The sequence below is a fragment of the Tenrec ecaudatus genome, chromosome 7, assembly GCF_050624435.1.
Source record: "Tenrec ecaudatus isolate mTenEca1 chromosome 7, mTenEca1.hap1, whole genome shotgun sequence".
NCBI lineage: Eukaryota > Metazoa > Chordata > Mammalia > Afrosoricida > Tenrecidae > Tenrec > Tenrec ecaudatus.
Genome location: NC_134536.1, coordinates 48,032,352 through 48,176,530, shown reverse-complemented (window position 1 = coordinate 48,176,530; position 144,179 = coordinate 48,032,352). Strand labels below are relative to the sequence as shown.

At 40.2% G+C, this 144,179-nt stretch overlaps 1 protein-coding gene across 1 annotated transcript; it reads left to right on the top strand.

The window, feature by feature from the left end:
• Positions 1-29,656: 29,656 nt before the first annotated feature.
• CLVS2 (clavesin 2) lies at positions 29,657-107,833 on the top strand. Its single transcript, XM_075553942.1, has 5 exons — positions 29,657-30,045; positions 46,674-46,848; positions 91,001-91,111; positions 99,689-99,909; positions 107,746-107,833. The coding sequence occupies exons 1-5, from the start codon at positions 29,657-29,659 to the stop codon at positions 107,831-107,833; spliced, it is 984 nt and encodes a 327-aa protein (XP_075410057.1).
• Positions 107,834-144,179: the final 36,346 nt, after the last annotated feature.

The following is a 144,179-nucleotide window of genomic DNA, read 5'->3' as shown; positions in this document are numbered from 1 at the left end:
GTTTTCAACACTGGGCTACTAGGATTCCTGAAAAAATACACACCATCTGGTTCTTGCGGGAGGAGGAAGCTCCCTTGCCTGTCACCCAGAAGCTAGCTCCCCTTATATTAAGTTTCTTCCTCTTTGGAGAAGTAAATCCTGGCTCCCCTTGAAACCTGTACTGTACATTTTCGTCTGCCATTTCCCCCTTTGCAGAAAGCAGACAGGTAAGTGGATCTGCGAATGAGGGTCTATGCCTGGAGCATCCTTGACTACATCCTGTTCAGAGACTCACTCGACTTCCCACCTCCACCCCAGCACTATGGGACGTTCAGTGTGAACCCCTTTCTCAGTCCTCGTCTTAGCCCCATTCTCCTAGTCAGTGAGGGAAGGACCATGTTTATTTTACAGATAGAGTAGATTGATTTCCATTCAGTGTGAGTCATGTTTGCTTTAATTGGTACATAATCAATGTCCATTCTGCTAAGACAGTCAGTGTACTGTTTTGATGAATTGCTTTAAATTTTGTTCTGACAGTTTGTGGATAGCTTCTCAAAGGTTATATTACCTTGTTCATCTAAAGCCAGAAATTCTAGGTCTATAGTCACATGGCAAGGTACTGAGATTAGATTGTATTTATTTGAAGAAGTATAAGATGCTCACATTTTGAATTCTCAATGCCAACTTCAGAGAAAAAGATCATTCAATTGATGTGAATTTCTGTGAGAAGTTGAATCATAGTGATTAAAATAGCATGATGAAGAGTTGATTTAGGAGTGGGTTTCAATTCACCATTTATAGTTGAGAAAAACTGTTTTCTGATTTAATATTATTTAGGAATTAAACATTTAATTTGGCAAAAAAATCATCAAAGCAAGCAAATTTCTCAAGAGAATGTGAAGCCTTCATGCTTTATAACCAAACCAAACTATACCTACTGTAATCAGTTGACTATGACTCATGCCAGTTCTATAGGCTAGAACAGCCTTGTCCCATAGGATCTCCAAGGTTATAAATCTTTATGAAAGCAGACTGTCACGTCTTTCTCTTGCAGAGTGGCTAGTGGGTTCTAACTGCTGACCATTTTGGTTAGCAAGGAATACTTTCAGCACTGTGCTACCAGAGCTTCTGATAGTTTATACAGATTATATATGCATATTTATAGCTTCCTTGCATATATGAATACACATACATTTCCTGTATCTGTATACATAATTACAGACATGTATATGAATATCATTATGCAGCTATATATAGTTATATCGATAGTTATAGTATATATAGATATATTCATGAATATATCTATATATACTATATCAATATAAAAGGAGAGAAAAGTGAACTATATAGTTAGATCGATAGATATACAGTATATATAGATATATTCATGTCTGTATATCGATCTAACTATATAGTTCACTTTCTCTCCTTTTAGACAACTGGATAGGAGTAAATAGGGTACAATGTCCATTAGTAGTATGGGAAACATTTGTACTTTATGTAAATTCTACCAAAACCTGATAATATTATCTGATTAGAGGATTTTAAGCTTGAAAGAAATCTTAAAAACTATTTAATTGAATATTCCTTACAGGTGGGAAAAATGGGTGAGAGATATTACTTAGCAAACTAAAGAAGCACAAACAACCTCACCACCATAGAGTAGATTCTTAGTTCTAATAGCATATAAGCAAGAAAGACATACAATGTTTTTCTTACTCCCACCTGCATATTTTTGCAATATAATTCATAAATATATTTCTTCAATTAATGCTATATAAATATTCTATTACTATTCTTTTGAGCTTTCACATTTCATGAGAAACCTGGTATGTTCTCTAAACAAGAAAACCAAGTGGTATTACGGCAAAATCATAACTTTATAAGACTTAGAGACACGCGAGAATAAGATAAAAAAAATAACCAGTGACACTAGAGTATGATGATTGACAGAATGGCCAGCATGTGTTCTGAGCACAAAGAAGGGGTACTTGTTCAAACTTGGGGAAGAATAGGTGGATCGTGTGATGTGATAGCACTGATTTCCAACAGAATCCTAGAGAACTTGTAGTTGTTACCATAATAAAGATCGCTCCTTTTCTTCTATTCTTAGGGAGCCAGCATGGGACACAGAAGCGCTCAGGATGTAGTGACTAGAGTGTGCAGTTGCTAAGCAAGAGATCTGTGATTTGAGCCCGCCCAGTACTGAGCAGTAGAAGAATATCACTGTGTGCTTTCCCAAGGGTATGGTGTAGGAAATCTCATGGGGCGGGTCTACTCTGCCCTCTAGGGCTGACAGAAGGCAGAATCAGCCCAATGCTAACAAGTGTGACTTGAGTTTTGGTGTGGAACAGAGTCTGCAAAGGGTAAGAAGCAGGGTTTTCCTTCAGAGAAGTCTAGAATATTGATTTAATGACAGAAGCGTTTTTAGCAGCTGAGTGAGTAGGAATGGATATGAGTATCGAATTAGGGAGGAGTTAGATAATACTGGATTTTAAGCTGCGTGAAATAAAGCGTTGGAAATATTGTCATTAGGATATACAGAGTACTCTGATTAGCGGGCCGGGGCTGGGCCCGGGTGATCACTTACTGTGTCACTTTTCTCCTTTCACTCATGCTGTGGCTCTTTAGCACAGACCCCCTTCTCTTTGCAAAGTTCACAGGGACTTATCTCTTCCTGTCTGTGCTCTTCCGTCCTAAGATCCAGTTTTAGCCATGGTGTTTCACAACAGTCTATGGTAAGAATGTTGGCATTTATGGTCTTGCCTAGAGATACTTAAACTTTCAGATTAGATGTTACTTCCTCCAGGAAGCCTTCCCTGAAATTACTCACAGCATGTACTCTGTGTCTTCAAGACCCCGTGTATTATCACTGTCATACCACTGTCATTATATAGCATGATTGCATGAAAATGATTGTGTTCTTAAAAATAATAAATAAATGAAAGAGTAATATATTGTATATGTTAACATTATTTTATTTGACAATGATATTACATATATATCATATACTATATAATAATACATAATAAATAATGACAAATAATGAAACCAACACTGTTGGAAACAGAAGCTGTAATTGAAATTTTACTTATCTTTCCACACTGGTTATAACCTCAACTCATAAATATTAATTTAATAATTGAATTGAAATATAAATTTGAAGCAATGAGACCAATAGGAAGTAGTGGCTGATATGAAGGAGAAAATGGTAATGGGTTTAGATAAAAGTGGGTGGAGGCTAGAATTATTAAGGGAGTATAAAGGATGTATTAACTGAACTAGAGCTCAGTTGTGAAGGATGACAAAATAGAATTAGTTGGCATTCAGGTTTCTGATTTGGGCAATGGTACCATGACTATAATAGGGAGCCTAAAAGGCGGGATAGAGGGTCAAGATGAGGACTTCAGTATTTGGTATGTTGCTGCTATGGGCCTGTAGGATGTGCAAGTAAAATATGCTTGAGAGAGAGTGAGTAGGTGAGTAGGTGGTTCTGGAGCTCTAGAGGGTAATTTGACTAATGTTTCATGAGTCATGGGCACTGGAGTGGGTTAGCACACCCAGAAGAAATGCCAAGAGCAATAATAAAGATGTGAGGATGCAGGCTTGAGAAGCACAATCATTTTAGGATTGAGAAATAGTAATGAAAATACAAAGGTGTAGGGCAGAAACATTAGTAAACAGGACTTACCTTTAACCATAGGCAGTACCACATACTATATATTTGTATCAATCACTTTGGCAACACAATGAAGTACAGTAAATACCAATTTCTCTATTTCTAATGCTTTTACAACAAAGTAATATAGGCTTAGCAATATTCATAATGATAGACATAATTAACTTAGAAGACAAATCATACAATGTAATCCATTCCACAAAGACTTTTGAAAATACTTAATGCATATGCCTTTATTTTGTCCATTCCCTATACATTTATATCACTATTGATATTATCTTAGAAAGCACATTTTCTACTGTTTTGAAATTTACTTTTTCTATATCATCACAATTTATTTACCGTGATTTTTTATATAGTTTCTTGATATTCTGTCGTATGACTATAATAAGCTATCCAAACCATATTTCAATGCCTTTTTATAGCTAAAGGTACATTTAAGCTTAAAGTAACAATATGAAGGGCAAATAGCTGAAATCAGGACTTAAAAGAGAGAAGCAAAAAAATAAAATAAAACAATACACTATGGCAACCTAAAGGTGAAAGGATAATATGAGAACAAAATGACAAAGTTAAAACCATATGAGGGTATAGTGACAGGAACTATGGGGAGAGTCATGATGTAAATGCCCAGGATTAAATTAAGAAAACCCATGGCATCAAGGTGACCCTGTAAAGAACAAAGTGAAGCTGTCCCATAGAATATCCACGGCTGTGAGGTTTATGGAGCCAGAGAGCCACGCTTCTCCTATTGAGTGGCTGGTGGATTTGAACTGCTGACCCTCCCATCAGTAACCAAATGTTTAATCACTGCCCCACAGGGTCTCCATAAGTAAGATTTAACAAGAAATTGTTAGTGACAGTCAATAATAAATTCGTGTAATTTAATGGACAATTTAGGGATGAGTGGGAGATAACTAAAAGAAAATAATGATAAAGTTTTTTGTTTTGTTTCTAAACATGTACAGAGCAGAGAGAAAGGACAATAGAGTATACAGCTATATAATTTAATGGTATCAATTCTGCTGCTGTCTTACTTCTTCATTGTTCAACTTTCTCATGCATATGAGGCAATGAAAAATACTATGGCTTGGGATGGTCAAAACATAGTCCTCAAAGGTATGTATTTGCTCTTTACTACTTTAAAGAGGTCTTGTGCACAGATTTATTTACCCAATGCAACATGTCCTTTGGTTTCTTGGCTGCTGCTTCCATGAGTATTGATTAAAGTTCTAAGTAAATCAAACCTTTGACAGCTTCAATCTATTCTCCATTTATCAAGATGTTGTCTATTGAATGTCCAGGGTGAGGATTTTGGTTTACTTGACATTAAATTTCAATCCACACTGAAGACTATAGCCTGGTTTTCACCAGCAAGTGCTTCAGGTCCTCCTCACTTTCAGCAAGTCTGGTTGTTTGTTAACAATCTCAGATTGTTAATGAACCTTTCTCCAATTCTGATGCAGAGTTCTTCATATTTCCCAGCCTCGCAGATTATTTGCTTAGCATATTGTTTGCATAGTACATGAAAGAATACAACCCTGATGCACAACTTTCCCTATTTAAAATCATATAGTATTCTCTTGTTCTGTGTTTGAATGGCTGCCTCTTGCTCTATGTTCAGGTTCCACATCAGCACCATTTACTGTTCTGGAATGCTCATTCCTTCTTATTCTGTCCATAGCTTGTTATCATTCACCAAGTCAAAAGCCTCTAATAGTCAAGAAAACACAAGAAAACTTTCTGACATTCTACTTTGAGCCAAGATCAACCTGACATATTTCCAGCAAGGAAATATCTCACTCCATGTCTTCTTCTGAATCCAGCTTAAATTTCTGACAGCTCTCCGTCAATGTACTGCTGCAACCATTGTTGAATGATCTTCAGCTAGATTTCCCTGCTTGCGATATTAATGATGTTGTTCAAAACTTTCTTCATTCTATTCAGTCACCTTTCTTTGAAATGGGTACAAATATGGATCTTTTCCAGTCAGTTGGCCAAGTAGTTGTCTCCCATATTTCCTGGCTTAGACCAGTGAGTGCTTCCAGAGGTTCATCAGAGGTTCATTCTTGAAGCCTTGTTTCCCCCCAATACTTTCAGTGTAGCTTGGACTTCTTACTTCAATACCAGTGGTAATAACATAGTTCAACCCATAACCAATAGTTTCTTAATTTTTTATTTCAATGGGAGTAAGGTAATAGCTAATAAGAATTACCCTAATATTGATCTATTACTTGACACTACTAAAATAATCTCATTGGTCACTACTATTGAGTTGATTTTAGCCCAGAGTAACTGTGTACAACAGCTAAAACTGCCCTGTTGGGTTTCCAAGCCTGTAATCTATATTGATATGCAAAGAGTTAGAGTGTCTAGAGATCCAAAACCAAAAGAGGAAGAACATGCTCAGCATATCATAAACTGAAAGCATTCAAATGAATGCCTCAAATTGCAAGATCGAATAATTCTGTGGGAAGGCTATTGAATGATGCAGGAAGCATTGATAGATGAGAGAATATACAGAATCCCTGTACCCAAATGAACTAGTTGACATTGAGTCATTTCAAGAGATAGCATGTGAGCAAGAACCAATAATGCTGAATGAAGACATTCAAACTTCACTGAAAGCATTAGACAAAAGCAAGCCTTCAGGAATTGGTGCACTAACAATTGACATATTCCAACAGTCTGATGAAGCACTGGAATAACATACTTGTCTATGCCAGGGAATTTGGAAGATAACTATTTGATCAACTGATTGGAAAAGATCCATATTTGTACTCATTCCAAAGAAAAGTGACCTGATACAATGATCAAATTTTAGAACAATATCATTTATATAGCATACAAGTAAGATTTGGCTGAAAATCATCTAACAACAGTTGCTGGCTGACATTGACAGGGAACTGCCAGAGGTTCAGGTCAGATTCAGGAGAGAATGTAGAAGAAGAGGCATCATTGCTGATGCCAGATGGATCTTGGCTGAATACAGAGAATACCAGAAAGATGTTTACTTGTATTTTATTGACTATGCTCAATTGTGTGGATCATCACAAATTATAGAAAACCTTGAAAAAATGGGAATTCTAAAACACTTCATTGTGCTCCGGTGGAACTTGGAAATGAGTCAAGAGGTAGTTGTACAAACAGAACAAGGGGAAACTTCATGGTTTAAAGTCAGAAAAGATGTGTGTTAGGGTTGTATCCTCTCACCATATTATTTCAAGCTGTATGTGGAGGAAATAATAGGAGAAGGTGTATTATATGAAACAGAATGTGGCATCAGGATCAGATGAAGGCTTATTAACAACCTGTGATATGCAAATTAGACAACCTTGCTTACAGAAAGTGAGGAGACTTGAGACACTTGTTAATTAAGATCAAGGATTTTAGCCTTCAGTATGGATTGCAACTCAGTGAACATAGGACCAAAATCCTCACAACTGGGCCAATAGGTACTGTCAAGATAAACAAAGTTTGAAATTGTCAAGGACTTTTTCCTTTCTTTTCTTAAACATTTTACTGGGGACTCAATTCTTATCACAGCCCATCCATTGTGTCAAGCACATATGTACATTTGTTGCCATCATCATTCTCAAAACACTTGCCTTTTACTTGAGCCCTTAATACTGACTGCTCATTTCCACCCTCCCCCCCACTCCCCTCTCCTTCATGAACCTTTCATAATTCATAAATTATTATTATTTTGTTTTATGTTACACTGTCCAACATCTCCCCCAGCCGTCTTCTCTGCTGTCCATCCCCCAGGGAGGAAGCTATACGTAGATTTTTGTAATCGGTCCCCCTTTCTACCCCACAGTCCCTCCACCCTCCAGGCATCGCCACTCTCACAACTGGTCCTGAAAGAATCATATGTCCTGGATTCCCTGTGTTTCCAGTTGCTATCTTTACCAATGTACATCCTCTGGTCTAGCCAGATTTGTAAGGTAGAAATTGGGATCATGATATTGGGGGGGGGGGGAAATCGGGGAGGAAGCATTTAAGAACTAGAGGAAAGTTATATGTTTCATCGTAGCTACCCTGCACCCTGCCTGGCTCATCTCTTCCCCACAACCCTTCAGTGAGGGGGTGTCCAGTTGCCTACCGATGGGCTTTGAGTCTCCACTCTGCATCCACATTTACAATGATATGATTTTTTGTTCCTTGATGCTGACACCTGATCCCTTCGACAGCTCGTAGTCACACAAGCTGGTGTGCTTCTTCCATGTGGGCTTTGTTGCTTCAGAGCTAGATGGCCGCTTGTTTATCTTCAAGCCTTTAAGATCCCAGACACTATCTCTTTTGATAGCCAGGGCACCATCAGCTTTCTTCACCACATTTGCTTATGCACACGTTTGTCTTCAGTGATTATATCAGGGAGGTGGGCACACACTGATATGATGTTTAGTTCTTTGATGTCAGATATCTGGTCCCTTCTACACCTCATGGTAAGACAGTCTGGTAGGCTTCTTCCATGTGGGCTTTGATGCTTCTGAGCTAGATGGATGCTTGTTTATCTTTAAGCCTTTAAGACCCCAGATGTTATATCTTTTGATAGCCAGGCACCAACAGCTTTCTTCACCACATTTGCTTATGAACACATTTTTCTTCAGCAATCGTGTCGGGAAGGTGTGCATCCTGAAATGCCAGTTTAATAGAACAACGTGTTCTTGCATTGAGTAAGTGCTTGAGTGGAGGCCCAATGTCCATCTGCTGCCTCAATACCAAACCTATAAATATGTGCACATAGATCTGTTTCCCCACACTCTTATATAAACATATTTACATATGTGCATTCTACTTTTTAGACCTCTATAAATACCCTTTGTTACCTAGTTCTTTCCTCTATTACCTTTTAATTTCCTCTTGTCCCACTATCATGCTCAGCCTTCATTTTGGTTTCAGTAATTTCTCTTGGGTACATTGCCCTTGCTGAATCCCTTCCAGGCCTCTCACACCCTCCTTGCCACTGATTTTGGATCACTTGCTGCTCCTCTGTCCCTGGGTTGGTCGGCACCACCTCCTTACCCCAGCCTCCTCCTCTCCCTCTCCCATGTCCCCCTAGAACCATTGGTCCCATTGTTTTCTCCTCCAGACTATTCATCCAGTCTACCTTATCTAGATAGATCTGTAGAGATAATCATATGCACCAAAAATCAAGTCATAGCAAAATAGGCGATGAGTGAGAACACAGCGATGACAACAAAAAAGGAAACCAATTACCCATAGAAGAATAAATTAATTAAAAGAAAAAAATTAAAAAAGAATGAAAAACCTACAAATAGATCAAGGTCTGATTTTTTTTTTTATCTGTAGGCATGTCCTTCAGTCAGGTCTGATGGGGTATCATGCTGTGGCCCCAGAGTCAGTCCTTTGTACTCCCTCAGGGGCTCCCTGCTCTGCTCCCACAGTTGCTCTCCTGTACGCTTTTAGTGGTTTGCCTGGGTGTCACAGGGTCAGTCTGGTCCAGTCCCGACATTGAGTCTCCAGTGTTGTCCCCCTTAGGGCCCTGGGCCATCAAAGGATGGCATGTCTCATAGTAGGATCAGCCATATTGTCCACTCTGTCCATTGGCTGTTCAGAGCAGGGATATTGTCCTCCAGGCCTGGTGGGCCAGGATGTGCTCCACTCTCTCTTCCTCCCCCTTCATTTTTTCCCATTTGCTCTGATCAGACATGCCCCTCTCCCCTAGCTGCAGCTTCAGTGCCATCCTCTCAAGTAAATTCTTCTAGGGGAGGGGCAGTTGTCCAAGTAGCTTGTATGGGGGCCGAGCCCTCAGGCCCTCCACTGGCTCCCCATTCCTTGCCGGCATGCTGCATTCATCTGGCACTGGCTTGAAATCTGGTCACTCTTTTCCTCCCAATTTTCTGGTCTGGCAGCAGGAGCTCTGGATGCCATTTTTTCCCCCGGTCCTCAAAGATTTTGTCTTCCTTAGACCCACAGTCAATAGTGCTCATGGAGGCATCAGCTGAAAGATCAAAAGGCTCCTTGCATTGGGTAATCTGCTACACAGAGTTCTTTAGAGTACTGAAAAGCAAGGATGTTACTTTGAGGTGCACTTTACCTAAGCCATAGTATTATCAATTACCTCATAGCATGTGAAAATTGGACATTGAATAAGGAAGACCAAAAAAAAAAAAACATAAAAGGATGCACTTGAATTGTGGTGCAGGAGAAGAATATTGAAAGTACCATGGACTGCTAAGAAAACAAACAGATCTGTCTTGGAAGAAGTACTGCCAGAATGCTCCTTAGAGGCAAGGTTGGGAAGCTTGGTCTCACATACATGTTTTCAGGACAAACCAATCCTTGGAGAAGGACACCATTTTTGGTAACGTAAGAGGGTAGTGAAAGAGTGGAAGGCCCTTGTGTCTGGGTGGACTAGAGAAACAAATTCATAGGTACCCATTTGTGTGTAAGAAAGAGCTTTTTATGAAAGAGTAATTTTATATTGAGAAAACATCCCATCCCAGTCCAGATCATGTCCATAATTCCAATAATTGCCCATGTGTCCGATACCAATCTATAGATTCCTCTTCAGACTCACGCAGCACATGCAATGATGCTGAATGCAGGAAGATCACAGGCCAGTGAGTGGAGAGTCTTATGGATCCAGTGGCAGTGGAAGCATCACAGCACTGGCAGGGTCTCCACATGGCTCCTCCAGCTCCAGGGCTTTAGCGTTGTTGCTCATTGTGTCTTCTCAGCAGGAAGACGAGGCAGAGAGTCTATGTGAATCTGGCCTCCAGTGAGTTATTTATGTCTGTGGCACCTCCAAATTAGGTCATAAAGCTGCGACCTGACTCACAGACTAGCCTCCATCCCTTTGCAAGTTGACCCCAGATTATGACACTGCCACAGCCCTCAAGGCGATGGATTGATCCAATGGCTGTGGCAATGGTCTCAAGTACAGGAAAAACTGTGTGCATAGCACAGGGCTGGGTACTGTGTCATTCTGTTGTGCACAGGGTCGCTATAGTTAGGGACCAACTCGATGGCACCTGACAACAACAATTTTTTTAAACATTTTTATTGGTATCTAATTGACATATCATACAATTCAATAGTTTAATTGTTCAATCCTCCAATCATATCAAGAAGAATCATTACCACAATTGATTTAAGAGCATCTCCCGCTGTCTTAGTTAAATCACCTTTAAAACTCATGGTGGGCTCACAATCAGTTCTAGTGCTCCCTCCGTCCTCCTGTCTTCACTAACAGCGGCAATCTTTATGGAAACCAACTGCAGCATCTTCCTCTCAGTGAGCTGGTGGCTTCAAGCCTCTATTGAGAGCTTTTGGTTAACAGCTGACTACTTAACCACAGAGCCACCAGGGCTCCTTGCCTTAGGATATACAGAGTTAATTTTCATGTTAGTGAGAATTCTGGACCGTACAGTACAATATAAAGCTTAGGAAATTCATTTTTAAGAGTCTTTTAATTTATAATTCTAACATTGCTAATATAATCATTTATATCCAACATGTTTTGTTGTTCAGATGAAGTCTCTTAGGATGAAGGGCATCTTCCTTGTGAATTAGGCAGGTCGTTTCTTAGATGTGCTGTGCTGCTAATAAGCACATATATTGCAGAGTCCACATAACTAAGCTGGCTGTCCTGCTCACGGTTTTCCCCGTCCATGCTCTCATTTAAATCCCGATCACAGTGAGAACGCTTTGCCACTGGAGGACAGCCCATCAGTTCCGGTAAGAGTGGAAAGTTCACGGTAGTTTGTGGATGGTCACAATTTAGCTTTTATCTTGAATCTCCTCCAAGTGTCTTTCACACAGCTCTGTTATTTTGTAGAAAGCCAATGTGGTTGACTTTCCTCAAGTCTAGTTAAAGATGAAGTTAGTTCCTCTGTGATGACTTTATAGGTTTTATGGCTTGCGTCTTCCTACCCATCACCCCATAAGTATGACCTCTGAGCCACATCTTTGGAGCAGGTGGGAGAAAAAATTTCCAAGTGTCTAAGTAATGTCACACTTCTGCTTTAGGGTTGAGTACTTGGTGGTGGTGGTGGTGGTGACTGTGCTGGTATTGGTGGTGGGGAGGTCAACTGGGGCAAAGATAATCAGTCTTCTCAGTACATTGGGATCCAAGGGAAAGCCTGTATGCCATAATGACAATTGTGCAGCAGACAGGAATTCTCACTTCTCTATCAGATTTTTCCTGGTGTTAAACTCAGTAATTGATAGCTGGTACCACCTGGGCAAGAAGCCTGCTCTTTGGGGGCTGGGGGAAGAGAGCCGTGGCTTTTCAGTTGTCCTCTGCCTTGCTGACCAGCAGGGCTGAAGAGGGAGTCATCTTGGTTCAGACACTAAGATTTCTTTGAATTGAATATGTATAGCTGTTTTGAACAGATGTTTCTTTATTTGCTATATATTCTTAAGACCATTTCCAGAGACTTTCAACATTATATTTCTTTGTAATTTTCACCAGTTAAAATAAAGAGCAAAAGTATTCACCCCATCATGTCAGGAATCAAAGTTTTGTTGCTCCACACTTTCAGAACTCCTCTTGATGGGGTTGACATTGACTTTGAGTTCTTGATTACATTGTACCTTGGTTTTGAAAAAGGCAAGAATCTTCAGAGGAGCTACCACTATCCTTAACTCTGAGGTCCTAGGTCAATCAGCGGAAGCAAAAATATATCATCTGCTAACAAAACTAAAGAGAAACTATAATTCAATTATCAACGATATCTCATTATTCAGACATGGAAACTTGCAAAGCTTCACTTCAATTGATGACGTTAATGTCAAAGACCCACGCACGGGAAGGGGTCTGCTGAGAGCTTTGTTACACGTCATTTGTACGACCAAGCCTAGCTTGCCAGAACTTGGAAAATATTTAGTTTTATAAATATAACTAAGCAGGAATATCGGCTGTATTTTGATAACTCATACTTAATTTCATATATGCTCTTTTGTTTGAGTAGAAGCTATGGGTAAAACAAGCTTTCCAGAGACGCACAAAACCCAGAGGCCTGTCTTTATTTATGGCCTTATGGAACTATGACTCATAATTGCCACCTGAAATGGGTTGAGGGTACTCATTTTGAGTGGATAAGAAAAATCGAACAGCTCCAAAAGAAGTGCTAAAAAGGTAGCTTTTGGTTATAGCATCCATCACAGTAGCATTAGCTACAGTCATTACCCCAGAGGACTCTCTTTGAATATATGAATGCTCTTTTTAAACTAGAAAACATGACATCTATGAAATAATAAAAAAGGCTTTGGAGAGTAAGTTTCAAATAGTTCAGAGAAGTTATACATGGCCCATCGTGCTTAGCTGAATATGAGTTAGAGAGGACAGGGGCTATAGTGCACAGGGCAGATCATAAACGGATGCCTGCTAGACCTTGATGGCGCCATCATGTGAGAGTTGCACCGCTAACTGCAAGGCAGTAGTTCAAAGCCATGAGCCTCTCTGTGCGAGAAAATGAAGGTATCTGCCTCTAAAGCTTTGGAACCATGAACATCCTGTGTGGGTCCCTTTGAGTCAGAATCACCTTAATGATAGTGGGGGTGTTTGTGTATGTGTGATTAAAAACAACAACCTTTAATGAAAGGACAAATACATTTGCAAATGACTTAAACTCCATTTGTATCTTTAAATAACATTTTCCCAAACTTGATGTGGATCAATGCTTGACTTTGTGGGCTAATTTTTTAAAGTGCTTCTTGTATCAGTAAGAATGCCATCTTAATAATTCATGAATGCATATCCAGGTGCATCAATCTTAAGGCATCGTGCTACTACAAAATTCTCATTAGTAAACCAGATGATAAAGTCTGGGAGGGGCCAGGCAGCTGCAATAGTTGCAGCCAGCTAGGAAGCGCGCCACTGAAGACATAAATGGTCACATTTTCATAAGGTGCTTCGACTCCACTGAAAAGGGAAGCATGAGAAGCCAATTTATTACATTTGACTCTATGTCAAACACAACTGCCTTCAACAATCCAAAATATTCTATGTGTGTGCTGTGTGGATTATTTATGTTTAGAAAAATAGCTCGTGACTAGAGCACATCAGGACACTCTTTAACTTCACAAGTTTTTCTTTTCTTTTTACACTTCGCTGTTTTGAAGTGCTTAATGACTCTGGGCAAACATACATATAGAAGATCTAACTCTGACGTTCCATTAGAAAGAACAGATGCCAGTCCTATTAGATGGTTATTAAGAGATACGCTATTAACAGGATTGTCAATATTTTTGAGAAGAAAATCATTCCTGAGAAAATGAAAGTGATTCAAGTTTGAGCAGTTGGTGGAAAAATATGTTTTGACTGAAATTATATGCCTCAAAACAAGAGCAACGAGGCAGAACTGAATTTGTTCTTATCCACTGACAAGACATCACCAACAGTGTGACATTTAGTCACAGGCATGTTCTGTGCCATTTACAAGTCAAGATACAATTGCATTCAGTTCTGGGAATTTCCACAAAACAGTCATTTCCCACATGTTTATTTGTTGATATGTTTTCTTCACCCCGATATACATTTTGCTATTAAAAATTAGGGGAGGTGGTGGCAGAGATTTTTTAAATACCAAACTGACACTCAGGGATCTCTAGTAATCTATTAAAAATACCTGGATTTCTATACGTCCATTAAACCCTCTCTGCTGATAATCTAGTTTTACCTATACACTTATGTTGGAATTGTTACGTAGAATTGTGTGACCTGTTTAAATGATATCATTTTAGAAAAGTCTTTGTAACTAAAGCAGAAGGGCAGTGACAGCGAGAAAGACTCCCGGGGAGACTGATTGACACAGTAAGTGCAGTAACGCGCTCAGATCTAGCCGCACTACTGAAGCTGACACAGGGATGGCCAATATTTTGATCTCTATAAGTTAGAGCCTACTCCATGGCAGAAGAAAACAAAATATCTAAAAACCTGACTTAATATCTATCTGTGGAATGGAATAACTTTAGGAGACCTGGTAGCGCTGTTGGGTAATCGTCAGACTGCCAACTGAAAGGTTATTGGTTCAAGATAAGACTAAATGTTTTATGATTTATATGTCTTATAACTTTGACCTAGTCAGTCTAATAAGATTTAATATAATTATCTCTTTGATGACATGTCTTCAGAGAGGAGAGCAGTAAAATTACCTCTAGTGATCCAGTGGGGTTCTGAGAAACATTAACATCATGAGGGGATTAGTTGGATCAATTTTCTATTACTTGTTTTTGCGAAGGTGTGATATTCTTGGTAACACGCTAAAATGAAATGAGACTTTGCTAACTCTATTGATAAAGCCCATTCCAGGCAGGCTTTTAAGTCAACTCCCTTATTTAAAATATGAATTATTTGTATTATTACCAGAACAGAAAGAAACAACACAATAAAACTGAGTCAATTCACTGAAGGAGTTTTGCTTAATTATTGACAATGGAAATTATGAAGCATCACTGTGATGATGGTGATTGCCTAGTTACTCTTTCAGTATTCCCTCAATGTTGCCTTGTGCTTGAGTTAGTCTCGTTATAAATGCACTAATCATGAAAGGAAGAAAATGCTAACATATTTGAAATTTAAATAAAAATAGTGGATACACTAGGTCTTTTGGGGGCAATGATGATTAAATTGAGCTTACAGGAAAAAGTATTCCATTAAAACAAATGTAAGTCCTGTTATATTATTATTATTAACACATACAACATAAACAAGATTGTCAGTGTGCTTGGGAAGAAATGTATTCCTAAAAAATGAAAGATGTAAGTTTAAGTGTCCTTGTCATGATGGAAATGTTGTCTTTTGACTATCTCAATTTCAATATCCTGATTGTGATACTGCACTATAGTTGTGAAAGATGTGATCATTAGGGTATCTGGATAAGTGGCAAATGGGAACTCGGTGTATTATTTCATTATGGATCTTAAAACTGATTGGCTGTGATTACACTGAGTTAGATTTGTTCATGGGAATTACGAGCTGTTCACTGACAAACTAATGAGGATCTTGGTCAATCAAGATGACACCAAACTATAATTATCACAGATCTCATGCTTGGTAAAGTACAGGGTCAGTGAAAAAAAGGGAGGCTCTCCATGAGATGGATTGGCACAGTGGCTGCAACAATCTATTTAGCCATAGTTACAATGTTGAGGTTGATACAGGACCAGGGAGTGTCTCATTCTGTTGTCTATGGGGTTGCTGGGAGATAGAACTCACTGGACAGCACCTGGAAACAGTAGGACCACATCAACACACACAATGAAATAAAGAACACCACCCATAACTAAAGCAGAACTGACATGTTAGTCATATGATGTGTGCATGTGTATCAATTGGAAGTCTTAAAGCGATCAATAAATTAATAAAAATTAAGAATTCAATGATTTAGTAAACCAACAGGGTCTAAAGAGGGTAAGAATACTTTAAGAAAGTGAAAGCAGGCCAGTCAATATCACAAGTGAAGTGAAGAGAAAAACAATAATGAAAAATGTGAATGACAATCTAAGAGCTATATGAGAAAAATGAGATTTAAGAATTCAAGAAGCAGAAGAGAAGAAATGCAGAGCAGAAGTAAAAGCCGAAGATACGATGCTTCAGATCATTTCTCTTCAGATAAAGCGAGTCAAGAATCCTAATCAGGATTTTTAAAAATGTATACTGTAATAAAAGAATTAAAGAGTGGTGAAAAGAAATTAATAAAGAGTGGTGAGTAAAATGCTGATAATGAAAGATTGGAGGAGAAAATAAATCAGCTAAAGAAAAGTCTAGATTGCTTTCAAAGAAACAACAATAAGATTGACAAATGGCTTTAAAATGGAAGTAATAATAGCAATCAAATGGAATAAAATATTTGAAGTGCTGAAAGAAAATAGCTGCTCCACTAGAATTTGGTCTCTCAAAAAACTGTTCATTGAAAAATAAAGTAAAATAATGTCATTTTCCTCACGGCAGGAATTGTGCCTGCCCTAACCCCACCACACCCAGGTGAGACTCTGGGGGCGTGCAACAGAGCAGCAAGGGGAGTGGAGCAATGAAGTCCCCAGGGAACACCAAAAATAGTCTGTGGGGCCAGGGTGTGGTGCTCCATCACACTTGACTAAAAAACACTAGGAAAAGACAACTAACAGACCTTGAATGATTTATATGCTTGCTTTTCTTTTTTCTGTCCTTGCCTTTTTGTTGTTATTGTAACTATTGTTTTATTTTCTATTGTTGCTTTCTTGTGCTCAGTCTTGTGTTTGTGCATATTGTTGTTGCTGCCTGTCTCTCTGGATGGGATAGGTGGGATAAACAAGCCAGAAAAGAGAACAATGAGAGGACAGTAGGGGGTAAGGGGGTGGAGAGATATGGGAGAAGGGGCGGGGCCGGGAAAGGGAAGTGGATGTTAACAAACCCAGGGACAAGGGAACAGCAAGTTTGTTACTCTGGGTAGACCTAGAGAAACAAATCCATGAACACACATGTGTATAAGGAAGAGGATTATATACAAGAGCAATTGTACATTAAGAAAACATCCCAACCCAGTCCAGTCCAGGGCCTTAAATCTGATATTAGCACATATGTCTTATACCATTCTATAAAGTCCTCTTTAGACTCATGAAACACATGCAATGACACCGAATGTAGAGGATCACAGGTCAGTGGGTAGAAATTCCTTGGGTCTAGTGGCAGTGGAAACATCTCAGCGCTGACAGGGGTCTCTGCATGGCTTCTCCAGCACCCAAGGCTGCATCAGGGTGGGTCCATGTGTCTTGTCAGTTGCTATGTCTCCCAGGATGTAAGCAGAGAGTCTCCTACATCCCAGGAGGAAAATTGATCAATTCCCAGAATCCTTAGGGGAAGGCCATACCAACACAGAGTTCTCACTGGCCATATCCTGCTTCGCAGCCTAGACCCCACACCTACACTCTTAATCCTCAAATTGACACTCGATTATGTAACTACCACAAGTGACCGAAAATTGATGGCAAGGAGGGTGTAGGAGGTCTGGTAGGGCTTGATTAAGAGCAATGTAACCAAGAGGAATTACTGAAACCCAAATGAACCCTGAGCATGATAGTGGGACAAGAGGAAAGTAAAAGGAAATAGAGGAAAGAAGTAGGAGGCAAAGGGTATTTATAGAGATCTAAATATAGGCATGTACATTTATAAATATGTTTATATGTGAAAATGGGGAAATAGATCTATGTACATATATTTATAGGTTTAGTATTAAGGAAGCAGATGGACATTGGGTCTCTACTGAAGTACTCCCTCAACACAAGAACACTTTATTCTAATAACCCAGTATTCTGAGATGCTCACCTTCCCTACACAAATGGTGCCTGGTTATCAAAAGATATAGCATCTGAGGTCTTAACAGCTTGAAGATAAACAAGTGGCCATTTAGCTGAGAACCAACAAAGACCACATGGAAAAAGCACACCAGCCTGTGTGATCTTGAGGTGCTGAAGGGATCAGTTATCAGGCATCAAAGAACAAAAAATCATATCATTGTGTGCTCACCTTCATGATAGGATCGCTGAAGACATGGGTGCATAAGCAAACATGTCTAAGAAAGCTGATGGTGCCCGGCTATTAAAAGATATATAGTCTGGGGTCTTAAAGGCTTGCAGGTAAACAACCAGCCATCTAGCTCAGAAGCAACAAAGCCCACATGGACGAAGCACACCAGCCTGTGTCATCTTGAGGTGTCGAAGGGATCAGGAATCAGGTATCATCAGAACAAAAAATTTTATCATAGTGAATGAGGGGGTAGTGCAGAATGGATACCCAAAGCCCATTTGTAGACTAGTGGACATCACCTTACAGAAGGGTTTCGGGGAGGAGATGAACCAGACAGGGTGCAATGTAGCAACGATGAAACATACAACTTTCCTCTAGTAACTAAATGCTTCTTCCTCCCCCACTATCATGATACCAATTCTACCTTACAAATCTGGCTAGACCACAGGTAGTAAGTACACCTGTACAGATAGGAACTGGAAACACAGGGACCCAGGATGGTCTCTTCAAGACCAGTGGTGTGACTGGCGATACTGGGAGGGTATAGAGAGGGTGAGTTAGAAAGGGGGAACCGATTGCAAGGATCTACCTGTGACCTCCTCCCTGGGGGACGGACAACAGAAAAGGTGTGAAGGGAGACAACGGACAGGGCAAGATATGACAAAATAATAATTTATAAATTATCAAGGGTTCTTGAGGGAGGGGGGAGCAGGAAGGGAGGGGAAAAATGAGGAGCTATGCTAGAGGCGTAGGTGGAGAGCAAATGTTTTGAGAATGATGAGGGCAGTGAATGTACAAATGTGCATTACACAATTGATGTATATATGGATTGTGATAAGAGTTGTATGAGCCCCTAATAAAACGATTAAGAGGACCAAACAAAAAATGAAAAGCCTACTCTCCAATGAATTCTACATGTTAACAAGACTATTTACATATCTGGTCCACAGAAAGAATCCCCCAGGGGCTTAATCCACTTAAAACATCAAAACAGCCTTAAAATGATTCAACATGGAGATCCAATGACAAGATCTGCCACAATTCACTTTGCCACGCTGTCTACCTGAGAGCAGCGATACTCACACCCACAACTGCGATCAGAGGGGATAGAATGGAGCCTCAATCACTGTATGGATTCTGCAGATGGATGTTGTGCTTCCACTCTCATCCATAACGTTCTGCAAACCAGTTGGTCACAATTTAAGATCTGATGCCATTCCCTCCTTTAGATTCGGATAATATAATCCTTGGATAATACCGAGTAGAGCGCTTCTTCAATGTGGCCTCCGTTTATGCCTCACTTAGAGGGCTGCTATTTGAAACCAAGCCTTTAGGATCTCAGACAGTGGGCACCATCTAGTTTTTTCACCACAATTTGCAAAAACACCTATATTTTCAGTGATTTGTTCCTGAGGCTGAGCAGCAAACTTGGCCATGTGATAATAACTAACTATTCTTAGATCGGGGCTAGACTTAAGTGCAAGCCACAAATTCATTCCTGCATTTATGGTTTATATATGCATACATGTCTAATTCACCTGACAGACATTGCTGTCACTTTATGCGAGAGATTATGATCACGAGATATTCTTAAGCTAAAATAAGTGCAATTTTATCAAGAAACCCAGAGATACAGTAAGGACTAAAGCAAAACAAAATGTATATGTAAATTGACAGCAAGAGTTCTCAAACTTCAATGTAAATGAGAATCAGCTGGAGGGTTTACTTGAAAACACTTCGGGACGTTACATTTCTGATTCAGTATGTAGGGTGGACACTAGCATTTTAGGCAATGCTGGTGTTAGTCTGGGAAGACTAGAGAAACAAATTCATGGACACTCATGTGTATAATAAAGAGTTTTTAATACAAGAGGAATTGAATATTGAGAAAACATCCCAGGCCAGTCCAGATCAAGTCCATAAGCCCTATATTAGCCCATATTTCCAATACCAATCTATAAAGTCTTCTTCTGACTCACAAAACACATGCAATGATGCCAAATGCAGTATGATCACAGGCCAATGGGTAGAAAGTCTTTGGGTCCAGTGGCATTGTAAGCATCTCAGCGCTGGCAGGAGTCTCCATGTGGCTTCTCCAGGTCCAGGGTTCTGGCAGCATCAGGGGAGGTTCACATGGCTTCTCCTCAGGGATGTCATGCAGGAAGTGAGCCGAGAAAGAATCTCTCAGGGAGTGAAAAGTGTGAGAGACAGTGTCTTCTGCCCTCAAGGGGGTAATCCTGGAATTTTCCCAGAATCCTCAGATGAAGGCCATGCCCACACAGAGAGGCCTCAGTCCTTTCAAATCCCAAATTGACAGCAGATTATGTAACTACCACAATGCTATTGCTGCTATGGGCCTTGGGCCCATATTTTGAGGATTACTGATTTAAAGAACTACTGAATGCAAGAAGCCACAATGATTTCTTGTGGAATTTAAAGTGCATATTGGATCAAAAGCCATGCAGTTGTATTGCAGCAGGGGCAGTCTTGTTTTATTGGAGAAAAGATGGCCTTTACACAAAATACTTTCAATAAATGCTGCATCTATTGGATATTCATGTACAAAGAACCCCACAAACATTTAATTTCCTTCTCACATCATATACTCAACTTAGTCCCAGATAGATTTTTGGCTTAAATGTGGCCTGTGAAAGCAATAAAATTTCTAAAGGGTGTATCAGGGTTATCTGAGTAACTTTGGCATGTTCTAAAACAGGATCCAAAAAGTAGTATTCATCAGAAAAAATTGCATTATGCAAACATTTAAAATTATGTAAGTCAAAAGACTTTCACACTCCCTGAGAGAGTGAAAAGGCAAGTCGCTGACTAAGAAATTCAAAACACATAGCTGACGAAGGACTCAATTAGAATAGATGACAAGTGTGTATAAGTAAAAAATGTAACAATAACTCATTATTTAAAATAGGCAAAATACTAGAAATGACATTTAATACAAAAAGGGAATCCAAATGGCCATTAAGACATATAACAATTGCTCACCTTCATTATGGAATTCATATCAAAATCATAATATAATACCCGTGCTGAAATTCAGAATAGATAAAGTAAAATGATAGCTAATAATAAGCATCAGTCAACACATATCACAGTGAAAACACATGTATTGCTAAAAGAAGGTGTAATGGTACCAATATTTGGAAATAGTTTGGCATCATTTACTGATTTTTGAAGGTGCATGTACCAGATGACCTAGTAATTTTATTTCTAGGCATGCCCTAGTGCACTAGGCATTTAGCCTGTAACATCATGATTCATAATAATCCCTGCATGAAAACATTCAAAATTTACACAGTACCAAGAATGGGTAAGTACATCCTACTATGTGGATAAAATGGAAATCTACGAATTTGAATGAGCTAACTACACGTGGAAGGTTCTTTTGTGGTGAAAACATTTAGCACGTGATTATTAACCAAAAGTTTGGCTCTTCAAACCCACCCAGAGACACTGCAACAGAAGGACCTGGTGCTTTGCTTTTTATTTTATTTTTTAAATCATTTTATTCAGGGGCAAGTACAATTCTTATCACAATCCACACATACATCCATTGTGTCAAGAACATATGCACATTTGTTGCCATCATCATTCTCAAAACATTTGCCTTCTACTTGAGTCCTTAATATCTGCTGCTCATTTCCCCCTCCCTCCCCACTCCCCCTATGCCATGAACTCTTCATCATTCATATATTATTATTATTTTGTCATATATTACACTGTGTGACGTCTCCCCCTGCCCTCTTCTCTGTCCCTCCCCCAGGGAGGAGGCTATAGGTAGATTCCTGTAATCAGTTCCTCCTTTCTACCCCACATTCTCTCCACCCTCCAGGCATCACCACTCTCACCACTGGTCCTGAAGGAGTCACCTGTCCTGGATTTCCTGTGTTTCCAGTTGCTATCTGTACCAGTGTACATCCTCTGGTCTAGCCAGATTTGCAAGGTAGAATTGGAATCATGATAGTGGGGGGGGGAAGTATTTAAGAACTAGAGGAAAGTTATATGTTTCATCGTTGTTACCCTGCACCCAGCCTGGTTCATCTCTGATTTGCTTTTCTACAGCTTAAGATAAATAAATAAGGGTGACATGAATTGGAATTGACTCAATGGCAATGGGTTTGTTAGATTTTTTTTAACGACTTGTGACATCTCACAAACATAATGTATAATGAAAGAGCCCAATCATCAAAATATATGCTCTTAGTACTAGTTGGGCTGGTCACAAGGTCAGTACTTGGAAACTACCATCCCCTCCTCGGGAGAAAGAAGAGGCTCATAACTTTCTTAAATAGTTGCAGGGTTTTAACCACCAGGGCCATTTCTACCTTATCACTTAAGGCCATGATGAATTAGATTCAACCCGATAGCTATGGGTGAGATTGTGTTGTTCGGTGCCTTCAACTGGTCCCAGTTTATAATGGTCAGATGCACAAGAGAATTAAACACTATGTGGCCCTACCTTGTCCTCACACTTATTGTTATGTTGGAACCCAGTGCTACAGCCACTGTGTCAATCTGTCTCCTTGAGAGTCTTCCTGATTTCCCCGACCCTGTACTTTGCCAAGAATGGTGTCCTTTTCCAGGGACTGGTATCCCCTGATGTCATGTCCAAATTATGTGACAAATAGTTTTGTCCCCCATGTTTAAGAAGCCTTCTGGTTGTATATCTTAAGACAGATTTAATCTGTTCTCCTGGCAGTCCATGGTAGACAATATTCTTCTCTAGAACCATAATTCAAATGCATACATTCTCCAGTCTTATTTGATGTGCAGCTTTCATGCACATGACGCTATTGGAAATACTATGGCTTGAATCTGGTGCACCTCAGTCCCCAAAGTTCCATATTCTCTTTTTAACACTTCCAAGAGGTCTTGGACAGTTGATTTGTCCAGTGAAATGTGTCATTTTATGCCTTGATCGCAGCTTCCATGAGTGTTAATTGTGGATGCACGTGGAATGAAACCCTTGATGACGCCAGCGTTTTCTCCATCTGTCCCGCCGCTGCTTTTTGGTGCAGTTGTGAGGATCTGGGCTTTCTTGACACTGAGTTGTCGCCCCGACGGGAGGAAGGCTGCCATCTGACTGGTCACCGTGATGCCATCCTCACCATTCACACGTATGTTTGAGCCCATTGTTGCAGCCATCAGGCCAATCCCTCCCCTGAAGGGATTCTGACTCATGGTGACCCCAAATGGTGATTTTAAGAACTGAATGTAGATTAGGCAGAAAATACTCTAAATGAGAGGTGAAGAGAAAAATTGGTGAAATATACAGTTGACAGAGTAAAAAATATAGCAGAAAGAATGAGGTATAAGATATTTTAAAACACAAATTAAGGAGGGAAGAGGAAGGGAGAGAGGGGGAACCGATCACAGAGATCTACATATAACCTCCATCCTGGGGGATGGATAAGAGAAAAGTGGGTGAGGGGAGACGTCAGACAGTGTAAGATATGACAAAACAATAATTTATAAATTATCAAGGGTTCATGAGGGAGGAAGGAGTGGGGAGGGAGGGGGAAAATGAGACGCTGATGCCAGGGGCTTACATGGAGAGCAGGTGTTTTGAGAATGATGACGTTCATGAATGTCCAAATGTGCTTTATACAATTGCTGTATGTATGAATTGTGATAAGAGTTGTATGAGCCCCTAATAAAATGATTTTAAAACACCCACAAATTACTTTTGTCATTTTAAGTGCAATAGCAAGCCAAGTTTTACTTTCAGGTTGCTTGAAAGCTCTGGAAATTCTTGGTTTAATTATTTTTCCAACAATGCTTTAATTAATCCTTTTGTTTAGTTAATTTATTCTCACATTCTAATTTGTATACTACTTTGCATTAATTTAGCAAATTAAATTAATAATAAATGAGAATCAAATGCTCTGATGTCATCTGGATAAACACCTTGCTGAGTTGTTAGCTGGCTTTCTGGAACTAAATTTAAATGACAAGTACCGAGAGTAGTCCAATTGTGGGAGAAAGAATATAATAGATTGTAAATATAATTAAAATATGTTTACATCTACCTAATGTACCTTTTCCAACAATGCTCCTAAAGCTTCTCTAATGCTCCCAAAGCATTCTAGAAGCTCTTGTTTTCATATACAAAGGCAAGTAAAAACATATTGGGACAAAATCACAGACATTTTTATTAAACTAAAGTATCAAAACACGAAGCTATTGTTTCTCATTCTTGTAGATTGATACAATTTGGAAGGTAGTGCTTCCAGATCTTTGATCCTTCCTTCCCAAATTCTGTACTTGTCCATTCACACCTGGCCGAACAGCAGGTTTGGCTTCCCTGAGGGACTCAAATGGAGTTCTTTTGAAATGTTCTTTGAAGTATGAACCAAAATGAAGACTGAAGAGGCAATATCAGGGCCATAGGGTTGATAAAGTTTGAGAATGAAATTATCGTAGGACAGCCCTGGCTGACCTTGAAGAATGGCCAGGTACTCTGTCGGATGGGAAAAAGGTTCCTCAGGGCAGCTTACAAGGCTCACTAGTGAAGTTTTCAATTTTCTTAAAATTTATTTTCATCCTGTGTCATTGGAAAAATTTGATGAAGAATACCCCGTGGCATTCCCCCAAACCATTCTAACCTTCTGAGCTGATGCTGTCTTTACTTCAACCTGCCTAGAAGATCCCCTCAGAAGCCAGTTAAAATTCCACCTTAATAAAATCAAGACAAGTTTATTTCTGAGAAGACTTGTCTGTAGCTATCCACTGATCATAGGCAGATATTAAACATGTTTTATAAAAGATGAAAGACTTATGTGATCTGAAGAGAAACCAGAGTAAGTCCACACAGAAGCAGCACACCAGCTTGTGTGTTCCAGAGATGACAATTACAGATTCAAATAAGGTGAAGGGAAAAGTATATCAGAGCTAACATTATGAACACCCCATTTGGAGAAGGCCATGGAGGGCAGGGGGAGCTCCAGGCTCATCTGCAGAGTAGGATCTAGTCCAGCGGTTCTCAATCTGTGGGTTGTGACCCCTTTGGGGGTTGAACGACGCATTCACAGGGGTCACCCGAATCATAACAGTAGCAAAATGATGGTTATGAAATAGCAACGAAAATAATTTTATGGTTTTGGGGGGGGGGTCACCACAACATGATGAACTGTATTAAAGGGTTGTGGCATTCGGAAGGTTGAGAACCCCTGATCTATTCAGACAGAACCACTGGCAAATCTGCTCTAGCCAAAAGCAAGTGTCCTGAACAGCCTTACTACCATGCCGACCACTGTAATCCTGATTATGCAGAATCGAACTCAGTGCCAGGTGGATGGTCCTCCTATAGACACAACCTGACTGAGTACCTAGGACCTGTCTTAGATGTGTCGTGATAGAATTCCTTCCCTGGCATTTTGAGCATTGATGGGGATCTTTTCCCTCTTTCTCATCATTTGTATTTTGCCTTTATCTTTACCACCTTAGTGCGCTTTGTCTTGAAGCTGTTTTCTGTTGGGTCTCCCAGCTGTGAAGCACACGAGGAATGGATGTATGATGTTAATAACTGACACAAGGTGCTGTAGGGAATGCAGGGGTGGGGGGAGGGCAATGGGAAGGGAAGGGGGATTTGGAAAGTGAACAGTGAGGGTGGGAGGGGCAGGGAGTACTAGAACTGACAGTGATTGAAGGCCATGTGACCAGGGGGTGGGGTGATTGTTCAATTCCTCTTGAATTGAGTGACCAGTTGAATTGTTCAATTGCATGATATGTAAATTAAGTGCCAATAAAATTGTTGGGAAATTATTTTTCCTTCAAAAAGAAAACAAACGTGTTTGGTTTGAAATGAACTGAAACCTTACTGGCAATATGTTTTTACTTACCCTCACATACAATACAATACAATACTCTGTATTATTGTAAAACTACAGAGAATACCTTCTACAGTAGAATATTTTCTGAGTCATAGTGACCCTACAGGGTTTTAGAGGATGGAAACCTTTATGCCACATAAATATTCCTCCCTTGGAGTGGATGGTGGGTTCAAAGTGCTAATCTATCTGTTAGCAGCCAAGGGCCACACAACCACCACCAGGGGTCCTCCTGGTACTAACAGACAATAAAGATGTTCAAACACATGTTTGGTAATTATTATATAAATGAGCCCTGTTGGTGCAATAGTGAAGTGCTATTGACTTCTAAACGGAGCCTTTGTGGGGGTTCTGTTCCACAGGGAAAGCGTGGTGGTCTTTTCCTGTAAATTTTATTGCCAAGGAAACTACAGGGCAGTTCTGTCACAAAGGGTCAGTAAGGGGGACTCAGCTTGAAGACAATTAAGAACATGACATGTGTGCATGTTTTATACATATACAACACAAATATAATAATTCCATAATTAGCAGTACAACTATTGGCAGTAAGCAGAGAAAAGATTGACGTTGTCAAGGAATTTCTGTTATTGGATCCACTACCAAAGCCCATGGCAGCAGCTGGTAAGAGCTTAAATGAAGTATTTCACTGGTAAAATCCGCTTCAAAAGACCTCCTAGCAAGCAAAGATGCCACTTGAAGGACTAAGGAGTGCTTGCACGGAACTCAGCTGCTTTCGATTGCCTTCTGTGACTGTGAAGGCTGGACATGCATCAGGAAAGACTGAAGGACAGATGCCTTCAATTTAGGGTGCTGGAGTAGAATACTGCATGTACCAGCCTGGGCTGTCAGGAGACCAAATCTGTGTTGGAAAAAGTATAACCAAATGCTCCTTAGAAGCAAGGACAATGAGGCGTGTCTGCTTCCTATACTGTTTGTATCAATTTAGTCTGAGAGGAGCGTCAGGGTACCAGGTGGAGCGGAGGATGCAGCCCACCAGCTGCTCTGCAGGAGAAAGATGCTGTGGTCAGCTTCCGTAAAGATTTACAGCCTTGGAGACCCCATGGGGCAGCTCTCTTGGCCCTAAAGGGTCACTGTCAGAATTGATGGGAAGCTTTTGTTTTGTTTCAGTTAGAAGTATCATGCAACTCTCCTCTTTCTGCCAATCCCATTGCCCTGCGTATGGGGGAGGGGGGGAAGTGGGCCATCAGAAGGTTCTAGGGGCCAAAGCACAACAGTAATTTTCCATCAAGACTATGCAAGCCACCATCATTTCATAGCCACAGAATCTCAAATATTGTACTACACAGTACTGCCTTACTATGTGTTCTTTGAATTGACTTGAACTAAGGACCCTTGCACACCCTGTAACCTAAAATTTATTTATTCAAGTGTGCATGCTGAATTTTGAAAACGGAAATAGTCTTTCCCCCCCAAAAGTAAAGGATCAACATTTCAGCTCAGATGCCTGTTTACTTATGCTGATGCTAATATACAGCTGCAGAAAACTGAGGCCGAAATCAAATGTAGCTCCGGAAATAGTGTATCTTGAGAAATGAGTCAAGGGGTGCCATTTTTTACTTCTTCACCCGAGCTCTAAGCTCTGCGTGTTTTATTTTTATCCGCCCCCCCCCAACCTTAATGCTCATTTTCGTCCAGTTCAATAAGGAATGTAGCAGCCAGCGTGGATGACGGAAACATTATTTAGGTAAGTTCCTCGGGAGACTGAATCATCCACCGCAGGCATCGGAACCACTCGGGCCCTCTTTTCAGAATTCAACATTTCTGTACCCCTAATAAGTGCAGAAAGTACCGCACGTGTCGGAACTCCCTTTGCGCATCAGAATCCCCTCCGACAGGAACTAGATATCACGAGTCCTTCGGAACTGCCCTCGCCCCAAGGCCACTGGCCCCGCCGCCCTGGGCGCCCGCACACAAAGGCGGGGACACGGGGCGCCGGGAAACGCAGCCGCCCGGGGAGCGGACGCCGGGGCAGGTTCAAGTTGGGGCGCAGAGGGCTGGCACGCGCGGGAAGACGCCGCCCGGCGCCGGGGAGCCCGGGAGAGGGCCGCGGGGGGCGCGCGCGCGCGGGGAGCGCTCCCGTCGCGGCGAGGTCTGGGCTGCGATCGGTCGAGAGGAGTTGGGCTGAGTCCCCTCGGGGCGGCGGCGGCTCGGCGGGCGGGGCGCGCACCGGAGCTGCCCTGGTCCGCGGCAGCCCCGCCGCGCCCGCGTCCCCCGAGGCCCCGGCGCACAAAGGCGGCGGCCTCCACCGCGTGGCCCACGACACCCGCTGCCTCCCTCCCTCGGCCGCCAGCCGAGGCTCCACTGGCTGGGCCAGGCCCGGCCGCCGGCCGGCCGCTGCCCCAGCTCTGCGCCCGCCCCGCGCGCCCCCCGCCCCGCCCCGCCCTGCCCCCCCCTTCCCGCTGCCGGCAGCAGAGCCCGCGAGCTGCGGGCGGACGATGCGGCCGCCGCTGCCCGCGAGAGCGCCCTCCGCCCGGGTCCCCGCGGCCGCCCCCCGCCGTTCGCTCCATCCCGCGCAGAGGAGTTGATGCCACTGTCGCCGCCGCCGCCGCCGCCGGAGCCTGGGCTGATGGATGCCTGGGAGTGCCGCATTGCTTAGCGTGCCCGCCTCCGGGTTTGCTGGTAGGAGCAGGCTGCGCTTTCTTCTCTCCTGCTTTGGGGTTTTATAGGGGGGGGGGTCCAGGCATTTAAATTTTATTGTCCACTCACCCCCCTCCCCCCGCCGCCCTGCCTTTGAAACGTGCATTCTAGGGCAAGATTTTCTTCTTCTCCCGGCCGCGGCAAGTCCGCTGAAATAAAGGGCTGGAAGAAGGGAGAACTTGGGGATGGGGTGGGGTAGGGCTTGGGGGGAGGGTGGGAGAGGGGCAGTCGGGAGGCCACGTTGGTGCCAATGCCACCCCAAATCCTGCTGGTGCCTTATGAGATCACGGCGTGTCGAGGAGGGGTGGAGGGAAGGTGCCCTATCTGCAGAGACTCCATCCACCTAATTGGATCATACACATTTTAAATACAATCCCACAAATGGCTTTTAAAAATAGCATCTTCGAATAAGCTGAGAGGAGAAATAAGCTCCCCCCCCCCCTCTTTCTCTTTTTCCTTTCTGTCAAAGACACTCTCTCCCCGCCCTGGAGCTCCGCGAGGAAGAGCCACCTTATTATTAATCAGAATTCCCATCGCTATCCCTGGCAGGCGCATCCTTCCGTAGGGCCCGCGAAGCCGCACAGAGCCGCGGCTGAGATGTGCGCGGGGGCTGCCGTTTCATCTTGGAAGAGAAGAAAAGAGGACGGTACCGAGATCCGCACCGCCCGTGCCCGGTAGGGTTAGGGGTGTTTTGTGGGAGAGGAAGGACAGGTAGCGGAGTGGTGGGCTGCCCTGAAGCGCTTACCCCTTTAAGGGTAAAGGAAGAAAGAACCAAAGTGGGGCATTCCTTGTTTGTTTTTTTAGGGGGAGGTGGGGTGCAGTGGAGGAAGTTTAGAGCCCTCAGAGACAATCTGTGGGAAACCGGGAGCAACAGGGTACTGGGTTGGACCTTCGGACAAATCATTTCCAGTGAAGGAGAGGGGGGAGGCACTAGTCAGGTGTGGGGGCGGTGCAAGAAGCAAGTTTGTTGTGGGACAGTCAGCAATAGGAAGGGAGGGCCCAGGCAGGAGCAGAACAATGACTCATCTGCAAGCTGGCCTCTCTCCTGAGACCCTGGAGAAGGCTCGCCTAGAACTCAATGAGAACCCCGACACGCTGCACCAGGACATCCAGGAGGTCAGGGACATGGTCATCACCAGGCCCGATATTGGCTTTCTCCGCACGGATGATGCCTTCATCTTACGCTTCTTGCGGGCTAGGAAGTTTCATCACTTTGAGGCCTTCCGCCTCCTGGCCCAGTACTTTGAGTACAGACAACAGAATCTGGACATGTTCAAAAGCTTCAAGGCCACTGACCCTGGCATCAAGCAAGCGCTGAAGGATGGCTTCCCTGGGGGCCTGGCCAACCTGGATCATTATGGCAGGAAGATTCTAGTCCTTTTTGCTGCCAACTGGGATCAGAGCAGGTAAATCCTAAATTCAAACTTGTACCAAGGAACCTTTTACCCCCCCATTTTCCAGAATTTATCCGGAATAGTGCCGTAGCTTTGATGTGTCGCTTCGGGTGGCTAGGAGAGAAGAGGAAATGGGCACTCCCGGTGTGGGTGTGGTGGGGAGGGGGCTGAGTGGTGGGATGGGGCAGAGAGGGATATTTCTACCTTTAAAACGTCACTGCACTCAGTTCCTACTGCAGCTTTCAAGGCTCCCTGACAGGTATTTCTGTGCTGCAATCGAAATCACTCAAATAAAGCTGCTAATTCATTCCCCTTCCAAATAAGTTTCCTGGTCTGTGAAGAAATGAGTCTGAGAATGGAAACAGCCTTTCCTCCCTCTTCCGAAAGGGATTCTTAAACTAAGCTCATGGGTCCCATCATCACCATCATATCATCATCATCATCATGATTGTAGTCATCATCTCTCTTTAGTACTTACATTTTCATGTTGAACATCAAGTAGCTTCGTCACCGAGGGCCTTTGCTGCCTGGCGATGTGCAGCTGAAGGAATCAAATGCTGCGTGTCACTCCAATGGAAAGGAAAAGCCGTACCCTCTGTCACTGAGCATGCTTGCCGACACTGACAATAAATGTTGACTGGTGTGCTTGTTCTACACCTGTCACTAATCTCTAGAATGTGTTTCCTGTCTGATGTGATTTTTCATCTTTTGGAATAAAGTGGGGGAACATTCGGATGTGTCAGTTGGTAGGCTTTGTTAGTTCTCTTGCTATGTGATGTCTAAGCTCTCACTGTCTTATTCCATCTGCATGGAAAAATGCTCACAACTTCTACTTTATCGAAATTATTTTCTCAGAACCCAAACCATAGGTGACTAGAAAAAGTGTTTTGCGTAATGAGGTTTCACTGAAGTTCAAAGTGTATTTTAGGAGACATGCTACCAGAGCCAGGAATCTTAAGAAGAAAGTGGTTGGTAAAACATTGACGTTTTTTCAGTTCCTTGACTTCTGATGCATCTGACTACTTTAAGCATAGATAGTGGGAGATTTGATGATGTAGGCTTCTCAGTGTCTTGAATCTTAGGATGTAAATTAATATCGCTAACAGTGTTTTTTTCCTTTAATCGGGCACTTCCCCCCTGTAATTCTAAGTTAAAACTGAACTGGATAGGTATATTTACAGATAGCCTACCACTTCGAGAATCAGAACTCTAATGAAACCACAGAAACAGTCAGGCATGGAAGAAAAGGAAGCTTTGACACAGACACTGCTAAGATATTATAGAGCTTTTAATCTACTTTTTAATAAGGAGAAAAATGTAAAGGCCTATATACAAATGATATGCTCTGCATGGTTATAAGAGCTGTAAGAGTCCCCAATAAAATGATTTAATATATAAATAATAAAGAACAATTTTAAATCTAAAAACTGCACTCTATGTCATACAAACTAATAATTGTATATATCAACATTGGAAAAATATCACTAAAGAGCCTCCTATTCCAGGTGTCATTTAAGAAGGAACTTGCTTTATTGAGCTATAGTGAAATGGGAACTATGAAGACTTTATTTTAAAATATGTCTTGAGGTCTGTTAGTTATATGATCAAGAAGACAAATAGCATTTAGAGATATCAGACCTATTTTCATTTACTTCTATAAATCAATTACTATTCACTCTAATTATAAACCTAATTAAGATGAAAGTCACTTGTCATTCTCATGTATATGACCTAGCGATTATTCTGGATTTACTAAAACTAGGTATCTTTACTATGAAGCAGCAGACTCACTGTCATCGAGTTCATTCTGACCCACAGCAACCCTATAGGACAGAGTAGAAATGCCCCTTTGGGTTTCCAAGGCTGTCAGTTAGTCTTGATAGGAGTGGCAAGAGAGTATCATCTTTTTCCCTCTCCAAGGGTCAGGGTACTGGTAATAAAAATCTTTCTTCCTGGAAACTGATAAAGGGAAGGTTCATTGATAGGCTTACAATATTATTTAATAAAACCCCCAACTCTTGAGATATTGTTTATTGTTATATAAAATTAAAATTGAGAAGTTGTAGATTTATAGGTATATGAAGACCTATAGACTAATAATCACAAATTCAATTTTTTTTGGTTGAAATTGAGTAAGTTTAAGAAAGACATTAAATAGCATCAAGGTAAAAAGGTATAAAAGTTTAATTAGAGATGGTCCAAAATTCAGTAGAATTTTCTCGTTTTTTAAAGGAGACCTGGTGGCACAGTGCTTACAGGTTGGACTTCAATCCTCAAGTTAAATTGTTCAAAATCATCAGCCTCACTGCCAGAGAAATACGTGTGTTTCTACTCTAAAAAGTTACAGTCTCAGAAAATCCTAGGGTCATCTCTACTCTGTCCCTAGAAGGAGACATTGACTGGCTGGCAGCGAGTGATATTCTTGTAAGGTGCCCAGCAGTGTAGTGGATTAGGCATTTTTATACTAACCACAAGCAGTTTCAGCAGGTCAGAACAACCAGCTCCTCTGGGCTTTCTCCTGGAAAATCTCAGAGGCCCACGAGGGTGGTTCTACCTGTCTTGTTTGGTTGCTAGGAGTTGAAATCCACTTGATGGCAGTGAGTTTTGGTTTTGATAATCGTTCAAACAGAATTCTCCCTTTTCTCTTTCACTCTAAAACTGAAGATATCAAAGGGTAGGGGCAAGTAGATAAATAGGTCTGAGCTCTAGACTTTGACACATGACTTCTACCTCTTCTCTAAAACCTGCCTTTTGGGTTGCACCAAGGTGTCAGCAGCCTCTCTCTCATCTTTGGTGGGAATCCCCTTCTTCTACCATACTGCCATCAGGTAGCTCAGACTCGATCCCACTTCTACCACCCTCTCTAGATAGTTGATTTACTCACGTTCTAGTGAATCTGCTATGTATACATTCCTTCCCATGCTCTGTGAGTAAGGTATCATCACCTGTGGTGTCTTGTCTATTCCATTTCCTTCCCCCCCAAATCTTGGTATCCTCAGAAGAATGCATGTCTGAACATAATTTTGACCATCATCCTTGAAATGTTAGGGAAGCATCTTTTTTTTTTTAAACTTAAAAAAAAGACAGCATTAGAAATGGAGTGTAGATGATTACAGTAGGCATTCCAGACATAAGTAGAAGAAAATGTTCCCTTTATTTGAAAGTAGATTATTTCCACCTTCTGAAATACAAAGGGAAAAGCAACTTCAAATTTTGACAAGTTTTGGAAAACGAAAATTGTAAAGATCCCCGAAATACTTAATCTGTATGAGAATTAATAACAAAAACAATCCTGACACTATGATATTCCAACAGCTCCCAAACTAGAGTAGATGCCCAATAATTAATTGAATTAAAAGTTGAGCATTTAAAATAACATAAGTAGGATGATATTTTACATTTATTGAAAAGGCCATACTTTGGGGAAAAATCCTTATAATTTTTATAAGCTTTCTTTGAGATTACCTAATGTACTTTGTGGGAACAAAAGTAAACTCCACAACATAAGGAATGATCTGACTGATAGACTGCATCACTACAGTGTGGCAACCTTCTATGTCCTATAGACCATATTTCTTTCCTTTGGCACCTAGGGCCCCTTCCCAGGACATAGGAGAGATCTTCATAGGGTCCACTGGTTTCCTCATCAGACTGTGGGGACAAGGTATCCTGGAACTGGAAGAGAGAACATTACCCCAGAAAAAAGTAGTTTGGCTTGGGATGAAAGTACATCAAAGCCTAGACCCTAGGGAATGAGAGCAGGTGTCCGACATTGAAAACCATCGCCATCACCGTTATTGTGAATGTTAATGACGAAAGTCGGATCACCCGAAATATAATGACATGTTGTTGCCTGAGAGTAGGCCTGCAAATCATCTGTTTGCTGCATGTAGACTTTTTCATTTCCATAATCCTCATTACACTCGTGAAGTAGTTATCAATATGCTAGTGCAGTAAACAACCAATTATCTGGAATCTGGTTAATGGCTATTAGAAAACAATTATATAGAGCTGGCACTAAAGTGTTTGTTAATATAGTAGCAATCCAGAAAGCATTGATTGCTTTGCCCTGTCTTTGGTTTGTCATAATGGACATTGATTATCACTTACGGTATCGAGGTTCTGGGAAAGGCTAGCAGAAAGGCTGAAAGTTTCCTAAAAGTTCTTATTGTTCATTTTTTGTTTTTGTATTGGGTGACCTAAACAATAAAATATCATGTAAATCATCAGTTATTTATGGTTTCACTCAGAATTAGGATTATAGCCCTATATACTCAAATCATACAGCTGATCTTCAAATGAGAAAGAGAGGAGACTGAAGCCTAGCGTTTTGAATATACAGAATTGTTAGTCTCTATCACTAACCTGTACTCTTGTCTGGATACCGTCTAAGGAAAAAGGTAAAGGAAAAACCCGACTAGGCCTAGGTTAAAACAGACAAGGACAATTAATTAGATAATTAAGGAGAAACACACATTAAACTTGAAACCAAAATCAAGACAACCAGCGAAGTTGATTAATTACTATTTTTTTTAATTTTAAGTTTTTGCTGTTTCCAGACTTCTTGTCTCAGTTTACTTCATGGTGCCCTTCTTGGTTCCAGGACCAGGAGTCTTCACCTTTAAGATCCTAAAGGCACTGTTCTGTGCTATGGGGAGGCACGAGACAGGGCCAAACTAGACGTGGTGTGCGTGGATTCTGTGGGGGTTCTTCCCCCTTAGCGCTTTCTTTTGGGAGCTGGACTGCTTTACCAAACAGTCTAGAGATTGCAGTTCATTCTAGTTCATACCATGGAAAATGGGTGAGGAGAAAAAAAGTCCCAAGGAATGTCAGTACTCTGTTGTGACAAATCTCTGAAAAAATAGGACAGTCTCTAAAAACTAGGTCAATTATGCAGTAATTGACCCGAAATAACAGCAAAAGCCAAGCGCGCCAACTTTCAGTAGGATGTTGGTTAGATCAGGTGTACTCAAGTTTAGAATATGTGCCTTTTAAAGGACTGGAGATTACAGTTCGCCTGATTTGCCACCAGAGCTCCTTACAAGTGCATGGAAATGATGCCTCAAAAGAAAGTTACAGGCATTTTAAAATGCGAACCAATGTCTATTCATTCATTAATTATCCTGCATAAATTAATACACTTTCCCCATGTTGGGAAAAACATTGCTAAAGGTAGGCACCTCAATTCGACTGTCGTTGTGGTACTAGGGAAAGAATGTCACTGTTGGGTCATTATGACATCAACTAGCAGAGAGCAAGGTAAAGTTATTATTACTGTTTTAAATACACTCAAGCCTTTTCTATGGCCATGGCAATGCAGTTGACAGTAGGGCAAAGGAGGATGTACAGCTTACACATTGCACCACCGCAATGCCCACATCTCTCCGGCTAACAAATGGCAAGTGCTCAATGAGTGCCCTGCTTGCCAGTGCTAGATGTTTAGTGCAGCAGGGCCGCTGTAGGCTATAGGGGAAATAGCATCTGCTTGGCTGTCTAAATTCAGGCTTTCCTTACTTCATGCTCTTGATAGTCACTCGTCCACTTATTTTAAGGCATTTTATCCTACTTTTATGCGCCAGGCACCGTTCCAAACCCTTGACAAATGTTAAATTTATAAAATCTTTCTGACAGTCAGATGAGGAAACTGAGGCACAAAGCAGTTAACTCTTTCACTCACGATCACACACTTAAATGATTTGGTCAGTTGTGTGTATGTGTGTCCAGGAGAAATAATTAAATAGAATCATATCACAAATCAAACTGATCATTCAAAATACTCCATCTCTGTCACAGAGAAGGCTGAATCCACAGTGGATTGTAGACAATGAACAGAAAGGTTAGGTGGAAGAGTATTCCATAGGCAACGGTTTTGCTAATTAGGCTGTTGCTTGGTGTAGTTTTTATATTTAAACTCCTGAAGAATAAAATTGTCTCTCTGATCGGTGTGAATTTTGCATCATAATTACACCTGGATTGTGTGTGTGTGAGTGTGGCGTTGTGGATTCTAACTCATAGCGACCCTACGCACAGCAAAATGACACATCACATGTTGTCACGCCGTTGTCGCAACTGTTATGTCTGAGCCCCTCGTTCCAGCGACTGTTGTCAATTCATCTCATCAAGGGTTTCATCTTTTTCACCCCCCCTTGAACTTAACCCAGCACATGATCTTTTCCAGGGCCTGGTCTCTCCTGAGAGTTTGTCCAAACTTCATGAGATGAAGTGGCATTAGGGGTGCATTTTTATTGTTTTAATTTTTAAATCTTAATTAAAAGTCATTTTATTGAGGGATCATACAATTCTTATCACTATCCATACATCCATCCATTGTCAAGCATATTTTTACATTTGTTGCCATCATCATTCGCAAAACATTTGCTTTCTGCTTGAGTTCTTAATATCAGCTCCTTATTTTCCCCCTCCCTCCTCACCTCCCCTTCCCTCCCCTTCACCCCCTCCCTCATGAACCCTTGATAATTTATAAATTATTATTATTTTGTCATATCTTACACTGTCCGACATCTCCCTTCACCCACTTCTGTTGTCCATCCACCAGGGAGGAGGTTATATGTAGATCCTTGTAATCAGTTCCCCCTTTCTACCCCACCTTCCCTCCACCCTCCAGGTTATCACTACTCTCACCGCTGGTCCTGAAGGGGTCATCTGTCCTGAATTCCCTGTGTTTCCATTTCCTATCTGTACCAGTGTGCATCCTCTGGTCTAACCAGATTTGTAAGGTAGAATTGAGATCATGATAGTGTGGAGGGGAAGAAGCATTTAAGAACTAGAGGAAAGTTGTATGTTTCATTGTTGCTACACTGCACCCTGACTGGCTCATCTACTCCCTGTAACCCTTCAGTAAGGGGGTGTCCAGTTGCCTACAGATGGGCACTCACCCTCATTTACAATGATATGATTTTTTTGTTCTTTGATGCCTGATACCTGATCCCTTCGACACCTCGTGGTCACACAGGCTGGTGTGCTGCTTCCATGGGGGCTTTGTTGCTTCTGAGCTAGATGGCCACTTGTTTATCTTCAAGCCTTTAAGACCCCAGACACTATATATTTTGATAGTCGGGCACCATCAGCTTTCTTCACCACATTTGCTTATGCACACATTTGTCTTCAATGACCATAAGGGGAAGGTGGGCACCCACTGATACGAATTTTTGTTTCTTGATGCCTGATACCTGGTCCCTTCAACACCTCATGGTCAAACAGGCTGTGTGCTTCTTCCATGTGGGCTTTGTTGATTTTGAGCTAGATGTCTGGGCCCTGGTGGTGTCGGGGTTACGCCTGGAGCTGTGACCCGCATGTTTGGCAGTTCTAAACTATCAGTGCGTGTTAAGGAAGCTGCCTGGACTTTCTACTCCCATGGCCTCCAAGTGGATGCTGACTCATAGTGACCCCCACTGTGGGTTTCTGAGATGGTGAGGGGTGCATTTTTTAAAGAAGGTTTTTTCAAAGAAACATTTTTTCTTCTACCTGTTTGATGACCAATGATTCTTTCATTCTCACATTTCCACTGCCATAAAAGCAAGTTTCAAGCAGTGAATCTTCTTTGCTCAGTGACACAAGTCATATGGATGGATATTTCAGAGTTCTTGTTTCCTCCAGGGTCTGCAGATGGAGCCATTTCACATCCTACCCCTTTTGAATAGCGTATTGCTTTCCTTCCGTCCACACCCTCATCTGTGGCCAACTTGGAGAGCGCCCTAGTGCAGCCAGCACCGGTGGTGGAGGGCCAGTCATTATTGACGTCCTGCTTTCTTATCTCCCACACACATAGCTTGCTACTAAGCAGAAAATGCAGACCATTCTTCAAACTGTTCTAGGTATGAGGCACCACAGGGAGGAGAAGGCACATTGGTGGGCTTGTCAGGAAGATCTGGCTCCTGCTTCAGCTCTGTCCCCCTCCCTCGGTGGTTTTGGGCAGAGTGCAGACATTCTTTTGAGGTCCCTCTTTGGAGACCCCCCAGCAAAGCCAGGTTAGTGACCTGACCTTGGCTTAGTTTTGAGAATAAAATAATGCTTTGGCAATTGCTTTGGAAATCTTCAGTGATTGGACGGATGAAGGTGTTATTATTACCACTTAGTAATACCCCACACCTGGATGAGTTCATCAGCGTTCGCACTAATGATACTCCGAGGCCTGAGTAAAAGTAATTCTTCTCCTGGTGTCTTCCCCAAGCACCTTTCTGACAGGAAGTGCTTCCGACATTAGAAAATGTGGCTTAATGAAAATGGAGGAGGGGAGGCTGGCTTAATGAAGAATTTAATAATGGCTGATTGATTTAGTGACAGTGGGAGATTGCTCACTGCGATACTTCTAAATGCAACTCCAAGAATCAAGTTTTCCCCTATCTGGCTGAGAGAATTGGAAAATAGAAAGGATCTGACCCCTTTGCGACTTTCCTGTGAGCTTTCCCAAGCTTGTGAGTGGGGCGGAGTAGCAGTGGCTGTGACCCTAGGGGAGAATCAGAGGCACCAAGGATCCTGCAAGGGCAGGGGCAGAAGTAGGGCCACTGTCTCCCATGAACTTTTCCTGTCCGTAGGAAGGCTGCAGGAAGGCTGCTTTCCCTCGGCTGCGCTGGTCTCCTCTCTAGTTCTTGAAGGGGGTTGGCCTTCTTGAGCCAAAAGGGAATCTTAAGTGTAAATTATTATGCATATTTAATATCATTTGGTAGGAGCAAGTAACTTCATAGGAGCCAAAGCTCAGCCTGGTCAGTGACACTGGGCAAAATCGATTTTTACGTGCTTTTATTACATCAAGTGTTTACATGTCTGGAGATAGAGGATGAGCAGCGGCGAGTCCATGCGTGAGAATTTCAGAAGGGAGAGGCTGCGCTGGAGTCCGGCAGTTAGAGACGGTTTCACAGAGGACTTTGAACCCGGGATGGCCCCAAAGAAGGGTGGAATTCAGATACAGTGGAAAGGAAGCGGGCATCCTCAATCACTGTAAGTGAAGGTATGGCGGAGGAGTGCACTGCTCTGCTTGCAGATGGACATGACACGGCCTCCGTGGCTGTGGTGAGCCTGTGTGTGGATGTGTCTGGGTCAGAAAACTGGATGACGCAGGAACCACTGAAAAGACATTTCAGCCTTTTTTATTTTTGCATTGCAGTTTTCTTGTTTTGACATTTTGTTCAAATTTCAAAAGAACTAACTTTGGTATCATTGATCACATCAGCTGTTTTCTAGTCCCAATTTAATTTCTGTCCTCTCTATTCTTTATTTTTTTTATTCAACCTCTTTTGTCATTATAGGTTTAATTAAATTTGCTATTACTTATTGAATTAATTTTGGTAAAATGTGTTTGTGTCTAGTATTTTCCCCTCAGCTTATCTAGGCTATAGAAATTATTAATGTCTAATTATGCATATAATTTTCTTATTACCGTTTTTTAGTTTTAACAGGTTTATAAAAATGTTCCCACTTTCATTTCGGATTCTTATATGTTTTTGTTTCCTGTCAGTTTTTTGTTGCTGTTGCTAGTGTAGCTATTGTAGTTTCCTCCATCATTTCAAAGGACCAACTATTAGAATCATTGAGTATGTATTGTTTAGGGTGGTTAACCTATTTAGGTGATTAATCTCACCATAAGGAGCTCTTGTGTTGTAGTGGATAAGTGGCGGGCTGCTAACTAAAAGGTTGGTGGTTCAAATCTATCAGCTGCTTTTGTAAGAGAAAGATGTATACTTTTAAGAAAATCATTTTATTAGGGGCTCATACAACTCTTATCACAATCTATCCATACATCAATTGTGTAAAGCACATTTGTACATTTATTGCCCTCATCATTCTCAAAACATTTGCTCTCCACCTAAGCCCCTGGCATCAGTTCCTCGAAAGATACATACTTTCATAAAGAGTACAGCCTTGGCTGCCCCGTGGGCAGTTTTCCCTGTCCCCTAGGATCACTGTGAATCGGATTGATCTGATGACAGTGGGTTATAAGTAATCCCACAATAGAGGAGAGACAGGATTTCTGGAAAAGAAAAAGGTGAGAGAAAGAAAAAGAGACAAAGTACCCTCGTATTATGCTGGAGCTTTAATGGAGAGAAAAGTTAGAAGCCAAAGACATGATAAAGGAAAAGAAAATGAGATGAGACCTGATGACCTGCAGTGGGATCTGGGAAGGAAACATCCAGGAACGATTCCTTATTAGTCGAGTACCGTGCAGCATCAGAGGGTCATTTGGTTCAGTAGGATGACTTCACCATTAATACGATTTACTTCAGCAAAGTGGGGTAATTAAGGTGCTCATGTTCAGATGGTAGTTGGAAAGATGAGACTGATACTCAGCCTTGACACTGGGTCTGGGCCCACAGTGGGTTATGTGTTGGGCTCAGCACACAGGGTCAGAAGTTTGAATTTACCAGCTGCTCCCCAGGAGACAGATGACGCATTCAGCTCCTGTAAAGATTCATAGCTTCAGAAACCCCAGGGAGCAGGTCTACGATGTCCTGTCGGGTTGATGTCCGCTGGAAGGGATCAGTGGCGGTGAGTTTGATTTCAGAAGGTGCTGATGTTCGGATGGGAGCTGAGGAGGGACCGTGGGTCTGGGGATATAGATTTAGGGTATTCATCAGCGTGTCGCATCAGACAGATGGACAAATTGCATGATGAGAGTAGAGGACCAGAGCCTGCTTGCTCATGCGTGTAGTTAGAGAAGGGAGTCTAGCCAAAGAGAAATATGCGGTGACCAGAAAAAATGAGACTAGAAAAATTTGGCATAGCATCATGAAGCAAATAGAAGAAAGAATATCAACTGCAATAATTTTCACAGATACTGTTCTATTTTATGTCCAGTGCTGTTAAAAGTTCAACATATATTTTGATTATCTCTCTTGTCTCTAACAATGCTTTTATGAAGTTAAGAACAAAAGGTTAAAAACAGAAAAAGCAGGTATAGAATATGTGATTGTGGAAAGAAAAAAAATCTTATCATAGTACAAAATAAATATTACGAAGAAATACTAAGTGTCCACTGTGTGCCAGGAGGTGGGCTAAGCATGTTCGATCTTGTTATAAGACCCAGACCAAACCTGTCACTGTTGAGCCTTTCTGACTGGATGTGACCCAATGGAAAAGAACCGTGTTCCATGGAGTTTTCAGCTATTGGTTGAGAATTGGAGGGTATTGTTGTAGGAGGTAATACTCAGTATCTTCCTTTTCTACAGAAGAAAAGAAGGGTTGGTGAGCTTTAGAACCATTTCATAATACAAGAAGTCTGAGTGAGAAAAGCAAACAAGAGTCCCTATTTTTGTTTTGTCTTTCTTACAGCTGTCAGTTTTTCATTGAGAAATAGACTGATTAAACTAAATAAAAATGCCCTAAATTATGAATTCATGAACATACACCCTACTTTGTAAGGTAGACTGATTTCATAGCGGAGGGAATTTTATAAGAATTGCATGTGTCCCTATTGATTGCACAGGTTTAAATAGGAACCATGGATGTCAAAGGCTCTCCCTATAGCTTTTGCACATGATCGTAGCTTTGCTTTCTTTCAAGAGCAAGAGCCTACCACGTCTTGTGTTCTGCTTGTAGATTTTCTTTTGCTGGTACTGTGACTTCTTCTTACTACAAACAATGCATTACCCTTCCAAAACTGATCAGATTCCGCTTTAGCTCAATGCTAGTCTGGTAAGCACAGTCAGGAGACAAGAGCTGAATACTGTGTGAGCGTGTTGGTTGTGGCCCTCTTCCAACAAAGAAGGGAAGAGTAGTGATGGTGGAGCTTATTCGAGTGTATTAACTCCAAATGTGAATATGGAATCATTTGTAGAGGCTACCAATTTGAAATCACAGTTAAAATAATTTCTTTGGATGATCCCCAAGAGACACAGGTCATAGATGCTCCATTTCTTTGACTCTGGCAAGGTCTAGTGTAGTAAAGCTAAGCTTAGGGACAGCCTGTGAGCTGCTAACAGTGATAAGGTGACATGTTTGACAGCAGAATGAGTCAGGAGTGCTTTTCAACCTACCCTTGGAATGCAGTTCACTAGGATATTTTTATTGTTTGTTTTTTAAACTTTTAAATTAATATGATTTCTATAAAGATCAAGAAGTGTTGGCAGCTAACAGGTTAAGCAATTATCTCCTAACTACAAGTTGGTAGTTCAAATCTCCAGTAGCCCGTTGGGAACAAGATCTGGTTGGTACATAACCTGGTTGAAGTTAGTCTTTAAAATGTCACAAACTGACTCTTCATTGAAGATTCTGTGACCTGGCTGATTTTATTTTCTTTGGAATCACAATTTGTATGTAAAATTTTCTCTTGAAATTGACAGTTTAGAAAAACCCTATTTCAAGAAAAACCCTACTTGAAGCAAATGATCTCTTACTTTCTGCCCTTTTGGTATTAGAATTGCTTCTTTCTGTAGACAATGCTGACTTTAGACTCAAGTTTTACTGAGATATAGCTAACGTATCACACAATTCAGTAGTTCAGTCATAGTAGGAGTGTGTGTCCGATCATCATCACACTCAACTTTGGGACATTTTCTCCTTTGGTGCCCTTGCTGTGGACTCCCAGTTTCCTTCTAGCCTCCTCTTCCATGCGCCAGGTAATCATTAACCCAGCTGCTGTCTTCGTAGATCCACCCATCCTGACTTGCCTACGTAGAAAAATATCCAAAACAAAGGCAAAAAAAAAAAAAAGGCCCAAGCAACACAGATCAAATGAAACAGAGAAAAGACTCAATAGAAAAGAAAGCAGAAGATATTAAAAAACAAGAATAATTAAATATGAGCCAAAAGGTCGATGTAATGACAAAGTGTTACATTCCCACCTAACTACCGCTAATAAGACCCACGTTACATGCTCTCTGGCTGCTGTTAAGGCTCTTCGCACGCCTGCACTGTGGCCAGTGGGGATCCCCGTAGACTCAGTTCCTGTAGAGACCCTGCCAGTGGATTTTAGGCTTCCAAAATCATCTGCAATGCTCTGCAAACGGGGTGTTCACGATTTACATTTAATGCTCTTTCCTCCTTAGTCACACTAGCTGGTGTGCTGCTTCCTGTGGGCTTGAGTGCCTTCGTTTAGATGGCTGCAGGTTTGGAGACAAGCTCTGAAGACCCCAGATACTATTTTTAATAGCTGAGCACCTTCTGAAATTTTCACTGTACTTTCCTATAGCATCAATATCCTTAATGCAATTTTGGTAATTAATGTTATTTGATATTCGTATACGAATAATGGTCATTCTTAGAGTTAAGTATAAGTTTTCAGTTGACCTAATGTTCAATTTTCTTTGAAAATCTAATCCTTTTGGAGTTGCCTTTCCTTTTTTCTTTTCAGTAGCACAAGGACTCCCTACTGTTATTCATGAGAAATCCTTGGGATTACGTTACTTTTACCATAATATCCTTATGATGCAAATAAAAGCATTAGTACAATGATAAGTAATCAGTAGAAATTCAATAGATGTTGGTGGTAGTAGACACATGGAGTACTTATATTGTGCCAGAGAGGTAGTGTACCAGGGAATATTCAGAACTAAAGAGTGTCTGGTTAAACAGTTTACTTACAGTGGGAATAATGGCCTTTTGGGTAGTACATCGCTATGTAAAATAAAAATGAAAACTAAAAAATCACGAAACCACTAAAAACCCTCTGGAAAGGTTTAACATATTTATAGGCCCAAGGATGTGATATCCAAACATAGTTCTTGAAGGTATGTTGTGATGAAATTTTCTTGTGTAGCTTTCTTGGCTACTTGTCTTTAAAATTGTGAAGTATGCGTGACTCCTTTATTTGTCTCATCACCTTTGCCCCACCTCCTCTTAAGTGGCCGAAATAGGATCATGACCTCCACCTATAGCGTACACAGCCTGGGATGTTGAAGGAGGAAGGAGCTATTTCAGGTTAACATTTAGACACCTTCTTCAAGAATAATGACCCATTTCACTTCTGAAATTCATAATGCCGTCCGGATAGAGGTAGTTAGATCGCTAGAGTCACTCCTGTTTATTTCAGATGAAAGAACTGAGCCTCAAAATGATAAATCGATAGTATGCTCAAGGCCGTGGAGCTAGTGAGGACCATGCAGAGGCCCCATCGTGAAGTCTTCTGACCCAGTGCCCTGTGCTTGATTATTGCTGATGTCCTAAAGATCATATTCCGTATTATTGATTTTGCAGCTGAGGAAATGAGAGAGGAGGAATTGCCCGAGGTCCACACTTAGGGCTGTTCTTTTCTCTCCGAACTGCTATGCGTTCTCCATTTGCCCCCAACTGCTCTTAGAAGCCAAAATAGGACTACCCCTCATATGCACTCTCGGTCTCATACTGTCTCCCTGGTGAGCCTGCCACGTCCACTAAATGCTGAGGATTTTTACTCCGGTCCCCTCCTCCCCAACCCCTGTCCTCCCTCCTCCTCAGTGTCGGGGTTTTCTTTCAGGCTACCATGGACAGCTCCACCCGCGTAGCTCCTTGTCCTGTTGCTGTTATTGTTGTGAAGTGTTGCCAGTCCTGTGTACAGCCCAACGAAACCCTCCCAGCCCTGTGCCCTCCTCACCAATGCGTCTGGTCAAGGGCCTTCCTCTTTTTTCCCGATCCTCTATTTTACCAGGGACTGGTCTTTATGTCAAATAAATCATTGGTATGGTATCATCCACCTTAAATTTGCTGATTCCTCTTTTTAAAAATTATCATTTTAATGGGGGCTCTTACAGCTCTTATCACAATCCACACATGCATCCATTGTGTCAAGCCCATTTGTACATCATTCTCAAAACATTTTCTTTCTACTTGAGCCCTTGGTATCAGTTCCTCATTTTCCCCTTCCCCCACCCTCCCTCCCTCCCTCATGAACCCTAGATATTTTATAAATTATTATTATTTTCATGCCTTACACCGACCATTGTCTACCTTCAACAACTTTACTGTTTCAGTCCCCCTGGGAGGGGGTTATAGATCAATCATTGTGATCTGTTCCCCCTTATGGCCCCACCTTCCCCTTCCCCTCCTGGTTTCGCTACTCTCATTATTGGTCCTGTGGGTTTTCTCTGTCTTGAATTCCCTGTGTTGCAAGTGTACATGCTCTGGTCTAGCGGGATTTGTAAGGTAGAATTGGGGTCATGGTATTGAGGGGGAGAGGAAACCTTAAAGAACTAGAGCAGGGGTGTCAAACTGGTGGCCCATGGATGCATGCGCCCCCCTAGGTAATTTTTTTGTGGCCCGCAGTGCTCGGAAGTAAAATGAAAATAGAAAAAATTGTTATGAGGAAAATAGTGCTTAGGGTAGATCGAGGCAATACCGTACACACAATTCCATAGTTACATTTTATTTCAGAGCATCGTGGGCCACAAAAAATTACCTCAGAGACCTCATGTGGCCTGCGGGCCGCCAGTTTGACAGCCCTGAACTTGGGAAAAGTGTGTTACATTGGTGCTTTGTTGAACCCTGACTGGTTCCTCTCTTCCTTGTCACCCTTCTGAAAGACCCAAACCCTGTATGGAGTCGATTATTGATTCCTCTTAAGTGCTGCCATTTCTTGAGGATTTCTTAAAAAACAAAACAACTGTTGTCCTTTTCGCTCAGCACAGAATGAATGATCTCTTTTCCTTCCATGAATTTAGGTTCTACATGTTTTTGAGAACCTTGAGTCTCTCCCAAATGTGGGATCTATTTTTCTAAGATGTCTAGCTTGATAGCCTCTCTGGGTGTTCTACATATTTCTCCAGTAGGACAAGTTCTGTTCAAGACCCTTGCCTTTTCTAGCCACACCCACACCTCCATGCTCTTTCTGCATCGTTTTCCGATTTGTGCTTTCTCCCTTTTTCCAGGGTATGTGCGTGCCTTTCTCTACTCCTCTTTCACCATTGTTCCCCACATGGAAGTTTCACCGTTTAACAAGGTTACCTGTGAAATGCTCCTCAAATTTGACTTTCGTCTTCACTTATTTGCCATTACCTTGATTAAGTCTTACTGTCTGCCACCAATACTGTTGCACTTTACTCCTATTTAACTGGAAAAGACGAGCTCTATTAAATTCCTATATTTTGCCAGGTACTGTGTGGTAAGTTAGCACGAGGAGAGATGAGATAACTCAAACTTCAATTTGGGCGGTTTGTATTATCATGGACACATTTCCATGATTTTTCCATTTTGATTTTGCTTGTCTTTCTTTCTGTTCTGCCTATACATCATTATTTTCTTACTTATCTGATACAACTCAGAATAATTAAAGTCCATTGTTTCTTTTAACGCTAGCTGTTTCAGTATCATGATCTTGCTTTTAGATAAGACTTCTTTAAATCTCATTCTCAAAATTTCAAATATTAGGATTTTAAATGTCAGTATTGTGTAAGTTGTTGAGATATTTAGAAATCACACACAACCTTTCTTGGCAGTTTAAATGAGACTTTGGAGAAGGATAAGGTATCCTGAAAGTAAATTCAATAATTTTAAAAGAATCAATTTTCAAAATCATTTGAATTTTGTAGACTACATGTTAAATTCCAGTATGTCCAGTGCAGTAAAGCTCCTTTTCCAAGAAAGATTTAAAACAAGATGATCATCATTTGTTTCTTAATGTATTTTAAAGGGAATTTTTAGTGTGCTTTTAGCTTTCTGTATTTTCTGCATTGATAGTGGTTAGATTTAATATTGTGCTTTTCTGTTGCTGATAGGTACACACTGGTGGATATTTTGCGAGCCATCTTACTTTCTTTAGAAGCCATGATTGAAGATCCTGAGCTTCAAGTGAATGGATTTGTTTTGATCATAGACTGGAGTAACTTCACCTTCAAGCAAGCCTCCAAACTTACCCCAAGCATGCTGCGATTAGCTATTGAAGGTCTTCAGGTAAAGATTTATAAATTACCCACTTTTGGTTCCTCGTGCCACCTTAACAAGTGACTTAATTAACTTCTCTTGTCTCATCTGTGTAGAATAACAAAATGTCAGACAGGGTAATAAAAAATGTAGAAATAATTTCAGGCGCAAACATTAACTGCACAAAGAATTCAAGCAAGAAACTAAATAATGTGTGTCTTTTACTAGTTCGATCAGAGAATCTGGTGTTTGACACCTACCAAGCCTTCTCAATGTCCACACGTAAAACATAAGTGACACAGTGAGACTGTTATCTTGATAATCAGAATAAACAACGCCATTTGGATTTTAGTTACAAAGCAATTTAGGTTTAATTTTTAATGAGTTTTCTTTTTTTAATGAGTTAGATTTATTAATTAGGTAAATATTTGCTTCATTATTCTTTTAACACAGTAAATTTGGGCTATGATAATCAGCAATGTCTTTATATTGCCTAAAAATACTATCAGAAAGTCTTCATGATATAAACTACTCCTTTGAGTTTGTTCGGATTTAATAGTGGTTTACCTGCTTGTTTCTGGAGGGAGAACCAGTGACGTGGAATGTATAAAGTAATAACACTTCTTCCTGTGAGTGATAATTCCTGAACTGTTTTGGACTTAAGAAATGCAAAAACTGCCATTTAGTAGAATTTCATAAATTTATAAAAAGAATACTGCCATTTTCTTTCCCACTTGTAAAATGTGTTTCTTTTACACTTGTTTGCTTTCAGTTACTTATACATGGATATATTTTAAGCTTTTAAGAAAGATTTGAAAATTACCTTTTGAGTGTTGTTACTCATTACTTATTTTTGGCATTTTTTAAGATTTGTTTTAGAAGTTTTCAAGTTAACAGTTAAATTCTTTAAATTTTACCACTGAAAGTATATCACTTGGTTTCAAATGATTAGTTGCATTTTTGTCATTCATTACACTGGGATGACTGACTTTAAAAAAATGTTGAATCAACAAAATTTATATAAATTCTTCATCCATAGTAATTTCTGTCAATGTCTATAGGTGTCTACATTTATGGCTAACGAAGGACCACAGGTGGAAGGAGAGCTTAGCAAAATCAGAAATCGCAGTCTGGTTTCTGTCTCAGGGGACGGTAATCTGACACAGCCATCCTTTTTCTTTGAGTAGGTTTTATTCCCAAAGCGGTCTTGGCTAGTGGATCTTTAACACCACTATTGTAAGCCTTGCAGAGACACTTGGGATAAATGGAAGAGCACCATGACAGGACTTGTTTTTGTATTATTGTTACCAAGTGCTTTCAAGTTCGTTCCAACTCACAGTGACCCAGTGACAACTGAACAGAACACGGCCCGGTACCGAGCCATGCTCACAATTGTTGGGTTCTACCCTATTGCTGCAGTTACTGTACACCCCATCCCATTGAGGATCTTTTTTGCTGCCCTTTCTCTTTACCAAGACCGATGCCCTTCCTAGGGACTTGTTTCTCTGTAAAACATGTCCAAAGTACATGAGAAGAAGTCTTGCTGTCATTATTTCCAAGGAGCACGCTGGTTGTCCTTCACCAAGACAGGTGTGTCAGTTCTTCTGCAAGTCCATGGTCCTTTCAATATTCTTTGCCAACACCATGATTCAAAGGCATCAATTCTTCATTCTTCTTTGTTCATTGTTCAGCTTTCACGTGCATATGTGACAATTGAAAGTGCTATGGCTTGGGGCAGGCAGTCTCAGCCCTCAAAATGACAATCTTGATCCTCTGTCCTATAAAGGGGTTTTGTCCAACTTGCCCAGTGTAATACATTGTTTGCTGTCTTCAGTGGTGCCCCCATAACCCTTGATTGTGTGTTCAAACAAGATGAAAGTTTTGACCACTGCCATTTTTTCTTTATTTATCTTGATGGCATCTAATAGTCTTGTGAGGATTTTTGTCTTTACATTGAGTAGCAGTGCGCATCGAAGACAGTAGTCCTTGATCTTCATCAGCAAGTGTATCATGTCCTCTCTGCTCTCAGATAAAAGGTTGTGCTATCTGTATATCATAGGTTGTTAATAAGCCTTCTTTCAATTTTGTTTCTGAGTGCTTCTTCAAATAGGCCAGCTTCTTGGATTTTGGGCTCAGCATTGGTATTGAACAGGTATGAGTTAATACGACCCTGATGTGTACCTTTCCTGATATTAAAACACCCAGTGTACTCTTGTTCTGTTCAAATGACTGCCTCTTGGTCATGTGCAGGTTCTGCAGGGGTACAACAAAGTATTATGTAGTTTCCATCTTCATCATAGTTCCGTATGATCAACACACAGTTGAATGTCTTTGCACAGTCAATCAAACATTTTTTTATCTTGTTGGGTAACTATCTTTCTGGTAGTCTCTACTTTCAGCCAAGGTCCATCTGACGTCAGTAATGACATCCCTCTTCTATGTCCTCTTTTAGCCTAGCCTGAATTTCTGGCAGCTCCTTGTCAATGTGCTACTGACATGGTTTTAGAATGATTTTCAGCAAAATTTTACTTGTATCTACTGTTAATAATATGGACAACTTTTCTTTGGAATGAGTACAAATATGAATGTTTTCCAGTGTGGTGGCCAGGAAACTCTCTTCGGTTTTCTTGGTGCAGGGGAGTATCTCCAGTGCCTCATCAGCGTGTTGAAACTTTACAATTGGGATTCCGTCAATTCCTGAAAGCTTGGGTTTTGCTCACAGAACCAGTCCCTCTTGGATTTCTTCCGTCAGTACTTTTGGTTCTTGATCTGATTGTACTCTTGAAATGGTTGAATGTCAACCAATTCCTCTTGGCCCAGTGGCTCTGTGGATTCCTTCCATCTTCTTTTTATGCTTTCTGTGTCATTCAATATTTTGTGCATATAATATTTCAAAATTAGAACTCTGGGCTTGAAGTTTTGTCTCCTGTTTGATACATGTTGAGTGTGTTCTTCCTTTTTTTTTGATTTCTCATTCCAGGCATTTGCACATTTCAATTCTTCATCTTCGGAGCAGTCTTTTGAAATGTTCTGTTCAGCTCTTTTACTTCATCATTTTTTTCTAGAATCAGTCTTCAGAGTCCCAGAGCTTCTTGACATCTACTTTGATCCTTTGTTTTTTCTTATGCTTTTAACGCTCTTTTGCTTCCTTCGTGTGTGACATTCTTAATGCTACCCCACAGTTTGTCAGGTCTTCTGGCATGGCGCTCAATGTGTCAAATCTATTCCTAAGCTGTTCTCAAAGGGTTTTGCATTGAAGGAGTCATTGGTCTTTCAAAAGTCCATCATGTGATCTCCAGCTTCGTTTCTATAACCCATGCCACATTTTCTAAATACTCTACCTTCCTCTTTGTTTCCAGCATTAGCCTTCCAATCATCAGTAATTATCCATGCATCTGGGTGGCATGTTGGATCAATTTCAGCCTGAAGAAGTTGAGAGAATTATTCAATTTTTTTCTTCATGGATTTCTCTGGCTACCATCAAGTCAATGCTGACTCAGAGCAACCTTGTAGGACAGGGTGGAACTGCCCCTGTGTGTTTGCCAGACTGTAATTCTTTATGGGAATAGGAAGCCCAGTCTTTCTCCCTTGGGGCACCTGGTGGTTTTGAACTCTGGACCTTGCTGATTACAGCCCAGTTCCTAGCAATTACGTCACTAGGGCTCCTCCCTGGCTTTAGTTGTTGGGTAAATTTGAATAATAGTTGTATTAACGTCAGCTCCTTGTATTTGTATAGGTATTATCGCAGACAGCATTCTACTTCAAGATAGACCTTGAAATGTCTTTTTGACAATGAACGCACCACCCTTCCTCTGGAATTTTTCATGTAGAGCATAGTGATTGTCATTCAAGATGGCCAACGCCAGTGCAGGTTAACTCAGTAATGCTTGGCACATAGATTCTTATGGGTTCCATTTCATTTTCGGTGACTTGCTATTTCCTAGATTCATATTTTATGCATCCGTGTTCCAATTATTAATAGATCTTTGAAGTTGTTTCTTTTCATTTTGAGTCATGCCCCACCAGTGAATTGAGCCTGTGGCTGCTTTCCTCCATCCATGTCAATGCGGCCGACTCGCCCGGGAGAAGCAACAACTCTTCCCCAGTGGTGTTTTCAGTGCATTCCCACCTGAGGGCGCATCTTCCAGCGTTATGTGCTGCTATTCATAAGATTTTCAGTATATCTGACAATGTCCCACATCTCTTCATAAGGTTTACAATTGCGAATCCTTCACAGTTAGACATCTGGTTACTTCTTTGTATTCTGTTCTTAGTCTGGAAGCTCCACTGCCTCCCATTTGCCTTTGGCACCCTATTGGATTTTTTAAAAAAATATGGTGGAATAGCTCCCAACATCATCGCAACCCTCAAGCCACCACCATACAGCAAACTGACAGACATGTGGTAGAAGACTTGCTGAGAGATAGTAAGCAAGCCCACCAGCTTCTCTGTGGGGATACATGAAGCTTTTGGCTACATTTTTAATGTTTATAGGATTGGAAACCTAAAGGGTCAATTCATTTCTGTGCCAAGGGCTCACAAGTTGATGGCAGTGGCTTTAATTGCATACATAATTGCAGTGCGTATATGCATTGCCATATGTGTCCTTTAGAACATGGATACATATCATATCATACATACATATCAAGCTTTCAAGACTCTTCAGACCATAAAATGTTTGAAGTAAAGACACATCATTTTAGGTCGCTGAACACAACTACCACAATCACTTACACCATCAACACCGCCACAAATGTCAATTTTGTTTAATTCGCTCAGAGAAATTTAGTGCTAATTTATATCAAGCCACCATTCAGCTGTATTGATTTTATTAATTCGTTCACTGCCATTGATTGGATTTCTATGCATAGCGACTGTGTAGGACAGATTGGTACTATCCCTGTGGGTTTCTGAGACCATACATCTTTTCTGGAGTAGAAAGCCTCATCTTTCTCCCACAGAGCCATTGCTGGTTTCAAACTGCTGACCTTGTGGTTAGTGGCCCTACACATAACCCAGTACAGTTCTAGGGCTCAGGTGCCAGAGAGAAAACTGATTTGACTGATATGTGCTAGGAATGAGATGTGACTATATTTTGAAAAGTCTTCACCTTTATTTGCCTTGAAGTGGCTTATATAATGTGTACTACACACACCAATGCCCCTTTCCTTTGAGTCAAAGAAAAGAGCTTTCTGAGTGACCTGGCTAGAGAGAGTACCTGCTACTTTGCTTAAAGATGTGGGGACTCTTGCAATGGTGCTCACACTGGATTACAGTGCAGGGGCAATTGAGCGACACTGTGGAGAGTTTGGGAGAGAATGGGTTTTGGACGTAACTAGATCTGGATGACAACTGTACCACATTTTATATCCGTAGGTAAGTTACTTAGCCTGTTTGGATCTCAGAATCCTCAGTTGCATTTGAAGTGATATATCTTGCTATTAGCAGGCGGTCTGAATAATTAAAGTGATTGACGTGGATCAGCTTTTTTTTCAGATGGCATATGCTTCTGGATGCTTCCTTCTTTTTATCACAATACAGTGAGAACTTAGGCTGTGGAGAATGAAGGTTGATTGACATTGGGAATAGTAATAATATCATATTTCACTTTTAGTACTCAGGTTGTAAATAATGCATTCCCCCTGTTACTTCTCTCATGGTTAAGTCACACATAGCCACATTTATATTGGATGGTAAATAAAATATATTTTCATGTTGGAAGCCAAATAAAAGATGAACTTATTTCATCCAAAGAAATTTTATCTTTGTTTCTTTTGGGAGAACCTTCAGGCACAACTGAAATGGTGGTGATTGTGGAACAGGCCTGAACCTTGTGGGTTGAGTAGGAATTTGTTCAGAGAGAAAGGAATTTCAGACAGTGGGGCTTTGGGAGACACTTTGAATGAAAATACAGCAATAGGGTTTGGCAGTACTTGATGAACATATTATGCCACAGCTGGAATGAGGAGCAGATTGTGGCCAGTGACCAGTAGTCAACCTGGACAGGTGGGCTGAGACTGGAAAGTATGGGATGGAAGGTGGCATGCTACGTGGTTTGACCTGTACTCTTCTGACATCAAGAAGATTGAAGCAAGAAAGGGGCCTGATCACTGTTCTGTGTGGTAATGATCTCTCGCAGAGAAAAATGGTTGTGGATCAAAAGATGCAGAGAGTTGATCCAGAGAGCCCCCAAACTGCCCTGGAAGTAATTATGTCCATCTGCTTTTATAGGGCAGAGTATTGCACTTCAGGGAAATTCAGATGCTTAGCTGATTTTCTCAGTGCACATCAAAGCTTGAATGCAGGTTGTTTCGACTCCAGAGAACTGTCCTTTTCCGAATTGTGTTTCTAGTGTCTCTAGGACTATTTATTGGGAAAAAATGGACAATATCAGGTGGCGTAATTTCCCTGCCCCAGCCTGACATCCTTACCTTTTAATACAGTTGAAACTTGTTTCTTGGGATAAGCCAGTACAATCTAAACAGAAAGGATGTCACAGATGGCTGGCTGGTGACCTTGCATTCTTTCCCTGACAGTGCTGCCTGGACCATTGTCTTTTCCGTGACCTGCCCTCTTGAGTTACCACCAGCATTCCAATTCTCTGATAAAACATGGTGTCCATTGGGCAGTCCCTTGGATGATAGCTAAAGAGAACTCTGATCAACACCATCCACAAATGCAAGCTCAATACTAGCTCAAGGCAATCTGGTACTTTCCCCGTGTGGAAGCTCCACAAGCTGGGCTTCACCCGCCCCCCCCCCTTCCTTTATAAAGAAAACATGTACCATATATTCTCATGTATTAGCTGAGTTTTTCAACACTTTTTTAATGCACTTTTTGTGGTAAAATTGGGTGCCTTGGCTGATATTTGGGTTTGTTTATCTCGAGTGTATATGGTAATCCATTTTTCCACTGTAAGGCAGTTCTTGGTGAGTTAGAGACAATGTCGGCTCATTTTGTGGAAAGACTGTATTCAGGCTTCATTTGAAAGAAAATATGAAGAGAAAGTTGTCTTGTTATTTATAAGACATTAATTGATTAGAGTAGTCATAGAAACAGGAGGCATCTCAGAAAGTCAATCCGAGATTAAGTGAATGTGACTTGCAGACCCTGGTGTCTGCCTGGGAAGCCAATTAAAACACGAGCTGTTTGGGAATACCTAGAATAGCGTAGGCCCTGCAGTCACAGTTCAATGATGTGCTTTTACCTTTCTGTTTGTTGTTACGCCACTCTTTGCTTGGCTCCTTGTAAAACACCACTACTCTTAAAGCTCGTTAGGAAGGCGAAATTTGAGCTCTTACAAATTCCCAATCTGTGTGTGACTTTCTTAAACGATCCTAGCCTTACCTGTGTCATCTGTTGTGTTGGAATGTAGTCCCTCATTATTCATCTTCATTTGGGTCCTGATGTGTTTTGGCGCTTTTGCTTTCTTAACTTCACAGGAATCCCCAAACTCCATCTGTCCAACGTCCATAATGTAGTCAAGGCATGCCTTGCTGGCAAGGGGCTTGATTGCAATGAGGAATTGAACAGCTCTTTGAATTGCTACACAGGAATCAGATGCAGGGCCAGCTCAAATTGGCTAAAACAGTGTGCTGTGTTGTAAGAGCCCTTAATAAATAGGACTTGGGAAGGAACAGGAATATGTAATGGACTCCGAGTACACAATGCTGCCTCTTTCTTTTGACTCCAGGGCCCAGTGTTTCCAGCAACTACTAATATGCTTCCTCTGTGGTCTCTGACCATTCGTGTGGAAGGCAGAGAGTGCTGCTTCTACACATGCTGGCTCTCGCTGTTTGAGAGCCCGGTCCCACCTAGGGCATCTTGCCCAAAACAGGACACGCTAATGACTTGGAACAGCGCTGTCCAAGGCTAGCGGGTGAGGAGTTCCATTAACTTTAGGGCAGCGTTAGTTGATTCCGTTCTCTAAACCTGACCTGCTTCAAGGCTGAACTTGTGTGTGTGTGTGTGTGTGGGTGTGTGCGCGCGCATGTGCGCGCATGTGCACAGAGGGTAAAAGAGAATATAAAAAGGAACTTTGTGCAGTATTGAATAAGTAGGAATTTATAACAAAACATGGGGGGAGTCTATGCTTTGCTACAGTGATCCTTGTAACAGTTCCCCTCTTGCGTTCTTTGCAATATTTTCCAAGCTTATCATGATTTGAATACTGGAGCCCACTTGCACTACCATGGAAACGTAAGGTAGCATTGCAATGCACTGATGGGCAGGGGCAGAATTAACGCCTGTCCTTTTGAGGATGAACACACGTGCTCTCAGACTGTATTCATTGAGGCAGTCTGGAAGTGGGGGCATGTCCTTCCATACTGTGTCCACACAGGCAGAGTCATATTGAGAAACAGTGACAGGGCAGTGTGGTTAAAAAAAAAAAAGTGACATTTTCTTCTTCACATCCATAGCCGTGTGAGCTTTGCGTGCCTCCTTTCTGTTGTTCCCAAACCTAAAACAAGATGAGTGAAACCCTGTGTTACTTTACTTCATGGTGTGAAAATACGATGGTTCGGCTAAGAGACTAGGTCCCAGAAGAAGAAAGCTGTCTTCTAAAAGCTGACTATAGATTTGTATACATTATATATAATAGTGGAACAAGAAGTCTGAGCACTATGTAAGCTTTGATATGATATGGACTAGATGGGTTGTAAATAAATATATATATACACATGCATATGTATATTACTCTTTTCCTTTCTTAAAATGGCTATAAATTAGCAGCTAAACTTGTTAAGTATTTTTTAAGCATGTTTTATTGTGGGAAGTAGGGGTCAAATTTGGCAGAAATGAAGAAACGAGGGCTATAGAGTTTCTTACTGCGTACTTACCTAGAAAAAAGAGATGAATTAATTATCAATGAAATTTAATAACATACATGTTCATGCACCACAAAAGGAACTAGTTATCATTTTGCTTCAAATCACTGAGTCATTGAAGCATGTAAGGCACGGAAGGAATTGAACACATTTTAAATCTGAATCACTGAGATAGTAATGAAAGGATAGAACACCATGCTCAATAACGAAAACGTGAAGAAACCACGTGAGCTGTTCTGCATTTCACTATATTGACGATGTTTAGACATGTCCTCAACTAGGAAGAGCAGAAGTAAGTGCAAGTTCTTTACTATTCTTTTTAGTAACGCAAATGCATCTTGTTACATCATTCTCTCCTGGTGGAATCTTACCATCCCCCCCACTCTCTCCAACCCCAAACTGAATTGTGAACATCCATTTGCCTGTTATTTTGCCAATTAGTTTAGGACCACAGAGGCCTCACATTTTTCTACAGATGGTAATAAAATTCTTTCAAATGTTCAATCACTACCTAGCCATAAATGAAACCATTTAGTAAGAATCTCATGAAATTTGAACTTGTGGTGCCTTTTACATTTTCTTATATTTTATATCCTGGAACCTGAATGCCATAATCTTCATGTCATATCTTCACCAGTGAGTAATGTTTATATGGTTATATTTTTCCCTTAAGATTATTCTCAAAGTTGACATAGTCTTCTTCTTCTGGGGAACTGTATTTAATGGACTTAGTTTTTGGCTTTTTCCTCCGCTAGAATTGTAGAAACCATAATGAATTCACAAGGGGACTGTCCTTTTGGATTCCCCCGGGCTAATATTTGATGCACAGTCAATGGTAGTATGCTGTCGACCACGCCTTAAGGTCAACTGCGTTCGGAAAACTTTCCATTAGGTTGGGGTTTGAAATGCAGGTGAAAGTGAATGGTAACAACAGTTTATGTAGCAACTAAACAAAAAATGTATACATTGGCTTAACCTTCTAGTTTAAATAGTTGTTTCTGATCAGCTGATGGTGAGTGCGCTTCCTTCTGATTCAGTGAGATGCATTTTTTCCTACTTCTTCCCCGGCCATTTCCTGCATGTCATTTCTGTGGTCATTTTGGTCTACTCCACTCAGTTTCCTTGGTGAAAAAGCATAGGGAGGTGGGCGGTGTCACATATTTTTATGGAGCAGACGTGGACGAGCTAGGTGGACATTCCTTTCTCTTACATTCTGTTAGCTAGGACACACGCAAGTAGACTTCTAACCGTAAAGGATGTTGAGAGATGGTGTTGGTGTGGTGTTGCTCGGAAGGAGAGGAAGGGTTGGACATCTTGAATGCATTGAGAATTCCCTAAAAAACCTTGGACGAGTGCTCCAGCAGTTCCTGAAGGGGTGTTTTGCTTATGTTCTCGAAAAGGGACAGGTGCTCATTAGGCAGTATTTCAAAGAGGCTTAATTCCTACACTTAAACGCAAAGGAACAAATGCATCTTTCCAACAATTCATTCTGCGTTCTGAGTGCTATCTGGGTATCTATGTGCCTGGCTAGTTTTGCCTAGGTGTGATGCCTGGCAATTGTTTATGCCCTGACATCAGTGTCGCTTGTGTCTCTTATGACACATGTATCACAGTTGTAATTCAGTTAGTTCAATTCTTCACAATTACCCTGACTCTCCTGTGAACAATTCAGTGAAGTACTTCCAAACACCCTGAGTTTCATAACAATGAGAAAGATAACTCATTCCTCTAAATCCTGTAACGATGTTCAAGACAGTGTTGTAGATGGAACTGTCCTCCCAAAATATGTTTTGTCACCCCTAATATTTGTAGTTGGTCAAAGCCAATGTGCTTGATTGCCGACACACACCTTAAAGTATTAATGTAGTGGTGTTTGGGCTAATATTTTGAGAGCTAGAAGAGCAGATTAAATAAGCAGAGCTAGGGGAAGATTGATGCCATGCTGCATGACAGTCACCAAGAAACCAAGGAACAGAAGCCGAAGAGGATCCAGACAAAACTAAGAGGGATAGAAAGCCTTTCCCCAAGCTGGCACCTTCCTCTAGCACTTCTGGTTCCTCATCTGTAGGGAAGTAAGTTTGCTTGGTAAAAAATACTTGTGGCATTTTTGTTGTGGAAGCACTAGAAACTATGACAGACAGCCATAGTGCTGTCGCTTTGCCGTTGAGTTAAAGTCTCTAAATTTGTGATTCTCATTTTCAAAAAAATAAGAATAGATTTTTTTTTTTTTTGGTAAGAAATGACCTAACTTGAAACTCACAGAAAAAATAGTAGCTGTGAAAATACTGAAAGGTTTTCACTATAAAATTTTGGTTTCTAGGTTGCAAGAACAGAATTCCCATGGAGCGTTAGGATGTAGAATACAGCAGCCACCATACCATGAATAGTTACCAAGTGCATAAGGGATCAGTGGGAATTTTATTTATTGCTGAATCACATGTTGAAGAGATGAGAAGTCAATAGAATTTAATTGCTACCAAAACCAAAACTAAAGCCAAACTCTCTGCCACTGACTCTATTTCAACTCCTATTGACCCTCTGGGACAGAGTAGAATCATCACTGTAGGTTCCCAAGCCTTTAAATCCGTGTGGGAGCAGAGAGCCTAATCTTCTGTCACAAGGAACAGCCAGCTGGTGGGTTGGAACACCCGTGGTTAACAGCCCAATCCCTAGGATCAGTGTGTACCTTAGAGGCAGAGCATTCATGGGAAGGCCACCCGAGCCCGTCTCGGTGAGTGCGGTGCCATACTGGAGCAGGGAGTGTTCTTACAGAGGTAAAGTTGCCACGATGATAAACTCTGGCCTTTCTGCTTGATTATCTGCCTTGGAATTATGATATCCGAGAGCACTGAGATGGACCGTGGGGAAATTATATACTTTTTTGTGACTCCAAATTTCATTTTGAGGTCAAATGGAAATAGGAATGCTGCCTGCATTCTTTGTGCCGTTGTTGTGATGATGCAGTGAGATGCTTCGGTGATCAGTGCCACGCTGACCTGACAGAGCCTCCTGCATCTCAGCTGCTAACCCAATGGCATTGTACCAGGGATCGCTTTGCTCTGGACAGAATTCTAGAGTATGGCTATTTCTTGTTATGGCTTCTACCCCTTGCTTAATTTTTTTCTTATTGCACTTTTAAGTTCTGTTAGTTCTTCCATGAATTTCATTTCTTCTAATCTTTGCTTTCTTTTCTTTTTGTTTTATTTCTAGTTTTGATGACTCAGTCTTAAGTGTTTTGTTTTTTACTTGAAAGGGTGGATGGGGAGTAAATGTTTCCTTTGTTTTCATACTTCCTTGGTATTTTGGTCAAGATAGGAATATGATTTCAAAAGCATTGCCCTTAGTGTTTTCAAGTCACTACTTCATAGTTGTTAGCTATCCATTAGTTCTGACAAAAAAATCATGGCTTTTCAAAGACTCCTTTGTACGCTTTGTATGTGCCTGCATTTCATGTGTAAAAGACTTTATTTAGGCTCTTTTTTGGTCTTTAGCCTTCACAAGTATGAATCTTGGAATGGAATTTTTAAATGCATTTAGTAGACATTTAAAGAACACTTTGGAGAAAAGAAGATATATTTTAAAAAGTAGTTTTTCTTGATTCCTTTTCTTTTTTAACATTTGGCTTGGTATCTTTAGTCTTAGTCCTCTGAGTTTCTGCCTGTGTTCTCACATATATTTTTTAATATTTACTAAAATATAAGTAACAGAACATCTCTCAATTACACAGTCTTACATGTGATAATAATTAATTTCATCATGTTATGAAATCATAATCACTATCATTTTCCAAATCATTCTTCACCAACAGAAACTCAGTTTCCCTAAGTAAGAAGTCCTGTGTTCTCCTCACTCCCATCTTCGTTAACTTGTAAAAACCTTTGGCATCTACACATTTGCTTATTTCTTATAAGTGGTGTGTTAGTCCAGGTTGACTAGAGAAACAAATCCAGAGACACTGATATGTGTATAAGAAAGAGCATTCTATAAAAGAGCAATTATATATTGAGAAAATATACCAAGTCCAGATCATGTCCATAAGTCTGATGTTAGTCCATATGTCAGATAACAGTCTATAAACTACTCTTCAGACTCACGCAGCACATGCAGTGATGCCGAATGCAGGAAGATCACAGGCCGGAGAGTGGAAAGTCTTGTGGATCCGTTGGCAGTGGAAGCATCTCAGCACTAGTGTGGGTCTCCACATGGCTTCTCCAGTTCCAGGGCTCTAACCCCATCAGCATAGATACATGTGTCTTGTCAGCAGGAAGACAAAACAGAGAGTGAGTGTGGGTCTGGCCATCAGTGATCTATTTACCTCTGCAGCGTCTCCAAATGAGGTCATCAAACTGTGACCTGATTAACAGGCTAAACTCCACCCCTTCACTCATAATGCACCTGATTATGTAACTATCACAAGTGGGCTCAGACATATTTCTACTTTGGGGACTGAAATTCTATTCGGCGTGTTTTCAAGGTTTGTGGTGGTGGAGAGTACATCGGTTTCCAATGTACTGGCTTGCCTTCTACTCACCTCTTTGAATCCTTTTATGTTTGTTTTATACATATGTCCAGGTTTTAGTTACATATTATTAGAAGAGTAGGGGAAACTTCTATGTGCATTGCACTGTGTAAGTCTGCTGGTTAAGATATTCTTAAGATGTTGAAAAGCAAAACCGTTACTTTGATGACTAAGGTGTACCTGAACCATGTCATTTCCAATGTTCTCATTCGTGTGTATGGAAAAGTTGGACATGGGATAGGGAAGACCTAAGCAGGATCAATACCTTAGATATCAATACCTTAATTATGGTGTTCTCAAGGAATATTGACTATAGCATGGATGCTAAAGGAACAGACAAATATTCCTCAGAAGAAGTAGAGCCAGAAAAAAGATAGCAGGACTTTGTCTCACTTAATTTCGACATTATCAGGAGAGGCCAGTCCCTGGTGAAGGGCATCATGTTGGCCAATGTGAAGGGAAAGCAAAAAAGAGGAAGGTCCTGGACAAGACGGATTGGTCCAGTGACTTCAACAATGAGATCAACTATAAAAAAAATTGTGAGGATGGCAAAGGACGTGGTGGTGGTTTGTTTTGTTGTGCAGATGGTCCGCATGAGTCAGAACCAACTTGATGGCAGCTGGGAGTAATAGTGTCTACTTTACCTTGAAACACAAGTCTGATTGGCATGTATTTTTCACCTCCTAAAATGTTATCAAAATATATGCTATATCATTTTTATATATCCTTGAACTGCCTTTGGTTCTCAGTGATGCGGTGAGTTTATTTTAATTAGTACTCTTTACTGTTGTTTAAATTGGGTGAGGCAACAAGAGAAAATTGCACTTAATTGGTGTTCCACATTGGCTTGAAAGTTTCTCAGTTCTTTAAAGCCAACATTATGTAGTTTATGCCCACAGTGTGGTTCAAATGAAGGCCATAACCCAGTGTTTTATATTTACATAAGAATCAAGATAAAAAATAACTTCTCTTGGTGGCAATAATATGATTATTCTCTAATTAGAATTTTCAGGGATTTTTTTCTGGTGTGATGAATGGAATAGAGTTGTTTTCAAAAATAAAAAATCCAAGATTTGTATCTGTGATTCATGGAGAGTAAGTATAAGTATACCTGGTTTACGATTTTAAACAGTGAACAGTCATTTGTTCAAGATTGGGGGTAGGTGGAGTCGGGCATAGAGGCAGCATGATCACATGGCTTCAAAAGCAGGTCTTCTAGAGATTCCTCTGTGATCCCATGATTAAGGAAAAACCCGTTATGTCTCCCATATGAAAATTATGGGTTGCTAGAGAGCTGACAAACCAAAGACATAGAGTGGTAGCTGACAGCGAGCTGACCTCTCCACTTTGGGCCAGCATTGTAGTCTGTTACTGCTCTATTGACAACTTGGCAAGCTAATTGATCCGTGAAAGTGGAGTAAAAGCCCATTCTTCTGGAAGTTACCAGAGAGATTTATAATAAAATATTTAGCTATAGGAAGGGCCTTAATTCAAAGAAAGCATAAAGCAACTTCAACGCTATGTAGAACTATCAAGCAAGAATACACTGATGAGCAGCACCATGGAGAGCTCCCAGAAAGTTAGTGTTGCACCTTTCTACTTTGCCACCAGAGGCTCTAGACAGGTCTTTGTTTCAAGGATAATAGTAATAATAATAACGATAAATAATTTCTGTAGGAGCCCTGGTGGTGTCGTGGTCACACATTGGGCTGTGATATGCATAGTTTGCAGTTCGAAATATGCATAGTTTGCAGTTCGAAACCACCAGACTCGACTTTTTACTCCAGTAAACAATTACAGTCTCAGAGACCCACAGGGCAGGCGCTATGAGTCAGTAGCGACTCAATGGCAGTGAGTTTGCATTTTTATGCTGTAGGAATAGAGCGTTCTCTGTTATAGCTGTTGTCTATTATTTACAAGTTTGAATCAAGGCTACATTTTTCAGGTGGTCTAAGATTCTCCCTAGAAAACGCTCCCCTTATTGTCTAGCTCCCATTGTTGGTGTTGGTAGAGTTTTCTAGTAGCTTAGATATGGGATATCATTGAGCTCTTTGCATAATCCAGCACTCAGACCAAAAGCTTATGAGCTGAAAGAGAACATAAATTCCCCTGAAGAAAGCCTTGTAAAAGCAATTTTATATAATAATATTTCCCTCAATTCTTCCTCAAAGAGACCCAAAGTTGGGTATAGGAGTACCCGGATACTGAAATGGCTTTTTGACGTAAGAGCCCAATTGACTCTGAAAACTGGAGTCTGAACCAGCATCGCAGACCGCCTGTGTTAGCGTGGGAGTGTAGGGAAGGGGACAGCAAGTAGATGGGGTCACAGCTGAAGGCTAGAGTACAGTGGGTCACCTTCATCCATCCACTGATCTGTGGTCATTTCCCGTGGCTGGGAAGAAAGTCCTTCTAAGACTGAAGTGGTATTTGAACACCGGTAGCTCTGGCTTGCTTCGCTAATCTTGTTTTAAGATTCCTCGGGAAAATGAACCAACCAGGATTCTGGAGGTGTGGCTTAAAGTTGGGGTGAGCTTGTATAAAGCAAATGCATCTTTGTAATACTGCAGGATGGCGTGTAGTGGAGATGGTGGTGTGTTGCTCAGAATTTCCCCTTTGTACAATTAAAGGCAGTTATTTCTTCTTAAGTTATAGCTGCGAGTAGCTTAAGTCTAGTTCATCTCTCTGAATAGTCACTGCTGAAGAGGGTTATTTTGTCAAAGATCACCATTCTTAAGTGAACATAACTGATAACAATCCATACAAAAGTACAAATGCTGTGCCCTCTGTGTCCATGCTGAACAACTCTGAGAGTAACCCTTAACCCAGAGCTCCGTGTGGAAATAGTTGTGTTCTATGTGGTAACTACACCACAGTTTAATGGCTTCCTCTGTTTAATTCTCCTTCTCTGACTCTGTAAGACTTTTGTACCTGAAAATACCTTCTTATAAGCCTCCTGCATGCATATCTGAATATGGGGTCAGACTTGTTTGCCAGCGAACCTGTCCTAAAATGCACAGTACAATTTGTACATATATTATTAAATTTATGGATCACAAAATAATAAAATTAAAAATTGACAAAGCCCATAATAGACAAACTGTACAGAAAGTAATCAAGTTGGGTGAAGCAAATTCCTATGCTGCATGATCTTTCCATGATTAGCATCAATGCGTGCAAACTTTTTGTAATGACATGGTCAGTGGTTATATAAACTGTTAAGTGAAATATGTGTAACATAAGCTTGTGTGTCAAATACCATATTGATGTTAATATATATTTAAAAGATGAGGAAAATGCATGATAGTGTGAGCAGTGATGTTAGGGTTGTAGGGCTATGGTTTAATTTTAATTTTTCCCACTTACTGCACTTTTACAGGTTTTAGAATTAGAAACATAGAACTTTTACCTTACTTCAAATCCATATTCTCTCCATTAAAATATGCTTAAAATTAACAAATAAATACACAATTTACCACGCTCAGAAGGTTGGTTTCTATGTAAAAATAACACGAACCTAGGCTGGTGGTCCATTAACAGGATCAGGCAGCTTCAGCTTCTCATCTTCCTAACAGTAGGTAGTGCTAGTGCATCCGGCTGTGGTGGGTCACATGCGGGAAGCAAAACCATTTCATAGGAAGAGCCAGAGAAGCAGGGGCTGTGGAAATGTAAATATACTTGGGAGTAAGCAATTAGAAATTCTTTAAAAGCATGTTTTAGGAAGCTACCTGGTTGGCATAAAATCTAAAATATTATAGCTATATGACAGGCAATAACCAGATTTTGGTAGGAGGAATGAAAGAAATTAATTCAGTGATACCTCCCATCAAAAACACTATTTTAAAAATATTTTATGCAAATCTGAAATAAGATACCTGGGATGCATTAAGTAAAAGACAAAAAGGGGTATAAATAATGTCTTATAAAGACATTCTTGCTTTTAAGTAATTGCACATGTTATTTCTGCCTGTCAGTCATATCCTTGTGTTATTACGGTAAAAGAAATTCAAAACGTGAAAAACAAAGCAAAACACATTTTACAGACACATTGTTTAATATTTCTTGGTGGGCGGAGAGTTTGGTGAATATTTTCTAGAAAGCAAGAAACCTTTATGGAAGCGTTGAAACTCTGCTATAGTTTCACCGGGGGCACGATTTCAGTATTGCGACAAGGGGTGGGGGAGTAGACGTATAAAGGTAAAAATCAGTAAGCTGCCTTTCAGATGTAGTAGTGAGTTCAGGCTGTCAGAAATGAAGATTTTCTATAAGGGAGGCCAGGAAGATACAATCAAAGAGAAAAAATGCCTCGAAGAAAGTGAGAGATGTAAATGATATTTTATGAAGAATGGAGAAACACTGGAGTTTAAGTAAGAGAATAAAAAGTTAATATAGAAAAAATCATGCAACATCATTCATTTGCGTATAATTTCATTCTGCAATTACGTATTGCATGCTCACTAGTTCCTCGTGGGATACTTGAGCTGAAAAAGTTCCAAATAAAGTACACAGCCGTTGGCTTCGGAGGTGCTGAAAGTCTACATTAGTCAGACCAATGGTAATGAAGATGAAGGAGAGAGCTTTTTGCCTCTTTTCTCTCCTATCTCCATGCTTTGGTCTGCATTTAAATCTCTGTAACAGCTCACTTTGGTTCTCAAAAATACACAGCAGTGATCCAGCCTCCATCCCTCCTTCTGATGGTGATCCGAAAGCATCATCAGCTTACCAAAAAAAAACCAAAAAACCAAAACAAATTCAACCACTTCACGAAGTAATCTATCCTCCAGAATTGGTGGTTTTGAAAGACAAAATCCAAGTGGTTCCGAAGGCAGAAGAGAAACGCAAGGCCCCAGGAGCTGGAGTCCCAAGGGAACTGTAGCAACGCTGCAGGAGCACTGGAAGCACTCTCCCACCTACAAGGAACTTGGAGGACAGCTACCTGGCCAACTGGTACAAGTAAATCCATGTTTGTACCCATCCTAAGGAAAGCCAGTCCAACAATGTGGAAATTACGTAACAATTCTAGAACACTATAATGACTTTCATCTGTGAGCAAAGTTTTGCTTTAGATTATTCAATAACAGTTGCAGCAGTACATCAGTAGGGAGCTGCCAGAGGATCAGGTCAGATTCAGAAGAGGACGTGGAACAAGGGATATCATTGCTAATTTCACATAAATCTTGGCTGAAAGCAGACGATACAGAAAGATATGTACTTGTGTATTTTGATTATGCGAAAGCACTCAACAGTGTGGAGCATAACAAACTATGGAGCGCATTGAGAAGAATGGAAATTCCAGCACACTTCCTTATCCTCTGAGAAACAGATCAAGAGGGGCTCCTTCAGGTAGAACAAGGAAACACTGCATGTTTTGAAGCAGGAAAGATGTGCACCAATGCTGTATCCTTTTCTCATGCCTATCCAGTCAGTCTCCATGCTGAGCAAATACTTCCAGTGGCTGGACCATATACAGAAGAAAGTGGTATCAGGTTGAAGGAAGTCTTATTAAAAACCTGCAAAATGCAGATAACACAACCTTGCTTGCTGAAAGTGAGGGCTTGAAGCACTTGCTGATGAAGATCAAAGATGAAGATTACAGCCTTTGGTATGGATTATAACGCAATGCAAAGAAAACCAAAATTCACATGACAGGACAGTAGTCAATGATATGATAAATGGAGAAAAGATAGAAGTTGTCAAGAGTTTAATTTTACTTGGATCCATAATCCAAGCTCATGAAAGCAACAGATGAAGAAAAAATCAAATGATGCAGTGGATAAATCTTTTAAAAAATCTTTTTAACAATTGATGTATGTATATGTATGGATTGTGATAAGAGTTGTATGAGCCCCTAATAAAATGTTAAAAAAAATCTTTTTATTAGGGGCGCATACAACTCTTATCACAATCCATACATACATCAATTGTATAAAGCACATTTGTACATTCATTGCCTTCATCATTCACATAACATTTGCTCTCCACTTAAGCCCCTGACATCAGCTCCTCATTTCTCCCCCTCCTTCCCCACTCCCACCTCCCTCATGAACCCTTGATAATTTATAAATTATTATTTTGTCATATCTTACACTGTCTGATATCTCACTTCACCCATTTTTCTGTTGTCCATCCCCCAGGGAAGAGGTCACATGTAGAGCCTTGTAATAGGTTCCCCCTTTCCAACCCACCCTCCCTCCACCCTCCTGGTATCGCCATTCTCACTACTGGTCCTGAAGAGATCATCCACCCTGGATCCCCTGTGTTTCCAGTTGCTATCTGTACCAGTGTCCATCCTCTGGTCTAGCCAGATTTGTAGGGTAGAATTGGGATCATGATAGTGGGGGTGGGGGGTGGAGGGAAGCATTTAAGAAATAGAAGAAAGTCGTATGTTTCATCTTTGCTATACCTACACCCTGACTGGCTTGTCTCCTCCCCGCAACCCTTCCATATGGGGATGCCCAATTGCCTACAGATGGGCCCTGGGGAAAAAGTGCTCTTAATATAGCTTGATAAGTTAAGCTTATAAGGTGTTATTGGGTATACATCGGACTGCTAACTATAAGGCCGGCAGTTCAAAATCATCAGCTGCTCTGCAGGAGAAAGTGGAGCCTGTCTGTCTCCCATAATGATTTACCATGCCAGAAACCCTATATAAGGTCACTGTTAGTTGGAAATACCTAAAAGGCAATAGTGGGAAAGTATAGACCAAAGGTATGTCAATGACAATATTCTGAAAATTTGAAGATTAACAAACGGTGCCGAAAGGAAAGGGCAATTCGATCTTACTGAAATCAAGAACTAAAAAAAAACAAACAAACAAAAAAAAACCCAAAACCAGAAAAGGGCTTTATGGGATTTTTGACGAAGGGAAAATCAATTTTTAGAAGCACCATAGGCTACGGAACAGTTGAGAACAAAAGAGCAGATGAATATGTCCATTTAGATTAATGGCTAACGTAACTGATCTTAAGAGACAACAACTATGAGGAAACACCTCACACAGTTGCTGTCAAGCTCATCTGACTCATGGTAACCCTAGAGCTTTCAATGAATGACTTCATGTCAGTAGATTGACAGGCCACCCAGGTGTTTCTGGGTGGACTCAAGCCACCGACCTTGCAGTTAGTAGCTGACTGAGTGGTTCGTTGCACTGTACTCCCGTGGAGCATAGTTCGCTACAGGTTAGAGGCTTGTCAGGAGTCAGAATCAACTCAATGGAGCTGGTGTCTGCGTGTATGGATGTAAACTAGAAAATAAGGATGTTGAGAACATAGTAGAAGGACAGGGTGCCACTTAAAAAGTTTGAACTTTTTTGTAGGTGTCCAGGCAAGTTGTTGAGGTGGCCTTGGTTTCAGAGCCCTGGTGTTTCTATGAGGTAGGCATTGGGCCACTAACTGTTGAGGTTGGTGGTTTAAAACCACGAGCCACTTCCTGGGAGAAAGTGAAGACTTTCTACTCTCATAAAGATTTAGTTTCAGAAACACTGTATCGGGTAGTTATGGGTCAGACTTGACTTATTGGCAGTGGCTTTGTTTTGACATAAAAAGTGTATTTAAAAAGACAAATCTACTGTGCTTTTGATGAAAGATGGATTATACAAGGGAAACATTTGAACAGTTCCAGCATGCCGTTGTTTCACCTTAAGCATGCCATCAACCATACTTCTAGCAAATATTGCTTGATGATGGAATCATAGGTAGCATGAAGCCTGTGGATTGAAACGCAGATTGATGAGGCAGTTTTTGTCAAAAGCACGGGGAGATGAGTTCTCATGAATCATCCTACGTGGAGAATGACTATTGCAGCTGAAGATGTATCGCCTCACTTAGCGATATGCTCATACCCTCTGCACACTTCACATTAGCAACCACACAGGGAGGGCAAACACAAAGCTGCATGAATGCCGACTCTCAAGACAGGAAAGGAAGAGGTGATTCGTAATATCTTCATGCCTCTTTTTTATATCACTTAAAATTGTCGTCGAACTAGATGTTAAGGGAGAAAGATAAGAGCCTGATCCTTGAATTCATTGTGCATTGTTTAATCTTTGGCGGCGTCTCAGTTAGCCAACATTCTCTAGCAGCGTGAAGCAGAATGAATCATTTTGAAGTCAACCTTTCTGCCACTTAAAACTATATGTTGTTCAGTTCATCTGTAGATGCTTGGTGAATGGTTCACTCTGCCGATTCAGCATGAAGGTCAGCTTTGTCTCTAAGAACGGACTCCCCTGTTCGATGTCCCTTGTCTCTTTTCCCTGCTCTGAAGTGGGTGTTGCAATGCAGGTTATATTGGAGTGGAATCTTGCTCTGCAGATACAACACACATTTTCTGATTCACTCATATCTGAGACGAAAACAGTTCAGCCAAAGTATACAAAGTAAATGTTCGTTTATTTGCTGTATCGGAAGGTGGGATTGAAATAATTTCCTAAAGAGAATATTATTCCAGTGTATAAGGTTCTCAATCACTTTATTACAATTCAGAGGAAAGATGATTTTTTGTTGTGTTATGTGCCTGGATTAAGCCATGTCAGGTTTTATAAATAAATGCCAGTTCTCGTTTATAGAGATCTAAATAAAGGCATGTACATATATAAATATATTTATATATGAAGATGGGGAAATAGATCCATGTGCATATATTTATAGGTTTAGTATTAAGGTAGCAGGTGGACATTGGGCCTCCACTTAAGTACTCCTTCAATGCAAGAACACTTTGTTCTATTAAACTGGCATTCCATGATGCTCACCTTCCTAACATAATCGCTAAAGACAAAGAGGGTGCATAAGCAAATGTGGTGAAGAAGGCTAAAGGTACCCGGCTATCAAAAGACAGATTGTCTAGGATCTTAAAGGCTTGAAGGTAAACAAGCAGTATTCTAGCTGAGAAGCAACAAAGCCCATATGGAAGAAGCACACCAGCCTGTGTGATCACAAGGTGTTGAAGGGATCAGTTACCAGGCATAAAAGAACAAAAAAATCATATCATTGTGTACTCACCTTCCAGATACAATTGCTGAAGACAAATGGGTGCATAAGCAAATGTGGTGAAGAAAGCTGATGGTGCCCAGCTATCAAAAGATAGAATGTCTAGGGTCTTAAAGGTTTGAAGATAAACAAGCGGCCATCTAGCTCAGAAGCGACAATGCCCACATGGAAGAAGCACACCAGCCTGTGTGATCATGAGGTGTTGAAGGGATCAGGTATCAGTCATCAAAGAACCAAAAAATCAAATCATTGTGAATGAGGGGGAGTACAAATTGGGGACCCAAGACCCATCTGTAGGCAACTGGAAATCCTCTTACAGAAGGGTTGTAGGGAGGAGATGAGCCAGTCAGTGTGCAGTGTAGCAACGATGAAACATACAACTTTCCTCTAGATTCTAAATGCTTCCTCTGTCCCCACTATCATTATCCAAATTATACCTTATAAAACCAGCTAGACTAGAGGCTGTACACTGGTACAGATAGGAACTGGAAACACAGGGAATCCAGGACAGATGATCCCTTCAGGACCAGTGGTGAGACTGGCGATGCAGGGGAGGTGGAGGGAGGGTGTGGTGGAAAGAGGATCTACATATAACCTCCTCCCTGGGGGACAGACAATAGAAAAGTGGGTGAAGGGAGACATTGGCTGGTGTAGTATATGACAAAATAATAATAATTTATAAATTATCAAGGGTTTGTGGAGGGGGAGCAGGGAGGGAGGGGGAAAATGAGGAGCTGATATCAAGGGCTCTGGAAAGCAAATGTTTTGAGAATGATGATGGCAACAAATGTGCTTGACACAATGTATGTATGTATGGATTGTGATAAGAGTTGTATGAGCTCCTAATAAAATGATTGAAAAACAAACAAACAAAAACCAAGTGCCAGTTCTAACTCCAGCTCACAGATCTATAGAATCTAATGATCTCTTAAATGGGTATTTCCAGAAGATTGGCAAGGAATGCTGTTATGAAATCTACTTCTGAAACAACAAGTGAAAGATTTGCTGTCTGCTAGTGGTACATTTTTTTTCAGAAATTGCATTAACCTCGTTCTTAAGGCTCTGGTTGTCTTTTTCTCTCATCTGCACCTTGCCTGGTGGCACTGCGGGTGATGCACTGGGCTGCGAACAGCAAGGTGCTTCAAACCCACAAGTTGCTCCACAGGAGAAAGTCACGGTTGTCTGTTTTTGTCTCAGAAATCTTAAGAAGTAGTTATATTCTGCCTTATTGGGTCATGATGAGTCATAATCAACTCAATTGCAGATTTTTATTTAATAATACTATATCAAAGAAGACATTTACCTTTGGGTAAAAATAAGAGCTTCTTTTTTAAAGTAAAAGTCTCTTTCCAGCGATGTTCAGTCAGCTACATTTTCATACTATTTATTTACGGGATTCTTTCCATTCCTTTAACCAGTCTTTCTTCTTTGAGCTCAGTGGTGTTTCTCTCCTAATGAAGCTTATTACTTTTTAATCTCCCTGCACAGCTGTCATCCTGGGCTTGCTTACAGCGAACCCTGATTCAAATATAAACATTTCTTGTTTGGTACTCACACTTTCCCCCTCTCTCCCAGGTTTTATACCTTACTGAGTATTTTATACATCAGGCTTTCACATCTCTCCCTATTTGTAAATGGCTTTGAAATAATATACGTGATGTTAATTTTTCTCTAAATACGATTTTCTTTCCTTAAAAATTTATTTATTTCCCATCATTTTAAAGCAGTGGTTCTCAACCTGTGGGTCACGGCCCCTTTGGAGGGGGTCGAATGACCCTTTCACAAGGGTCACCCGATTCATAACAGTAACAAAATTACAGTTATGAAGTAGCAACGAAAATAATTTTATGGTTTGGGGGTCACCACCACATGAGGAACTGCAAGAAAGGATTTCGGCATAAGGAAGGTTGAGAGCCACTGTTTGAATGGAATCTCAAGAGTAGGGGCATGTAAATTCATGTACTCTCATTTTAAATAAGAAAAATACCTACTAAAATTAAAAAAAATCTTTTCATTGGGGCTTGTACAGCTCTTATCACAATCCATACGCACATCTATTGTGTCAAGCAGTTTTACATTTGTTGCCATCATCATTTTCAAAACATCTTTTTACTTGACCCTTGGCATCAGCTCCTCATTTTTTCCTTCCCCTCTCCATTATCTCTCCATCAAGAACTAAGGTGTTTTTTTTTTATGTATTACTATAATCTATGAACACTTTCTGGTAAAACAAAAGTATAATTTATTTCCAAATAGATGACAAAATGCATCATTTTGGGGTGGTGTCTTACCATGACACAAAACAGGGCCTAAATAATATTAATTTAGAATATCATCAACAAATATGATCTGTTTTTACCTATATTAAGAAATTGATAAATGTGTGTGTTTGTTATAGAGTGGTTAAAACAGTGTGACTGGTATGCACTCTAGTTTAGCAGTGGTGAGGTTTCCCTGGTAGAATTCTCAGTATCCACGTAGGATACCTAGGATCCGCTTTTGTCCACTGTACCTTAAGCACACCACTCGCATGTCACTGGAGGCTTACCTGTTGCTGTGACGTTGAATAGGCTGCAGTGAAGCCAGGTCAGCTAACTCGAGGCATGTTTTCCATATTTCTGACCTTACGGAGGCAGACTGGGAATTCCTGATTAGCAGGGGAAGGACCCGCTGCTTCAGTTCTGCTGTTGTATTTGTGGACTTCATTGGAGGACACGCCATTGACACATCTCCAGACTTTCCAGCTGTATTTATAATCCACCGCGTCACGATCCTTGTGGCCACAGCAGGGTCTGGAAGAAGGTGGGAGCGGCCAGGATCCTAACATGTGACTGGAGAACACCACTCTGATGTCAGTGTCTCTTATCTTCAGCATATAATGTGACTCACTTTCATGACATTGGTCAAAAACAAATTAGAGGAGAAATAAAGTATTACTATTCTGTGAAAATGCTCTCTCTCTCTCTCTCTCTCTCTCTCTCTCTCTCTCTCTCTCTCTCTCTCTCTCTCTCTCTCTCTCTCTCTCTCTCTCTCTCTCTCTCCTGCTTTTCTAGATCTCTGCCACAGCTTGAGATTCATGCCTCCTCCTGGGGACATCTAAGTATAGTCTGCTTATACTTATTCAACACATCACACTTGCCCTCTAAAAAGGCCTTTTATCTTAGTCTCTCATACAAGTCGTCATCTTCCCACTAGTCATGGTGAAAACCTAGCAGTCACTGTTAAGCCATTCTTTATCTGTTCCCCTGCAACCAGTCATTTGCCAAGTTGTGTAAGTAAATCCTTGTTGGCATGTAGTCCATTGCAGCTCATGTGACGCCACATATTACAGAGTAGAATTGCTTCATGTATTTTCTTGGCTTTAATTGCTACACAAGCAATCATCAGGCCTTTTGCCATGGTGACACTGGATGGATTGAACTGCCAGCCTTTAGTTGAGGGTTATTGTTGTTGTTAGGTACTAGAAGTTAGTTCTGAATCATAGCAAGACCGTATGTACTACAGAAAAAAAATACTTGCAATATCTGTATGATTCATACAATTGCTATTATGTTTGAGCCCATTGTTGTAGCCAGTCCATCCCATCAGGATTTTACTCTCTTTTTTTGGTAGTCAAATGACAATCATCTATGCCATTCAGAGGCATTCCATGTTGTATAATTGCCAACCCAAACCAAATCATTGAATTGGTTTTGGCTCATGCCCCCATGTGTGGAAGAGGAGACTGTTTCACAGGGTTTTTAAGAGCATGACATTTTGGAAGTAGATCTTCAGGATTTTCTTTCAAGATGCTTCTGAGTATGTTCCCATCACCAAGCTTTTGTTTCATAATCCAGCATTTAACAACCTGTGCCATCCTGGGAGACCTGGTGGTGTAGTGGGTTATGCCTTGGTCTAACAACCACAAGGTTAGGACTTCAAAACCATCAGCCACATTCTGGGGAAAAGATGAGGCTCTCTACTCATGTAAAGATTTGTAGTGTTGGAAACCCACAGGGACAGTTCTTCTCGGTCCTAAAGGGTATCTATGAGTTTGGATTGACTCAATAGCAGGGGAGTTTGGGGACTTCCATACATCCTTGTCTTCTTATTTCTAAATTGTGTACATTGTGTTATTTTTGTAATCAAGAATTTTAAAGAACCCTGATGGAATCTAGCTATAATATAGGGCTTATTTAGGGTTATTCAGGAAGAAAGGTGAGCCTTTCTACTCCTATAGAGTTCCATCCTCAGAAACCCTTATGGGCAGTTGTAGTCCATCCTATAGAGACTCAGAGTTGGATTCAATTCAGTGACAGTGAGTAATAGCTGGCCTCATCTCTCCATATGCTTTTTACCTCCTAACCTTAAGTGGACATTTTTCAAGGCTTCATTAAACTAATGAGACAAATCAAAGTATAAAATCATTGTTTATCATCTAATGAAATGTTCACCAGAGACATCAGTGAACCAATGAACCCACCTTACTCTTACCTTTCTTTTTAATTTCCAAGTCGTTCACATTGTATTCCTTTTTGAAATAATCATTTTTTTCCAGAAATGATTTATATTTCTTCAGTAGTATAAAGCAACGTGCTTGGCCAAACCTTGTAATATCATTAAAGAGTGAGAGTTTCACACTCTTAACTACTTGGATAAGTGTGCTGAAGTAACTAACTATTGAAGATTTGTGTTCTGATTTTTACGGTAATTTGCTCTTTCAATTTCTCTAGCAAAAGTCTTACTGCTAAAAACGCTTTGGCAATTTGGACCGTGAGAAGGTCAGCACAGGTGGATGTGTATTGTCTAAGGCCGTGTCAAAGTTAAGTGGAGACCTAATGCATTATTGATACACTGACTGGAGTGATCGTAAGACTTTCCTCCTGTAGCTCACATATAGACTGGGTCCACATCCCTCAAGATAGAGGTCACAGAGAAGTACTATGTATGCATTTTGAGCACACATTTGTTACCCTCTTATATGTTTAGTTTTAATAAAAGAACCTAGCTTAGAACTTTGACGATAGAAAATGCCGAGATGATGATTTTTATCCTGGGATCTCACTTGCTATAATAATTATTTGAAGTTGATCTTCATCTCGGCTTATGTAGGAATAGGAATGGCTTTGTATCATTTTATCCAGGCCTTCCTGCCTCTTCTATGTTCCAGAACAGCAGTCACTGATTTAAGTCTTTTGTCTTCATGGTAAGACATGTGACTGTGATACCTGCAGTCTGTTACCAGCCTTCTCTGACAGAAAGAGTAATCGCTGAGGATACCAAACCCATTTGGATCATAAAAGAGAGATCTACTTGCTGTTTACTCATGGGGTGGTGACGATTAAACATGTTTCAAATTAAATTTCAGTGTTGGATTTGCTTTGGGAAAACCCAAACCAAACCCATTGATAGCAAATCAATTCTGACTCACAGCAACCGAGTCTTTGTAAATCTTTCTGGGAGTAGAAAGCCTCATCTTTTTCCTTCAGAGTGGCCATTGAATTTGAACCATAGAACTGTAGTTTTCAGTTCAGTGAGTTCCCGACAGGCCCCTCATGGCATCTTGGGGAAGGATTTTTGTGTGTTCATTTTATCTAGATCGAGCTCTTTTCAGAAGGTCTAGTTTACATAAGGGCCTGCTTTAAGTTATTTGTATGTGTCTGTGTGTATGTGTATATATAGAACTATAATATATAGAAGCAAGGGTTATGCTACATCTGCAAAGTTGATGCCAAGTCACCAGTAGAGTTGAAGCATTTCCTGCAAGGATGAGAAGCATTCATGCGAATCCACCAACCCTGTCTCCCGAGTGCCTCCAGAAGGGGAAGTGATGGTGAAGCCGAATTCTCGAGTGGGCACAGGACAAGTGCAAACCAATGATTGTCTGGAATTGGAGGAAATGGGAGGCTTTGGACATTACCTCCTCAGAGCAAAAATTTCAAACACCTTGTTTGGATAGGCATGGTGTACTCCCTAGCAATTAGGCCAAATTATTTCTCTGGTCTAATGAGTAGTTTCATATATGTGTCTGCAAGCGAAAAACAGGGATAATTTTATTAATAGAAATAGATTATTTACTAGATGACTGAGTCTGTCACTGCATACATAGAAACCAAGAACAATACAGATTACTGTAGTGTATGTGCTCAAAATACATTAGGAAAATAAGCAAAAGTGGTGTAGCATCAGGTTTTTCCTGTGAAATCATTATGTGACTATTATATACAAGTGATTTAAACAAAACAACTATATCAACTATGATTTTAAGATGAAAAATATGATTAAACTTTGGAAATGGTATTCTACATTAAGATGACAACATGAAAATCACAGAAATCTCATTTTCACACGGGCAGGTTATCATTCATCTTAGTTGGGGGAAGGGTAATTCTATTTTCTCATTCAGTCCTACATACACTGGAGCAACTCTGACCACCACTGTTCTCTGAGTGACCCAAGGAGATTTTTCCTAGTTCTGTTGAATAAAGTTCAAAGCTTTCCCAAACCCAACGATACATGCTGATTGTAGAATAACAAAGCAATGCAATCAAATCCCTCTGCTTTCAAAATATTGCAATGAGAATGCTCCCACCACAATTTCAGGGACATGATATTCTTATGCCTTGGAATTCTATGGCAGGCTCCTTTATAACTCACATTGATAAGATATGTTCCTACAGCAAGCCTCTTAAAATGTTCTTTTGTGCAATCTGTGAAGAAGAAAATCAGTAACCATCTCTGCATTTAAGCTTCATTTCTAATTAACTTAAAGTAAAACCAGAGGACACTCTCAGACGCCAGGGGAAAGCACGAGGTTAGCACTGCTTTATCATGGGAACTGCGCTCCACAGGTGGGAGGACAGGGGAAAGGAAGAGGTGCTCACAGGCACAGCATCACCCAGTCTGCAGGCAGATACTGGGGCACAGAAGATGGGGAAGCGACTGCATTGTAACAAAAATGTCAGAAATGATATGTATTTGCCTCTGGGTAGTGCACATTCTGTTGACCACCCTGAAGAGAAATGCATGTTGACACACTTAATTTGTGATGGATAATTTAGGCAATAGCTGACATTTGGCCAAAGGTTTTAAAACAGACACTGTAAAATATGCAGGTGTAAACCTTCAACATCAGTTTTCAAATGTAAATATTTAGCCTTAAAACATTATCTACACTTTGGTGCACATTTAGATTCAGAGTTTTAACAGTTGGGAGGATAACATCATTTCAAAATGTATTCATATATCAGACATTGGAAATTCTAAAATTAATTTTACCAACATTAGCACATATTAATGGGAAATTAATATATCCTTTGGTAACTCCTTTCTATAACTTAGTATAGTGAATCTATACCAGACCATGTCTCTTTCTAATAATTAAAACTAAAAATAGTTTTTTGAAGAAGCATGACAAGTTAAATATGTAATTTGCTCAAAGTGTGTAGTCTGAAATACAATATGATATGTCTTTGAAAGCTGACTACTGGCATTGACCATCCCCTTTTCAATTACTTTCTTTTCTCTGTCAGATAAATTGTGGAAGATATTCATTATTATTTTTCTACTCATCAGAGCAATTACTTTGTGTGTGTGTGTAAAATCTTTTTTCTACATATTCCCGTGCATGCATGTCTATGTAAATAGCACGCGGTTTTAAAGAGAAGCTAAAAGTTAACAGGATGGATATGAATGATCTGATCTTCTTGCATGTATGTACACAATCCCAATTTAAACTCTTAGCTCTATGAAAGGACCAAGGGTTTTGTTTTGAATATGTATTTGCATTCATTTACATATGGCTCTTCACCAGTATGTGATAAAAGAAAGAATCTTTCTAATTCATTGGCAATAAAAGAATTTCTCTGCTGCCTTTTCTCAGTTTGGCAGAAGACCGTGCTTGGAATGTTTTGATGAGGATCTTATTTGACTCATGAAAACAATTGAATGACTTCCCTACATCTGTCTGTGTACTATCCATGAGATGTAACATGTGGAATCACACATATAGTTCTGTTCTTTTTAGTTCTAAATTCTGTTAAGGAAGGAAGGAAAAACATTTCCTCTATTATGGGTACAATTCTGCACCAAGTTTAATGGTTTGGGAACTAATTAGAAGTTCAGAGTCTAGATTCAGACCAAGACCTGACAAGCACCTGCGTGTTTCTACTCTCCTGGTGGAGCTGGAAGCAGGGCTATAGAACTAGGACGGAAAGAGTTCATTTAAGAATCTTACCCTTCTAGAAGCTTGCAAAAAATGCATACAAATAACCGATACAGGATTCTAAAAAAATACACATAATATACTGTTACACTCTTTAGAGAGAGAAAATCCTAAAAGCTATGGATAGGAAAATCTGGTGTTTTTAGCATGTCAAAGCAGATCAAGTGTATTAAATTTGAACACATCAATACATCTGATAGAAAGAAATGCCGTATATACTCGTGTATAAGCCGAGTTTTACAGCACAAAAAATGTGCTGAAAAACTGGGGTTCAGCTTATACATGGGTCAGTGGTACCCTAGCGAAGTGTAACCTCTTGCCACCCTCACCCCACACCCCCCCCCTCAAGTAACTGGACGAGCGCCCGCCCGTTTTCTCGCGGGTGATTGTTGTTTCTCCGCTGTTCATTCAAAGTCCTGCTGACACTGCAGGGCTTTGAATGTTTGTTTACTCACATCTAACTAATCAGAGCCATCCTATGAAGAGGATGGCTCCAATTCACAGAAGCACCCATAGTGATTAACTTACTCCAGCACCTGAACTGGTAAAGATGTGTCTGTGGCTGCACTCCATTTCTCCCCTCTGGTCTCTGTGTTAATTCACATCCTGCATCCCCCGCCCGCACAGACTCCCCCCATCCTCTGGCTAACACGTCAGTCACGGGGGCGGGGTGGGGGTGCATTACCATGAAAGTTCTTTTTCAAAGTCTTCTTTATTTATCCTATTAGAAATGGATACTCTTGAACCAAAACAAAAACGCTGGTCATATGAGGCTGGTTTCAAAGTGAAGGTTATGTCAAGAGTAGAAGAGAGCAATAATAGTATTGCAAGTAGGGAATTCTGTGTTGACGAAAAGCAAGCGAGGGAGTGGCGGAAAATGAAGGCTGACTTGGAACAGATTCCAAAAGCTAAAAAAGTTCGTTGTGGTTTAACATCTTTTTATGGGGCTCTAGAGAGTGAATTGCATAAATGGGTTATGGAGTTTCGTCAAAATGGTTACTGCGTAACACGCATGGGAATCCCCATACATGCTCTACAAATGGCTAAGGATGACAAATATAAAGCACCAGGCATTGAAAAATTTGCCGTGTCAGCAGAATGGTGTACCTACTTCATGAATAGGTTTGGCCTACTATGTTTGAGACAAAGAACAAAGATTTCCCAGAAATTGTCACAAGACCTTGAAGAAAAAATTGTCATTCCAGTCATTTATTATAAAACAAAGAAGGATTTATAATTATGACCTGGCAGATATTGGGAATATGGATGAAACTGCCATGACTTTTGATCTTCCAAGCAACAGAACTGTGGCAAGTTTAGGAGAAAAAAACTATTTTTCTCAAAACCACAGGAAATGAAAAGAAACACGTTAGAGTTCAATCATGTTTGGCTAAGGGAACTCAGCTGCGTCCTGTCATTATTTTTTAAAAGAAAGACCTTGCTTAAAAAGATCAATTTCCCACCAAGAAGTACTGTGCGTGCACATGTTAAAGGCTGGATGGATGAAGACGGAACAAAACAATGGCTGGAAGAAATTTGGAACCAATGACCAGGAACAGCCTTAAAGAAAAAGCCATCATTATTTGTTTGGGATATGTTCAGAGCCCACCTATCGGACGACATAAAAAAATTGGCAAAATCTAGTAAAGTTACTTTAGCCATTATTCTGGGTGTGCTTACTTACATCTGTACTGCAGCCTCTGGATGTATCGTTGAATAAGCCTTTTAAAGACCGTGTGTGAAGGATGTGGCATGAATGGATGGCATCTGGTCAAGCCTGACTAACAAAAGGAGGAAATCTCATAAAGCCTGACTTAGAGTTAATAGCACAGTGGTTTCGAGATGCATGGGAGGACATTTCAGAAGACATGGTGTGACGTGCCTTCCAGAAATGTAGTATTAGTAATGCTATGGATGGCAGTGAAGACTGTGTTTTGTATGAAAATGACAGTAGTGATGGTGATGACGGCGATCTCAGTAAGGACAGAGTCTATGATGACTCACACCAGCTGAAGCTCTGCATTGGGATACGGATGATGATGAGGAATCCAGTTTTGAAGGATTTTAACTCTTTGCATTTTAGCTTAGTTGCTGATTGAGCTCAGGGAATAGTACTCTTAAGGTATCATTGTTGATACCTTATTGTTTTTGTTGAACCTATTTTCCACTTACTGTGCTGGTTTACTAATGTTAAATGACTTGTCCTTTTATTTATGTTTTTTATTTAAAATAAACATTTAAATACATTACCCCACTGATGTCTCAATTTTTAGTAATTTTATTTTCATTTGTTTTGATTATTGAAACTCACCAATAGCTTCTGCATTTTCCACCCTAGGCTTATACTCATCAATCAGTTTTTCTGGTTTCCCAGGTAATAATTAGGTACCTCAGCTTATACTTAGGTTGGCTTATATTCAAGTATATATGGTAGTTATTCTACAGAGTGAACCAAGTAGTCTTAACTGTTACAATAAGCACTTTTTACTTTTTATTCTAGGGCATAGTTTTGGGAAGGGTGACATTTGCCTAAGAGTAAGAACAAATATGGTGCTAAAATAAAAACAAAAAGTACTGAAGGCTCGAAAACCATTGCAATCAAGAATCGGCTCAGTCAGCAAAGTTAAATCAGATGCTCAGAGGGCTGAACATGAAGAGAACATTTATATAATAAGATAAGGATCTAACTATAATTTTCTGGTTGGCCAGTGGTGAATTAGGGATACTAAAGATAAGATGGTTTGTCCTAAAGACCTTTTATTAAAGTAGCTTCTTGGGAAAGACACTTTTTGAGAACTACCTGCATAGGACCGTTCAAATCGAGCTCTTGCTTCAAGCCCACACCTGCATTCAAGGATGCTGAATTGGCATTCTTCCTTTAGCTTAAGAAAACATTCCTGCACTTACGTGCTCACGTCTGCACAAAGGTAAGTGGCTGAGGAAGTAATCAGAAGTTAAGATGAACTCTAGATAGGACCCAGCGCATCGTTTTACTAGGGCCAAAAGCCTTAATTTGGAGACTCTAGGACACATGAAATGGACTGTATTCTTCTGAGTCATTTAAAATAACTAGTATGTTCATTTCAGATAGCTCAATATAGTTTACTCCGGCCTATCTATAAATTAGCTGGTGCTCATTGAAAACAAAAAAACAAAAAGGTAAACATACACCAATATGTATTGCCTTTGCCTTTGGTAAGTTATGCATGTTTAAAAAATTATTTTTTATTCAAAATTTCATCAAGGCTATATATTTAGATGAAAAGTCACAAAAGAATAATATAACCAACCAGCTTCCAGTAAAACTTTAGGGTCAAGTTGTGCAATTAAAAATATAATTTCTAAGTGTGAGGAATGACAATTTATCACTATATACTTTGGCAAACTGCACACAGTAGTTGGAACTTTTTTCTTTAAGTAGGGGGCAAAGGAGACATGAAAAAACCCACTTGTGATGAAGTCATATAAAGGAGTGGCTGAAGGAGACAGATAATTTCCACCTGGATGGACACCGAGGGCAATTCTGAACACCTTTAATTGATCTAGGAACCCTTTGGACTAGAGAAGAGAATGGGCTCACTGTCAAACAAGACTTGTAGATGATTTCTGATAGAGGCTTGTTTAGGTGTTTGAGAGATATTTGATAGACATCTGATAAATGTTCCTTTTGTTCTGGTCAGTGACTATAAATTGCCCTGATCTCACCCTATATTATGTCAATTTGTTTTATTTCCAAACATGACAGTGTAACTCATGGAAATATCTTAACCCCAAATTTTGTATTTTTCTTAACATTAGAGAATTTGAACACAAGCTAATCACTGATTCTTCCCATTTTTCTTCTTGATTACTTGAAGCAAACATTTTCCTTAGAAACAAGATACTTGAGGCAAACATTTTCCTTAGAAACAAGTGAATCATTCTCATATATTTAACCCATCACTTAGTTTAATTGTGCCAACCTGGCCGATAAACACACGTGGCATTAATTTAAGGGCAGAGGCATAAATGGCTCAGGGAGCCTCTATTTCTTGGGTCTCTTGCTTTGTGATGGTCACACCAGGGTGCAGCAGCCTTAGCAGTTCCCTGCTCCAGCTTGCAAGGCTGACTTCCTGCAAGACATCCCCAAGGAGAAGCCACATGGACCTACTCCGATGCAGCCCTGGATGCTGGAGCACCCGTGTGGAGATCCCTGTCAGCGGTGAGATGCTTACACATTCACTGATTCAGCTTTCCTCCTGCAGCCAGTGTCATCACATCTGTTTTGTGAGATGGAGGAGGACTTTGTGGATTGGTGTCAGGCATATGGGTTAATGGGTTAATATTGGACTTGTGGGCTTGGGCAGCACTGGTTTGGGACGTTTTCTTGATGCACACTTAACCTTTATATAAAACTCTCTCTTATACATGAGTTTCTGTGGCTTTGTTTCTCTAAAGTCCCCAGACTAACACACCCTATATCTAGTGTCTATTATAGCAATGAGGCAATGAGAGTTGGCTTTGATTCACCATGGCTTTTGATACTTTTAAGGTAACACGTTTATTGAATGCCCAAAGTGCTTCCAATTTCAAATATCTTCTCTCAACGAAGTGTGTTTATTTGAGTATATGGTCAGTAGAGATCGGAGATGTGCTGGTTTCTACTGCAGCTGTGGTTAGCAAAGTTTCTGTCAACTGAAGCAGTCAGGCAAAATAAACTGTGCATCAAGCACAAGGAGCACCCAACAGAAGAAGCTGGGTGAACTGACAAAAGCTTTCAGAAGATAAAAGTTCTGTTAACTTTCTTCAAGTCATCTTGGTTGTATACTTTTTACTTTCCAAATAATTTTCATTTTTTTCTATCCAGTAAAAAAGCAATATGATTATCAGTGTCCATGACAAGTACATTGAGCATTGTTATTTTGATAATAACTATGCATTATGCATAGCCAACCCATTACCAACTAAACTGCACTATAAAAGTACCCTATTGACTATTTCCACATTTATAAAGTGGGGAGTAATGATCAGTGGTGCCTATGATGGATTTCATTGCCCCAGTCTGCTGTAAAAGATCACTTTGACATATTAAAACCCAAAAATGTCACCTTGAAGATGAAGGTGCCCGTGAACAGGGTATTTCCCATTGTCTCATGTACTTGCAAAAGCTGGACAATGAATAAAGAAGGCCAAAGAAGAATCACTGCTTTGAATGGTGGTGTCGGTGAAGACTATGAAGTAGGCAATGGCCTGTCAGAAGAAAGAGAAATCAGTTCGGGAAGTCATACAATCAGAAGAACCCTTAGAAGCGAGGATGGCCTGAGTTTGTCTCAGAGTCTTAAGAACTCTTACTTAGAGCAGCGGTTCTCAACCTTCCTGACGCCACAACCCTTTAATACCGTTCCTCATGTGGTGGTGACCCCCAAACCATAACATTATTTTCGTTGCTATTTCATCACTGTAATCTTGTTACTGTTATGAATCGGGTGACCCCTGTGAAAGGGTCATTCGACCACCAAAGGGGTCACGACCCACAAGTTGAGAAGCGCTGACTTAGCGGGACCGCCAGTCCTTGGACAAAGATTTTGTATTTTGTACAGTGGGAGGTCCTCGGGAAAGAGGAAGACTAAGGAAGACGATTGGCACGGTGGCTGCTACAGCGTGGTTGTGAGAAGGTTGCAGGAGTGGGCAGCATCCGAGGTGCTGCGCACTGAGGGGTGTAGTGAGGCAGAGCCAACTTGGGGACACCTAGCAGCAACAGCCATTCGGTTCAGTAATCATTCATGGAGTTCATGCAAACACACACGCATGCTTAAAAACGGGGGAATTTAAAGATTAATCAGGTACAGTTTGGATTAGCGTTCAGTGCATAAAACAGAAAGCCCTCCAGGTAGTTCAAGGCAAACAGGGTTCAGTACACAGGGTAACAGCGTACAATCTAATTGGAGGAGCTGGAGGAATGGAAATTAGTGGAGGACTGCTACTGAACTTAAGAGACTTGTGTTTCCATCCACCACTGTGGTCCTCACCCCTTCAAAGCAGCCGAGTGGAGGGTGGGCACTGAGCGCTGCTGTCAGTAGTCTCACGTACCTGCTGCCACTGCTGCAGGAGGGTGATTGATGCCGCCCTCTGACCTGCGCATCATGTCCAGCTACATCAGAGCAACGCTCTCCGATTTCGAAGCACAGTTACAGCACATGGAGCTTTTAGTCTTCCGTACCCTGTTATACTGGGCACGATGCGGTTAGAAGTGAATACCATTACAAAGAACCAGTACATTGACCAACACAGAGCACGTCATGTTTGCTCACCAAGAGCTCACGGTCTCATTGTGGGTATAAACAGAGGGCGAGGTGTCAGGGTGGTGTGGCAAGTGGAGTCATGCACTTAGCTGCTGGGCAGAGTACGGTTAAGATGGGGCTCATGGAACATTTAGAGGATGGGATGTGAGAAAAAGGATACAATATCTTTCTGGAGATGATACTGCCTGACCTGAGTCGTAAGGGCCCATCATACAACGAGGAAGGGAAGGCCATGCTAGTAATGTAGGCAGACCAAAACCCCAACAGCTATAAAACAGCATCATGATGAAAAGAATGGAAGCAATTCAGGGACATGACATGGTGGGTGGTAAGGAGTTAAAGGTTGTGGTGATTAGGGTGGATCTTGTGGGATTGTGATCTCATTGGCCGTAGTCTAAAGGAGGGTATAAAATTCTACACATGAGAAAGGATTGAAACTCAGGGTCATCTCAATGGTGAAGGTGAAAGAATCAGGGATTATATCCATGTACCAGACATTTCATATTTGAGAGGACGTTGTTTGGAGTCACTGGACCAGTTCCTATGGATAGTGACCTCATACATACCCGCCCCAAACCCTGAACTATCCCCACAGTTGTCCCTATGCCTGAGTCCATTGTTGCAGCCACCATTGCCTCTGTCTCTTGCGGAGGGGCCTTTCCACTTTATCAAGTATGATGTCCTTCTCCAGAGACTGGTCTCATGGCAGAACAATCAACCAGAAAACCCACACTCACCGTCATATAGTCAGTGCTGACTCCTTGTGACCCCTGTGGGTTGTTACAGGAGTACAGCACCCCATCTTTGGCCCATGGAGCTGCTGGCAGTTTCTAACTGAACTTGGACCTTGGGAATCTTGGCCCAGGGCTTCACTGCTACACCACCAGGGCCCTTCTCCTGGCAATATGTCCTCCTTAGGCGAGACCAAATCTTGCCATCTTTGCCTCCAAGGAGCACTCGGGCTGTACTCTACCAAGACAGATTTGTTTGTCTTTTTAACAATCCATGGTACAGGGTACTTTCAATATTTTTCTCCAGCATCACAATTCAAATGTATCCATGATTCTCCAGTCTTCCTTACTCAATTTCCAACTTTCACGTGCATATGAATGAGTCAATGGAAAATAACATGGCTTAGGTGAGGCACACCGTAGTCCCATATCTTTGTTTTTAAAACTCTAAAGAGATCTTCTTCAGCAGATTTACCCAGTACAATACATCTTTTGATCTCTTGACTGCTGCTTCCGTGAGCATTGATTGTGGATCCACGCAAGACAAAGTCCTTGACAACTTGAACTTTTTTTCCATTTATTATGATGCTACCTACTTGTCCAGTTGTGAGGATTTTGTTTAAGAGAATATAAAAACAAACAAGCAAACAAAACACTGCCCCTATGAGATTCTGAAAAAGCCTATCTTTCTCCCAAGGAATGGTAGATTTGAACTGCTGACCTTTTGGCCTGCAGCCAAACTCCTAACCACTATGCCACCAGCGAGGATAGAGAAGGCATTAAATCAGGATTGGAACTTAGATTTAGTTAATTGCAATGAATGCTTTTCTTGTTCTTTCACCTTGCTTTGACTTTAACTCAGTAATGATAAAATCAATGTATTTCTAAAGATTTATCAAATAAAGCCCACAGCATAATGGGAAAGTTATGTATATATGCATAATTTACATAGTCATATGTCAGGAAACAAGATATAAGATCTCTTTATGACTATCAAGGTTTGAGTTACTGAGTTAAAGTTTCAGCTTAGTAGCTTTGATAGTTGTTATCCATCATTTTTGTTATAGAGATCAAATTCTCAATCATAAGTACATTTAAAAAGCATTCTAGGTGTTTTTGCTTCAGGCAGTGCAGCATGTTAAAACCTCAAGATCTTCCATCCATGAATCCAAACGATATTGGATAAATAGCGATATAAAACTTCCAGGTGCATTGCTTACCTCTCAAGAACATGAGAAAAGCTCTCTCCCTCTCTTCAGCCTCCAGCCAAAGAGCAGTTTACTGAAAACCAGCAGAGTAAGCGAAGTGTGAATGATGCTATTACCCATAGGAACCCCATGCTCAAGAGAATAATGGATTCCTGGGGTTTGAGATGGGGATTTGTAGAGATGAACAGATGCCAGGGGGATCTCATTCTGATGCCAGGGGAATCTCATGGACACCCCCAGATTCTGTTTGGAAGTGTAATAACAGAAAGAGTAGTAGTATTAATGATGATGGTAGTTTTTGTATCCTGTAGTCGTAATTGTTTCCTGTGTGATCAGACTGAAATATGTGCTGCAGGAAGATGCCCTTATAAGACAATTCAATGTGAACAGTACATGTTGGTAGGGACATGTGTAGGTAGCACCTAGTAAGAAGTATTACAGATTTTCTCTGGGAAAAAACAAAACCAACCTTGCTGCTACTGAGTCAGAGTCTACTCAGCAAGCCTTTAGGGTGGGGGAGAATGGCGCTGGTAGCTTTCCAAAAACGGACTTTTTATTTTTTTTAACAGTTTTATTGTCCTATAATTCTCATGTCATAAAATTCAGTTGTTCAGTCACATCAAGAAGAGTTGTAGAACCATCACCACAATCAATTTTAGTACACTTTCATTCTTCCATTCATCGTTATTATCTCCCCTTTCCCCACCGCCTTGCCTGGTGTACCCCCAAGGACCCATTTATCCAGTTACTGTCTTTATAGATTCACCTATCCTGGATTTCATGTACTGAAAAACATAAACTAACACCAATAAGAAAGTAAAACAGATAAAAACCACAATTGAAAAGAAAGCAGAACATATTAAAAAGTAGAACAAATCTTCAATGGATCATAAGGGAGATGAAATGTTAAAGTGCTAAATTTTAACCTAACTGCATCTGTGGTAATTCACTTTCCAATGATTCTCCATGTTAGCCAGGCGATTCGTGTCCCTAGTCTATGGTCTGAGGGGATCTACCAGAGGCTTAAATACATGCATTTCCCCTTCACTCGTTTTTTTTTTTTTAAACTGGAACAACTTTAAAATGGGTCAAAAGGAAGATCAACCACAAAACACTCATAAAGGTTAACAGACAGACCTGGAGCTATTTATAGGCTTTTCTTTTTTTGTTTTGATTTTGTCTATCTAGATAAGATAGGCAGGGTAAATGGTCCCGAAGAGAAAACAGTGAGACCCATGGTTCTGGGGGACATGGGACATGGAACAAGTGATCCAAAATCAATGGCAAGGAGGGTGTAGGATGCTGATGGGGCTTGATCAAGCCCAATGTAGCCCTGAAAATTACTGAAAACTGAATGAAGGCCTAACATGATAGTGGGACAAGAGGAAATTAAAAGGAAATAGAGGAAAGAACTAGAAGGGAAAGGATATTTATTGAGATATAAAAACAGACATGTACATATGTAAATATATTTCTATATAACGATAGGGACATAGATATAAGTACATATATGTTAAATATTAAGGTAGCAGATGGACACCGGGCCTCTGTTCAAGTACTCTCTCAACGTAAGAACATTCTGTTCTAATAACCAGGCATTCTGTGAGACCTTCCCGACATGATTGCTGAAGACAAAATGGATGCATAAGCAAATGTGATGAAGAAAGCTGATCATGCCCAGCTATTAAAACATATGGCATCTGGGGTCTTAAAGGCTTGAAGATAAATAAGCAGCCATCAGGCTGAGAAGCAACAAAGCCCACATAGAAGAAGTACACCAGTCTATGTGATCATGAGGTGTTGACGGATCAGGTATCAGGCATCAGAAAACCCAGAACAAACAGTTATATCGATGTGAATGAGGGAGGTGGGGTGAGGGGGGAGTGGAGTTCCAATGCCCATCTGTAGACAATTGGACATCCCTCACAGAAAGGTCACAAGGAAGGGATGAGCCAGCCAAGGGGCAGTATAGCATCAATAAAACATACAACATTCCTCTAGTTCTTTAATGGTTCCTCTCCCCCACTATCATGACCCCAATTGTCCCTCACAAATCCGGCTCGACCAGAGCATGTCCACTGCTATGATAAGAGCTCTAGACACAGGCAATCCAGGACAGATACGCTTCAGGAACAATAGTGGGAGTAGGGATACCATGAGGGGTAGGGGTAAGGTGTGGGGGGAAGGGGAACACTGATCACAGTGATCCACGTATACCCCCCCCCCCCGAAGAGAGACAGACAACAGCAACATGGATGAGGGTGAAGGGAGACAGTGGTCGGTGGAAGATAAGAAAATAATAATAATTTATAAATTATCAAGGGTTCATGAGGGATGGAGCCTGGGAGAGGGAGGAAAATAAATGGGAGTTTATACCAGGGCTCAAGTAGAAAGAAAATGCTTTGAACATGATGATGGCAACATATGCACACATAATGATACAATTGATCTATACATTGCTATACGAGCTGTAAGAGCCCCCAGTAAGATGATTTTTTAAAAGGGCGATCAAATGGTAAGATATTACATTTTAGCACTTACATGGTTGTTTGTTTGAAGACAGGCCTTTAAGATCCCATGTGCTATTCCTTCTGATAGCTAGACACTAGTCCTGGGAAGATTTGTAGCCTTGAACTTACAGAGGCAGTTCTACCCTAACCTACAGGCTCCCTATGAGTCATCATTGACTTGATGGGAGTGGAAGTCATGCCCCAGAGATGATTGCTAATGTTCTCTAGTATAAAATGACAATGATGTCCCTAAGGTGAACCAGGGAGATGTGTGCTGAGTCAACCATGATATTTTCAAATGACTCATATGAATGTGAAAGTTGGACACTGCATAAGGAAGACCAGCGAAAGATGGATGCATAAGAACTATTATGAATATTGAACGTACCAGGACAAAAGGACAGAGAACTCAGTCTTGGGAGAAGCAGAGCCAGGGACTCCTTAGAGATAAGAATGGAAAGACTTAGTCTCATGTTCTTTGAACTCCTTGTCAGGAGAGACCAGTCCCTGGAGAAGGCCCTCATGCGTGGTAAAGTAGAGGGCCGACTCAAAGAGGAAGATCTTCACCAAGATGGATTGACTCAGTGGCTGCGCTCATGAGCTTAAACGTAAGAACAATTGTGAGGATGGCAAAGGATTGTGCTATACTTCCTTTTGTTCTGCTTCGAGTCACAGCTATCTTAATGGCACCTCACAACAGCAACAAGTGTATGGGCCAAAATTAGCTGGGCAGTGGGACAACTTGGATTTTTATGTGCTATTAGAGGTGAGAAATGATATTTTTAGATGTTGCTAAGTCGGCTCTGACTCATAGCGACCCTCTGTACTGCAGAATGTAACCAAGCTAGGTCCTGTGTCATCCTTAACAATTGCTAATATGTTTGAGGCTGTTCATGTAGCCACTTTTCAGTCCCTCTCATTGAGGGTCTTCTTATGTTTTACTCACCTCCCACTTTACCAAACATGATGTCTTTTCCAGGGCCTGGTGTCTCCTCATCCTATGTCCAAAATGTGAGATAAAGTTTTGCAATTCTCCCTCCAAAAGAGCATTCTGGCTGTACTCCTTCCAAGATGGATTTGTTTGTCCTTCTAGCAGTCCATGGTATTTTCAATCTTCTTTACCAACATCAGAATGCAAGGACATGTATTCTTCCCTGGTCTTCCTCATTCATTGTCCATGAGGTGAATGAAAGTACCCTGACTTGGATCACGCACAACTTGGTTCTCTGTGCTCTTTAACACTTTACAGAGCTCTTTTGCAGCAGATTCCCCCAGTGCAGCGCAGTAACTGCATTGAGTTCTGCTCAGTGGGTTTGATGAGTACTATTTCCATGAGTATTGGTTATAGATCTAGGTAAATTTAAATCTTTGATACATTTGGTCTTTTTTTTTTCATGTGTCATGATGCTGTCTATTTAGCCAGGATTTAGTGTGATTTGCATTTTTATATTGAGTTGAAATCCCCACTGAAAGTTGTAATGTCTGATTTTTATCAGCAGATAACTTAAGTTCTCATTTTCTGTAAGCAACACTGTGGCATCTCTTCTTCAAATTGTTCAGCTTTTTCAGATTATTTGCTCAGTATATAGACTGAATCAATATGATGAAAGATACTACCAGAATGCACAACTTTTCTTAATTTTTAAACCATGTAGCATTTCCATATTTTGTTCTACTGGCTGAAACTTGGTCTACGTACATGTTCCAAATGAGCAGAAGGTATAAATGAGTCCAATCGGCTCCATGAATGTTTTTTTAAGTTGAAGATACATATACCCCATGAATCAGCTTTCCACTTTAAGATGAACGCTGTACAAATACACTTGAACATACCTAAGAGTCATGTCTAACAATAGCAAGTATTCAGATTATCAATGTGGGTAATGGCTGGACCAGCAAAACTGGAAACATCGTGCACTGATTCACCCCAGAATCACAGCCACTAAGTCAGGACATCTCCTGGCAAAAAATGTAAATTATTTTGGTGTACTATATAATATGATACCCGTCAGTAGCAGTGAATTAAAGCTGCATACATATATACCTCAAAGGCAACGAAATTAAAAAACAGTATTAGTTCTCAGCAGAAGTGTATATGCACTATGATATGATTATATTTTATTAAGTACTTAAAAACAACAGTATGTATTAGTCATATTGGTATAAAAATAAAATTAAAAAGCAAGAAAGAGGGTGATTATACAAAGTCTTAAAATGTGGGATCAGTGAAAGCATATGCATACAATGGACCCCAAAGTTACTGCCGGGTTCTATTTCCTAAGATGAGTGGAGCCCCTGGTTATTTGCCAACATCTTTATTGATTATATACACATTGTTTGTTTATTTTTCTTTGTATACCCATTTCTTCTATCAGAATCCACTCTAAGGCAACTAATGACAACATTGGCAACTAATATTCCATAACCTGAAAGCACACTCTGCCTACATTTCCATAGGATTCAGTTCTATGATTCTAACAAGCTCTTGAAGAATGAAAATCTATATATGATATAAGCCACTGAAATAAAAAGATGCACATTTAACTTTAGCTATGCTAATTTATTCAATTTTTGAAGTATGATTGCATTTTTATAGTGTGCTATTCTCAGGTATAAAAATTACTTTGCAAAAAAATGTTCATCAGTCCTGGAAATCTACACACAAAACACTAATTCACTAAGGCTCATACAAATGCTCTTTCAAAAATATTATAATGAACTTATGCCAGGAATGCTTTTGACTAGAAAATCTCATTTGTGATATGTAAATTAAAAGAAGATTTATGTAATTCTTTCAGTTCATTTACTTTTCTGTAAAACCAGCACAGTGTCAATTTTTTTTATACTAGCTGAGACTTTTATTTTTAGTGTTGGGTTTTTTTAAGACTAACTTTTGCTTTTCTTTTTCTGTGTCACCTTAGGACAGCTTCCCAGCACGATTTGGAGGGATTCACTTTGTCAATCAACCATGGTATATCCACGCCCTCTATACTGTGATTCGGCCCTTCCTGAAGGAGAAAACTCGGAAAAGGGTATTGCTTTTTGTTTTTTAACTATCCTTTCTCTTCCTCCAACCAGTGGGTCATGACCCATACATATGGCCTGTACAATATTGCTTACTGAAATGTGCTAGTGCACAGGGGCTTCAAAAAGCTTGTGGAAAACTTGGTATTTATTAGTGGTATTTTTTCATAAACCTCTCAAAGTCCCTATGACATTGTAAATAAATATTAAACATAAAACCATCTTCAAGGTGTTTAGAATCTTGGGATTCATTTTGAACCGGGTATCCGTGGAAGAACGTTTACAATCTAGCTCTCCCACTTTCTTGAAACACTTTAGCGTGTTCATTACATATGCAGCCTCTATATTAAGGCCAAAGTAAAAAGTAAAAGAGTCTTCCGTGCCATATTACTAGCTCTATTGTTAGTGGTACACTTAATGGCAAGTAAGATCTAGCCAATATTTAACTTTTTTATGTTGCTAAGTGGGGGTTAGTTATTTCAACCTAGGCATTTCTTTGAGAATCGTGAATTTTGTGATATCTTATAAAATTTTGTCATTGCAGTCATGGTTAATCACATTTATTAGAAAGGACCATAATATATATAGAACTTTTAACATTTTAGATCTGTTTCATATAACAGTGATGATAATCATAGACTATAAAAATTAATTCCATGGGAATTAGATAATAATTTGTGTAAAGCATTTAGTACATGGTAAGTACTGAGCATATTTTATTATTATCATTAATCCACATTTTATCAACACATTTTAATATGTATTATCCCATTTAATCTTCACAACGGGTCTGGCAAATAAATGTAATCAGAATTAGTTCCCCTTTTAGAACTGAAGAAAGTGAGTCTATGGTTAGATAAGTAACTTGATACACGAAGGGTCTTCAGAAAGTTCGTAGAAGAAAGAAATTAAAAGATAATGGAAAATTTCCATGAACTTTTTGAAACCCCAAACTTTCAGATTGCTTTAAAAGTGGGTGTTTTTTTTTTTTTTAGCGATCTGCACTGCCTCCTGCTTTCAAATAATTCGTTCCCTAGTAAAACACACATGATTTGGCATTAAGTCCCTAAAACGTAATCATGACAGATGATTTCTCATGATTCTCAGGTCTTTCCATGATGTTAGGGCCTTTCTGTGATTTGTAAGTGTGATATTAATGATGTGTCCATATCAAACATTAATGAAAATAGACTGTTTAGTATGTGAATTTGTTGAAAGCATTCCAATAGTTGTGAAGGAAGGATTCTGTAAATAATCATGTTTTAAAAACATTTTACTAGGGGCTAATACAACTCTTATCGCAATCCATACATCTACATACATTAATTGTATAAAGCACATCTGTACATTCCTTTCCCTAATCTTTTTCAAAGCATTTGCTCTCCACTTAAGCCCTCCGCATCAGGTCCTCTTTTTTTTCCCTTCCCTCCCCGCTCCCCCCTCCCTCATGAGCCCTGGGTAATTTATAGATTGTTATTTTGTCATATCCTGCCCTATCCGGAGTCTCCCTTCCCCCCCTTCTCTGCCGTCCGTCTCCCAGGGAGAAGGTCACATGTGGATCCTTGTAATCAGTTCCCCCTTTCCAACCCACTCACCCTCCACTCTCCCAGCATCGCCCCTCACACCCTTGGTCTTGAAGGTATCATCCACCCTGGATTCCCTGTACCTCCAGCTCCCATATGCACCAGTGTCCAACCTCTGCCCTATCCAGTCCTGCAAGGTAGAATGTGGCTCATGGTAGTTGGGGAGAGGAAGCATCCAGGATCTGGGGGAAAGCTGTGTTCTTCATCGCACCCTGACTGACCCATCTCCTCTCCTAAACCCCTCTATGAGGGGATCTCCAGTGGCTGACAAATGGGCCTTGGGTCTCCATTCTGCACTTCCCCCTTCATTCACTGTGGTATATATATATTCTTTTTTTTTGCATGATGCCTTATACCTGGGGGGACTTGGTGTGGGGGGACGTGGGGGGTAAAGACGTGGTGTTAACAAACACAGGGACAAGGGAACAACATGGGACCCAAAATGGTAGTGAGGGGGGAGTGGCAGGCCTGGTGGGGAATGATCAAGGGTAAGGTTGCATAGAGAAGAGGTATAGCTGTAGCCCAGGTGGGGACAGAGCATGGTAGTAGGACAGGAAGAAAGTCAAGGGAGATGGAGGAAAGAGCTAGGAGTCAAGGGGCATTTATGGAGGTCTAGACAAAGACATGTACATGCAAATATATATAGGAGGATGGGGAAATAGATCTATGTGTCTATATTGTCTGGGATCTTAAAGGCTTGAAGGTGAACAAGCGGCCATCTAGCTCAGAAGCAATAAAGCCCACATGGAAGAAGCACACCAGCCTGTGTGATCATGAGGTGCCAAAGGGGCCAGGTATGAATAATCATTTTATATTAGCAATCATTTCTACCACTAGGAATAAAGTTAATTCATACGTTGGAATTCAGAAAAGGCATGGAAATGCCCCATAAACAGCAGTTTCACATTGTGTATTCTGAAGGGGTGAGGAGGTGATCCCAAACACCTGCTGGGCTTTTAGTACAAATTATACCAACAAGTGTTCAGGCGGTGTTCACCGTGGCATTCACGCGGTTCTAAGAATTGCACATCCGTGAACCCACTTGATTTTTGCAAAAGTGCTTTGGGCTAGGAATTGTTGTTTTTCTCATTTTATACATAGAAAAGCAAGGCTGAGAAAGTTCAGTCATTTACTCAAGGTCCCAGCTAATAGAAGCAGTTGGGTGCAGGCACTGACAGGAGGAGTACATAGCAAAGGCTAACGGCGTCGGGAGAGGCACGCCTGGCAGGACGAGCTCTGTGGGAGGGAGGTGAGGGACAGTTTGGGGCAGGAATGTGGTAGTGCAGACCAGAGAGAGCCTGTACATCATTTCCAGGATCTGGGATTTCAGTTTGCATTAGTTGGAGTGTCTCTAAGGGGTGATGTGATTCTGGTGTGACTGCGCACTGTTGGAAGGGCAGGCTCTGGGTGGTGCACATTGGTAGCACATTCCACTTCCAGTCAAACCATTAGAGGGTTGAACCTACCAAGAAGCACTTTGGAAGGAAGGCCTGATGATCTGCTTCTGACAACCCAGCCCGGGGCACCCCGCAGATCAGTTCTATGGCACAGGTGGTGTCTCCATGCCTTAGAATTGACTCCGTGTCAACGTTGGCTCTTAATGCGGTGTTGACGGACCACAGTAAGGTTCATGTCCAGGAAGGTTCACTCATTGCTAGCATTATTCCAAATAGAAGATTCATTGCTAGCAATATTTCAGATAGTCCTGAACTTTACTATCTAATTAAAATTCTGTGTTTTAGAAATTTTTGTATGAAAATATAGTAATAGGTTAATAAATCTTTAATTTTAATCTATACCACCAATGTACAATACAAAACTCTTATATTCCCTTTTTATCTTTTTTTAAACTGTTTTCTTAAGTGACTCAGGGTCACAATATTTCTTAAGCACCAGATGTTTCAGATACTAGAAATCTACATTCTGAAAACGGGTAAAAACTTCTTCAGGTGTGCTAGAATATTTGGGTCTCCATTTTCTTAAATTTGATTCTGAGTCACCAAAACATAAGGCTGATGAGGTTCACCTTTTGATATCATACAGACAGCTTCCCCACCTTAAATCTTTCATAGTGCACTAAACTGCCCATTCATCAGTGGTGGAAACCTCACTTTTCAAAAAATGAATAGTTCCTGGAAGTAACATCGCCTTCTGCTCCCAAGCTATCCGTTTAAAAGGGCATCTTTTTGGAAGCTTAAACCCAAAGACTTTCATCTCGCACCCAGTGTGTTTTTCAGCTCGTTCATGACTGTGGTCTTGCCATTCCCTAAGATGTTGTAGCCAGACAGCACATTGCCCTGTTAACACATCTCCCCTCTTGCCTAATATAGAGATTCTCATTTCTAGCCCTTGCCAATTCTCAAAAACATTTCACACTTTTCCACTGCAGGAAAATTAGTGTCAAAATGGAAGAATCATTTAGGCTAGTTGACAGAATCATCAAGCATTCTGAGGCAAAGGAGCCCAAAATTTCTCCTTGAAATGGTAGATTATAGAAAGCATAAGGATTCAGCAATTGTGACATTTCGATTCAGGGTGTTGTGACACAAAGTTAACCAAAGCCAAGAACAGCATGCACACAGCCATTCAGCAGTTGGCCAGTTTGCTGGCAAGTTCAGGCCTGAGTAAAGTGAAGCATGGCCCTAAGGTTCCTGGGTGACGAAGTGGAAGAGGATGAATGTCATTAACTGATGCCACAGACAGGCAGAACAACTGTGATCTCCATTGCAGCCATGCTACGTTTGAAGCACCCGTTCAACATTTAAGGTGTCTAATAGAGTGTGGAATATCGATAGATAGTCCGAGTCAGAGTTCTAGATTTCTGCTACAAATATGTCACCAATTCAAGGAGCTAACGTGGCTGAGGAGGGGATGAATCCAAAGTTAAGTCGCTCAGGTGATGTGGGACAGTCGTCAAAAGAGTCTGGAAAGAAGCCTCTAGAGGTCAGAGGAGAGAAAGATAAGCACCTATAAATCCTGGAGTCGGTGCTAGGAAATGTTTCTTTCCGTGGCGAGAGTCCCCCGCTGGACCCAGGGCTGCGGAGCCGGCAAGAACAAAGAGAACTGACGATTGTGCATCTAGCCAGAGAAGGGTTGAGAACAGAACTCTTGGTTGTTGAGGCGAGGGCAAACTTATTTGAATTGGGCTTAGAGAAAATGCAGGATTCGTTGAACAGTACTTTTAGACAACTGTTTCGATGGGTTTTCGCTACAGGAAAACGGAGGGATAGGGTCATAGGCAGAGGTGAAAGTGGGTCTTAGAGAGGTTGTGCATATGAGTGTGGTGGAGAAGTGGTGTCACTGCGTTTATTTTCTGATGGCAAGACCCAGCAGAGGGGAAACCGACGAGGAAAGCTCGAGGAAACAGAAGAGAGAGAGAGGACCGATTCTAGGGCCTAGGGGGAGAGGCTCACCTTTGTAGGGTTTACCTTTCCTCTGTACTTGGAAGCAAGCACGAAGCAGATGACCACAGATGCTGTGAGGGAGTCTCATCTGGCCGCTCTGTTTTGTCTGTGAAGGAGGAAACAAAGCTGTGAGCTAAACGTGATGCCGAGGACGGAGTGGAATGCTAAGGAGAGGGAGGCTAGAAGCGGCTAGGACTTGGTTTCCTTCTCTCGGGGGTTGTTACCATCATCCTCACATGACCTCATTGAGTTTTGTTTTTTAGTTTTAGTTTTATTGACTTATAAGGCCCAGGCCATACACTTCAGTGGCTTCAACATGTGTATAAGAGTTGGGCAGTCATCGCCGCTCTCCGTTTTTCAGAGTATCGTCTCCATTCTGGTTCTCCTTGTTACCTCCATCCCCCTGCTCAGCCACACCCCCAAGAAACTGTGTTGGACCGGGTTGACTAGAGAAACAAATCCATAGGCACTCACACATGCATAAGAGCTTTATATCAAAGAGTAATTGTATATTAAGAAAACATTCCAGCCCAGTCCGGGTCAAGTCCATAAGTCTGATATTAGCTCTTATTAGCCCATAAGACCAGGGGTGATAAACTGGTGGTCCGCAGGCCGCATGCAGCCCCGGTGGTGATTTTTTTGTGGCCCACAATGCTCTGAAATAAAATAGAAAAAAAATTGTTATGACGAAAATAGCACTTAAGGAGATCAAGGCAATACCGTAAACATACTTCCCTCGTTACATTTTATTTCAGAGCATCGTGGGCCACAATCAATTACATCGGGGGCCGCATGCATGTCAGCCACCAGTGTGACACCCTGCATATTGTGACAAAATAACAATCTATAAATTATCAGGGGCTCACGAGGGAGGGGGGATGGGGAGGGAGGGGAAAAAAAGAGGACCTGATGGAAAGGGCTTAAGTGGAGAGCAAATGCTTTGAAAATGATGAGAGCAAAGAATGTACAGATGTGCTTTACATAATTGATGTATGTATAGAATGTGATAAGAGTTGTATGAGCTCCTGAATTTCTTTGAAAGAAATGTATAAAACCATGCCCTTGCTCCTTAACAACAATTATAAAATAAATCACAGAAAGATTTTAATTCAAAGGAAATATGAAAAGAATAAAATCTAGAAAAAATTTAAGATGGGTAAAAAGGGAGAACAAATAATAAAGTGTCAAATTTTAACTGATCTACATCAGCCTTAATCTACTTCCAATGCACTCTAATAGCAAGGCTGTGCACATCCCTCATCAGTGGTCACGGGAGATTCACCCGAGGCTCAATCCATGTGGGACCCCTCAAGTGGATTTGGGCCTTTGTCTATTAGTCACAGCCTTCAGCAAACCAGGTGCTCAGAATTTAAACTCTGATACTTTTCCCCGCTCTGGTCTTGGATTTTATTATTTACAATCCTTGGATCACACCAGCTGGTGCATTTTCTCCCAACAGATTTTAGCTCTCATTCACTTAAATGGCTACTTGTTTCAAGTCAAGCTTTAAACCCCAGACACTATTCTTTCTGATATTCTGGTACCATCTGTTGTCTTCACCATGAGTGTGTTTGTAACATGAAGCTATACATCTGGCTAAATAGAGGTCATATACAATATAGAGGTCCTATACCTAATAAAATAAGGGTTTTAAGTACTAAAACCTAGCTTTCCCAAGATAATTTCATTTCCTATGAGAAGAGGCCTTGAGTATGTGGGTTTTTTGTGTGTGTACAATGAAGCTCTAAAGAGTTCATGGACAGATTCCACTGTCTTTTAATTCCAATTTTCCAAGAACTTTTAAACTTTCCTGTGTATTTTCATGGGTGTAGATGCTGTCTGGCTTGTTTTGCACATAGGGAAAGTAAGGCTATAGGACATAAACTGTGCCGTTCTGAAGCACAGCGGCTTTGAGCTTAGTCCACACTTCTCAATCCCACTGTCCCCTCAGGTCGTCTGCTGCTTGCTCATTCTGAGCTCCCATCCTGATGTGCTCTCTAAGAATGACTGGCAGCTTCCTGCCCTGTATTTTAGGCAGCCATTTTCTCTGCCTATTTTGGCCATTGACTATTCTCATCTGCTTTTGGTCTTCCTAAATTTGGTGAAATTACTTGTTGGTTGGTGATATCCAACCCTGTCATTTTATTTGATGTTGTAGATTAAATTGTTAAATGCATGCATTTGAATAAGCTCTAAAATTATTAAAAGCAAAGATGATTGTTTGCCTGTTCAATCTATTTCTTTTATTTACATCACACCCTCCACTATAAAACCTTGATCCTGAGGTATGGCATATTTTTAAGTCATTCATAAATGATAATCCTTAAATTAATGTTATATGTAAGTTTGAAATGGTAATATAATCGCTTTTCAGAGAAGCCTTTTATACTTTTGGGATTGAAATGAGAGAAGAGGAAAGTAGCCATTTTAGAGACCAGGGTTCACTACACTACGTGAAACAGCCAAGAAGCAACCCAAATACCTATTAAAAGATGAATGGAGAAACGTCATGGAGGTGTATGCTTACAATGGGATACTGCTGTGACATGAAGGAAGTGACATCCTGATACATGCCACAGCATGGATGAACCTTGAAAGCACACCGAACGAAATAGATTAATCGCAGAAAGACAACTATTGTGTTACGTCACTAATAGGAAGTACCTAGACAGGAGACTAGATTACTTTAGAGGTTGCTGGGGCTGGAAAAGAAGTGACAGATGGGAAATGGGTGAAGTTATTATTTGGAGAGCATCGGGTTTTTGTTTTTTGGGGCTGGAAAATTTAGCGGTTTATTGGTGATGGATGCACAAAACAGTGATGGCTGCAAAGCATTCATCTCACTGAATTCTACATGTGAAAGACGTCGAACTGGCAAATATTGCCTTATTTGTACTTTTACAATAAAAAGCCTTATGTACCTGCTATTTCAAGTATACTTTTACATTTTCAAGCTCCTATCTCATTTTCCATTTGAACAATATGTTTGTAAATCTCCAATAGAGAAGAATCTAGAAACATTGCAGAGCATACGTCCTTTGGGACATGAGCCCTTACTTGACCTTTCCTGAGACTGCTGCTAGTCTGTTTCTTTTATTTATAACTCACCCTGTGAATTATAAAACATCAATTTAGTGTTTACAGTATTTTTATTCTTATTGGCGATAAAGAGAAAGCCATGTTGGTGACAGCTTTGGGGCGTAATCACTTGCATCGGCTCTTTAATTAATGAGTCCCTTAAGAGAAGACTCTGTTTTAACAACATTTATTATGCACATAATCAAATTTGCACAACTAACGCCAGAACAACACGGAGACCAACATGCATATCTTGTTCTACATGTGTCCTTAGTTCTGAAGTAGGGAACACAATTGCTGCGTCTACTCTTTAACCCAGAGAGAGAGAGAGAAAAAGAGAGAGAGAGAGAGAGAATATTAGCATATAATAGTGCCTTCACTGCCTGTATCACAGAGTGGGTTAACAGATAGGGGAAAAAATACTGTATTTGAATGTGTCCTCCTCCCTCCCTCCCAGACTATTGAGTAGTATTTACACCTCTCTCTCTCTGTTTCCCCAACCACTCTTCCGAATTTACAGATATTTTTGCATGGTAACAACCTGAACAGTCTACACCAACTAATTCATCCCGAAATCCTGCCCTCTGAGTTTGGAGGCATGCTGCCCCCTTATGACATGGGCACCTGGGCAAGGACACTGCTGGACCATGAGTATGACGACGACAGTGAGTACAACGTGGAGTCCTACGGCATGCCCGGGAAGGAAGTCGAAAAGGAACTCTCTCCCAAGTCCATGAAGAGGTATGCCGGAAGCAGATGGGGAAGTGGCTGCGGGGAGGGGGTGATGCATGCGGAAACTACATCTGAACTTTGTATTTTTCTGAAATGGTTGTTTGGTATGGTTTTAATGTTTTTCATACCTCCGTGATTTGACGTCTGGAGAGTCTGAGTCAGAGGTAAGGTCATTTGAGGTAAACTCATGACAGTGTTGTTCCAAATTCACACCCTGGCAGAGTCCTTTGAAATCACCAAACCCAGTGTTGACTCAAAGCTTTTCTTTTTCTGCGGAACTAAAGTTTCTGGTGTGCACTTAAGGACAAGCAAGTAGGGAGAGGAGAGTACCCCCCTCACAGCTCTTACCCAAGCAATTTGTTAACTTCACTGTAAGGTCTTCTTTGAAGAAAGGCCTTTGGGGCTGGTACTCACACACAGGCACCCTGGTCAGTTCAAAACATGGCGTTCAAAGCTCATTTTCCCTTTCACGGTCCCTGCGAAGGCTGCTCAAATGTGTGACCACTCGAGGGCAACGTGTCCTCTGTGCCTACAGCTTTAATCTGCATAACGTCACTGTGCAGTCGCAGTCTGGCGCTCTGCTTTGAGTCTCGGGGTAGTTTATGCTTCTTTTATTTCAGTAAATGCACATTTACTAAGCATGTGCTCTAGAGTAAGTGCTTCTGGGCATTTTGGATTCAATGTAGGTTGGACGGCACCATCCAGTCTGGTGATGATGGACGGAGAGGTGTCAGATAGACAAGTGGTTCGTTGCTTTGTTTCAGGATTTTGGATTCCATAACAAAGAGGAAGTCGAACAGACAGGTTTTCTAAACCACATTAACATTAGCAAAATTTATTTCTCTGAAACACGCAGGAATTAGAACCCATTGTCTATTCTCATGAAGTTCGTGAAACACCCAAGAATGTCACACACGTCGCACCAAACCTTCCTGAAAAATTTTGGCCTTAAGGTGCGTTGTTGTGGCTCTGACCATAGTCAGGGTTGGCACTCTCAGCCTCAGAGGCTGGTTTCCCTTTGGCTGCTGCTGCTCATGCTGTGTGGTTGTGTGTGTGTGTCAGGCTGCCACGCAGCTCCTCAGAGACCGGGAATTCTAGAGACATTCCACGCTTCACCTTTCCTGCTAATCATGATGCTTGTGGTTGAATTATGTTCTGCTGTGTGACACTCTTCTCTTTAGAGCAGGGCTTCTTGGGATTTATAGTGGCATGAGCCAAAGGATTTATTGATGAATTCTCAAGAGATTTCATTAAATTCTTAAAATTGCAGTTACAGTTGTACACGTGTGTTTATGAATAGATGTGCGTTCTGTGCATTTTACTAAACAGAAAGACTTTGAACAAATTCTCAACATCAAAAATGGTAAAATGATTTGCTTAAGAATACCTTCCTTTTAATTGTTATAATAACCATTGTAACAATCAAAGATAGCATTTATTAAGTTCTTACCAGGAGTTTGGCACTGGGAGCTTTTTGGTGGTTATTTATTTGTATGGTTTTATATTTTATTTATTTTTACGTTAATATATTTAATCATCACAAAACCCATATTAAACACATTTTATTCCAGAAGTCACATAATCAACAATCAGTAGACAAGGATGCATCCCACGAAGTGTAGACTCTTTTGAATGCTTTGATCTAAATAAATGAAGTGGTTAATTTCCATGGAAGAGTGGCCTAGAATTCATCCCCTCGCTCTGGAACGACGTTAGATGTGTTTTTGGAGACTGCTGTCATATATGTTTCATAGCTTCCTCCTTTGCCAGCCTTAAGTGCCACCTTCTTCCAACCCCTCCTGTGTGACATGCTTACTGCTTTGGCCTGCCCTTAGATCTCATTGACCTCCCTGCTTCTTTAGCCTTAGCCACACCCCCATCCTCTACATCCTTCTCACCTGCACCTTCCCTGAGCTCCAAGCTGGTCTCTTTTGAGACACTACCTTTGCCCCACATTCTTTATCCAATTTTTCAGCTATGTAATTAAAAATGCAAATCAGATTACTTCACTTATTCGAAAACCTTTCATGAATGTAGCTAATACATTTAATAAAGGCAGCTGTGTGTCATGGATTACAGGATGCTATGTGACCTGACCCTAGAAACGTTTTCCTCCAGGCTTAGCTCACCCTTTCCCCTCTGCTATTTCTAAACACCAGAACCTGTTTCTTACCTTCACCTTCTTTTACTTGTTCCTATCGAAGGACATTTATAGTTGTTCACAGCCATTGGAAGGCTTTTGTTTTGGCATCTTCAAAGGCTGGCCCCAATCCCAGGTTATCTTCTCAAAAGAGTTCATTGGTTTTTATCAATCACCGGTTTTAATCAGTTCTACCTCTCTTCCCATTCTACCCACTCTCTATCAGTCATCTTTTTCTATTTTATTTTTATAGTATATGTCAGGTTTTGAAAAGACTGATCTGATTTTATTTTTTATTGCCTGCTCCAAATGAAAGCTTCGCGAAAGCCATGCTCTGTATCTCCGGTTCTATTTAGTCCCAGTGCCTGGGACAGGGCTGGCACTTATCACTTGAGTGACTGGAAGCTGTGAAGCCTGTCATTGCCCCGATCAGTTGCATTTTTCATAATGGAATAGAAACCATCTGACACACTTGTGGAGGCCCTGGTGGTGCAGTGGCTGAAGTGCCTGGCTGCTCAATGAAAGGTCATTTCAAAGCCACCAGTGGTGCTATGGGAGGAAGATGTTGAAGCATGTTTGATTGGTGGTGACAACCTTGGAAACACTATAGGACAGATAGATCTGCTCTGTCTTCATGGGGTTGCTGCATGAACACAGTCGCAATGGTTGGAAGCCTTGTATCACGACTTACATTTGGGTTCCAGAATTCTGCCTTTGTAATACAGACGTCAATGGCTTCTCTTGATTCCTGTGACTGTTGAGGTAGCCAAAGTACATTGCTGATTCATATTGATCTCTGTGTAACTATTGAGTCTCTCACATAAAAATCCATATCTTCCTGAGTCTCTGTTTCTCTGCTTAGCTTTTGCCTCCAAGCACATTATTTTAATTGATTAATACCATCTTGTTAGATTTGGCTCCTTGAATCCGTCTTTTGTCATCTTGTTTGATCAGGAGTCTTGTCCCCAGTTCATTAGGGCCGCTTGTCCTTTATGCTGAATTGGAGCACAGCACAGTGACCTCCTAAACCAGGAGACTCCTGCTTCCTCGGACGTGAGCTGATTTGAAGTTCAGCCATAATTTCTTTGGTGCAAGTTGTGCTATCATATGAAGTACTTATGATTGTGTTTGAAATGTTATTGGGCTTGAAGTGCAAGCTTACATAGAAAATCAGGCAGCTTAACCAATAGTTCACACCAAATTGTACTGTCTCCTTGGCTACAATGCAGCACTTTTCCCATTTCCTCTCCATTTCCATTTGTCTGGTTCCCCTGCTTCCTCTCCCTCCCCCCTTTCCCAGTCTTCTCACTTTTGGTTTGGGGCAAAGTGTTCTTTGTCTCATATGGTTGATTGTTCTGTGGAGCACATTCTTCATAGGAGTTACGGTTCATTTTGTAGCACCATCTATTAGTTGGGCTAGAAGGCGACTCCCTCCAGGAATCTCTTTAGTTTCAAGTTAGAAGGAATTCTCTATTATTTGTTGTACCTCATTAATCATGTTAAAGTTGTGTATGTTCATTTGTAAAATTAAGATCATTTGATACATGAATTCCAAGATAGGTAACTCTTCAGAGAAGCAGTAACAGGAGTAATGGATCCCTGAGGGTATGGGAAGAGAGGGGGGTGGAGCTGGTAGCCCTGATGACTATATAACCCACTAAAGGGGAGCAAACAACAGATTGTATCTAAATGGATATATGGATGGTGTCAGATAGGGAAAAAATAAGAAATAAGGGTTCCTGGGGTGTAGAGTGGGGGAGGGAGGGGATAAAGGAGGGCTGATATCAAGGAGTTCAGGAAGAATGAAAATGTTTTGAACCTGATTGTGGTAGCAGTTGTTCTATACTGGTTGGTGTGATTAAACTATGGAATGTTATGCTATCTGTAAGCGCTTCCAATACAGTAATTAAGAATTTAAAAAGAGGAAGAAGGCATTTTCAGAATAATAGTTTCAGGGATTCCTCTGGAGTCTAGACTTTTTCGGACCAGTAAGTCTGAAGTCTGGTTTTTGGTTTTGGCTTTGGATTTTGTTCTCCATTCCCTTTACCCATCCCTTTCTGGCCAGGATTTCCCATTGTAGTCCTGCTCAGAATGATCAGTAGTAGGAGCCAGGAGCCATCTCACTCTTGTGGCTGCAAATTAGAGGAGGCTATGGCTTGTGTGGCCCTTGTTTTTCCCACTGATTGCTTCCCTGAGTCTGAGATATTCCTCATTCTCTTTTGTTCCAGGCAGAAATAGACCAATAATTGCTTCTTAGGTAGCTGCTTGTATGCTTTTAAGACCACAGATGCTAATCATCACAATAGGATATAATGCATTATCTTTAGGAATTGTATTTTACTAATGGACTCAGATGCCCTCCAAGACTATTCTAAGCCTTCAAGCCCAGTAGTTCAGTGCCAATGTCTAAGTAGTTTCTCTAACTGTACCACGCTGTGCAAATGTTTATGTAGAACTGTGCATAGCCATGCTTACATAAATATGTGGTGTATTCCTATATGACCCCCTCACCAATTTAGAATGCATATTTACCCATATTTACCAATATGGGTCTACTCACCCTTATTGTTTGTTATTGCAAGGCTGTGTGCGTTGTAACACTTCCTGTAGTTGTTACTCACTGTTGTGGACCCCCACTGCCTTTCTTCCCTTTAGTCATGTTGTGCTGATTTCCTCCATATTGTACACTGCCTTTTCCTTCCTCGGGATTAACATTGATGTTCTCTTTAGTTAATGAGTCCTCCTTAATCCCCCACCTGTCCCTGCATCATCAAAAGTTTTTTGTATCTGACACTCTTCTTTTATAAACCTTTTATTGTAGTGGCTTCATAGACAGTCTGCTCTTTTGTTAGTGACATATTTTACCCACGATGCAGTACTTCACGTCACGCATCATGTAAGGTGCGGTGCACGTTCATCATCCTCCTTTAGCATCACAGAGCATTCCACTGAATGTCCGTGCCTCGGTTTGTTTGGTTATTCGTTCCTCCATGATGGACACTTCGGTTTTCTTTGCCTTTTGCTATTTATGAAAAATGCTAGGAGGAACATTGCTTCATCTCTATGCATTCTTCTATTCCTCCAGGACAGAGGTTCTCAACCTTCCTAATGTGGCGGCCCATTAATACATTTCCTCATGTGGTGGCCCCAAACCATAAAATTATTTTTGTTGCTACTTCATAACTGTAATTTTGCTACTGTTATGGATTGGGTGACCCCTGTGAAAAGGTCATTCGACCCCAAAAGGGGTTGCAACCCATAGGTTGAGGACCGCTGCTCTAGGATGTACCCCTAGATTTGAATTTGGTGGACTGTATAGCATGTCTATTTCTGGCTCTGTAAGGAAGTGCAATAAATACCATTTTCCATATGGTTGTACTATTTCACAAATCTACCAGCAGCGTGTAATAACCTCAGTCTCCAGGCAGCCTCACCAGCATTTGTGAGCCTCTGCTTTTGGATTAATGCCATTATTGTTAGGGCCCAAAATATCTTAACTTGAAAGACTTTCTGCCTGGCTTGTTTATTAAAGAATGTTCTGTATGTGAAATCAACGTTCATCACTATTAATGTTGATATCTGTATTGCATGATAAAAGTAAACTAGGAGTGCAGTCCTAGTTGGAATACCATTCTGTTATTTAAAATAAGATTTTTAGATTGACATATATTTTACTAACATTATTTTAAAAAATAGACACCGAATTAAATTATTTAAACGATTTGTGGGTGCACATTTTAATATAACCCTTAAATTGCGTACCTGATGCTATGTGAAGAATTACAGTGAGTATGTGTTTAATATCATCACGTTCTTCAACACTTGTAAAGCAGTATATATTTCTTTAGAGAGTTGGTTTCTATTCTGTCCTCATTAATTTTCACTTCCAATGCTTATTAAAAGTTAGTTCAGTGTATTCATTGCCATCAAGTGAGCCATTATAGGTTTTTGATTCTATAAATCCTTATAAGAAAAAATATCCTCTTCTTTTCCCTGCAAAGCAGCTGGTGGGTTTGAACTACATACCTTACGGTTAAGTCTAATCCTTAATCAACACCACCGTTAGTGGCTCTTAAGTAGACATTGAAGTCCTTTACTAGGTGGAAGTTAAGCATTTAGATACAGACTGGCATACTGAGATCTTCCTGTTTAGGAGACCCTATGATATACATTGCATTTATACTCATAAGATAAACTGATAGCGTTCTTGCCCCCTGGGCTTATAGTGTTGCGAATACAACATTTTCAGGTTCATACTTTAGTTCAGGATACTGAATAAGGCTCTCTCAATTTTTACATAGATTCAGCACAGGGTCTTAATGAAAATAATAAAAAATAAAGAAAAGTGTTGGCCGGGTAGTTTTGCAATGCTGTACTTTCTTAAAATATGAATATATTTGATAATCCTTGTGTATCATTGTACGTAAAAGTGATGCAGAATCTCTCTCCTTTCTCCCTTCTTGTCATCCTTGTTCTCCATCTTTTTTTCTGAGTCTGCTCTAGTCACTCACCCTTCCGAGGTAGGCATCTCATCCCTCTGTATCGAGATAAATTTGTGAACATGAATTAGGAAATAGAGCATCTGTCTTTGTAAGGCTCTCACCTTCATTTTCATTCCTTTTTTTAGAACCAAGCTAACGTTATCTTTAAATGCAGGAGTCAATTTATCAGTAAATCTTGTAATTATTTTTGCTTTGATAATTAGTTCCATAGCTGTTCTTTTTCATTAGCATGCGCAGTGTGTCTTAGCTTGTAGCCTTTCTTTTCTAAAGTTAATGAGGTCTGCTAAGAGGCATATTGCCACAGCAATAGCCAATCGGCTGGAATGCAGCAGCAGGGGAAAAATTCATTACCGAGGAGAATTTTAAAAGGGCAGCTGCTTCCTTAATGCTGTAGCTATTAAGACGGCAGTTTCCTGACACAACAGTCGCATGTTTCACTGACTTTCCTCCTTCTTGGTTTCATGTTGTTTTCCTAGTGATGAATTGAGATATCATTTTCACCTGCTCTCGAGGGACTGTGAGAGGTTTTCAAGTTATTTGCTTTCTTAATTGTGAAATGTTGCTGTGGAACAAGAGGGATTCTTACTCTTTAAAAAAAGACTGAAAACATTTTGTGCCACTTTCAAATGATGATAGATTTCACTTGGATATTCCAGTGGGCTATGTAACAAAAAATCACGTTCAATTTTGGATCTATTGTTACCCCAAAGTGATCATTACAATATCGAATGGTGGTTAAGGAAAGTTGACACTCGTGTTGAATTTGCGTCAGAGACCTTTAAGACAGATATCACGTCTCCTGGGACTTCAATTTTTATAATAATCATTTTACTGCCATGTTCTCTAGGCTTGAAATGTGCGTGAGTTAGAAGGACATATTTGTCCTCTATTAGAAATCTCAAAAGAAACGAATTTTGGTCCATTTTGCAAAGAGCATTTAACCTGGCGGGGTATATTTAGAGTCCTTCCACGCTTTGTCTTCTCTTTAGATGCTGGAGGGAATTGTTGCTTAACTCATGTAAAGTACCACCATCAGGTTTCTTTCTCTAAGAGTGCAGTGTTCTCAGTTCATAAACTCCTTGATGTGGAGGGAAAGATAACCTCAGATCCACGGGAGAGTACTAACCGAGAAAGGATGGAGGAGAATGTCATGTGTGTGATTAGTTGGCAATAACTTTCTGACCTTGGCTGTACCCTTTGCAGATCCCAGTCAGTAGTGGATCCGACAGTCCTAAAACGCATGGATAAAAATGAGGAAGAAAACATGCAACCTTTGCTCTCTCTGGACTGATGCTCCACACTCCCCTGGAATAAAAATGGAAGGTACTGGTTTTCGTCGACAAGGACAGCACTGTGGAAGATTTACCAGCTGGAAACCTATTTATTCATGTTAATGTAGCATACTATGTAATAAGGTGTCAGGCTTTCCCAATTGCCTGGACCATGGGTGCCCTGAGAAGGATTTAAAAAAAAAAGTCAATAATTTATTCTGTTAAGTGCCAAGTTCTTTGTAAATACAATGTAATCTTCATGTCAAGTTTGTAAATTTTGGTAGTAATTTACTTTGGAAAAGAATGGCTCATGAATCCATGCCAGTGATAGGATCTATAAAAAACAACAGAAGAGACACATAAAAGATCAAAGTGAATGCAATGTAGCCCTGTTTCCTGTGAAGCCATAATTCTGCTAGCATAGTGATCATTTCATCATTCTCCTCTCAATCTCTGTCAGTATTCAGATGTTCTTTTAATGGGCACAGGGAATTAGATGATTATAGGAAATTATTATGATAGATGGATTTCCTGTCCAGTGATTCTTATTTCACAGAAAGTGGGTCTGGTTGGCTATCCCTTGCCTTGTAATTTGGAGATGAGGAAGGACAGGAGGAGCTGGAAAAATGACCATTTGAACTCCTCTATGATGTTGAAGTCCAGGAGTCTTGTGAAAAGATATGTTCCCCAGTTAAGATGTGGAATTTCGAAAGAGAGTGAATTATTTCTTTCTGAAACTGCTATATTCACAATGTGCCCTTTACTCAAGATCCCCTGGTGTTGCTGTTTGATGTACTTTAAGAATTTTCCCCCCTAAAACTCTTCTACCCAGAAAAAGAGAATTCATTCGTGAAAGGTATTCTGACAGATAATTTTAAATATAAAATATGCCACTGCAGATCAGAGACTGATTTCTAATTCCTGTGCACTGGTTAAAACATAGCTATCTACACACACATAAGTTTTCACTGAGCATGAATGGATCCTCAATCTAGCAGGCTAATAAAAATAAATACATGTTCAGTTGTCTTAGGGATGTTACAGGGTCCCACACGAGATGCTCACTCTGGAAAAACCACGTTCGTTAAGTGGAGGAAAAAGACGTGCAGAGAAGCACACTTTCACTGAACTCACTGAAGGGTATTCTACAATTTGTAATGCAGTCTTGAATCTGTTCCAGTTTAGTAAAATTATGTTTTTCTCCAAAGAAACAACAGATCTCAATGCATAGTGACCAAGAGTAAAATAGTCTTTTCGTTTATAGTTTTTACCAAGTTAAAGTGAATTTTCTATTATCCTAGTAATCTGATATGAACACTTTTTCTTCTCAGAAAAAAATTGAATGAGAACATTGCATCCATGTGATACAATGAAAGCATCCATGGGGACCTGAGCTAGCTTGTCATGATTGAAATCCAGATTGGGAATCCCGATAGTATTTAAACCTATTACTTCAAAAAGGCTCTTCAGGAAGAGCAAATTTTAAAAATCCTACTTCAAATTTGAACCTGATATGAAAAAAAGCAAGATTTTTACCACTTTTGAAGAGTGATATAATTTGAGATAGAAAAGTTACTATTAAAATACTCTTCACAAAGAAAAACAACTCAAGGAACTGCTGGAAAATAGATGTCAGGGTGTGTAGGAGCCTTTACACGCTTTTTAGCCAAAAGCTTCAAAATTTCTACTTCTAGTTCTACAGCCAAAAATCTTAAAAAGCAAGATCAGTACCTCAATCTGCATGGACCGTGCAGTGTTTTTAAAAGTATGTCAATATCTCTGAAAGATACCTGAAGAACATGTACGTCCAATCAAAAACGGAAAGATAACCATATCAGGCTCCCCTGGTACGTATTATAGGGAGAAGAAAGAGCTGGGGGCACAGAGCCACAAGAACTTTCACCTTCAAAGAACTCCAGTGGCTTCTTTGTGGAGGGGTGTGCCCTACCTGCCCTACACTTGGTAGCCTAGGGCTTTATATGCTGTGGGAATAAATGTTAGGCAATTTGATGCACTGGAATTAAATAGCAACAGCCTAAGTACAGAAAGACAACTTTCCATTTTCAGGAGTTTCACTTGATGGTGCAACAATTATTGCCAACTTTCAGAATTCTACCAACTTGTGACATCAGCCAGCATCGCCAGCCCTTATCCTAAAGACCATGTCATACATCAAAATAGGCAGCATGTCACCTTTCATGTGTATATTAATCTGTGTGTACGTACCACTCTCACTGGCTCCCTCCTTCGCAGCTGGGAACTCTGCATTGGCTTTGCTGTTCTCTCTTCTTCAAATGAACCATTACGATTTGGCTAGATGGTAGAGAGTAAAATGTTTCACAAACACGTGACGAAAACACAACAATGATGCCTTTGAAATTGCTCTCGCCTGTTGAACCTGTGAATAAACTCATTTTCCAGTAATGGTTTTGAAGCTACTTAGTCAAACGATAGTGCTTCAACTTTATAAAATCTCCCCTCAGCACCAGCTGATTAGCCTTGTTTAAGAATTGTTTCTCCCTCATGTGATTGTCTGTGTCCTGTAGCTACGTCTTCTCTTCTGTAACCCAGTATATGTCAATAGCTCTCTTAGAAGTGTTCACTCTTGTCCATCAGTACACCCCCCTCATACACACACAAAATCGACCATTTTTGCCTGTCTCGTTGGAGGGCCAGGGTCTGCGCCTCTTAATTGTTCTTATTCAAAGCTTGCAGGCTTCAGGCAATGGCCACGTGTGGTTCGGAATGAATCATCATCGACGGACTTTGCTTGTTCCACCTGCTTCACCTTCTAGTTCCTCCATTTTGTCTTTTTCCATCTTCTTTTTCTTGTATATTTTATTTCTTATAGTTGCTTCAGGGGAAGCTATTTCCAAAGCTGGTTTAAAAATAAATAACTTCTCTTACAATGTTGTCAGTGATTTTTGCACACGTTGACTGATATTTAAAAGTGAAAATATAATCTAAGGAATATGAAGAAGTGCCTCTTTAAAAATGGAATAAAGCAGTGTGATGCTGGAATTTGGATTTTATTTGTACTTTTCTCAAAACACATGCATCTTTATTGTAAGAATGAAATATAAATAACCATTTGAAGATGAATATTTGAAACCTTGCTTTGAGAATTCTCATACAGTATTCTTTATTGTGTCCAATACAGTATTTTAATACATGTTATTAGCAAACCTGGCACCATATACAATTATTAAATGGAATTTTTCAAGGAATTTTTTGTAATGGGAATGCATGATTTCTTGATTTCAATAATACATTTCAGTATTGATTTACACAACTGTGTTAAGCCAGGTTGATCAGAGAAATAAATCCAGGAACACCCATGTTTAAGAAAGAGCTTTATATCAAGAAGTAAATGTATATTAGGAAAATATCCCAACCTAGTCCAGATCAAGTCATTAAGTCCAATACTAGCCCATAAGTCCGATCACATTAGTCCATAAATCCCTCTTCAGACTCATGCAACCAGAAGCAATGATGCAAAATGCAAAAAGATCACTGACCAGTGGGTGCAAAGTCTTCTGGATCTAAGACAGTGGACATATCTCCAGATCCCTGGTAGATCTCCAAGTGACTTGATGGCAGGAAAGTGAAGTCAGAGAGGGGCCAGAGTGGAGGTTCCCAAGACCCTCCTTATAAGGGAGGTCACGCCCACAAGGAGGCACCAGCAGGCTGTGACCTGATTGACAGGTTACACTCCACCCCTACACATCAAGTTGATATGAAATTAGGTAACTACCACAACTATAGATAGAGACAGTCTTAAGTTTTTTTTTCACGTAAAATACTTGCTTATTTTATGGAACTGAAAACTCATATTTTCCTATGCAGGAAAGCCAAGCAACTAGGTTCTCTTTTCTGCTCATGAGATCACATTATGAAAGTAACCATTTGAAGTTTCTTTGATTTTTTTGGGGTGGAGAGAGGGGTTCTCTTTTGCTTTAAGTAAATGGAGAGTTTTTTGGTTTTTCAAAAGACTTTGCGGAACACATCACTGACTCCTCGAGGAAATCAATCTTTAGAGAATGGATCTTCAACAATAGGCTTCTTTTTCTTCTACAAACAACCTGAAGGATTATGAACATGTCTATGATCCTTAAATAACCCCTATTAAGAATATTTGTTGAGAAGTTATACTGTTATTATTTTATCTAAATGTCTAATTGGTTGGGTTGGTTAATATATTTACTTATTGTATATATATACTTACTAATGCTAGCTTGGAATGTCATCAGGAAAATTTCCAACACAATTGACCACAAAGTATGGCACAATATGTTAACTTTCTAATACAGAATATACACCGATAACATCAAAAAGCTCATGAACAATTATGCTCTTAGCTATGCTATAAAGCAATATAGCCAAATAAATAGCGATGCTTTTAAATTTGTAAGTCCATTGTATTATGCAAGAATAGACTGGCTATATATAAATATATTGGAAGAGAAATAGAAAATTAGTTAACTATGTAAGATGTGAATTATACTTCAGTGGTGAAAAGGGTTATTGTTTGCTTACCGTTTTAAAACACCTTTTCAGAGTATTGCCCTTATCCAAGGATCCTTGGCACTATTTACCTCATGAAAGGGAACAGTTCCGTAAAAACACAAAAGGAGGTTGTTTTGGCCTTTTAATATGATTTTACCATAAGGAGAGCCTAGAGAATATGATTTTTCCTTGACTTTGACTCATATAAATCTTACCCCTTTTAATCTTACTAACACCCACTTAGGGATGATACTATTAAGTCTATTCAGTGATGAGTGTGGAATGAATGCTCCTGGACTGTAGGAAAGGGTATAAAATAGCAACTCAATGGACTGAAACTCACACATTGACTTATTTTTAAAGGAGCATCAGTTAGACTGTTGAAATCAGATGATACTCTAAAACCAAATAATTAGAGGAACTAAAATAAATGTACTTAGAGTAACCAGTGGACCCTGTTACAAGTTATAAGATGTATGGTCAGTATCTGGCACAGTCTCAAGCCTCAAAGAAAATATTGACATCCTTAATTATATATGTGCATTTCTTCCATCAAAGCACTTTTTGTGGTGAATGAGAGTGACCGATATGGAGATGGAAATCAAACACTCAATTTTAACATCACTTTTGAGGTGGAATTAATCCTAACTATTTTGAAAAGTTGCGATAGGTTATCATTGGTTTCCATATAACGGAGATTCATCTAGGGTTTCAATGTTTACATTTGTCACAGAGCCAGATTGATGTGATGTCTGTGTTCCCATGGCAACAACAAAGGGACCGTTCTGATCTTCCTCCACCACTGGTGCCTCTCAAAATAAAATGAAGTCGATTCTCTTCTCTCCCCTTTTCTAATCAAAAAGGTAAAAGCATCCATTAGGCAGATATCATCAACACTGTGAGTTCTTGTTCAGAAAGAAAGTACTATATCATACACATATAAACACAATTAGTTACATGGAATTGAAATATTTTCAAGTTGATTTGTAAGTTGTTACATAAAAGATTTTTAAAATAGAAAATTTAAATGACAGTAAATAGTTCTATGTTCTTTGTATCTGGGGTTCATAGAGAAGACTGGTAACCTAATTTCCTTTGACTCACATACCTGATGCTTGCACTTAGGTATATAATGGCATCTCAAAGTGAATATTTGAAAAAGTCAACTTTTCTTCTTCCAAACCAACCTTGCTTCCTCATTAAGCTCTCCATTCCATCGTGTCGTCCTTATAGTTTGTAATTCTAAAAGTGTTGGTGACGTTGTCTTTTTCTCTCCTCTCCCTCTTTGACTCTCCTTGAAAATTTATCTAATTCTCCAGCTTTCATTGTTACCATCTGGTCCAAGTCTTCAACATTTCATCTGGAATATTTTTATAGACCCAAACTTGTCTCCTTGATTTTATTCTTGGTCTAGAATCAACGTTAGGACACAGAAGTAACATCAGTCCCTTGAAATTGTAACTCAGATAATTCTGCTATTCTCAAACTCTGAGCATTCCCCATGTCCCTGTGAGTGAAATCAGCATTGCTTTGAAGCCAGGGAGCACCAGTATGGCAGAATCGTTGGGATTGTAGTACCTAGTACAAAACAATTGCCATTAACTCCATTCTGACTCATATTAATGTGGTAGGACAGCAAACCGCCCCTTTGAGTTTCTGAAACTTAATCTTTATAGGATCAAAAGTCTCGTCTTTCTCCTGCAGAGGGACTGTGGGTCCCAACTGTGGACCTTGCAGTTAGCAGCCCAGGTACATAACCTACTATGCTACCAAGGCTCCTTAGTACACTATGAGTTGATAAATACTTAGTTCCTTGCTTCTAACTTACTACACAATTAGCCCTTCAATCTGATTTTTCTTAGGACATTTCCCTTGCTCTCTGTGCTAACGCCAGATTCACATCTTTTCTGGTTACGGAACTTCCTTCCCATGCATGGTCCCACTTCACGACCTTCGCACGGCTGTTCCTTTTGCTGGAACTTTTTTTTTTTTAACCCTAGATACTCACTTGGTTTATTTTTGATAAAGCACCAGTGTGGGGGCAGTTGAACAGTATGAGGGTGGATCACAACCCACTTATAGTCGAACTAACTCGCCTACTTCCTCTGTAGTTTTTCAGTGATCACTTTTTGAACATTGTAGTGGCATTGATTATCCTTAAGTATCCCTGAATTTTCATTTGGACCACATTTTCCATAATTTCAAGGACCAAATATCTTAAATATTGGTCCTCAGTATGGGCTTGTGATTTTTGTCCTTTGCATTTTGTAATTTTTTAGATCAATTCTATGTCATCCCCATTCTTCAGCCTCACTGTCCCTCTGCTTACATTGTAATAACTCAGTCTTGCAGTATTTTCACTTGAAAGTTTTTCTGTTAAGACACTGATGATAAAGGACTTGCAGGGGATATTGAAGAGGGAATTACAATATGAATAAGGAAAAATGTAAGAAGTTTCAGAAAATTAACAATAAAGACTGGTTAGTGGCTTTATGGGTGAATAAGAAGTATGTTTCTTTTTATGTATGGTATACAACACATTATTAATACATATTGTGTTTCTTGTTATATTTATAAATATATGGCAATCAGAGACAATGATAAACATGTCTTTCTAGAGAAGAGACTAAATGGCTCTTGATCAAGAAAAAATTAAATGGATATTATGTTTGTCCTCATTTAATCCTTGGTTCTATGCTCAGTGGGAACCATTTGCCATCTATATATATAGATGGTATATATAAGAATGGAGATATCTATATCTATCCATTTTCTTCTTCTTCTTCTGTATTCTGTTTCTTCTTCTGTATTTTGTTCTTTTCCATGAATTTGTTTTACACCTGATCCTTAAGGATACACCATTTGGTGAATTTTATTCACATCTACTTTGGAATGGAGTCATCTGTTTTACAGAACAGGACGCTATTATATTCTTAAAACCATCTTTCCTTTACTTGCTGTATTCTGAGAATAAATGGAGTTAAGTTAAATATCACCTAATGAAATCTCAGAGTCAGAATTGTGGATGTGTGTATAAGCTCTCAGCATTCTTTTGTCATCAATAAATTCCTATTCTTTTAGCAAACGCTAATGTCAAACAGCTATGACTAATTTAACTATTGAAATATGGCGACATATGAAATGGATGTACTTGGAAGTAAAAAACTTGGAGCTGTCATAGACCAATGATGAAAAGCTCAATGTCAACTGAAAGGTCAATAGTTGCAACCTGCATTTGGTTCCGTGGCATAGGCTCCAGGAAAGATTACAGTCTAAGGAATGTTATGGGACAGTTCTACTCTATCTGTAAGACTGGTGTTCAGTGGATCACAACATTAATGGGTATATTAGAATGTCATTTTGAATTTCATGTTAATTTGACCAAGTATATTAGATAAAATTGACCTTAACTCTATAAAAGATTACAAAGAGCTTCTTTGACTACTGGAACATTAAAATGGATACCAGAGTCAATGCCAGTTAATTTTCCTGAAGCAATGGAATGCATTGGATGATAATTTCAGCTTATTTCCTTTTTTATAATAGCAAAGATTTGTTGGACACTTACTGTGTCACAAGTGAGCCCTGTCGGCGCAGTGGTTTATGTGTTAGACTGCTAACTACAAGCTCAGCCGTTGGATGCCACCAATCATGCCCTGGAGGAAAAACAAGGTTCTCTGCCTCCATAATGAGGTACAGCCGCAGAAATCCTAATTAAAATTGCTGGCTGGACTCAACATGACGACAGTAGGCTTTGTGGTTGTTGTTGTTGTCGTCACTATATCACAGGGCATTTTTCTGCATGCCGTGGGTATCCCAATGCTGATGAGTCCATTTCTACTCAAAATAAACAAAAAAAAATCACTGTCCTTATTTAAGTTACAGGCTGGTGGATAAGACCAAAACTCCAAGGGAAACCCTCCTGTCCACTTCCATCACCGGATGTGACTCACTTGCCTCCTCTTCCTGTCTTCTCACAGACTCAGGATTAAGAGAATCCTGCCTTAGAAACAAAAGCTTTACAGCCTCATTCACCAAAGGATTTAAAAAACTGGCAATAAAGTCAGACTCAACTCCAAACGGAGACATTGGAGAAGAATGATCTTGGATCTACAAGAAGTTGCACATATGTTGGCACAAAACCTTGTGCTTTATAAAGTTCGCTAGCATTATGTCAAGCCAAAAAATTAACACTATGTGAACAATGGAATATATCTTATTGGGAAAATTCTGATTTCTTTTTTTATTTTATTTTACTGGGGGCTCTTGTAGCTCTTATCACAATCCATACATCCATCCATTGTGTCAAGCACATCTGTCCATATGCTGCCATCCTCCTTTTCAAAACATTTCCTTTTTACTTGAGTCTTGGGTCTCAGCTCATTTTTCTCCTTCCCCCATAAACTCTTACTAATTTATAAATTATTATTATTTTTTCATGTCTTACACCCACCACTGCCTAAGAGGGGAGTCATATGTTCATCATTGTGATTGGTTCCCCTTACTCCCCCACCTCCTTCCCTTACCCTACCAGTTTTGTTGCTCCCCTTCTATGTGTTGAGGGGTTTATCTGTTCTGGACTCCCTGTGTTGCAAGCTCTTCTCTGTACAAGTGTACAAGTAAGGTAGAATCAGGGTCATTATAGTGTGTGTGTGTGGGGGGGGGGAATGGCTAAGCATTAAAGAACTAGAGGAAAGTTGTTTCTTTCGTCAGCACTATACTGCACCCTAACTGGCTCTTATCTTCCTTGTGGACCTTCTGACAGGGAATGTCCAATTGACTACTGATGGGCTTTGGGTCTCCACTCTGCCTTCCCCCAGATTTATTTTTTATTCTTGTATATTAATAGGTTTGTTCAATAATAAACATATAATACCTTTTGTATGAGGGGAAAAACAAACATATACATGGCCAGATGGCAGTCTGAGTGTGATGTAGACAAGGCAGGAAGGTCAGAGAGAGTTTAGGGACTTCTTTCAAACTGGTCATCCAGAAAGACTCTCGAAAAAACTATCTTTACATTGTGTTTTTCTTTAAAAATAAATATTAGATAACTGCTATAATTTTCCAAAATATTTGCTCTTAAATTCATTACTTTGACTGTGTGACCTTGGGCACTCTGATTTCTTATCTGAATAATAATGGGGCAATAATAATACTAACAATGAGAGTTATATTGCTAAAGAGCCCTCCCTTTTCATGGAAATAGCCATTGTACTTGATATTAGACAAATGGTTGAGAAGCAGTAAAATATCCAATATAATCTCGCTCTATGTAGACTATTTTGGATGGGCTCTTGGGGTTCTAAGTTTTCCATCTGCTTAATAAAGATGGGGTCAGCCAGAGTTGCTGATATTAATGGGCAATACATGTTCATAATCAGTTCTTCCAGGGCCCTATTTTATGTATCTTAAGATAAATTCTTTACTATTATAATTTATCATAACTGAAAAATTAAATAAAAATTTTCATCAGGAAAGAAGTGAAAAAAGTTCCACAGAGACAAAAGTTCTATACTTTGACATTGTAGTTGTTCTTTCATTGTTTACTCCCCCTTATCTATGGCTGGAATTACAATTCATGGCTTGTATCTACTCTATGTATTATACTGAGTTGAAGGCAAACTGAGCATGGTGAGTCCAGAGGTACTAATTTTGGGAGTATTGAATGCATGATTTATGATTGATATATGAATACATTTTGCTTTGAGAAATTCATCAAGAGGATAAATCAAAGTGCCAAAGAATACAGTGAGTATTGATTATAATTCAGTTAGGAAAACCCGTGAGTAAATATAACTTTTGGTATCAAATAAAGTAAAACAACAGCAATGACCTGTCTTAAGAAAATATAGAGCTGTTGTAATGCTGTTTATATAGAAAATTTCTAAAAGAAAAATGTTTAGTGCTAGCCAGTGCCATGTTAACTAAAATGAACAGAACATGAATTCTCTTTTCACTGGGTTTCATAAAAGACTATCTCTGCTATCAATAATCAACTTATTATATTTCTGAAGGAAAAAGATCAATCAATTTGATCACAACAAAGTGTTCTGTTTTGGGAAGGCAGATGACTTGTTCTTTATGACTAATACCTTTATGAACCGATTTTATTCATTGATTTTATGCTAAAGAATTTATCCAGTCCCTTAAAAAATGCTTAGTAAGAGGTATTTGAGACCACAGTTTCTAGAGGGAAAAAATGTTAAGCCCTTTTTCACAAGCAAATTTGTTTTGACAAAGTTGCTCTTTTGGCATTTAATGGGCTTATAAATATGTTCAAATAACATTTACCCAAATATGGAAAAAAATACCTCCAGGGATAATTCAAGATATAAAATATTCTTAGAGATAGATCAGTCTACAGCTTGTTTTACTTTAGAATAAAGTAGAGGAAACTTACAGATTATTCAATATATTTGAACAATGGAACTGATAAGTTAACATTGAAAGAATACTGGTGGTTTCATGGGCTATGCATTGGGCTGCTCACTGCAAGGGCAACAGTTTGAATCCACCATTGGTTCCACTGGGATAATTGGAGGATTTTTTTCTCCTTAAAGATTTACAGTGTTAATTAAAAAAAAGAAAAGATTTACAATGCTGAAGGCAAAGTGGGTGAATAAGCAAATGTGGTGAAGAAAGCTGATGGTGCCCGGCTATCAAAAGTTATACTGTCTGGGGTCTTAAAAGCTTGAGGGTAAACAAATGGCCATCTAACTCGAAAGCAACAAAGCCCACATGGAAGAACATACCAGCCTGTGTGATCACAAGGTGCCGAATGGATCAGTTATCAGGCATCAAAGAATAAAAAATCATATCATTGGGTGCACACCTCCATGATATGATAGCTGAAGACAAACGGGTGCATAAGCAAATGTTGTGAAGAAAGCTGATGGTGCCCAGCTATCAAAAGAGATAGTGTCTGGGGTCTTAAAGGCTTGAAGGTAAACAAGCGGCCATCTAGCTCAGAAGCAACAAAGCCCATATGGAAGAAGCACATCGGCCTGTGCAATCACAAGGTGTCAAAGGGATCAGGGATAAGGCATCATCAGAACAAAAAAATCTTACCATAGTGAATGAGGTGGGGAGTGCAGACTGGAGACTCAAAGCCCGTTTGTCGGCCTCTGGAGATCCCCTTGCAGAGGGGTCTAGGGCAGGAAATGAGCCAGTCAAAGTGCGATATAGCAAAGATGAAAAATACAACTTTTTTCTAGTTCCTAAATGCTTCCTCCCCTCCACCACTATCATGATCCAAATTCTACCTTGCAAGTCTGGCTAGACCAGAGGATGTACACTGGTATAGACAGGAACTGGAAACACAGGGAATTCAGGGTGGATGATCCCTTCAGGATCAGCGGTGTGAGTGGCGATACTGGGAGGGTCGAGGGGGAGTGGGTTGGAAAGAGGGAACCAATTACAAGGATCTACATGTGACCTCCTCCCTTGGGGACGGACAGCAGAAAAGTGCATGAAGGGAGACGTCGGACAGGGCAAGATATGACAAAATAATAATTTATAAATTATCAAGGGCTCATGAGGGAGAGGGGAGCAGAGAAGGAAGGGGAAAAAATGAGGACCTGATGCCGGGGGCTTAAGTGGAGATCAAATATTTTGGGAATGATGAGGGCAGTGATTGTACAGATGTGCTTTATACAATTGATGTATGTATGGATTGTGATAAGATTGTATGGGCCCCTAATAAAGTGATTTTTATTAAAGAAAGAAAAAAGATTTACAGTGTTGGAAACCCAAATGGGAGAATTCTACTTTACCCTATATGGCCAATGTGAGTTGGAAGCCAGGGCAGGGCATTGATTTGGGTTTAGAAGTAGAGTCCCACTTGTTTGTCAGTTTATTGGAGGCGTGCTGCTATGACGCTAGAAGTTGTATTACCTGCATTTTAAATATCACAGGGTCTCATATGGTAGACAGGTTTAGCAGAGTCTGAAAATGAGGAACAGACTAGGAAAACACAAGATGGTCAACTTCTGAGAGACAAGCTACTGAAAAGTTTATTAATAGCAGCAGAAGATTGTCATCTCCAGTACCAGAAGACGAGTCCTTCCAGATGGATTACATTAAAAACATGACTAAGGAAGAGCTGCTTCCACATGAAGGCAAATTAGAGATGTGAACCTTCATTGGCTAAAGAGGTATTGCTTAAAATGAGAAGAAATGATGATATATGTCCATTAAAAATCACAAAAGTATTATATGAAGAATCAATCTAGGGATATTGAAAGTCTTCATAAATGAAATGGCATGCATAAATACCAAGATCTTTGGTATTGAGGTGTTTGGTCCTGTAAAATGTTACAGCCTTGGAATCCTAGATAGAGTGTGTTTGCCTCGACATTGCCTTTGTGGCCGTTGGTTTGGGCTTTGCAGGCATCAGTAAGCCGAGAAGGGCTGCTGTAGACCGTTAGACTTGGACAGTCACCTGGTTTACTGTGCAGGGCATGATAAGTTCAAGAGCATGACATCACCTCCATGATCTAAAAGAACACATCAAAATCTATCTAAATTATACTGTTGTGTGTGACTAGTAAACTTATTTAAACTTACACATCAACCGCTAACACTAGTGCTGCAGAAACGGAAGGGTTATACCAAGTTCTGGCTGAAATTGGTCAGTCATGAGATCAAGATTCAGTGATGCCACTGGGGATTAGATGGCAGGGGTCAGACCAAATCCAGGGGTAGCCAATTAAAACGGGGTGGAGGGAGGAAAGGGGAAAGGGCAAAAAAAAAGATGTGTGATGGGTGGATAGGCCATTGACCCACCCAAAGGGAGGGTATTGTTTGTGTCACCACAGGGAGAGAGGGACCAGATATAAAGCCAGTGCCAGATGAATGCAGTGTGCCGCCAAGGAGTGGGGAGCCAATGGAGGGGCCTAAGGGTTCAGGCCCCATACCAGCTACGTGGACAACTGTCCCTCACCCCAGAAGAATTTACTTGAGAGGACAGCACTGCAGCTAGGGGAGAGGAGCATGTTCGATCAGAGCAAATGGGAGCAAAGAAGGGGGAGGAAGAAAGAGTGGAGCACTCCCTGGCCCATCAGACCTGGAGGACAATATCCCTGCTCTGAACAGCCAATGGACAGAGGAGACAATATGGCTGATCCCACTATAAGACACACTGTCCCTGGATAGCCAAGGCCCCTAAGGGGGACAACACTGGAGACTCAGGGCCTGGACTGGCCTAGACTGACTCTGTGACACTGAGGCAAACCACTAAAAGCGTGCGGCAGAGCAACCATGGGAACAGAGCAGGGAGCTACTGAGGGTGTACAAAGGACAGACTCTGGGGCCAAACCATGGTACCCCGTTGGACCTAACTGTAGGACATGCTTAGAGATCAAAAATCAGACCTTGATCTATTTACAGGTTTTTCTTTCTTTAAAATATTTTTAAATCAATTTATTCTTCTATGGGTAATTGGTTTCCTTTTTTGTTGTCATAGCTGTGTTCTCACTCATCGCCGGTCTTGCTATGACTTGGTTTTTGGTGCATATTATTATCTGTATAGATCTATCTAGATAAGATATACTGAAGGAATAGCCTGGAGGAGAAAACAATGGGACCAATGGTTTCAGGGGACACAGGAGAGGGGGAGGAGGGAGCAAGGAGGTGGTGTTGACCAACCGAGGGACAGGGGAGCAATAAGTGATCCAAAATCAGTAGCAAGGAGGGTGTGAGAGGCCTGGAAGGGATTCAGCAAGGGGAAGGTAACCTAGAGAAATTACTGAAACCCAAATGAAGGCTGAGCATGATAGTGGGACAAGAAGAAAGCAAAAGGAAATAGAGGAAAGAACTAGGTGACAAAGGGTATTTATGGAAGTCCAAAGATTGGAATATACGTATGTAACTATATTTATATGAGTGTAGGGAACAGATCTATGTGTATATATTTATAGGTTAAGTACTAAGGCAGCAGTTGGACATTGGGCCTCCACTCAAGCACTTACTCAATGCAAGAGCACTTTGTCCTATTAAATTGGCATTCCAGGATGCACACCTTCTCGACACGATTGCTGAAGAAAAACGTGTGCATAAGCAAATGTGGTGAAGAAAGCTGATGGTGCCCGGCTATCAAAAGATATAGCGTCTGGGATCTTAAAGGCTTGAAGATAAACAAGCGGCCATCTAACTCAGAAGCATCAACGCCCACATGGAAGACGCACACAAGCTTGGCTGACCACGAGGTGTAGAAGGGACCAGTTATTAGACATCAAAGAACTAAAAATCACATCAGTGTGTGCCAACCTTCCTGATACAATCACTGAAGACAACATGTGCATAAACAAATATGGTGAAGAAAGCTAATGGTGCCCAGCTATCAAAAGATATAGCATCTGGGGTCTTAAAGGCTTGAAGATAAATAAGCGGCCATCTAGCTCAGAAGCATCAAAGCCCATATGGAAGAAGCACATCGGCCTGTCTGACCACAAGGTGCAGAAGGGATCAGTTATCAGACTTGAAAGAACCAAAAATCATATCAATGAGTGTCTTTAGGCTGAGACTTATGGCAAAAGAATAATGTTCCCTTTGGGTATTTTTATTTAATAGCTGTATTGATTAAAAAAATTCAATTAACTGTTATCAGATACCACTTTCATAGTTCAGTCACTTTTTAAGAGTTGTTTATATATAATCTTGTACTCCCTTTCACCTCCTGAATTCGCTATTTTCTCCCTAATCCCCACCCCCGTCTCCTCCATCCCTGATAGACCATCGCATCAGTTATCGTCTCTGTGCATCCACTCCTGTGCTTCATAAACCAGGAAATCTAAGAGAAACCATGAAAAATGAAACAAATAAATAATAGTAATATAAAGATAAAATAAAACTAAAGAATAAGAAAGAAAAGACCACCAGCAATAAGCCAGAGAGCAAATTTCTGTCATGGAATATGCCAGAGGTATTTAAACCTAGAACAAGTTCATGTCGGGTTAAGAGGGAAGTCAAATGACCAGGTATCCTATACCATAGTCCCATCTACCATAATCAACTTTACAATAATCTGCCTGATAGCACAGCTGTTCGAGTCCCTTGACTGTGGCCAGCTGGGTATTTATTGGCATCTGTAGAAGGCTTTATCAGACTACCTGCACAGGGTAGAGGCTAGGTCAAGTGACTGAGGTCCACAGAGAGCCCTGCCAGAGAGCGTGGCAGAGAAGAACCTATCCGGACTAAAAAACTTTGACTTTGTTAAATTGAACAGTTTATAGATGAACAAATAAGCAAGGTCAAAAGACAAACAACAAAGTGAGAGAATTTTCCATTCATATCACAGACAAATACCCTTAATGTATTAAAATATCATCTAAAAATAGTTTAACGCAAAGCCCATCTGTAGACAATTGGACATCCCCTCCCAGAAGGTCCCAAGGAAGGAACGAGTCAGCCAGGGTTCAGCACAGCACTGACAGACCACACAACGTTCCTTTAATTCCTTAATGCTTCCTCGCCCCCACATCATGTCCCTGTTGGCACTTTACAAATACAGCTAGAACAGAGCATGTACACGGGTACAGATAAGAACCCTTTAAACATGGAACCCAGGACAGATAAAACCCTCAAAAACAGTTATGGGAGTTGTGATACCAGGAGGGAAGAGGGAAGGTGGGGGAATAGGGCGAGAAAAGGGGAACTGATCACAATGATCAATGTATAGCCACACCCCACAAGGGGGGAAGAAAAACAGAAATGTGGGTGAAGGGAGACAGTGTAAAATATGAAAATAACAATTTATCAAGGATTCAGGAGGGTGGGAGTGTGGGGGAGGGAGGGAAGGAACAAAGAGGAACTGATACCAAGGGATGAAGTAGAGCAAAATGCTTTGAAAATGATGATGGCGACATATGCACAAATATAATCAATGCAATTGATCCAAGGGTTGCTATAAGAGCTGTAAGAGAACCAATAAAATGATAATAAAAAATGGTTAAGAACAGAAGAATCCAATATAAAAAACAGGCAGTTTATATGAACAGAGGATTCATAGAAAATAAAATATAGAGGCACTAAAATGTGAAAATATGCTATACTGTACTCAAAATGAGAGAACTGTAGATTCATAGAAAAGAGCGATCTGCTCAGGGTGACTGGAGCAACAAGCACTCACACTGCTAATGTGGGCTATGCTGATACGATTCCTGCGGATGGCAGTTTGGCCCCATCTGTGAAAGTGTGAGGGAAAGCATCCTTATTCTGAAACGCATGTGCAAGCAAGGTTGTCTCATCCACATACTACGTGTTGTTAATAAGCTTCCTCCAATCCCGGCACTACCATCTTCTTCATATAATACAGTTTCTCTGATGATTTTCCCAGCATACAGGTTGAATAGCTGTGGTGAGAATAGTTTTACATATGCATATATTAATTTGGATGATTCCCCCCCCCCACTTCTTCTTGCCTTCTTTCTTTCTTTATTTTTTTCTCTGTTTCTTTGGTGAAAACTTCCAAATACAAGAAGTCTAACAAATCTATTACCCTTTCAAGAACTTTGAGCTTAAAGAAAAAAAATGCCATTTTTATAGTAAGCTTAATTAATCAAATAAATTAAAGAAATATGCATTATAGAAACATTGGTACTTCTTTTATCTTCAGTGTTTTTGATGTGTGCCCCAATGCTGTGAGTTCTAATGATGTGCTGTAAAAGAAAGTAAAATAATGTGAGTGTAGTAAGCTAGATATCCAAGACAAACTGCTTCAGAGATTGGAGATGTACATTAAAACATTGCATATTTGTTAAATGAAGTATTCCATATTGATTGGAATTGATAGTGCGTTGTCATGGAATCATAAATGCTTCATCATGTTTCTTCTCTCTTGGAGATAATTTGTGTATCAATCTAGTCAAAAGGCACTCAGCTACCCAGTTGTGTATGTACAGTCCTGTGACGTTAGGATAAGTTTTATGAAGACGCTGATACACTGGAAGTTTTCAGCAAGAAGCTGCCATTTCTTCTCGATTCCTTCAATTAGGCAATCACTTACAGAAATCAAGTTATTTTGAGTAATAGGAAACAATGCTATGCTATTCAAAATACTCAAGTGGGAAGCTTCTACTTCTGATGTCCAGCCCCTTCTGGAAATGTCTATCATTTTTTAATGATCATTTCAGAACTATGATTTTAAAAAAGGTTTTCCCAGAATTAGGAATAATGTCTGAGACAATACCTTACTTGTGAACTGGCATTCTATCAAAGTTCTCAGAATCTAAGGTAAGTTTTAGGGTCTTAAGTAGTTCCATAGTGGGCTGTCTGAATTACAAACGGAGCTCCATTTGAGTGAAACATGTTTATTAAAGTATTAAGGACAAGTGATAATAATCATATGGGTCATCATGAACACTTATGACCTCCTGGGTTAGATTGCAGAAAAGAACTCCTTTTTAGCACTTACCAACTATCCGACACCATCATCATTTTCAACACATTTTCTTTCTACTTGAACTCTTGGTATCTACTCATTTTCTTTCTCACCCCCCCTCGCCCCCTCAAGAATCCTTGAGAAATTATAAATTATTATTATTGTCATATCTTATACAAGCTGCTCTCTCCATTTACCCATATTTCTCTTGGTCATCGCCCTCAGTGAGGGAGTTACTTGATCTTCATTGGGATCAGTTCCCCCTTCCTTCCCCCACCTTTCCGCCCACCTCATGGTATCACTACTTCCACTATTATGCTGGAGGGGTTTATCTGTCCTGGATTCCATGTGTCGAGAGCTCTTCTCTGTACCAGTGTACATACTCTGGTCTAGCCAGATTTGTAAGGTCGCACTGGGGTCATGATAGTGGGGTGGGGGTGGAGGCAGAGAGCATTAACGAACATAGGAATGCTGTATGTTTCGTCGGTGCTATACTGCACCCTGCCTGGCTCGTCCCTTCCTTGTGACCCTTTTTGTGGGGGTATGTCCAATTATCTACATGTGGACTTTGGGTTTTCACTTCTCCCACCCTCCCACACCCTGTTCCCATTGATATGATTGTTTGGAGTCTTCTGATGCTTGATACCTGATGCTCTGGACACTTCATGATCACAAGACTGATCTGCTTTTTCCACATGGGCTTTGTTGCTTTCCAGCTAAATGGCCGCTTGTTTAACTTTATGACTTCAGATGCTATATCTTTTAATAGCCAGACACCATTAGTTTTCTACACTACATTTGCTTATGCACCCATTTTGTCTTCAGTGATTGTGTGGGGAACATGAGTGTCACACAACATCAGGTTATTAAAACAATGCGTTCTTGTGTTGAGGGAGAACTTGAGTGGAGGCCCTATATTTATACTTAACATGTAAATATATATGCATAGTTCTATGTCCCTATTATTATATATAAATTTATTTACATATGTTGGTGTCTGTATTTATACCTCTATATATATACTTTGCCTCCTGGTTTGTTCCTCTATTTCCTTTTACTTTCTTCTTGTCCCACTATGATGTTCAACTTTCATTTGGCTTTCAGTAATTCCTCTTGACTACATTTCACTTGATCAAAACCAGTAGGCATTCCACGCCCTTCTCACCATCTCCTCCCAGAACCATAGGTCCTATTGTTTTCTCCTCAGGATTGTTTATATAGATAGGTCTTTGGGGGGTGGGGAGGGAGAAGAAGCCTATAAATAGTCCCAGGTCTGTTTGTTGACCTTTATGAATGTTTTCCAATCAAGTCTGATGAGGTTCCAAGCCCTGTCCTTAAGTCTATTTTTGGGATACCTCTAGGACTTTCAATGCTATTCTCCCCTTGCTACTCTGTTGTGTTTCGCTTGCGCGCATGTGTGTGTGTGTAGTGCGGGGGGGAGGTGTCAGACTGGCACAATTCCCACACTATGTCTCTAGTGTTGTCCCCTGTAGGATTATGGGTCAGTAAAGGGGCGCTGTGTGCATTGGCTACTTTGAACAAGTATAACCTCGGAACTTGTTGGGCCAGGATATAGTTCACTCTCTCTATCTCTCTCCTTCCTTCTTAGTTTGCTCCTTTGTGATTGGAGAAGACTCGCTCCTCTTCTCGAGCTGTATCATCAGTGCTTTCCTCTGTACGGTATTCTTCTGGGGAGGGGGTTCACATATCTGGCATTGGGGCCGGCCCCGCAGACCTCTCTATTGTTTTGCTGTTTCATGCCGGTATGTTGCTTTCAAGTCTTGGGGCACCAGGTTGAGGTTTCTTTTTCTCTTTCTTTTCTTTTATTTCTTTCTCTCTTTCTGCTTCTATGGACTGATGGGCTTATGAGTATGAAAAGACAAGACACATGCAAAGCATAGGGTAGTGATTGATAAATAATATTGGCTATTATTAACAATTATTATATATCTGAAAATTTCACATTTTACAAACTTGGGTGAAAAATAATAAAATGCAGAGAAGTAAGATAATAACATGGCCTTAGTGTAAAAGAGAGAATCTATTATGGGTCATAAACTCATCCTGTTTGCTCCAAATTTCTTTTTATTTTATATGTAAATATATAGTTGCTCGTTCCTAGGCCCAAGATCCTTTATAGAGGCAGAATAATCTATTACAGTGCTGTTAGCATGTATCTTTGATTATATAGACCATCTAGCCATATCTACTCTTTGAATCAAATAAATTATTCCCATCACCAACTGAGGACTCAAAAGTATACCCAGAGGAGAGGGACAGCTGAAAAATGGCAACAGGGTCATGAATTTGAATGAGAAGACAAAGAAGATCAAGGTATTCCATTCAGATGACTGTTAAGTAACATTAAAAATTATGGCAAGTTCTAAAAATACTGATATATGTTTAAATAATATTGTTCATTGCAAGCAGTGATAACAATAACATAAATTAATATTAATCAATCATTAAGTAAATAAAACATTGAATTGTATTACCTTTTCTTACTTATTAGTTGATACATAGCTTACACTACTTATTAAATGCTATTAAACACATGGAAGAGAAGCTTCTATGAAAGAATATATATTTTAACCCATATTTTATTATGGATGCAAACATTTTCTCAAGATTATTTGAGAGGCTTTCAAACACAGTTCTGATACCTGCATTATTTCTGCAATTTAGGGCCACATAACGATTATATATCTACATTCTCAGAATATTAATGCATGTACTATTATTTTTAGAGAATTCTTTCCTCTGTTTCCTTTTGCACCACAATCATGCTCAGCCTTCATTTGGGTTTCAATAATTCCTTTCAGTTACATTACACTTGATCATCCCCCAGAAGAATTTACTTCAGAAGACAGCACTGAAGCTGCAGCTCAGGGAGAGGAACATGTCTGATCAGAGCACACAGGAGCAAATGAAGGGGGAGGAAGAGAGTGGAGCACATCCTGGCCCACCATGCCTTGAGGATGATATTCCTGCTCAGAGCAGCCAATCCACAGAGAAGACCGTATAGCTGGCTCCACTATTAGAAATGATGTCCCTCACTGACCCATAGCCCTAAAGGTAAAAACCCGGGAGACACAGTATGGGAATTCCACCTGATCTGATCCCACCACACAGAGGCAAAACACTAAGGGTGTGCAACAGAACAACAAGAGGAACAGAGCAACGAAGTCCCTAGGTAATACCAAAAATAGACTTTGGGGCCAGGGCTTGGCACCCCATTAGACTCGACTGGAAAACATTCCTAGAGGCCAACAAACAGTCCTTGAACTAACTACAGGCTTTTCTTTGTTGTTGTTTTGTCATTGGCTTTTTGTTGTTGTTTTGTTTACTTTTGTTTCTTTGTTTTGCTCTGTCTTGTTTTGTGCATATTATCTTGCAGGTCTGTCTAAATAAGATAGTCTGGATGAACAATCTGGAGGAGAAAACCACAGGACCGACGCTTCTGGGGGGACATGGGAGACGGGGAAAGGAAGTGGTGTTAACAAACCCAGGGACAAGGGAACAACAAATGATCCAAATTGGTGGTGAGGAGGGTGTAGGAGGCCTGGTCAGGCATGATCAAGGATCATCAACTTTTCACTCAATAGTCCAAGCCACTAATCTAATCTGCCAGCGGTCCACCTCTATCCAATCTCCAACCCATCTTCCACCACTTTGTTCACCCATCTCCATTGCACCCAAGTCAACACCAGTCAACAGTCAGTCCATCAGTTGAAGGATGGACAAAGAAACTTAAAACACACACACAATGAAATACTATACATGCTAAAAAACACTGAGGAAATCATGAAGCACTTCATGATATAGATGGATCTAGAGAATATTCCAATGAGTGAAATAAGCCAAGCACCTAACAATATACTTTTAAGTAAAAGCAAAGTTCATAAAAAAGTGTGGGAATCTCTTCTCTGATGACCTGCTACTCATGAGCAAATGTATTTGCTTAAAATGTTTATGATCTCTCTTGAGAGAGGGTCTCTTGCTTTCCCTTCCTTCACAGGGCTGATGTACTGAGTGAAATGATAAAGGCATGTCTTGAAACAAACTTACATTTTTCCATGATTGTCCCTCTGCTCTAATTTTGGAAAGTCTTTTACATTGGCTCTGGGACTATGTCTAATCTTGTCATCTGACTCATCTTTTTAGATGGCACAGTAACAAGATATGCAGAACATATTCCTGGGAGCATTAACAGCTAAAGTAGAACTCTAATGGGCTTATTAGATTAACCATATCCCCAAGAGCAAATGGAATAGGAATTTTGAAAAGAAGACAGCAGTACAAAAAAAAAGATGAAGTTAAATGGAACACAAACTTTAATCATTAGCTGACCTTGGTGGTGGTAGTGGTGTTGTGGGGGTGGAAAGCAGCCATCTGGAATGACAAGTGTAATATTACAGACGAACATTTGAGTCTAACCATGGCTTTTGTGTTATTAAGTGTTGTTGAGTCAGTTCGAAATCAAATGGAACCCTGTGTACACGTAATAAAACACGACTTGGTACAACGCCATTCTCACAGTTCTTGTTATGATCTGGCCTGATGTTACAGTTACTTTATCAGTCCATCACATTGAGGGGGTCTTTCTCTTTTTCTCTGGCCCTCTACTTTATCAAGGATACTGTTCTTCCTCAGAGGCAGGTCCCTCTCGAGAATATGTCAAAAGAATGGAGATTGAGTCTCATGAGCCTCACATCTACCTTTATTTAAATAAGTGGTATAAGAGGTAGATCATCTGAGAAACTGCCCAGAATATTTTCAATAGGGGACACCAAAATATTATTAGCATAGATTGAATGTATATAAATTAGCCTTGCCCCCATTCTGAATTGTAGAGATAGGGAAAGTTTCCTGATATTACAATATCTCATTGTGTGTGTGTGTATGTGTGTGTGTGTGTGTGCAAATAACATGCCTAGCGGAAACTTGACAACCATAGCAGTCTACTGAAATCCTGAGAGAGAAAAAAATCATTATGCAGAGTCATTTATGGGCTATTTAAAATGTTATCTTTGATGTTATGTATCCTCAAGGTGGTTCTGACTCGTAGTGACCTTATGTACAACACACTGAAACGCTGTCTATCCTATGCCAACCTACAATTGTTTTGTTTGAACTCACTGTGGTAGTTACATAATCTGGTGTCAATTTCAGAGAATTAAGAGTGAAGGGGTGGAATTTCACGTGTCAATCAGGTGGCAGCTCAATGACCTCATTTGGAAGCACTAAGCAGATAAATAGCTCGCTGGAGGTGTGATACATGCTCACTCCCTCCAAGACATTCCTGTGGAGAAGACACATGGAAAGAGGCTGATGGCAGCTAGAACCTCAGAGCTGGAGAAGCCACGTGCAGAGCCCTACCAGCGCTGAGATGCTTACAATGCCAATGGAGCCACAAGACTTCCCACCACTGGCCTGTGATCTCCCTGCATTCGGTGTCATTTCATGTGCTTCGTGAGTCTCAAAAGGAATTTATAGATTGGTATCAGACATGGGCTAATATTGGACTTATGGACTTGATCTAGACTGGACTGGAATGTTTTCTCAATATTCAATTGATCTTGAATATAAAGCTCTTTCCTATACACTTATGAGTGTCTATGAATTTGTTTCTCTAGTCTATCCAGACTAACATACCCATTGTTGCAGCCACTGTGTCAATCCACCTTATTGAGAATCTTCCTCATACTTGCTGCCCTTCTGCGCTTTTAATCATGATGTCTTTTGGTCAAAGTATGGGAGAAGATGTCTTGCCATCTTTATCTCTAAGGAGAATTCTGGTTGTAGTTCTTCCAAAACAGATCTATTTGTTCCTTTGGCAGTCCACAGCACTTTCGATATTTTTGCCAGACTAAAAATCAAATGTATTCAAATGTATTTCTTCAGTTTTTCTTATTCAACGCAGAGCCTTTGCATGCATAAGAGACTATTTAAAATACCATGGTTTAGATAAAACAATTAGTAGTCCTCAGAGGTACATTCGTGCTCATTAACAGTTTAAGAGGTCTTGGTCAGCAGATTTACCCAGTAAAATGCTTTGTTTTATTTCTTTACTACTATTTCCCTTAACATTAACTGCAGATCCTAGCTAGAAAAAATCCCCTGATAACTTCAATATTTCCTCTATTTATTAAGATGTAATTATGTTTCTGTTTTATTTGCAATGAGTTGTAATCTATACTGAAGGTTGCAATTTTTGATCTTCATCAGTAAATACTTCAAGTTCTTCTTGCTTTCAGCAAGCAAAGTTGTGTCCTCTGGGTATCACAGGTTGTTAAAAAGCTTTTCTCCAAACATGATACTATACTCTTTATTATGTAATACAATCTCTGATTATTTGCTCAACACAAAGATTGAATAAGTATAGTGAGAGGCTACAATCTTGATACAAATTTTATTCAAATTTTAAACTGTTCAGTATTCCCTGGGCTGTTTGAATGACTGCCTCTTGATCCATGTACAGATTCTCCAGAAGCAACATGAATTATTCTATGGTTCCCATTCTTGAAAATACCTGTAGTTGGTTTTGATTCACCAAGGTGGGTGTCTTTGCATAGTCAGAATAGCACAGGTAAATATATTTCTTGTATTCACTGCTTTCAACCAGAGCCATCCTCACAATTGTTTCTATGCTTGAATCCATTGTTTCAGCCACTATGCCAATCCATCTACTGCAAGGCCCTTCCTCTTTTTTGCTTTACATTTCCAAGCATTATGCCCTACTCCAGGGACTGGTCTCTCCCAACATGTCCAAAGTATATGCCAGGCTCACAATCCTTACCTCTGCTTGTACTCCTTCCAAGACAGATTTGTTTTTCCTTTCGGCGGTTTATGGTACTTTGAATATTCTTCTCAAGCACCACAATTCAAATCCATCAATTCTTCATGGGTCTTCTTTATTCAATATCCAGCTTTCACATGCATAGAGGAGATGGAAAGTAGCAGGGTTTCAATCAGGGCTACTTTCACTCTTGAAGTAAGCTTCCTGCTTCTCAACATTCTGGAGATGTCCTGTGCAATGGATTTGCTCAATGCAACAAGATTTGATCTTTAGACTGCTGCTTCCATGAACATTGATTGAGAACCTCAGCAAGAGGAAATCCTGACAAATTCCATATTTTATCAATTTATCATGATGTTACCTACTGGTACAGTTGTGGGGGATACTGGTCATCTTTACTGACTCCTACATAGTCCATACTGAAGCCTGCAATCCTTTATCTTCATTAGCACATGCTTCAAGTCATCCTCACTTCCATCAAGTAGGGTTTTGTCATCCGTATAACACAGGTTGTTAGTAAGCCTCCCACCAATCCTGCTGCCACATTCTTCTTCATATAATTCAACTTCTTTGATGATTTTATTGTCATGCAGATTGAATAAGTTTGGTGAGATGATACAACCATGACACACAGCTTTCAAACCATGGATTATGCTCTTGTTACGTTCACACAGCTGCCTCCTCTCCTGACACAATGTTTAGCAATGGACTACTGCTAGCCATTAGGTTTCAGTGGCTAACAATGAATGCCTAGAGTAAATTCTACTTAGCTGTATATAATTCTTTTTATGCTTTGTCGGACATAGCTTGCTAAATTTTGTTGAGGTTATTTGCATATATGTTCATGAAAAATTTCATCTGTAATGTTCCTTTCTTGGGATACTTAGTTTGTTTTTGGTATTATAACGGTGCTAGACTCATTAGTTAGGAATCATTGCCCCTGATTTCTACATACTAGAACAGATTGTAGAACATTGGCAATATTTTTTCATTAAATTTTTGTTATAATTTTAAAAAGTCAATCATCTCATCTGGTGATTTTTATAATCTTGGTGATTTTCATTTCTTTGTGTTATTGATGCAATGTTTTTTATGAGATAAAGGCTGTTGAGCTTATCTGTTTCTCCATGTGTGAGTTTAAGTAGATTTTGTTTTCCTAAGAATTGCTTGGTCTCTTTCATCTACATTATCAAATTTGTGGGCAAAGTTATTCATAAAATTTCTTTTATCCTTTTAATGTTCATGGAATTAATAGTGATGGCCCCTCTTTTAGTTTTTGTAATAAGTAATCTGTGCCTGCCATCTTTTGCTCATGGAATCCTGCCCAGAGGTTTGTCAATTTTAGTTATATTTTGAATCTTTGATATTCTCTATGACTTATTATTTTAATTTTATTGAGTATTCTACTACTTCTCAGTATTTAATTATTTTTGCTTAACTCTCATCCAATTTATTTTTTTAATTCCTAAGGTCAAAGCTTAAATGATTGATTTTTGGTGTTTTCTGAAATATGCTAGAAGCCCTGGTGGTGTAGTGGCGACAATTTGGACTCTCAGCTGCAAGGTCAGCAATTTGACACCACTAGTGACTCTGTGATAGAAAAATGGAGTTTTCCTTCCTTTAAAAAAAATCATTTTATTGGGGGCTCATATAACTCTTATCACAATCCATACATATATCCATTGTGTCAAGCACATTTGTACACTTGTTACCCTCATCAATCTCAAAATATTTGTTCTCCACTTAAGCCCTTGGCATCAGCTTCTCATTTTCCCCTTCCCTCCTTGGTCCCACCCCCCTCATGAACCCTTGCTAGTTTATAAATTATTATTATTTTGTCATATTGTACACTGTCCAATGGCTCCCTTCACCCACTTCTCCACTGTCCATCCCCCAGGGAGGAGTTTATATTTAGATCCCTGTAATCAGTTCTTCCTTTTTCCCCTACCCTCCCTCCACCATCCTGGTATCACCACTCTCACCACTGGTCCTAAAGGGATCATCCGTTCTGGATTCCCTGTGTTTCCAGTTCCTATCTGTACCAGTGTACACTTTCTGGTCCAGCCATATTTGCAAGGTAGACTTGGGATCATGATAGTGGTTGGGGAGGAAGCATTTAGGAACTAGAGGAAAATTGCAACTTTCCAAAAATGGAGTTTTCTACTCCCATAAAGAGTTACAGTGTGGAACTCATAGGGCAGCTCTCGCTGTCATAGAGGGTTACCATGCATTCACACAAACATGACGACAGTGAGTTTGGTTTGGTCTCTGAAGTATGGATCCATTAATCTAAGTATTCCCCTGAGTACTACTTTCACAGCATCCCACAAATGATGATATATTACATTTTTACTTCTTAAACATATATTTTGATATCTCTTAACACTCTTTCTTTGACTCACATCTTATTCAGCTGATTAAAATGTGTTTTATTATCCAGACTATGGCCTATTTTGGTGACTGTTCCACATGAACCTGAGAAGAATGTATTTTCTGCTGTCGTTGGATGAAATATTTTGTAAATGTCAATTAGATCCCATTGATAGATGCTGCTATTCAGTTCAGCTATATTCTTACTGACTTTCTTCCTGGGCATCTGTCAATGACTGAAAGAAGGATATTGAGGTCTCCTACCATAAGAGTGGAATTACTTGTTTCTCCGCACAGTTCTATTAGTTTGGGCCTAATATATTTTGACCCTCTCTTGTTAGACACAAGCACATTATGGATTGTGATGTCTTGGAAACATCACCCTTTTGAATTGTGTCATGCTGTTCATTATCCCTGATAATTCCTCTCTTCAAGTAGGTTGGCTAAGTAGCTATCTTCCAAAATTCCTGGCATAGATGAATAAGTTCTTCCAGTGCTTCATCATCTTGGTAAAATATTCCAATTGGTATTTAATTAATTAATGAAGATATGTGTTTTGCCAATGTTTCAGGGCAGCTGGGACTTTTTTTCTTCTGTACTATTGATTTAGGCTCAGATGCTACCTCCTGAAGTGGTTGAATGTAGACTAGTTCTTTTTGGCACTGTGTCTTTGTGTATTCTTTCCATCTTCTTTTCAATATTGCAACTTGATGCTTGAATCTTTTCTTCCTGTTAGTACTTTCAATTTAAAATATATTGAGTGTGATTTCTTTTTATTTTCTAACCCTGGTTCATTATAGTATTTTACTTTGTCTTCTTAAGCTTCCCTTTGAATATTTCTGTTCAGGTCTTTTGCTTCACCATTTCTTCCATTTGACTTAGCTACTTGACAATTATGAACAGGTATCAGAACTCTTCTGATATCCACTTTAGTCTTTTCTTTTATTCCTGTCTTTTTACTATCTTTTCTTTTTTCATAAATGATGCTCTAGCTGTCCTGCCACAGCTTACCAGGTCTTTTGTCATCACTGCTCAATGCATCAACTCTGTTCTTGCAATATTCTTGAAATTCAAGTGGATATAATCAAAGTCATATTTTGGCTCTGGTGGACTTTTTCAAATTTTCTTCAGCTTTAGTCTGAACTTACATATGAACAAATGATGGTTGATATTACTTTAAATGTGAACAATCACTTTAATTACTTATATGGATTGTTCACATTTAAAATAATATCTATTGTGACAGTTAAAGTTGAGTGACAACTTACCTACGCCATGGTTTTCAGTGATTTGTCAGTTATGATATAGTTTAGCAATGTAATGATACAGTCATCTTCCATGATTAGATTTAATATAAACCATTTCCATGATGAATTCTACTATGTGCATCCTGTCACCTAACAAGGTATTTCATAGGGCATTGGATCTCCATTAAATATAAGTGAACCTTCTATCAAATTTCTCTGGATTTATACTTTATCTTAGATCACTGAAGACAAAGCAGGTACATAAGCAAATGTGGTGAAGAAAGCTGATGGAACCTATCTATAAAAAGATATAGCATTTGGGGTTTTAAAGGCCTGAAGATAAACAAGTAGCCATCTAGCTGAGAAGCAACAAAGTCCACAAGGAAGAGGCACACTAGTCTGTGTGATCATGAGGTGTCTATAGGATCAGGTATCAGATATCAAAGACGCCAAACAAAAATCATATCATTGTGAAGGAAGGGGAGTGCGGAGTTGGGACCCAAAGTCCATCTGTAGGCAATTGGCCATAACCTTACAGAAGGGTCATAGGGAGAAGAGCCAGTCAGAGATCAGGATAACACCGATGAAACACACAACTTTCCTCTGGTTCTTTAATGCCCCCCCATCACCACTATCATGACCCCACTTCTACCTTACAAATCTGTCTAGACCAGAGCATGTACACAGGTACAGATCAGAGCTGGAAACACAGGGAATCCAGGACAGATAAACCCCTCAGGACCAATATTGACAGTAGCAATATCAGGAGGGGAAGGGAAAGGTGGGGATAGAAAGGGGAACTGATAACAATGATCTAATATAACTCCCTCCCAGCGGGATGGAGAACAGAAAATTGGGTGAAAGGAGACATTGGTCAGTGTAAGACATGAAAATTTTTTTTATAAATTATCAAGGGTTCATGAATGAAAGAGGGTTGAGGAAGGAGGGAGAACATGAAGAAGCTGATACCAAGAGTTTAAGTAGAAAGAAAATGTTTTGAAAATGATGATGGCAACAAATGTACAAGTGTTCTTGACACAATGGGTATATGTATGGATAAGAGTTGTATGAGACCAAATAAAATGATTTAAAAATAATTCTGCAAGTGGCTCATCATTTTTTGTCATTGCATATGTTTTTATTAGTTTATTTTTTATTTACCTTCTTAGTGTCCTCTCTGGTTTTAATTGAGCATTATAAGTGATTCCATTTCCTCTCCTCTTAGCATATCAACTATTTTCTAAAATAGTGTTAATAGTTTCTTTAGTTTGCAATGTATATTTATGACTAAGTTCACTTTTAAATGGCATTATACTGGTTCATGGGTAATGCTATATAAATATGTATGTATAATATTTCATGAATATGAAATATCTCATTATAAATTATTAATAAGAATTTATAATAAAGAAACATTTTAATAAAGTATAGGGATTCATGATTATAAATCTTCCTAATTTCTCATTTCCATGCCTTATAACATTGCTGTTATTCATTATAATAATCTATGTGCTACAATTACCCAATACATTGCTGATATTGTTGCTTAGAGCAAACTGTTATCTATTAGGCCAATTAAAAATAGGGGATAGTCTATGATTTAGAATCAGGAAAGATCTATGCTACAGTTGTATCTTTCCACCATACTTATTTAAGTTATATATTGATCAAGTAATCTGAGAATATGAAGTATATGAAAAAGAATATGGCATCGGGATTGGAGGGAAACTCATTAACAACCTATGATAGTGAGATGACCCAATCTGGCTTGATGAACGAAGAGGAAATGAAACATTTGCTGATGAAAATCAAAGGCAGATCTTCATACAATCTTTACAATAGATTACACCTCAGGAAGACATACAACAAAAATTCTCACAGGTAGACCAATAAACAACCTCCTGACAAGTGGAGGACATAATGAGGTTCTCAAGAATTTCATTTTACGAAGATGCACAATCAACTCTCATGGAACAGTAGTCAAGAAATCAAATTATATATTATATTGAGCGAGTCTACAGTAGAAGAAGACCTCTTGAATGTGTCAAAGATTGAAAAGGTCACTTTGAAGGCTAAGGTGTGTTTGATCCACAATATCACACCAATAGATGAAGAACTGGTGAGAGGAGAGGCTCTGGGTGATCGTGTGTTTCATATTTTCCAGTAGGATGCAAAAGGGGTTTTCCCCAGGTTGTCTCCCCAAAATGTATGTCAGACCTAATATGCAGCTTGTTACACTTGGTAAATGACTGTACACTTGGAGGTCAACTCTAGCTGCTTAGAAGTTACCTCCCTAAGGGTTATCAGCCATCTAGAGCAACCAGACTGTATAGTCTGTCCCACCCTAAGTAGGGTCCACTCCCTGCTCGCAAGGATAGTGGATTGCTTTCCCTGAAGGAGGGCTCAGAATAGGTCAAGCCCACTCAAGAATGACCAAGGTTAGGCTGCTTTATTGAAGCGAGGGTCCACCCATCTTGTCACATGTGGACCCCTAATCCCTGCCCTTCCTATTGCATATACACTTCTAGCTCATCTCTTTTCTGTGTGCATATGCATATTGTACAACCCCTTCCTGTGATGTATGTGGTTACCTATAATCAGGGGGGCTTGTATGCCCCTAATGATATATAATCCTTGGTCAGAAATATATGCTCTCCTCCTACCAGTCTCTGCATGGACCTGGCTGCTGAGATCATGGCTGTCCAGGAAGTGAACATGTTACCATGAAATATGGCTAATGGCTTGGCTGGATGGTCAGGGAATTGGAAGGAACATGATTGGAAAATTGGTGACAAGGTGGTGTGGGAAGAGGTATGTGGATAAACTTCTTTGAATGGGCCAAGAAAGTGAAGATAATCACATATCATATGAATGCTCAACAAAGGGTTACCTCTGAAGAAGAGAACTTTAGCAATCAAATGGATAAGATGACACGCACTGTGGAGACTATTCCTCCTTTTTCCTCCGCCATTTCTGCCATTGCCCAATAGGTGCCTGAATAAAGTGGGCATGATGGCAGGGATGGAGGTTATGCATGGGTGCAGTAACATGGACTTCCACTCACCAAGATTGACTTAGTCCACTGCCACTGCTGAGTATCCCATTTGTCAGCAGCAGAAAACAACATTGAGTCTAAGATATGGGACCATTACTTGGGGAGTTCAACCAGCAGATCAGTCAAGCCAACATTGAGTCTAAGATATGGACCACTTCCATCATGGAGGAGGCAGAGTTTTGTTCTTACTGGATAGACACCTACTGTGGATATGGATTTGCCTTTCCTGCATGCCATGCTTCTGCCCAAACTACCATTCGTGGACTTACAGAATGCCTTATCCACTGACATGGCATTCCACATAGCATTGCTTCAGATCAAGGAACTCACTTCACAGCAAGTTAAGTGTGGCAATGGATCCATGCACATGGAATGCACTGGTCATATCATGTTCCTCGACATCCTGAAGTAGCTGGCTGGATAGAACAGTGGAATGGCCTCCTAAAGACACAATTAGGGCACCCGCAACAGTTTGTGGGTCTGGGGCAATGTTCCTCAGGAAACTGTATATGCTCCAAACCAGAGGCCAATCTATGGTGCTATGACTCCCAAAGTCAGAATTCATGGGTCCAGGAACCAAGGAATGGAGGTCAGAGTGTCATGCCTCACTATTACTCCTAGTGATCCTCTTCTAGCATTTTTGCTTCCTATCCCAGAAACCCTATGCTTGTCAGACCTGGAGGTTCTAGTACTGAAGGAAGTAACTCTCTCACCTGGAAACAGCACAGATTCCACTGAACTGGCAGCTGAGAATGCCCTCTGGCCATTTTTGGACCCTCCTGCCTTTAGATCAACAGTTCAAGAAGGGCATCGCTGTACTGAGTGGTGTGATTGATCCTAATTACAAAGGAGAAATTGAAACTGGTGCTGAATAATGGAGGTAAAGACAAATATGTCTGGAATCCAGGAGATCCCCTAGGCTGTTTCTCAGTACTACCACACCCTGTGATTAAAGCAAATGATAAACTACAGCAACCCAATCCTGACAGGACGTCTATGATCCAGACTCCTCAGGAATGAAGGTCTGGGTCACTCCACTAGACAAAGAACCATGGCCAGCTGAGGTGCTGGTCGAGGGCAAAGGGGAATAGTAGAACAATGCAGTTTTACCTAACATTTATGACCACGTGATCAATTGAAAAAGCAAGGTTTATGATTGTTGGTATTTCTTCTTTATATATGCTTATTGAACATTTTTCCTTTGTTCGTGTATGATGTACCAGATACAATTAGATTCAGTGTGCTTTCATTTACACGTATGATATATGTATGATGTTGGGTGTAATGTGATTTCATTAATGTCTGGAAATTATAGATTGCTAAATAATTGTGTTCAGGTGCCAAGCTGGCAAGGGGTAGTTGTGATAGTTAGGTATAGGAACATGTGGGATTAATTAGGTCTCAGTTTGATTGGAAGGCAAAGAGAAAAATGACTCTGTCAGGCCTGCCCCCCTCTCTCTTGTCCTCTGGTGATCAAACCAGTGTGCTGCTGCTTTAGCTAGTTCTCAGCCTCAACCTGTGAGCTACACTACCTGTGGGCCAAGCCAACTCATGGATTGTGTCCCTAGAGCTTAAGGCTCCTTCAAGATCTGCCTTACCATGTTGTTGGTGCATACATCACTTGAGCTTGAGGGTGGTGGATCCTGTCTCCTTGCATTGCTTGAGTTCAATATCCCATCAGGGTCTGCTTCACTAAGTTCCCAAGCTCCTGGCTGTTGGTGACCCACCCTGCTCTTTGTTGCCTGTGGGCAGACTCTGCTTGTCTTGCCTGAGGGAAGACTCTGCTGTTTGCTTCCTTGACCTTGGTTCCAGCAGCTCATGTGAGTTGAAGGACTTCCAAGAAAGTGAGTTGAATTGAACCCTCTGTACTGCTATGTGGACTAATTAGCTGTTATATTCATTCTTGTTGTACAAACCATATATATATATATTCATAAGTGTCCTGGTTTTGTTTCTCTAGAGAACCCTGCCTAACACAAATAATAATATTGAAAATTCCATGAACTGCTATAGGAATGGACAAATTTGTCTTAGAAAAGTACAGTTGGAATGTCCCTTAGATACAAAGATGGTACAATTTAATGTCATGTACTTTGGACATAGTATTAGGAAGGACCAACCTTTGGGGAAGGATATCCTGCTTGATAAATCAGAGGGTCAGCCAAAAAAAGAAAAAGAAATATACTGAGCCTGAATAATATGTTGCCCCAACAATTTGCCTTTTCTTGTGTAGTACTACAGTACAATTTCAAGTATAAACTGACTCAGCAGCTCCTAACAACAACAGTTAACACATGCATATATAGTTATGCATATATTGCTGTGGTTTTATTTTATTTATACTATTTATTTATTCTTTCCTGTGGTTATAGATATTAGAAGCTATAATGTATTCTTTGAGCATTCTTACTTGTCTTTGGGGTTTTAGTTACTTTCAATGCTTTCAGTTGTAATGTTGTGTATTATACAGTAGACTTTTATTTATGTAGAAATCAGGTTTAAGCAAAATGGTATCGTTATACAATCCTAAAATTTGATCTCAATCTTTGCCCCTGGACCGTTGTCTTCCCAAGTGATTTTCAGTCCCTTCTCATTTTAGTTAAGACAGTAAAGCTAGAGTGCGCTGGAATTCTGTATTTTTCTTCTTCTTAAGACAGGTTGTGGTACAATACAATCCAGTTTTCCTAGAAAGCAGGCCATTATTAAGATGAGAAAAATGCTTTTAATATATTTTAATGGTGCATTTTCCCCCTTCTCCTGCTAGATGCATGGATTTCTCTGATCTTTAAATTGAGAACCTTGTGAATTACTGGAGCTAAGACTCATAAATGTCTGAGTCCCTGTGCACTGCCCAGTCCCCAAGGCTGGACTCTCAGAAGTTTTCATCTCTCAAGTTTCCCCTTGTTCAATATCCAACAATTAGTTAATGGCCGTTTAGTTATTAGTATTATAATTTGGAATTTATACACTTACCCTTTAAATATGGCTTCAGGAGAGCCTAATGCTCCCAGTGAACTGTAGATCTCTTTTTCACTGTCCTTCTAATTCTTATGAATCTAGGAGGAGTTTGATTTTAAGCTAGCTCACCTTGTTTATTTTGAAAATGGGAGTTGTCTTTGCCTAGGTTCTCTAGAGAAGTAAAACCAATGAAGTGAATCAAATGCAAACACATAAATCTATAAGAAGTGATTTATTTCAAGGAAATAATGCACTCACCTGGTCAGCGAAACGCTAAACATTTTTGTTGTCTCCCATATGTGCAGATTGGAAGACTGAAGATTTCTATAGGTCTGTTGTTATTTGGTGCCATTAGGTCAGCTCCAACCCACAGCACCACAGAATGAAACACTTCACAGCACTGCATCACAATTTTTCTGTGGCTCAGCCCATTGATGCAACCTTTGTGTCGACCCATTTCATCAAGGGCCTTCCTCTTTTTCAACACCCTTCTACTTACCAAACATGATGTCCTGCTCCGGGGGACAGGTGTCTCCTGACCACATGTCCAGCGTATGTAAGACTAAGTCAACGTCTTTGCATCTTTGCCTCCGAGCAGTGCCCTGGCTTTTCTAATTCCAACACAGATTGGTTTGTCCTTTCAGCAGCCCAGGGTCCCTTGAATATTTTTCTCTAGTATCACAACTCAATGCATCCATTCATCACTTGTCTTCCTTCTTTTGTGTTATCCTGAATAAACTAGCAGCAGTTCTCAACCTGTAGGTCACGACCCCTTTGGGGGTCAAATGACCCTTTCACAGGGGTCACCCGATTCATAACAGTAGCAAAATTACAGTTATGAAGTAGCAATGAAAATAATTTTATGGTTGGGGTGTCACCATACCATGAAGAATTGTATTAAAGGCTCGTGGCATTAAGAAGGTTGAAAACCACTGGACTAGAGAAACAAATCCCTAGAAACTCATATGTGTATAAGATAGAGTTTTAATAAAGGTTAATTGTACATTAAGAAGGCATCCCAAGCCAGTCCATTTCAAGCCCATAAGTCCGATATTAGCCCATATGTCTGATACCAATCTATAAAGTGCTCTTCAGACTCACTAAACACATGCAATGACGCTGAATGCAGGACGACCACTGGCCAGTTGGTAGAAAGTCTTTGGATCCAGTGGTGGCATAAGCATATCAGCGCTGGCAGAGATCTCCACCTGGCATCTCCAGTTCCCATGGCACTGGGTCTATCAGCGTAGTGCCATGTGTTTTGTCAGTAGAGCGTCTCCCATGTGTCTTATCAACGGAGCATCTCCAAGGGAGTGAGTCTTGTAAGTAGAGTCTCCAAGGGAGTGAGCAGAGAAAGAGAGGTGTTTTCCACCTCTAAGGAGGAAATACAAGAGTGCTCAGAATTTTCAGAAACCATATTAACACAAAGGCCTCACTGGCTATGACCTGATTGACAGACTAGACTCCACCCCTTCCCTCTTAATCCCCTCAAGTCCAAAATTGACACCAGATTATGTAACTACCACATCTTTATTGTTCAACTTCCACACACTTTTGAAGCAATGGAGATTACCATGGCTTGGGTGAGGCGCACCTTAGTCCTCAAAGTAACATCATTACTCTTTAATACTCTAAAGAAGTCTTGTGCAGCAGATTCACATCTTTTGATCTCTTGACTGCTGCTTCTATGAACCTTGATTGTGAATCCAAACAAGACAACATTTTTGACAACTTCAACCTTTTTCCCCATTTATTATGATGTTACTATTGGTCCAATTGTGAGGATTTTGGTTTTCTTTATATGGAATTATAATCCATACCAAGGGCCTCCTTGATCTTCGATCTTGCAATCCTTGATCTTCAGGATCAAGTGCTTCAAGTCTTCTTCACTTTCAACAAGCAAGATTGTGTCATTTGCATATTTCATATTGTTAATAAACCATTACCCAGTCCTGTTGCCATACTGTTCTTCATTTAAGCCAGCTTCTCTGATGATTTAAATTTTATGGTTTATTATTTTATGGATGAATTATTATTTGGTTTCCAAGGA

Excerpts from the sequence above, each read along its gene's own strand:
- CLVS2 (XM_075553942.1), top strand. The coding sequence starts at position 29,657 with ATGACTCATCTGCAAGCTGGCCTCTCTCCTGAGACCCTGGAGAAGGCT. Across the intron at positions 30,046-46,673 it reads GCCAACTGGGATCAGAGCAG|GTACACACTGGTGGATATTT; the intron begins GTAAATCCTAAA and ends TGTTGCTGATAG. Across the intron at positions 46,849-91,000 it reads TAGCTATTGAAGGTCTTCAG|GACAGCTTCCCAGCACGATT; the intron begins GTAAAGATTTAT and ends GTGTCACCTTAG.